General features: G+C 37.8%; 2 protein-coding genes and 1 pseudogene across 2 annotated transcripts; 1 reads left to right on the forward strand and 2 right to left on the reverse strand.

The window, feature by feature from the left end:
• The first annotated feature begins 22,460 nt into the window (after positions 1-22,460).
• On the forward strand, positions 22,461-36,914 carry Satl1 (spermidine/spermine N1-acetyl transferase like 1). The gene is made up of 6 exons (XM_076562326.1): positions 22,461-25,468; positions 29,470-29,521; positions 34,237-34,317; positions 34,710-34,811; positions 35,795-35,835; positions 36,627-36,914. The coding sequence occupies exons 1-6, from the start codon at positions 22,823-22,825 to the stop codon at positions 36,795-36,797; spliced, it is 3,093 nt and encodes a 1,030-aa protein (XP_076418441.1). The 5' UTR covers positions 22,461-22,822; the 3' UTR covers positions 36,798-36,914.
• Positions 36,915-44,423: 7,509 nt separating this feature from the next.
• Positions 44,424-106,624, reverse strand: Apool (apolipoprotein O like). The gene is made up of 9 exons (XM_006995648.4): positions 106,506-106,624; positions 82,648-82,752; positions 77,740-77,859; positions 74,679-74,733; positions 72,007-72,105; positions 67,692-67,783; positions 58,950-59,063; positions 58,642-58,750; positions 44,424-44,977 (listed from the first exon to the last, which is right to left on the reverse strand). The coding sequence occupies exons 1-9, from the start codon at positions 106,518-106,520 to the stop codon at positions 44,889-44,891; spliced, it is 798 nt and encodes a 265-aa protein (XP_006995710.1). The 5' UTR covers positions 106,521-106,624; the 3' UTR covers positions 44,424-44,888.
• Positions 106,625-108,585: 1,961 nt separating this feature from the next.
• On the reverse strand, positions 108,586-120,892 carry LOC121825731 (paired mesoderm homeobox protein 2 pseudogene; annotated as a pseudogene).
• Positions 120,893-134,858: the final 13,966 nt, after the last annotated feature.

Raw genomic sequence — 134,858 nt, forward strand, 5'->3', positions numbered from 1 at the left:
CTAACATTTCCATTAATTCTAGAGATTTCCTAATAAAGTGGTCACGCTATCTTCAAAAAAAAAAAAAGAAAAGAAAGAAAGAAAGAAAAGAACAGGCTTCTAAGAGATAACAACAAACAAACAAAATAAAATTTATGATAAAACAAGAAAGCATCACATTAAAGTTGGACAAGGCAAATCAACCGAAGGAAAAGAGCCCCAAGAGAAGGCTCAATAACCAGAGACCCACTGGTTCACACACTCAGGAGTCCCATAAGAATACTAAACTGAAAGTCATATACACAGAGGACTTAACCCCTACATTCTAGTGTCTTTGGTATGGAAAAGAACTCTGTAGCCTACCAAAAGATAAATGTAAACACTGACCCTGCCACAAAACCTTCGATGTATACTGCTGTCCTTTCTGCACAATAAGCTAGGACAATGGTGTGCAAAGCTTGTGAGGATAGTGAACTAACATCTGACTTGATTTGGCCCACTTCTTGGGTGATCAAGAAACAGAGACTAGATAACCCAGAGACCTTGGGTGAAACTAAATACTAGTGGTCTTTTTAAAAAGTTGTGATAAAATAACTCGCAGAGCAGTCAGTCCCATGTTCCATCATCATCAGAGTAGCTTCATCCTGCAGCAGATGGAAACAAATACAGAGGTTCATTGTAGTTGGACCCAAGTAAACACAGAGACTTAATATTATTTACAAATTATTTGGCCTATGGCAGGCCTCTTGCTAACTAACTCATATCTTAAATTAACCCATTTCTATTAATCTATGTTTTGCCACATATTCCATGGCTTTACTGGTCTGTTGGCACCTTGCTTCTCCTTGGGCAGCAGGCTGGTATCTTTCTTTCCTCTGCCTTTTTTTTTGTTTCTTTCCTTGGATTTCCAACCTGCCTCAAAGCTGCCTTGCCACAGGCCAAAGCAGTTTATTTATTAACCAATCAGGGCAACACATATTCACAGCATACAGAAAGACATCCCACAGCAGACCCATAGCCAGACATTACACACAGAGAGAGAGAGAGACCTTGGAACACACAACTCTAAATGAGATGTCTCCATCAAATTCCTCCCCTCAGAGTTCAGGGAATCCTGTGGAAGAAAAGACAGAAAGAGTGTAAGAGCTAGAGAGGTTGGAGGAAACCAGGAGAACAAGGCCCTTTAAGTCAACCTGTACAAAGCTCATATGAACTCACAAAGACAGAACCAGCATATACTTAAAATTTTACTTTATTTTAATTGAAAATCATATATACATATGCTCTATATTACATGCTACTTTAGTTTTAATATTATTTTGACAATTTCATTACACATTTTGATCATATCTACTCCAAATTACACTCTTTTATTCCTTGCTACTTCCACTGATATTCTTTATAATGTCTTTTTTGTTGCCCACTGAAGTAAACCAGGGTTGTTTATGTAAGTGTAGGTGAGAGATGATTTATTGGCATACAGGCAACTTCACCACTGAACAAAATGTGTCCCCCTCCTCCAGTAACCATTAACTCCCAATAGCTCCTCAGAGAAGGGTGGGGCCAAATGAGCCTCTCCACTATTCATTATGGAGTTTTGGAGGGCCCACTCCTGTACAAGTCTTGCATGGTTATCCACAAACACTATTAGTTCATTAGTGTAACTGATATAATCATGTCCAGAAGTCAACATTTCACAGCACTTCTTTTCATCTTCCAGATCTTGCATTCATTCTACCCCCCTCTTTTATGATATTCTCTGCGCTTTGAGGGTGATGGTTATGGACTGATCTTCATTATAAACACACATACAAAAGCTTTCAACAAACTACTTGCAAACTGAATACAAGAATGAATCAAGATCATTCACTACAATCAAGTTGGCTTCATTTTAGATATGCAAGGATAGTTCAACATATGGAAATTAATAGATATAATGCATCATATTAATGTACTCAAGGAAAAAAATCACATGATCTAAAAAAGATGCAAACCAAAGATTTTAATGATGTGTAACATCCTTTCATGGTAACAGTTCTAAAGAAACTTGGAATGGATGATATTTGTGGTAGTTTGAACGTAATTGGCCCTCATAATTTCATACAGTGGCACTATTAGGAGGTGTGGCTTTGCTGGAGTGGGGTATGGCCTTGTTGGAAGAAGTGTGTGGTATTTGAGGTCTTTTGCTTAAGCTTCATTCAATGTCACATTTAGTTAAATTCCTGTTGTGTGCAAGATGTAAGACTTTCATCTCCCTCTCCAGTACCATGTATGCCTGCACAATGCCATACTCCCCACCATGATGATAATGGACTGAATCTCTGAAACCGTAAGCAAGCCACCTCAATTAAATATTTTCTTTATAAGAATTGCCATGGTCATGGTGTCTCTTCACAGCAATAAAAACCCTAACTAATACAGTATCTCAGCATAATAAAGACATATGACAAACCTTTAGCTAACATACTAAATGAGGAAATGCTCAAATCATATCAATTAATATCAGGAATAAGACAATGGTTTCTACTTTCCCCATTCCAATTCCAAAACAGAGGAAAGGGAGCATAGTATGGAAATACTGGACCAAAGCATGACCAAAAAACAGCTGGGCAAACACCAAACTCTGCAGCTCCATGTCTGATGTCAAAACACTCTTCAGATCTCCAATTCCTTTCAGCTTTGTTGACTGCAACACACTTCTTTCTCTTGGGCTGGTTCCACTCCCTGTTAACAGCTCTCCTCAGCAGGTATCCCATGGCTCTGACATCTCCATCTTGGTGTCTTCAAGGCAATCCAGGCTTCACCTTCACAGCTTCACACAATGGCATCTCTAGGTCTCCACTCAGGGACACACATGCCACATGCCTTGGCTCAATAGCTTTCCTCATCATGAAAACAAATTCCTTAGCCCCTTTCTTTTGTCCTTGGCTCCAGAACCATATGGGTGAAGCTACCATGTTCTTCTGCTTACTGTGGCTGGAACATGGCACCCTCATTCAATTACATCTTCATCAACTTTCTGGTTTTGATGATTTTCTTCACTGCCTAAGTTTGGCTATCCTGAAACTGGATCTGTAAATCAGACTGGCCTTAAAGTCAGAGATCTGTCAGCCTCTGCCTCTGGAATGCTGTGATTAAAGGTATGAACCACCACACCCAGCTCTAAGCTTTTGTTTCATTCCTTTTTACAAGTTGGAAACTTATTCTGGTGGGATCTTGCACTGAGGTCACCACTCTTTGTATTCTATTTTTAATAGAATTAGCTCCATTTCACTTCGTGGTGCTCTTTTTTCTCCTCAAACTGTACATTTTGTATGTTTCCTTGCTCAGATTGCTGCTTTTCATTATAAATATGTATAACAGTGACCAATAATAACTACACAGTTGAGTCAATACTAGGATATTTTGATATTTCCATTGCCAATGTAATTAATTCAATTGTTTTTACTTTAGGCTCAGGCAGACTCTTTGAACAAGGGCTAAAAGCAGCCTCACTTGGGTAGTCACCACAGGCTGGCATACCAAGTTGGGGCTGAGTAACAGATCAAGTAACATATAAAAGCAGACCTATTAGAATTACACACAAGTTCTCAATGGAAACTCTGAAATCCAGTGTGGTTATATTTTATTTGTGCTGAAATGTGGTGATAATTTATTTGTATGTTAATAAATAAAGTTTGCCTGGAGATCAGAGGACATAGCCAGCCATAAACAAAAGTCTGGCAGTGGCCGCACATGCCCTTAATCCAATCACATGGCTAGGAGAGTCTCTGTCTGTTCAAGGACACAGTAGGGAACAACCAAGCATTGTGACACACACGCATTTAATCCCAGTACCAACCATAGAGACCTGGAGGTCTGTACAGACAGGCAGTGACAAGGAAGTGAGGAAACTGGGCTAAGAGCCAATGAGGGGACAGAACAGCAAGGCAATAAAAGCCTGGGTAGACAGAAAGTAGCTTTCTCTTGGGAAGCTACAGCGGCATGGTGAGCTAAGGTTAGCTGGTGACTCTCAGTATTTTCCTGATCTCTACAGCTTTTACCCCTATATTTGGCTTTGTTCCTTATTTAATAAGACTGCTTTGAAATTTGTCTACAATCCAGAAGATCCTGGACAGACATTCTGCAGATACTAAGAAACCACACATGCCAGCCCAGACTACTACAGCCATCAATGCTTTCAATCACCATAGATGGAGAAAACAAGATACTCCATGACAAAACCAGATTTAAACTTTATATATCCACAAGTCCAGCACTACAGAAAGTACTAGAAGGAAAACTTCAACACAAGGAAGTTAGCTACAACCACCAAAATACAGGAAACAGATAACCTCAAACCAGCAAACCCCAAAGAAGGGAAACACACACACACTACCACCAAAACATAACAAGAATTAGCCATCACTGGTCATTAACATCCCTTAATATCAATAAACTCAATTTGCCTATAAAAAGACCACAGAAACTCTTATAAAGGAAAACATTTAATTGGGTGCTTTAGAGGTTCAGTCCATTATCATCATTATGGAACATGGCAGCATGCAGCAGGACATGGTGTTGAGGAAGAAGCTGAGATTTCTACATCTTTGATCCACAGGCAACATGAAGTGAACTGAGACACCATGCATGACTTGAGCATATATGAGCCCATACCCACAGTGACACACTTCTTCCAACAAGGCCTCACCTACTCCAACAAAGCCACACCTCCTAATAGTGCCACTGTCTATGAGCTTATGGGGACCAATTACATTCAAACTACCACAATACTAGAAAATGGAAAGATCTCCAATGTTCATGGATAGTAAGAATCAACACTGTGAAAATATGCATCCTACCAAAAGTGGTCTACAGATTCAGTACAATCCCAATCAAAATATTAGGACCTTTCTTCTCAAAAACAGGGGGAAAAATCTTAAAATCTATCTGGAAACACAAAAGATTTCAGATAGCCAAATCAATGCTGAGCAATAATAATAATAGTAATAGTTATAACAATAATGATATTGAAGGTATTATCATATGTAGCTAGAGTTTTCCTGCCTTGTCACCCGCCAGTCCCACAGCCGCTCAGACCCAACCAAGTAAACACAGAGATTTATATTGCTTACAAACTGTATGGCCATGGCAGGTTTCTTGCTAACTGTTCTTATAGCTTAAATTAATGCATTTCCATAAATCTATACCTTGCCACATGGCTTGTGGCTTACCGGTGCCTTCACATGCTGCTGGTCATGGCAGCGGCTGGCAGTTTCTCTGCCTCAGCCTTCTGCTTCCCAGAACTCTCCTCTCTCCTTGTCCCACCTACTTCCTGCCTGGCCACTGGCCAATCAGTGTTTTATTTATTGACCAATCAGAGCAATTTGACATACAGCCCATCCCACAGCAATCATACCTGGTTTTACATAATATGGAGGCATAACTAATAAAAACAGCATGAGAATAACCCAAAACAGGCATGTAGATTACTACAACAGAGAAGACTATAACTGCAGCTATAAACCCATGCAATTATAGTCACCTGACTTTTGAAAGAAACAAATGCGACAAAAGCACTCATTGGAGAAAAGAGCCTCTTTAACAAAAGTTATTAGAAAAACTAGACAACTACATGAAAATAAATGAAACAAGACCATTATCTCACATTGTATAAACAATCAACTCCAAATGGATCAAAGACCTTAACATAAGACCCCAAACTCTGAAACTATTAAGAGTTAAAAACAAGAACGTCACTTCATGGCATAAGCATAAATAACTAAGGGCTTTCTGAACAGGATAGGACTCCGTTCACTCAGGAAATGAGGCCAATAATTAATGAGTGGTATATTGTAAAATTAAAAAAGTTTCTGTAATGCAAAGGATACTGTAATATGAGTAAGTAGGAGGCCTTATAAAATGGGAGAAAATCTTTGCCAGTTATATACATTATTTTAAAATATGTACATATTGTAGAGTAGCTAAATTGAAGTGATTAACGTAAGTTTGATCACATGCATTTACATTTTTGTGAGCCAGGAACACATTTTGCTTCTACTTTCTTAGCTATTTTTTAGAATACAATATATTATTAAGTGATAAAAATAGTTACTTTAATACCAATTTAATTTAAAATTTTGTCTCTTCAAAAAGAAAAGAACAAAATAATAGCTACTTAAATACAGATAGCAGTTATGTCCAGACAATATTCTAAGCAATTTTTATTCTAGTCATTGTTTTTCCAGGACAGGGTTTCTCTGTGTAGCTTTGCTCCTTTCCTGGAACTCACTCTGTAGCCCAGGCTGGCCTCGAACTCATAGAGATCCGCCTGGCTCTGCCTCCTGAGTGCTGGGATTAAAGGCGTGCACTACCACCGCCTGGCTATTCTAGTCATTCTTAGGCAATCAAAATGCATCCATTTTCTAGAGTCTGTGATTCTTCCAGTAACAAAATGCCTTGCATTTCCACCGCAGGTAATAGTATAATTTGTTTTCTTTATCTGGCATTTTCTCTTGGAGAGTCACTTTCCTATATTCTGATTCATGAGCCAATTCAGGTTACAGTCAATTGTCCCTACTCCTGGGTTCAATTTCTGTCGCTGCTCTCTTCTTTCAGCCACATATGAAGTCATCAGCCCTCCACTGCCATGCCTACAAATTACCACTAATACAAAATTAGTGTGTACTGAGCAACTTCAATAGAAATATTGGTAAAAGGGTAGGTACATGTCTGTGGTGCATCTAGGAGACTATTTTAAATAGAATATTAACATCATAGACATTTTCACAGGTGTTCTAAACATCAGTGTATCACGTTTCGCCAGCCTCTTCTCCTGAAGACCAAGTCCTTTCTCTTTATTCCACCCATTTTCCTAGTTCTAAGATCCTTGGCCTCTTTCTCTGTTCTGCTGATTCAAAAAAGTAACACAGCTTCTTTCTTTGACATTTAAACAATTTCCGTTGTCACCTCCAACCCATGCTAGTCTCTGAATATATTCTGCCTTTCACAAAAGGTTACTATTAAGGACATTTCACACGGGAAAAACCATCTGTCCCTGATATGCAACTTAGCTAAGCAAAAAGATAACATAGGTAAAGACATGGATTTTTGTTTAGTTGGTAATATCTGAAAATAAAGTGAGTTAAAATACTTTGGGGTATACTCCTTTCAAAATAGAGAAAATTTCTTGTCTGCCTGTGACAGATAGGCTCTCTACAATGAGCATACATTTTCAAATAAATAATATATCCCATTATTACATTTAAAAGGATGTGTTTCTTACTGGTGATTACCTCTAATGTACTCTGCATATATATTTGGGTAAATATCCCAGTTTTCAGCTGTGCTCCTGTCTGGCTTCTTGAACCCCTTCAGCTCCCAGACCTACCATTTTCCCCTCTCCCATACTTCTTTCCTGCTTGCATCTTATGAGGAAGTGAAAAAAGTCTGTCAGTGTAAAAAAAGATAAGAAAAAAAAAACTGGCTCTGACTCATAGCACTATACAATATACCTACAAAGAGAATGCAGATACTGTATATGAGGATTGTACAATTATCTTTATTATTTGTAAGTATTCATTTAGATAAAATTAAGCTGGAGTCAGAATTCATATGACTGTCCTGGACTTCTTTTTAGCATCTTCAGAGATAATAATTTAATATACTTGTCTGTGGAGTTTAAATGCATAAGTATATGCAACATTGAACACTTAGGTGGGTAGTTTAAAAAGTTATATTAATTAGAAATATTTTAGTGGAACAAAATGCATGTGTATTTTTAAGTTTTAGAAATAAAACTTGTGCCGGGCGGTGGTGGCGCACGCCTTTAATCCCAGCACTCGGGAGGCAGAGCCAGGCGGATCTCTGTGAGTTCGAGGCCAGCCTGGGCTACCAAGTGAGCTCCAGGAAAGGCGCAAAGCTACGCAGAGAAACCCTGTCTCGAAAAACCAAAAAAAAAAAAAAAAAAAAAAAAAAGAAATAAAACTTGTGAGGTCATGATTTATAAAACTTACTATTTATACTAGATCTTTAATAACAAAAAGTAGAATGTTAGTTTTAAAAATAAGGCAATCCAGGACTCAGTGATGGTACTAGTGTAGTGCAATTCATCTCTTCACAGGTCAGTCCCCCACTTAGGAACCATGACTACCAAATCGTGTGACCTAGAGGTGCACAAACAGAAAGCCACAGTTGAAATGATAAGCAGTTTGAAGATCAAAGAAGCAAAAGTCAAGCCAGACATTAATAGTGTTATCAAACCAGTGCCACTGCAGAGAAGACAGACAAAGAGGAGAAAGAAGACATGGCTGTCCAGTCTTTACCCAACAAGCTGATGAAAACAATATTGTCGATAACACAAATCGAGCAGAAGTCCTGCAGCAGGATCTAAATTTCCCCCTCCACTGTGAAAAGCTCCGCTTGAAAGCACAACTTTTCCTGGGTGTCTATGCCTCAGACTTCAATTGACCATCCAAGGTCCACGAGAATGCATTACCCATGATGCTTGCTGAACTCCCACTAAACCTGAGCACCCAGGGAAAACAAACAACTGCCTCTATACAGGCCATTCTCAAAAGAGTGGAGCCAGAGGAGAAATACCTTCAGTATTTATACCTCTATCCAATATACAGACTGACACTTAAAACAGGAAAAGTGATTGATTAGATGGACAAATTTCTTTATTACTAAAGCTTTCTTATGCTATTTGAGGCAATATTCATTGGAAACAAGTGAGTCTGCACAGTATGAGAATTCTCAATAGAATCCAGCAGCATTTTAAAGGACAGAAAGACAACAGGAATGACTTGGATTCTCATTTGATGGAGAAGACAGCCAACTAAGAAGCTTCACCAGCAACTAGCATTACCCTCAGTACTGTCTCTTCATGGAAGACTAGTTACCTCAAGGAATAGGCCTTAAAAGGCACCTCAAAAATCAAAACCTGAATAGAAACTCCCTACCCCCGTCAAAACTACATTTGGACTTGACCAAAAATTGCACAAAAACTTGGAGAAAAATATGTAAAATTTTTCACTTTAAGAAACAGCTCTCCCTCTTCACCTTTTAAATATTACAGTTCATCTCTCCTTTTAAAAATGGTTCTGCAATTGGTGTTGCTGATAGCTGGTTCTGATCTATTTTCAGCCTCAGGTGTTAGGACTAGCCTCCAGCCTTAAATAAATGACAGAGTAAAACTTTGGGGAAGCCAGGTAGGACATGACTCGGGCTCCACTGACATTCATATGGAGTGTAGATAAAGTGGACACAGAGCCCTGAATTTCCCTGCTGGACTTTCTTCTGAATTATGGCCATTTACCAATATGGAGACACATTCTAGCCAGTCCCTTGTACCCACTGGGGCAGAGGTTGTCCCTCTTCCTTTCTGCTGAGCATACTTCAAATTGGAGAAAAAGCTGGAAGTCAATGAATCACAGAGGCAGATTTGGGGATGTGACCTGTCTCTTTTCCTGGTCATTGCAGCTGCTCTGTGCCTAATACTCAGCAACAGCAACCAGAAGATAGGTGGTTTTCTGGACACTCACATGGCTCCATTTTCTGGTTCTAATCTGTGAGGTTTCGCGACATGGTTGAAGCACAGCAGTAGTTTGGAAAGGAGGACCAAGCAAAAACTCTTAATTATGATGGTAGTAGACTTTATGGGTTACTTATTCATATGAATTATGTCAGATAAATTACAGTGATAAACAGCATTCATTATAATAAAATTTAAAGCATAGCTTGACCTTGCATGGGTCTTGTGCATGCTGTTACAATTGCTATGAGTTAATATGTGCAAATGTCTTTCTGGGTCCAGAGATCATAGTTCTCTTATATTCATCCACTCCTTACCCCCTCTTCCACTATGACCTCTGGTCCATGGGAGGAGAGAATATGATATAGATGTTCCATTTAGGGCTTAGCATTCCACAGTTCATTAGTTTGTGCATGTTAACCAGTTGAGTCTCTGTGTTAATAAACATTTACTATTATTGATCAGCATCCATAGAAGATTCTCTGATGAAGGTTGAGAGATGCATTATCTATAAGTATAATAATAAATTATTAGGAGTTGGTTTAATTCTATGTCCATTTAGCAGAATAAAAGTAGTAGGTTCTACCGTAAGGACTATGACTTATGTAGCTTCAGGTTCTTGCCCTGACAATAGTGTCAGATATGGGCTTCATCTTATGGAGTGGGACTTCAATATGAGGAGTAAATAGTTGGTTACTCCCATGTTTGTGTCACTATTGTAACGATGGGCGTGTCTTGCCAAACCAGTGGTTATTGTAGTTCACAGGATTCATAACTGGGTAAGAATGATTTGAGAAGCTACTGGTAGTTAATTGTTGGTAGGTCATATAGGGAGAGTCAGTTTTCTTTAAGACGGTTACATCTGGTAAGCTGACCCACTCCACTCAAAGGCCATATCTAAAAATATATAGCTATCACTAATTGAACTTGATAGGTGACAACAAAGAGGATGTAAAATTGAGTGGGTAGAGACAAGAAGCATGAATCTAGGAAGAGATGGGAAAGATGATGGATATATTCAAAATACATGATATGAAATTCTCAAAGGACTAATAAAAAATTAAATTTGGGGGCTCAAGAGGAGGATCTCTGTTAAGAGCACTTGTTATTATTGCAAGAGGCCAGAGATTGATTATCAGCACCCACATGGTGAATCATAGCCATCCATAACTCAAGTTCCAGGGGATCACACATTCTTTTCTGATCTTTGTGGGTATCATGCTATCATGTAGTATACAGCTAGATATGCCAGAAAAACATACACATACATTAAAATAAATGTATCTTTTAAAAATTAAAAATTTAAAAGAAATTCTAAAGTAATGAAAAACATTTTACTAATCATAATTTATTCGTACTTTCTATTTATTAGACTAACGAAGAGTAATTAAAAATAAAAAATGATTAAAATTAGACATCTTGAGATTTTCAGAGTCTATATATGAGTTCAAACTTTAACCACGTGAAATAGAAGTTTACAGCATTTAACTGTAGACTTTTGTTTCTTAAACTAGACAATGCTGTCACCTTGTGGCAGATACTGGCTGTGGAAGCTTTTGTTAAAGGACTCTAAAAACTGTTTTTCACCTGATAGTGTATCAGTAACAGTGGAATTTAAATGATTGATAGATACAATATCATTCAGTATTTCTAAGATGGAACAAATTTCACTAAGTAACTTTCTGTGAGAACATATATCTGTTTATTTTTCAATTGCATTCAGTTGCAAAGTATTCAAATCTAGTACTTTTCCAAGTTAAAAAAAAGGGAGATCTAACAACTAAAATGTCTTCAAATTATGCAAAACACTCATGATCCAAAATCCAATACAAACTCTCTAACTACTTCTATACCACTAAACTTCATTTTCTAATCTTAGCCCTAAAGATATCAACCAGAAAGAATCATATAACCCCTCTAATAAGCAAAACCTATACGTCATCCATGTACACAATAAGTTGCATAAATTTCATTTTGTAAAACAGTAAAATCATTTATCTCTTTCCTGGAGTTTTAAGAAAAAATAACTAAAATAGTTATTTCTTATTTTACTTGCACTTTTAGCTGTGTGACATATGTCAAGTTATTTAATCTCTCTGAATCATAATTTTTGTACCCTAACAATGCAGATACTAATATTGCCTATACATTAGATTGTGAGAATATAGTGAGTTAATACAAGTATTCCTTAAACTGTACCTGAAACCACAAGAAATGTTTATTTCATTTTAACTCTTATTTCTGCTATAAAAATAGGTAGGTGAATATCAGTATTGTACTTATATCTAAGATTTATTAGGCTTCACATAATTCCGTAGTGTGATTTGAATGACTTTCTGGGCCGAAGATAGGATATTTAGGTACCAGTAGAAGCTTAATGAGAAATGGACTCAAATTTTACTTGAAATCTGCCATTTATAATATGGGCCTTAAACACTAGCCTCATTCTAGCATTTACTAGACTTGTGGAAATCAGTTAATATTCCTAAATGTTACATTATTGACAACATGAAAACAGTACATCTAACAAAGTATTGCTATAATGATTGAAATGATAATTTTTAGAACAGTGTGAGACTTGAAATAGCTGAAGTAAATTTCTCTGGTACATAAAAACTAAGTGTCATCTCCAATAGTATTATTATCTGATATATATATATATATATATATATATATATATATATATATATATATTATACGCAGTTGAAATAATAAGATTTGGGGTGATGGGACATGTTGGACCTCATAGATGTGAATTTGAAGAATAAGTAGTGTGTTAGAATGAGGAAAGTGTGCTTGTAAAGATCCTGAAAAAAAGAATAAGACCTGGGTTTGATTTCAGCCTCTTTGTCAGCTTTCATGTGGCCTTGTTTATGCTACCAAATCTTATGAGGACCTTTTCTCAGAATCAAGAATAAAAGGACTGCTCTAGAGATGAGAAAATACAAAGTGGTTCCCACTAAGACTATGTCATAAAAATATTAACTCAAATATTGCCTGTGGTGATTTGAATGAGAATGGCCCACATAGGCTCATAATTTATTGGTTTTGAAGTTGGTGGACTGTTTAGGAAGGATTAGGAGATGTGGCCTTGATGGAGGAGATGTGTCACTGGGGGTGGCTTTAAGGTTTCAAACATTCATGCCAGGCCTAGTCTCTGACACTGTCTCTGACTTGCAGATAAAACATAAGATCTCAGGTACTGCTCCAGTGCCATGCTTACCTGCCTGCTGCCATGCTCCCCACCATAGTGGTCATTAACTGACTCTGAAACTGTAAATGAGTCCTCAGTTAAATGCATCCTTTTATAAGCTGCCTATGTCATGGTGGCTCTTCACAACAATAGAAAAGTAACTAAGACATTACCTGAAGCTATTATTTTTAACAAAATGTTTATTTTCTGCATTCAAGATCTGATTATCTTATTAGGGAACACCTTTTAAAGCATTTTAGGTTTTTTTATGTGCAAAAAGAAAAAAAAGATACCACAGAAATAGTAAGTAAATTATTCACTTGGGAAAAATTAGCCTGTTAGTCTTTGAACAAATTAGTAAAATCAGCAGGAACACTCACGGGTATAGCTGAAAATAAGCTTTGAGAACCTTCCCAATCCTCTTCTTTTTTCTTTAATCATTCAAACTCCTTTTTCTTACTAGAAATCCTAACAGTCTATTCTGATCACGAGGTCCTCCCTGATCCTTAACACCTTCCCACCCATCCATTTCTCACTTTCTTTCGCTCCTTAGAAAACAAAAAAGCAAATAAAAGAAAACTAACCATATTTTTTAAAAATATCAGCAACCACCATAAACAAAATGCAGAGTCAGAAACCATAATATACAAGCAAAAGGCCAATAGTATAAAAAAATTCCCAAACAAAGCAATATGAGATAACACAAATCTACAAACAGACCACTAAGTTTTTAACCATCTACTGCTGGGCATGAAGCCCATCCTTAAATGTGGTTTATATGACCAGTGAGACTTCATTGGAGAAAACTAATTTTTCCTTTGCAAGTGGTTGTCTATAGAGATAGCTTCTTGGTTAGGGATGGGAGCTCGTGTCTACTTCCCCCTCTCTGCACTGAGACCCCATCCAACTTAACTGTGGAGGCCCTGTATGTGCTGCCTCGGTCTGTGAGTTCATATTGCATCCATCCTGTTATGTCGGGAAGATGCTGTTTCCTTGATGTCATCTATCTTCTCTGGCCCTTAGAATCATTCTGCCTCTTCTTTGGCATAGCTCCCTAAGCACTGAGGGGAGGGGTTTGGTGAAGACATCCCATTTAGTACTGTTATGAGGTCTCTCACTCTTTGCATGTAATCTAGATGTAGATCTCCATATTAATTCCCATCTACTGCAAGAAGAAACTTCTCTGGTGATGACTGAGCAAGGCAATGATCTATGGGTACAATGAATATCCTTAGGAGTCATTTTATTGCTACATTCCTTTAGCAGGACAGTAGAATTTAGTTGCAACTTCTTGGCTAGCTGAGCAGTGTCATGCATAGGTTCCATCTCATTGATGGAGTGGACATCAAATCCAATCAGATAGAGGTTTGTTACTCCCAAAACGTTTGTGCCACTATGATGCCAGCATATCATGCAGGCAGGTTGACTTTGTAGATTACAGTGTTTGTAGAAGAGTTGGTAGATACATTTCTCCTTTGTCAGTGTACAGTTGACAGACCTTCCAGTGCCATGGACACTAGTCAGTATGGGTAAAGGCTCTAGTTAGGCACCAGCTCAACTTCTTTGTGTTCAATGAGATATGTAAATGTTGTCTTCAACAATAGAGTCTTACCATCAGGTTGTGGAGAGAAACCAAATAGCTGTGTCAATAGCCTGAGTACTTTGGAGGGTTTCTATGGAGCCCAGTTGGCCAAAAACTCAATTAGATATAATGCAGTCCTGGCATTAATGGTGGAAAGATGTGTGGTTGGGGCACTGTCTCTCCCACTATTTGGTGCTCCATTTAGATTTCTTTTACATACATACACACACACACACACACACACACACACACACACCCTTTAAAATGGACCTTAGTGTTAGCTGCCCCTCCCCACCATATTCCCTCCCTTCCCTCCTTTCCATCCCCCTCCCTGGTTAATCCTCCAGTTCCAGTATGCCCACTGTCTTTCCATAATTATATATTCGATTCACATTCCTTGGAAGACCCTCTCCCTACTAGTCCTATACTGTGTAACCTCTGTGATTATATGAATTTTAGTATGCCTATTGAAAGCTTAAAAGCTGACATCCATATATAAGAGAATACATACCATATTTGTGTTTCTGGGCCTGAGTTACCTTGCTCGGGATGATTTTTTTTTTCTTGAAACATCAGCTTATCAGCAAATTTCATGATTTATTTTTATTTTTTTATTTTATATACGACCACAGTTCCCCCTCCTTCCCCTTCTTCTGTTCCCCCCACCTCCCTCCCGACCACACCTCCCATCCACTCCTCATAGGGGATAAGTCTTCCTTTGGGGAGTCAACACAGGCTGGCATACCAAGTTGGGGCAGAACCAAGCCCTTCACTGCGGCATCAAGGCTGAGCAAGGCATCCCACCATAGGAAATGGGCTCCAGAAAGCCAGTTTATGTGCCCAGGATTAGTCCTGAATCCACTGCCAGGGGCCCCACAAACAGATTAAGCCACACAACTGTCACCCACATTCAGAGGGCCTAGTTTGGTCCCATAACAGGTCCCATGTTAGTCCAGAGTCCATGAGCTCCCACTAGCTTGAGTCAGCTGTCTCTGTGGTTTTCCCCATCATTATCTTGACCCCTGTTGCTTCTATAATCCCTCCACCCTCTCTTCAACTGAATTCCAGGAGTTCGGTCAAGTGCTTGGCTGTGAACCTCTGCATCTGCTTCCATCAGTCACTGGATGTAGGTTCTATGGATGACAATTAAGGTAGTCACCAATCTGACTACACAGGAAGACTAGTTCAAGCATCCTCTCCATCTTTGTGGGTTCCTGGGGATTTCCCTAACACCAACTTTCCCCCTAAGCTCATAATGGTTCCCTCTGTCAAGATATCTCTTTCATTGCTCTCCCTCTGCATCCTTCCCCAAACTCGGCCATCTTGTTCCCTCGTGTTCCTATCCCCCAAACCCTTCTCTCTACCCCCTTCCTAGTTTACCCAGAAGATGTTCACCATTTCCCCTTCATGGGGTGATGCATGCCTGTCTCTCTTAGGGTCCTCCTTTTTACCTAGCTTCTCTGGGGTTATGCTTTGCATCTAGTATCCACATATCAGTGAGTGCATACCATGTTTGTCTTTCTGAGTCTGGGTTACCTCACTCAGGATGATTTTTTCTAGTTACATCCATTTGCCTACAAATTTAATGATGTTATTGTTTTTGCCACTCAATAATACTCCGATGTGTAAATGTGCCACATTTTCTTTATCCATTCTTCAGTTGAGGGACTTCTAGGTAGCTTCCAGGTTCTGGCTACTATGAATAATGCTGCTATGAACATAGTTGATCAAGTGTCCTTATGATATGGTTGAACATCTTATGTATATGCTCAAGAGTGGTATTGCTGGGTCTTAATGTGGGTTGATTCACAATTTTCTGAAAAGCCTCCATACTTATTTCCAGAGTGGCTATACAAGATTGCATTCTCACCAGCAGTGGAGGAGTGTTCCTTTTCCTCCACATCCTCTCCAACATAGGCTGTCATCAGTGTTTTTGATCTTAGCCATTCTGACAGGTGCAAGATTTGATTTGCATTTCCCTGGTGGCTAAGGATGTTGAGTAATTCCTTAAATGTCCTTTGGTCATTTGAAATTCTTCTGTTCAAAATTCTCTGTGTAGATATGTATTCCATTTTTTAATTGTATTATTTGGCAGTTTGATGTATAGTTTCTTGAGTTCTTTATATATTTTGGAGATAAGCCCTCTGTCAGATGTGGGGTTGGTAAAGATCTTTTCCCATTCTGTAGGCTGCCATTTTGTATTATTGACTGTGTCCTTTGCCTTACAGAAACTTTTCAGTTTCAGGAGGTCCCATTTATTAATTATTGCTCTCACTGTCTGTGCTACAGGTGTTATATTTAGGAAGTGGTCTCCTGTGCCAATATATTCAAAGTTACTTCCCACTTGCTTTTTTTCCAGGTTCTGTGTAATGGGATTTATATTGAGGTCTTGATCCATTTGGATTTGAGTTTTGTGCATGGCAATAGACATGGATCTATTTGCAATCTTCTATATGTTTACATCCAGTTATGCCAGCAAACATTTGTTGAAGATGCTTTCTTTTTCCATTATACAATTTTGGCTTCTTTGTCAAAATTCAGGTGTTCATAGGTGTGTAGATTAAAGCCAGGGTCTTCAATTTGATTCCATTGATCCACATGTCTGTTTTTTATGCCAATAACAAGCTATTTTTACTATCACTCTATAGCAGAGCTTGAAGTCAGGGATGGTGATGTCTCTGGAAGTTTCTTTATTGTACAGGATTGTTTTGGCTATCCTGGGTTTTTTTGTTTTGTTTTGTTTTTTCCATATGAAGTTGAGTATTATTCTTTTGAGGTCTGTGAAGAATTGTGTTGAGATTTTGATGGAAATTGCGTTGAATCTGTAGATTGCTTTTGGTAAGTTTGCCATTATTACTATGTTGAGCCTACCAAGAACATGGGAGATCTTTCCATTTTTGATATCTTTAATTTCTTTCTTCAAAGACTTAAAGTTCTTGTCATACAGTGTAATGGGTAGCTGTTCTAGCTATGACCTTGAAGCATAACCCCTAGAGAGGCAGCAGGTGATTGCTACATCAGACTATGACCTTGAAGTACATGCCCCTGGGGCACAGCTACTCCAGACCATTAAGACCTGGGATGCATGTATGCAACACTCTCTTTGCTCCCTCATGATTTGGATGCTGGGACAGACTAGGCAGATTATGGTCACAGAGAAGGCCAGGAATGGTGAGCAGCTCCCAAGAAATTCAGTTTTCTTCTCTGTTTGTTTCTGCTGGCCTGTCTCCTCTCTCCTAGAACTGTTATTGCTATTCCAGCCTGACCCTTGCCCCTGGTACTCTCATTTGTTTGGTTAGAGTTACCTCAAGACATTTTATATTATTTGTGGCTATTGTCAAAGGTGATGTTTCTCTGAATTCTTTCTCAGCCTTTTCATCATTTGTATATAGGAGGGCTACTGATTTTTTAGTTAATCTTGTATCCAGCTACATCACTAAAGGTGTTTATCATCTGTGGGAGTTTTCTGGTAGAATTTTTGGGATTGCTTATGTACTCTATACTATATCATCTGCAAAGAGCAATACTTTGGCTTCTTCTTTTCCAGTTCATATCCCTTTGATCACCTTTTGTTGTCTTATTGCTCTAGCTAGAATTTCGAGTACTATATTCAATAGATATGGAGAGAGTGGACAGCCTTGTCTTGTTCCTGATTTTAGTGGAACCATTTTGAGTTTCTTTCCATTTAGTTTGATGTTGGTTATTGGCTTGTTGTATATTGCCTTTATTATGTTGAGGTATGTTCCTCATATTCCTGATCTCTCCAAGACCTTTATTATGAAGGGGTGTTAGATTTTGTTGAAGGCCTTTTCAGCATCTAATGAGATGTTGATGTGTTTTTTTCCTTTCTGTTTGGTTATATGGTGGATTATATTGGCAGATATTCATATGTTGAACTATCCCTGCATCTCTGGGTTGAAGCCTACTTGACAATGGTGGATAATCTTTTTGTTGTGTTTTTGGATTTGGTTTGCCAGTATTTTATTGAGTATTTTTGCATCATGTTGTGATTGGTTTGTAATTCTTTTTCTTAGTTGCATCTTTGTGTGGTTTGGATATCAGCTTCATAAAAAGAGTTTGGTAATGTTCCTTCCATTTCTATTGTGTGAAATAATTTGAGGCGTATTGGTATTAGCTCTTTTTTGGAATTCTGGTAGAATTCTGCACTGAAACCATCTGGTCCTGGGCTTTTTTTGGTTGTGAGACTTTTATTGACTGTTTCTATTTCCTTAGGGGCTATCGGTCTATTTAAATTGTTTATCTGGTCTTGATTTAATTTTTGTATGTGGTACCTATCCAGAAATGTTCCTTCTTTTTCTATTTTGTGGAATAATTTGAGAACTAGTGGCATTGATTCTTCTTTGAAGGTCTGGTAGAATTCTGAACTAAAACTATTAGGCACTAGGCTGATTTTTGTTGGGAGACTCAGTTACTGCTTCTGTTTCACTTGGGGCTGTGGGGCTGTTTGAGTTGCTTCACTGATCTTGATTTAACTGGGTAAGTCATACATATCAAGAAATTTAGCTGGGCGGTGGTGGCACATGCCTTTAATCCCAGCACTCGGGAGGCAGAGGCAGGTGGATCTCTGTGAGTTCGAGGCCAGCCTGGTCTACCAAGTGAGTTCCAGGAGAGGCGCAAAGCTACACAAAGAAACCCTGTCTTGAAAAAAAAGAAAAAAGAAATTTAACCATTTTACACTTTGGTGGGATATAAATTTTTAAAGCATGCCCTCATGATTCTCTGAATTTCCTTTGTGTCTGTTGTGAACTCTTCCTTTTCACCTCTAATTTTATTAATTTGGAACTTCTCTTTTCACCTTTTAGTTAATTTAAGTCTTTATCAGTCTTATTGATTTTCTCAAAGAACCAACTTTTCATTTTTATTCTTTGTATTGGTTTGTTGTTGTTGGTAGTGGTGGATGTTGGATTCTATTTTATTGATTTCAGTTCTGTGCTTGATTCTTTCTTTCTGTCTGCTCTTTTAGGTGTGATTTCATCCTGTTCTAGAGCTCTCATATATGTCACTAGGTAACTAATATGAGATCCTTCATTTTTATGTAGTCACTTAGAGCTATGAAATTGCCTCCTAGAACTGCCTTCATTTTGTCCTATAGGTATGAAGATCTTGTATTTTCCTTTTTATTAAATTCTCACTACTTTTTAATTTCTATCTTAATTTTATGACTTGAACCATCTTTCATTCAGTGATGAGTTATTCAGTTTACGTGAGTTTGTAAACTTTCTGTTAGTTCCATTGTTGTTGACATCTAGTTAATCTATGGTGGTAAGTTAGGATGTAGTGTGTTGTTTCAATTTTCTTATATCTTTTGAGACTTGCTTTGTGTTCAAATATGTAGTAAGTTTTGGAGAATTTTCCATGAGCTGCTGAGAAGAAAGTATATTCTCTTATGTTTGGGTGAACTATTTTGTAAACATCTGCTAGATTTATGATATCATTTAGGTCCAACATTTCTCTGTTCAGTTTTTGTCTGGATTTACTCGTCTATTGACAAGAGTAGGGTCAGGTATTGAAGTCACTTACTATCACTATGTGAAGGTCAAGATGTGATTTCAGCTGTAGTACTTTTCTTTTATGAACTTATATGCCTGCACATTTGGTGCAAAATTGTTTAGAATTGCAACATCCTCTGTGGGGGAACTGATCCCACTTCTTAAAGGTTTCCTATGAGGAGGAGAGAGGAATAAGAAACTTGTAGATAGAATTATAGGCCTAGACAAGAAGAAGAAAGATAGAAACACAGGATAGCTTCGGGGGGACCTGGGTCAATACCCAACAGCCCAGAACTTTATTCAAAAGGGCTTTTTATAACAATGCCAAGGGTGAGGCAAAAAGACCCCCCCCTTGCTAGTTATAGCCAAATGCAGACCCTTCCAAACACCTGGTAGCCAGGCCCATGGTCCAATCATCTTCTTATACAGTCCTGCTGGGTAAAGCAAGTTCAGATCTCACTAGGAAACCTTTGTGGGCTCCCACAGTCCTCTTGGTGGATTTTTCCTTTGATGAGTTTATAGTGTTATTCTTTGCATCTTTTAATTAGTTTTGGGTTGAAGTTTATTTTGTTGGATATTAACATAACTTCACCTACTTTATTCTTGGGTCATCTGCTTAGAATACATTTCTCTATCCTTTTACCTGAATGTGTACCTATCCTTGATGGTAAGGTGTGTTTCTTGGATGTAACAGAAAGATTGATCCTGTGTTCTAATCCAGTCTGTTATTCTGTGTGTTTTTATTAGGGAATGGAGACCATTAATATTGAGAGTTATCAATGAGTAGTGCTACTTTACTCCTGTTATTTTGTTGTTATAGTATGGGTTTTCCCTCTTCTTTTGATTTATTGGTCTGCGATCATTTATTCTTTGTGTTATCTTGGGTGTGGTTAACCTCTTCAGATTGAGGATTTCCTTCTAGTGCCTTCTGGATTTGTAGATACATACTATTTAAATTTGGCTGTATCAAGGAAAGTTTTTTCTTTCTCATCTCTTGTGATTGATAGTTTTGCTGGGCATAGTAGTATGGGCTGGCATCTGTGGTCTCTTAGATTTTTGTGAACATCTATCCAGGCCATTATGGCTTTTAAAGTATCCATTGAGAAATTGGGTGTTATTCTAAGCTGTCTGCCTTTATCTATTACTTGGTCGTTTTCCCTGGAAGATTTTATTCTTTCTTTGTTCTGTACAGTTAGTGGTTTGATTATTATGTGTTGTAAGACAGGTCCAGTCTATTTGGTATTTTGTATTTTTCTTATACCTTGTTAGATACATCCTTCTTTTGGTTAGGGAAATTTTCTTCTATGATTTTGTTGAAAATATTTTCTATGACTTTGACCCTGATTTCTTCTCCTTCCTCTATTGCTATAATTTGTATATTTGGTCTTTTCATAGTGTCCCAGATTTCCTGGATCTTTTTGTGCCTGTGTATTTTTATACTCAATATTTTTTTTGAGTTAGGTATGCATTTCTTCTACTTTCTTCAAAGCCTGAAATTTTCTCTTTCATGTTTTGTACTCTGTTGGTGAAGCTTATCTCTGAGGTTTATGTTTGACTTCCTAAATTTTTCATTTTCAGTTTTACTTCAGTTTGGGTTTTCTTTTGTGATTCTATTTCTATTATTGTATTTTGAACTGTTTCTTTATTTCATTCCACTGATTGTGTTTTCACAGAGTTTACTAAGGCATTTATTCATATCCTCTTAAAGGTCCTTGAACATAGTCATAATTGATACTTTGAAATCCTTGCTTTGTGTTTCAGCTATATTGCATTTCTCAGAGTCTACTGTAGTAGGGTTACTAGATTCTGGTAGATACATATTATCTTGGGGTTAATATTTTTGTTTTTGTGTTGTTGTCTAGGAATCTAGAGTTAGGATGATTGAGGTGATTCTAGGTGTTGATATCTGGTATTGTGTTTGTTGGGTGGGTATGCCATTACTTGGTTTCATTTGCCCTCTCTGGATCTTAGGAAAGTGTAGTAGCTGTGTGTGTGGCCTGATAGAGAACACCTCTGCAGGTTTGTGGGTGGTGAAGTGTAATAGAGATGGGCTCAGAGAAACGGCTGAGAGGGAATGAACTAAGAAGATTCTGTTCCTACCAAGAATCAGAGTTCCTAGGGAGTTCAAGGTGTGATAGGAGTGGCTTCTTCAAGTAGGTTGCAGTAAAACAAAGAATAATCTTGAAAGACAGGGATAAAAGACCAGGGGAATCCTGGGTCTGTATTCATAGTTGTAATCTCCAGTGAATGGAGATGAGGTAGGAGGTACTGTACCTGCAAGCAGACTGACACAAGGATCGGGTGAGGCTGGACAGATTGTAATGAAGGAAATGAAGCAAAGTGAAATTCACCTACCTGAGTCTAGGTCTGCTTTGGTTAGTGGAAATTGCAAGTAGAGAGTGTTTCTTGATATCCTTGGCTAACACAAAGGAAGGGGAATGAGCTAGAAGTGGGTTGAGAGGGTCCACAGGAAGGTGTAAAGCTATGCCCACACCAAGGTTCAGGAAATTCCACAGAGAATGGAGATAGAGTGGGAGGAGAGACACTTGCAAGCATACTGCTACAGTGCTGGGATGAGATTGGAGAGCCAGTCAAACAGCCGCTGCTGCCCTGCCCTTACCTCACCACTTCCAAGAACAACACATAGGCACAGAGACACTGGCATTGTGACTTCATTATGATGCATTCCAGTTTGGATTGGGGGAGGGGTCATGTGGTAACACTCTCCCAGGATCATTTTGTTCTTCCTCTTCAGGCCTGTTGGCAGGAAAAGACCAGATGGCAGGCTGAAATCCAATCAAGTTTGGAGTTGTGGTCTCTAGTGAAGCCAACTCCAGCAAATTCGAGGCTTCAATCACCCTCCTCAGGTAGTCACCTCTGTTCCTATTCCCATCATGACAGAGAACTATCTCCAAGCGTGAGTTTAGACAAACTGGAAACAGCTGATAACTTTTCACCACAGCATTGTAGTCCAAAGATCCTGTCTATCAAGACTCTTACAAGCCAGCCAGTTGTTCACCAACCCATCAGCTGCCAAACAAGTCATGGACCAACCAGGCAAAAACCAACCAGGCTTGAACCAACCAAATGTAACACAACCAGGTGCAAGTGAACCAGCTATGAACCACCCAGGCATAAGACAATCAGGCTCAGGCAAAACAGACATGAATCAAACAGTTATGAGCCCAGCAGGCAGAAGCCCATACAATATGAAACAACCTGGGACCAGCCAACCAAACATCAACCAGCCAAGCATGAGCCAACAAGGCATGAACAAACCAGGTGTGACAAGATCAGGTGCAAGCCAAACAGATATGAACCAACCAGGCCCGAGCCAACCCAATATGAAACAACCAGGGCCAAGCATGGACCAGCCAGTCAAGAGCAAACCAGACATGAGCCAACAAGGTATGAGGCAGCCAAAACCAAGCCAACTGGATATAAAAAACCTAGGCAAAAGCCAACCAGACATGAATCAAGCAGGCATGAGCCAAACAAGCATATGGCAGCCAGGCCCACCTCCTCCCAACATGAAGCAAATGAACTCATGGCAATGGGGTCCAGGGTATCCAGGTAGGAGACCACCAGACATGTGGCAAATAGACCAAAGCAATCAGGGAATGAGACAATCAGACACAGTGCAACCAGGTCCAAGCTATGCAGGACAGAGACAACCAGATACATGGATATCCGATCCAAGTTATTCAGGAATGAAACAAAGAGAACCACAGCAATGGGGGTCAAGCTCTGCAAGCTTCAGACAAAAAGATGCAGGTCAATGGAGCTCAAGCCACTTAAACAAAAAATATTCAAATTCATGGCAAGCACTCGTAGATTTTTCAGCCATCAGACAATTAAACTTCAGACAAGCAGATCCCACTGAACAAGGTATGAAACAATTTGACACATTGCAACCAGACCCTATTCAACCAGGCATGAGACTGAGAGTACCAAGCTCAGGGCAACCAGGCCCCAGACAGCCATGTATGAGACAAAATGACATACAGCAATTGGACCTTAACCAACAAGGCATGAAACAGTCAGGCACATGGCAACCAGGCCTCTGCCCACAAGGCATGAGGCAATTGGGCACATGGCAACCAGACCCCAGCCCACTAGGCATGAAACAGTCAGGCACATGGCAACCAGGCCCCAGCCCACTAGGCATGAAACAGTCAGGCACATGGCAACCAGGCCCCAGCCCACTAGGCATGAAACAGTCAGGTACATGGCAACCAGGCCCCAGCCCACTAGGCATGAAACAGTCAGGCACATGGCAACCAGGCCCCAGCCCACTAGGCATGAAACAGTCAGGCACATGGCAACCAGGCCCCAGCCCACTAGGCATGAAACAGTCAGGCACATGGCAACCAGGCCCCAGCCCACTAGGCATGAAACAGTCAGGCACATGGCAACCAGATCCCAGCCTACTAGGCAAGAAATGGTCAGGCACCTGGCAACTGAGCCTCAACCAACTAGGCATAAGACAGTCCAACACATGTCAACTAGGCCCTAGACCACCAGCTATGACACAATCAGACACAAAGCAACTGGGCCCTAGCCCACTGAGCAGGACACCATCAAACACAAAGCAACTTGGCCCCAGTCTATCAGGCATAAAAGATTTAGACACAGAGCAATCAAGCCCCAGCCAATCAAGCATGACAAAATATGACACATGTCAACCCAACCAATCAGGCATGAAAGAGCTAGACAGATGGCAACCAGGCACCAGTCAACCAGGCAGGATAGAATTGAACACACAGCAATTAGGCACCATCCAACCAGGCATTAAACAGTTGGATTCATGGCAAAGGGGTCCCAACCAGCCAGGCAGGATAGAATCAGAAAAATGGCAAATAGGCCCCAGGCCCCTAGGTATGAGACAATTGGATTCATGGCAACCAGGTCCAAGCCAATTGGGCATGAAATATTCAGACTCATGCCCATGGGGCCCAAGCCACTCAGGCATGGGACACTCAGATTTATGGCAACCAAGCCCCAGCCAATTAGGCACAAGACTATCAGATGCATGGCAAACATGCCCAAGCCACCCAGGCATGAAACAATTGGATACATGGCAACAAAGTCCCAGAATCCCTGGTGTAAGACAATTATACACATGGAAGCCAAGCCCCAGTTGCTCAGGCACAAGACAATCAGAAAAATGGCAATTAGATCCCAGCAACCCAGACATGAGACAATCAGGTATTTTGGAACCGATGCCAAGGCAATTCAAGACAAGTACCAGCCAACAGGGTACATACCAAGAAGGCGTGAAACAATCACAGACAAGTCAACCAGAAACCATTCAATTAGGGACAAACCAATTAGCTACAAGCCAGCCAGATACCACCCAACCAGGAACTAGCTCATTAGATACAAACCAAATAGACACCACCCAACCAAACCAAGGAGAAATGACACAATCAGATACATCAATGACAAGTCCAAGTCAACCAGAGATGAAAGCCAGCCCATCAGACATCACCAGCCAATCAGACTCAAGTCAAGTAGGCATAAGTCAACGAGGTAAAAGTCAATTAGAGCCAAGTGAATCAAGCATGAGTGATTTTGATACAAATCAACAAGGAATGATTCAATTACCCACGAGAAAAACAAGTACTGATCCTTTCTACATAAGACCTGCTGAGCCTCAGGACTGCCCAGATATCCTGCAATTGATAAAAGTAAGTCTGTATTTTCTTATTCCTTAGAAATTATTTCAGGGCTGAAAGAATAAAAGGAATGCATAGTCTAGCTTTGAACCTATCTCTATTAATTGTGATTCATATACACAGTGTTTTGGTAATCACTAACCCTTTCTAATCTTCATTTTCCATATAAAACAAGATTATAGCAATTACAACACCAAGAAATTGTTGTAATATATATATGAGATGTGGACTAGGGAATATAGCTTCATTGGTAAAGCATATCCAGAGGTCTGTTCACAGATACATCCCATGAGTCTAACCAACTGAGTGAAAGTTTTCTTACACACACATTTATTTTAATGCCTTTCCTAGAAACCATACCAGTACAGTAAACATGACAATGTAATAACTATAGTTACCATGATTGAATTTTCCTGTACTGACAGCAGTCATTCATGTGATACAGATGTGTATTTAGGAGTTCTCTTTGAGATTCATGTTCTTTAATATATTTCTGTTTCCCCAATACTTGATCATTTTCAAATTTAGAAAAATACTCTTTGCTAAAGAATTTATTAGTTTTCCATCAAAATTCCTTAACTAATAGACATCATTATGATGCCTTGTGTAGCTATGCAGTAGCATCATTATAGCAGAGTATAACCTTTTTCTCTGCTTGATCTTAAAACTTCTAATGTTTTTGATGTTAAAATGTTTTGCAGATACATACCAGACTAAATGACATCTTCCTCATGGGAAGTGTATGATATTTTAAAGTTTGTACACATATATTAATATTATAAATCCATAATAAACCAGTATTAAATAAAGTAGGTAAAGCAAAGCAGCTAGTTTCTCAAAAGTAATTCAGCAAAATCAAATACTGTGACCAGAGTTTTTATTACATAATTTGAAAATGACTAGTATATTCACTGAACATTTTGATCTGTTCAGGTCTAAACAGTTAAGATGTAAGCAACTTGTTATTGCTGTGAGTTAGGCTATGAGTTTACAATTCCTTAGTCACAACATAGTGTGTTTTTATATATGTGTTCATATATACATGACCATTATAATACATAAGAATTAGATGGTTACATTATTCCTAATACTAGGAATAATGTTTTTGAAGTGTCAAAAAGAGTAACACTGCTTTCTTCAATTAATGGCCCTTTTATTGTGGTTCCAGGATTTTCTTTTCCTTGAGACCTCTACTTACCTTTTTTTCTCCTCTTAAGGAACAAACCTAGGTTTTTTTTTCCTTGATTTTCTATAGCAAAACAAATAATGCCTCTCCACCATAAAAAATCTGACAATATATACTATAATTAAACATTCTGAATCATGTACCTATAGTATTTCAAATCGAAGACATTTTAAAAGGAAGCACACATTACTTAAGATTACATATTTCAAATAACTATACCTCAGTCCAAATTTAGATTGTATAGCTATCAGAATCTTCAATCCTGGTAATAATTCTATGCTTTTAATTTTCTGTGAAACACTGAAAAGTTAAACAAAATTTTGTCATGTTCAGAAATATTTAAGACTGGTTTTAAAATTTAACCATTTGGTGTTTTTTTGTATTGTTCTGATTTGTTACATTGTGTTTTGTTTTGAGACAACTGTAACCCTCACTGTCCTGGAACTTACTATGTAGACAAGGCTGGCCTTGAACTCATAGAGATCCACCTGCCTCTGCCTCACAAGTGCTAAGATTAAAGGGATCTATCCCTATGCTTGGTGTTGAAGTACAATTTTCGAAACAGACCTTATAGTAGAGCTTAAATTTTCATTTTCTGTATATGTGTTTGCTTGAAACCAACTACTGCACAAGATAAACAACCAATTGGAAACTTTTATTTTTATCTGATAAACTAATTTGAAATTATTTACACTAAATGAGGTTTTAAAAATTGGTCTCTTTTGCAGATATCAAAATAGCAATCATTTGATCTAAATTGCCAAAATATCCAAAATAATAGTGAAAATTATTAATGTGAAATTATGTGAAATATAAGTTTATTAGAGCTCTTATACATATAGTATAGTTATCACAAAGTTGAAAATGTTGCAAAAATATGGTTATTCCTGAACTGTTACTTTTCCTGCTGTATTCTAACTGACCAAGACCATATGAAGAACACATCTTTATAAATTAGTGCTAATTGATATGGAGACTGATTAGGATGTTACTAATGAAGCTATATGCTTATGTCTGGATTTTTTGAAAAGCAGTCATTTTGTCTTAATGTTTCTAGTGCTGTGATGAAACACCATGACCAACGCAACTTGTGGAGGAAAGGGTTTATTTGGCTTACACTTCAGCATTGCTGTTCATCACTGAAGGAAGTCAGGACAGGAACTCAAACAGGGCAGGAACCTGGAGGCAGAAACTGATGCAGAGGTCATGGAGGAGTGCTGCTTACTTGCTTGCTCCTCATGGCTTCCTTAGCCTATTTTCTTATAGAACCCAGGACCACCAGTCCAGGGATGGCACCACCACAATGGTTTGTTTCCTCTCCCACTGATCACTAAAGAGAAAATGCTCTACAGGCTTATATGTAATGGCTTAAATATGTACAGGCTTAAAATGCCTATAGCCTGATTTTATAGAAGCATTGTCTCAGTTGAGGTTCTGTCCTTTCAAATGACTCTAATCTGTGCCAAATTGACAGAAAATGAGCCAGCACACATTTTGAAGAACTTAAATTTATTTCATTTATATAGATAAGTAAGATTTTATTGTGGGGTAAGAAATATTCTGTTGAATTCTTGTACTGTCATATGGGAAAATGCAATATCTTCACAGTTTTTGTCAATGCAAAATAAAATTTAACTCTAGATTACCTGGAAAAATAAAATAATGTAAATTAAAATAATGTAAATAAAAAGAATACAAGAGAATATAACAAAATAATAATATTAGAAAAGTTTTTAAAGTGTTTAATGTATAAGTACATATGTATTTTCATGTGACTGACATGACTGCATTTGACATTATAAATAGAAAGTTGATACATAAAAATTAAGATTTTATTGTTGTCCTTGTTCAGCTCATGTTTAGACAGTTATTTTGGTGAGAATTTATGGCTGTAACCTTCAGACACTGCTAAGTAAGCAAGGAGTATATGGGAGAGTACAGAGGGAGAAATGATGTGGTTATATTATAATCTCAAAAATAAATGAAAAAGGGTTTTCATAAAATTATCAGAACTAGCACAATGAAACTTTATGAAGTGTCCAAAAGTTTTCTAAAGTACATGTGAGAATGTGGTATTTGATACTAAGGGATATTTCAAATCACTGAATATAAGAGGGGTCATTCAATTAACGGCACTGGGATGACAGAGTAGGTATGATGGTGACATTCTACCTTAGTGTTTACACACACAAAAATATACAAAGCAATTAGTAAGAACAGAAGAGGATAAAAACCAGCATTTTGTACAATTGATAGCCCCAACTGAAAATAAAGAAAAGAAATGGACAAAGGAGATCAAGAGTGAATATTTTATAACTTTCTAAGCATGAAATAAGCATCACAAAAGAAAGAATTTGGATGGGCAAAAAAATTAATAATAAGGGCCACAATTTTAAAATTCTAAAGTTATACTAGCAAAAGCCACCCCAGGCAAATACATGTCACAAATTTCTCTGTAAAGTCATAATAAATAAACATTGTGACTGTGACTACCCAGAAAAAAGTTTTCCTTTACTTTCCAGGTTCCTGCTGAATTCAAAGCTAGTAACCCAGAAAGTTAACCTTCACATAACCGTGATATGAATTCTATCATATGTCTATTGTCTCTCTATAAATCTACCTGCCTATCATCTAGCTACCAACTAGTCATCTACCTAGTTTGTGTTGCATTGCTGTTTCAGATTTTAATTTCTAGATAACTGTGATCAAGTTTGACTTCTTTTTAACACATCACAGGATACCTGTGTATATAAATGTTAAATAAATATTTCAATGATTATAATATTTACTAAATCATCAGCTGAAAGGTTTTTTTCTACTTTGACAGGAAATGGCTTCCTATGAAGGCATGCAAGAAAACGTGAACTTAACAGAACTGGGTAAGATGTTTTGTGGTAATTTTAGAGCAGGTAAAAACTGTGTGAATGCATGCACACAGAATAGATACTTAGGTATGCAGAAGCTTCCATCCTTGTTACAAAACATGACCCTACTAATAACATTGAAATATACAAGACACAAATTCCTTAGCCTTTTCTTTTCTTTTTAAAAAATTTTTTAAATTTATTTAACTTTATTTTATGAGCATTGGTGTAAAGGTGTCAGATCTCCTGAAACTGGAGTTACAGACAGTTGTGAGCTGCCATGTGGGTACTGGGAATTGAACCCTGGTCCTCTGGAAGAGCAGCCAGTGCTCTTAACTGCTGAGCCATCTCTCCAGCCCCACCCCCCCTTTTTAATTTTTTTTCCCTTAGCCTTTTCAGTGTTCCACTAGTTTCCATTTTCACTCAAAGCATGAAACGGATACAGATGCAGTAGACTGTAAATGCATTGCAAAACAGAGAAGAGGAGGTATGACTGGTCAAAAGTGCTACTTAACATGCAATATGTTGGAAAGAGCTTTGAAAAAAGTTAGTTTTATTACATTTGATAACCGAAATATTAATGGATAATGTAGAAAATTATTATGAATTAGAACTTTTTACACAGTAATAAGAAGGCTAAAAGATGGTGAAACATCATGATTGGCAAAGACCAAATAAAGAGGGTCATTTATTTAACATTAGAAGAATCAAGTGAAGGGTAGTCATTTAAAGTTGAATACTTAAGTATGAACATAATCTACTAAGACCCTTCCACAAAATATTCTTCTACTCTGTGGAGATTTTTTTACCTCTTTTTATAGCGTGCTATTTTGTTGAAGTTTAGCTTTTCCAATTTGTCTCTTTTTCTTTGACTGTGCTTTGGTTGTCAGGTAGACCTAAGAAACCATTGCCACTTACAATATCTTACTGATTTCCTACATTTTCTTCTCAGAGTTTTCTAATGTTACATCCACACTGCCATCTTCAATCTATTTCAAGCTATATTCTGAATATGATTAAAAAGGGTCCAACTTTGTTATTTTATATATGGAAAAATAGTTTTTATAAGATGGTTTATTGGAAAGTCAGTCTTTTCCTCAATTAATGGTTTTGGTACCCTGATAACAAATTGGTTAACCATATTAAGTTTGTGAGTATTTAAGGTCCTGTTTCTGTTTGGTTGGTCTATATGTCAGGCCTCTTTCCAGTATCATACTGTTTTAATTATTATAACATTATGGTGAATCTGAAAATTAAGCAGTGTGTATCCAACAACTTGATTCTTTCATTTTAAAGTTGTTTTGGATATTTGGAGTTCTTTGGAATCTGTATCAATTTAAGGAAACGGAGAGTGGGTGTGGTGCTTGAGTGAGAATGGCCCCTAGTTTGGGGACTCTTTAAGATTGGGAAATGCAGTCTTGTTGGAGGAGCTGTGTCACTGGGGATGGGCTTGGAGGTTTCAAAAGTCCATGCTAGGCCCAGTGACCCTCTCTCCTCTGCCTTCTGCCTGTGGGTCAGAATGTAAAGCTACTGCTCCAGTGCCCAGTGCCATGCCTCTCTGCCTCCCACCATGATGATCATGGACTAATCGTTTTAAGCCCCCAATTAAATGCTTTCTTTTTAGAAGAGTTGCCTTGGTCATTGTCTCTCTTCACAGCAATAAAACAGTAACTAAGACCGAAGTTGGTACCAGGGACTAGGGTATTGCTGGAACAGGCCTGATCTCATTGTTGTTTAGAATATGGAAGATTCTGGGACTTTGAACCAGAAAAGTAGTTGAATGTTTTAAGTGGGATTTTGGTAGTTTGGATAAGACTGACCCATATACTCATATACTTAAATGCTTAGTCACCAGGGAGTGGCAATATTTTAAAGTATTAGAAGGACTGGAGGAAGTGTGTCACAGGGAGTGAGTGGCCTTTGAGGATTCAAAAGCCCATGCCAAGAATCTCAGTCTCTCTCTCCTCCTTCTTCCCTCCTACTCTCTTCCCCTCCCTCTCCTTTCTCTCACTCCCTTCCCACCCCCCCTCCCTCCTTCCCTCCCTCCCTCCGTGCCCCCCTCTCTCTGCCTGAGGATCAGGATGTAGTGCTCAGCTACTAAGCCAGCACTGTGCTCCCTACCATGCTGATAATGGATTAAACTTCGGAAACTATAATGAAGCCTCAAATAAATGTTTTCTAAGTGTTGCCTTGGTCATGGTGCGTGGTGATATTTTGTTCTACCCTAATAAAATTTGCCTGAAGATCACAGAACAGAACAAACCACTAGATTAAACATAGAGGCCAGGCACACACCTTTAATCCCAGAATTTGGGAGCCGCACACCTTTAATCTCAGCACTAGGAAAGAAGTGAAATAGCTGGGCAGAGAAAGGCATAGAAGGCATGAGGAGACAGAAACTAGAGCCTTTCGGCTAGGGAGGGGCCTTTGGGCTAGAGAGCCTTTTTGGCTGGGGAGCCCTTTCCAGCTGAAGCCCTTTTGGCAGAAGCCCTTTTTGGTTGAAGCTTTTTTGACCCCTTTCAGCTGAGGACTTGGAGACACTCAGTCAGAGGATTCATGGAGTTGTTGAGGTGAGACGTGGCAGTGGCTTGTTCTTGCAGTTACACTATACCACACCACTAGTTTCAACAAAATTGCATCTTGATTATTTTTAAATGATTTGCAGCAATAATATTCATTTGCATTTATCAATTAGCTGGTTGTCATGCTAGGAACAGAACCTAGGGTCTCTCACATGCCAGCAAAGTGCTCCATCATTGATTCACATTCCAAGTCTTTTGATTTCCTTCTTCATTTATTGGTTGTTTAAAAGTGTGTTAATTTTCATTTATTTTTGAATATAGAGATTTTTTTTTACCTATTGATTTCTAATTTCATGCCTTTGTGATTGGGAAATATACTGAGCATTATTTTAGTCTTTAAAATTTTATCAAGCCTTGACATGTAGACTAACATATGTCCTATCCTGCAGAAAGTTCCTTGGACACTTGACATGCACATTGTCTTATACATGTGTGTGTTGTTGTATTGAATGCGAATGGTCTCTATGGGTTCATATGTTTGAATGCTTGTTTCCCAGTTGGTGGAACTATTTGGGAAGGATTATGAGTTATATACTTGTTGGAAGACCTGTACCACTGGGAGCAAGGCTTGAGGTTTCAAAAGACTCATGCCATTCCCACTGTGTTGTGTCTGCCTCCTGCTTATGGATCAAGGTATTTCAGCTGTTTTTGCCACCAAGCCTTTGTTCTGCTATCATTGGCTCTAACCCTCTGAAATTTTAAGCTAAATTAAGTGCTTTCTTTATAAGTTGCTTTTGTCATGGTGTTTTAATAGAGCAGTAGAAAAGAAATAACATACAAGATAAGTTCAGTTGGTCTCTAATATTGTTCAGTAATCTATGAAATCTATTTATTTTCTATCTTGTTATATACATTATCGAAAGTGTAATATTAAAGTCTCATACTATTAGTATGTTGCTATGTCTTTCTCCCTTCATTTATATCAGCATTTGTCTCTTTTATTTCAGGGTTGTAATTTTTGTTATGTATATGTTTATAAATGCTCTATCTTCTTAGTGATTTGATATTTTTATAATTACACAATTCCACTCTCTCCTTCAATAATCTATAATTTTATAATAGTATAGCTACCCAAGCTTTCTTTTATTTATGTTTGCATGCTATCTTTTTCCATCATTTCATTTTCAGCCTAGTTGTGTCTTTGAATCCAGAGTGTGTCTCTTACATAAAAATGTAATTGAATTTTTTTTAACTGTACTGGGTTCTGGAAGATGGCTCTGTAAAGTAAAGACCTAATAACTTGAGTTTGAGTCCTAGGACCCACATGGTGAAAGGAAAGAACTGACTCTTGCCAGTTGTCCTCTGACCACCCTCCCCACTACACACACTAAAGGTAAAAATGTAAAAACGGAAAAAAAAAGAGTATCCATTACATTCATCATTATATTTTAATGGAGTAATCTTTTTATATTTAACTACACAAAAGAGTCACTTCTGCCATTTTATATTCTTTCTTTGTCCTTCATTTCCCTCATTAATAACTCACTAATAACTTCTTTTGCACTTTGTTGATTTTATTTAAACACTTAATGTGTCTTATTATTGTAGGTTCTTTGTAGCAGAGATTAACAGACTATGTTGAAATTTTATTAAATTCTCTCTCATGTGTGTCTATTCTCATAGAAAGAGGAGAGAGTGAAAGAGAGTGAGAGAACAAGAGAGAGAGCAAGTGAGAGCAAGAAAGAGGGGAGGAGAGAGAGAGAATTCCCATAGAAACACAAAGCAGGAGTAGATCCATTTAATTTCCCAGAAGTCACTTCAGTCAGTGGAGGGTGGAATAATGAAAATCAGTCTCCAAGCCTTCATCTCAACAATCAGTACAGCACATTAAGGACAAGACAGTTATTGATCAACCAGGCTTCAACAAACTATTCCAGAAACACAAGCTGTCACTCCTACAGACACCTGCTAGAAAACTCAAAGGGACATAGGCAGGTAGCTGACACCACATGCATGGCTTCATTTAGCCCAAATTAACAGCAGATACTAGGCAGACTCTCTTTAAAGTTGTGAGTGTTAAAATACTCACTTCTGATGGTTTTTCCTAGTATAGCTGCTGTGTAGGGAGGAAGATGTGTTCCCACTGCTTCCTATCATGACATCTTTGCTTATAAACTTTGATATGTTGTATGTGGATTGATATTTCAGATTTATTCAGGGATGGTTTTGGAGACAATCCACTTTTCTACTGCCTGGTTGCAGAAGTACCCGCTCAACAAACAGAATCAGGTAAATGTTTCTTCTCCAGTTTAATCTCTAATACATTTTTTATATCTGAAATCAGAGTTAACAGTTAATAAATACACATTGTGTAAATAGTATTAAGCAGAGGAGTGCAATATGCAAACCCGGTGTACTTTTAAATAACTGTTATGTAACTCTGATTATAAAGGTATTAAAAATTATAAGAACATGTCAAACTATATACTTTCTTTTAAAGACTATAAGAAAAAAAAGAAAAGTAAACTTTCTACATTGTAAATTTATGTACTGATATTTTGTCCAACAACCACTTATTGCTTTAATAGTTAAAGCAGCAAACACTTTCATATTCTATTTGAAGACATATACCTTTTTATGATTTAAAGCATTACCCTTTTTGTTCCCTCTCTTCTCCACAGGAGTAAAAATTATTGGATTTGCCATGTACTACTACACATACAACCCATGGATTGGCAAACTGCTTCACCTAGAGGATTTTTACATCATTGAAGGTTACCAAGGTAAAACTACAATCAATAGTATTTGCAAACATCTAAAAGTTTCTAAGTTATATTTTAATGTAAAGACTACAGATAAGCCTTACTATGCATATGATTTTTAAGTTATTCAGATAACTCATTTCCATTTCTTGAGCCTGATCAGGATCCTAGTACAGTGAAGACTCAACTACAAGTTAGAAAATATTTCAATAGTATTCATCAACACACTCAAGTAAGCTATGTTATCCCCAACTACTATTTTTATCTGTAAAATAATTTTATATTTTAGGTTTGTTTCTAATAGACATAGTTAAGAAATATACCCTGTTCTATGAAAACAGTGAAGGCCACCATGGTGACACACACTTTTAATTCCAGTATTTGGGATGCAGAGGCAGGTGTATCTCTGTGAATTCAAGTTCCAGGCCATCCAACAATAGATGGTGAAACCCTTTCTCAAGAAAAAGAAAGAATACAGAGACTCATTTATTCATCATGAATTTTTTTATTATAATTATTAAATTTATTTAAAGCACATTGATCATATTCATCCACCACTTCCTCTCTCTGACTAGTGCCTCCAACCTCTCCTCCCTCCTTTCTTCCTGCCCTGTTTTTTTTTTTATAATTAATAACCCCCAAGTCCAATCAGTGTTACCTTCATATACATGGGTGTTTGGCAACCCACTAGAGCATCAGGAATCTACCAGTGACCATATCACCAAAGATGAATGAATGACTCCATCTCTTGGCAACTTTAATCATCATGAATTTTTAAGATAAAACTAATCTCTTTTGTATTACCATTGTTGTCGTGCTACAATAAGATAAAAGATGATTTAAAGTGTTCATGAGTTTGGTTTCAACATGTTATTATATATATATAGTAGAATATATGGCAACCATAAAGAGTTTGATCTTTTATTGATTTAATATTAAAATAATTGACTACTTTAGTGAAAATTTTCAATGTACAGCCTTATTTGACAATGTCTATTTAATAGGTCTAGGTATTGGGGCTGCTATGCTGAAGAAGCTAAGTCAGGTATGTGTTATAGTTAGTACTCATAGTCTACATATTATCCTTTTCTTTATCAAGTGTTATTTAACAAGGCATAGATTCGGTAACTAATCTTACTGATTAAATATAACACCAAGACTTGCTCAGTTGGTAAAGTGCTTGCCTTGAAAACATGACGATTTGAATCCAATCCCCAGAATCCACATAAAAAGCCAGGAGTAGTGGTACGTACTTTTATGCCAGCAGTGGCAGGGTGACAGGTAGAGACTGTTGGATCTCTTGTGCTCACTAGCCACCACACTAACCTACTTAGTAAAATTTCAGGTCCCTTAGAGACTTTGTCTCAAACAAAAAGTGGAAAGCACCTGAGGGATAACAACTGAAGTTGTCTTCTGATCACCACATGCATGCACACACATGCATCCCAAACTCATATGAACACATGCATTCATATACACAAAACATTTTTGCAACATGCATTTCAAATATTTATTAAAGTGGATTTTCAATTTGAAAGCTCAGATAGATTCTATGTTATATTTAATTAAATTTTATTCCTATATATTGTACAAACATACTGTGATTTTTTACCATCAAGAATAAGCAAACATGAGAGTAGAAAGTAATTTTATTCATAAAATAGACCCACAATGTGACCTGCAATAATATAAAAGATTCTTTTAGTTCAAAAATAGCTATAGTCTTTTGCATTATTATATACATATAGTAATATATATATATTGGAGATCTTCAGGAAATAGTGAATGACTATACTGTCAAATAAGGACAATATTTACTTGTTTGTTTTTAAACAGATAGCCATCAGTTCCCAATGCAGTGCCATGCAGTTTCTTGTTGTCATTTGGAATCAGGATTCCGTTGCGTACTACACTCGCCTAGGGGCTTTGGACCTTTCCTGTGAGGAAGGCTGGCATTTGTTCAGATTTAACATGGAAGATCTCCTGGAACTTGCAGAGGAAACATGAAAAAAGCCTGGTAACAACTCATCCCAACATAGGCCTCAACATGTGAATGTCACCTTAGAAACATCACTTTGACATCAAATGTTGTGAAATAAAGCAAGTGAGCACAATATTCTTGTAGATATTTTGACTTTGAAACAGATTTTTCAAGATACAGTCAATTTGTCATTACCCAAACTAAACAGTAATGGCTAGTAAAAGTTTTAACAATCTAATTGATTGCATCATTGAAAAACCACTCACACTGGGCTTAGAGTTTTTAGTAACTGTATTTCATCAAATGTACAATGGTGGCATTTTCACATAATTGAAATTAAGATAAGCACAATGCTCAAATGGCATTTTCTTAAGGATTTGTTTTATACATGATGAAGTATGAGTATATTTAAATAGAAATAGTAGGTATAAGGTTTAAAATTCATTTCCTACAGTGATACTAAGTTCTGAAGACCTTACTTGTGAAAAATGAGTGATTCCTTATCTTGGGCATTCAGTACCATTGCCACTTTGCTACTGTTCCATAACTACATTCCATCCCTAAACATCTAGAGCTCTCTGGCTGTACTTCGAGAAGATACCGCATTCAACACTGCTATTTGTATATGTTTCCATCCTTCCTGGTACAGTTGCTTTATAGAGTCACAATTATTTTGGAATTATGTAACTATGTAGTACCATCATAAAAAGGTGAGTTCCCAATATACACCAACCATACCCACTAAGGATATTTGTCTGTGAGAAAATACTTATTTAAAAACTGTGTATTTTATAATATTTATAAATACCAAGGACAAGGGGTTGCATTGAATTCACAAATCCTATCCGGAGGATTGAAAAAGATGACAGTAAAATTATACTTGAAGTTTGGGTAGGACATGAGAAGGTAAAGTGAAACAAGACAAAGGGGCATACTGAGAGGAAACAGCACAGGCATTGAAGAGGCAGAAAGAAGAAACATGCTCATTAAGCAAGTGGAATATCATAAATGTACATTTGAAGGAAGTTGTATAAGAAGGAAGATTAGAATATAAGATATAAGACAGTAATGTTTCGATTTGATTTTATAGGCAATGGTGTGCTACTGAAGTTTTCATTAACACACCTACTTAATAGTTGTCAAAAGATGACTGTCACAAAATTAAAGATGAGCTGTAAGAATCAGGTAATATACACATAAATCAAACTCATCCATTTCTAATCTTTAACATTTTGCCTTTCTCGCCACAAGAAAAAAAAATCATTTCCTACCTTCTTTGAGTGAATATTGTAGCTATATAGGTTCTGGTTTAGATATACACAGAAATCTTCTGATGAAAAGGACTCAGGTGTACTCTCTGCATACTGTACACTTGTCCCTATGTCTTCCCACTTTGGATATGTAACATGTTCCCTTCTGGTAGAACAGTCATCCTGTGACTCTGAAATGTGCTTAGACCAGTGTGGAAAGTCTAGGTCTTGATGTCACCAAGGAAACATTGTATTATACCTATGCTACCTGGTTTTTGGTTTTAAATATAATCCTTGTTTAAGCTCTTTACCTGGTTCACATGCAAGCAAAAGACATTGTGAAGAGAGAGGAAGGTTGATGGTGTGCAGATTAGCCAGTACATTATTGTGCTCTCAGGAGAGTGATGATGAAATATAATAAGAAAATGATAGGATTAGAATGGGGAAGGTAGACATTTAGTTTTAGACACAATGACATTGAAATACCTTTGAAATGTTGAATCAATATAAATATTCATTAGAAATATAGGTTGGTCTATAATATTAGAGAAAGACTGAGGCTATAATATAAATAATAACTTAGAAATGGTTTCTGTAGCCAGAAGGTGGTTGAATAAAAATGAAAGCATATAGAGAATGAAGAAAGATCACAAAGAATAGAAACTGGGAAGTCTCAGCCTTTAAGAGATTTAACGCAACAGAAACATGAAGAATAACAAGAAATTCAGAGTAAGGAAAAGTAAGTTTCAAGGAGGGAATGGTGAACAGTGATTAATGATCTAAGAATTCAAGTAGGTAAAGAAGCCAGAATGGTCCAAGTTCAAGAAAAGTTAAAAGACAGGAAGCTAGATAGGGAATTGATTACCCTTTTTATATATAACCTAAAGTTTGATTATAAAAGTAAAATTGAAATGACACCATAAAACTAGTCTGCCATTGTCTTTGAAACCCTAGTGTATCAAAGCAGCTCTAATTCTCAGTGAGTTCTCAGATGCTCATCAAGTATCTTGGTTCTAATTTTATTTTAGTGTGCTTCATTCTTGAAATAGTTGTTCACCAAGGGAGCTGATCCCAAGAGCAATGCCATGAATTGTGCTAAAAGTGAAGGACTCTGAGTCTAGCAAAATGGGACCTATAAATCTACTAAAGAGAAATGACCTTTTTAAGTTCAGTGTCAAATTTCAGCTCCATGATTTCCATTTGAAAATTGTCAGGGAACAATTATGTTGACTAAAACTGGAGTTACAAATATACAAATATACAAAATTTTCAGAAATTTTTTTATTTTTTAATTTAATTATTTATTTATTTTAATTTTTTTTGGGGGGGGTTTCGAGACAAGGTTTCTCTGTGTTGCTTTGAGCCTTTCCTGGAACTCCCTTTGGAGACCAGGCTGGCCTCGAACTCAGAGAGATCCACCTGCCTCTGCTTCCCTCATGCTGGGATTAAAGGCGTGCACCACCACCGCCAGGCCTAAATTTTTCAGAAATTTTAAAATCTGTTTTCACATTCTTGTATCAAATTTAAAAAAAACAAGGTTACATAATTTTTGGAGCTCTGGGAATTATGTTTAGCCAACATGACATAATTTCACTTTCATTTGGAACACTTATAATTTGACAAACTGTCCTGATAAGTTGATTTTTGACCTTGAAAATACATATTTATATCACTTCAATAAGTTACATACCTGAAATTGGTAAGTCTGTAAACTAGCTTTCATCATCCAGTTCTGGCACAAATTTTCTATGTGATCCCATAAAGGACCTGATAATGCTTCACAAATCATTTTTTTAAACATTTGGCCTCAAACCACCTTATTTCTGAAAGTAAATAATACCACCATGTCAAAATCAACATTTTAAAGGAATTCCCATCAACTGGTGATAATTTAATCCTTTGGGTCTTATGAAATTCAGGATTTAAAAAAGTGATATACAGACAGTGCAAGTTGTATTTATATATTTAGGAACACACACACAGACACACAAACACATACAAGCATAACAACAACTAATGAAAAAAGAAGCCATAACATTGAAAGAGAACAAGGAATGATATATGGGATTTTCAGGGAGGAAAGGGGAGGGGGAATTATGTAATTAGAATTTCAAGATTGCTTTAAATAATTAAAATACACATTTTTTAAAAAGATTTTACTTTTCTCTGCTTTTAATTTTTTTGAAACTATAATGTAATTATATCAGTCCCCCTTCCCTTTACTCCCTCAAAATTCCCCCATACACCACTTCTTGCTCTTTTTCAAATTTATGGCCTCTTTTTTCATTAATTGTTCTTACACACACACACACACACACACACACACACACATGCACACACATTCCTAAGTACAAAAGGACAACCTGCTCAGTCTGTATAGTGTAACTTGTGTTTTCAAGGTTGACCCATCAGTATTGGATAACCTACTGATGTGCTCTTCCCTGAGGAAGATTATTTCTCCTGCTCTCAGCATCCTTCATTGCCTGTAGTTCTTTGGGTTGGGTTGATGCCTCCTGAGCTTTTCCCTACTAAGTTTGCCATGTCTATTGTTGCTGTCCTTGTTCCATACATCTATACAATGTATTCTGACCACATCTATCCATCACTACTTCCTCCAACTCTCCTTTATGCTCTCCCTCCTAACTTCACATTATATTATTTTTGTTATTAATAACAGTCTAATTAATGCTGCTTACATGCAAATGGGTATAGGCCATCCAATGGGGCATGAGCAACCTACCACGGGTCATATCGCCAAGAGAAAGTGATGCTCCCTCTATTAGCAGCAATCAGTGTACTATAGCTCCTTGGATGGGGGTAGGACCTCAACATAGAGGGGTAGTAAGGGGGAGCAGGTCTCCTATCTATGCTGGAATTTTGACTGGCTTGATCTTGTACATGATACTATCCATTTTTAATACTTAAAAACTTTCATGAATGTGCATATATGTGTATACATTAATGTGTGAGTGTGGGCACATCTATGCTACAAGTACATTTGTAGTGAACAAAAATTGTTTGAGATATATTTCTTGTTCTTTTCTATTGCATACATCAGGCTAGCTATGCCACAAACTTCCGGGGTCCTCATATCTCCACATCCTGTGGTGATATACTGTGTATCCCAATACAGCTTACCTGGGGATCAGAGGACAGAGCCAGTCACTAGATTAGACATAGAGTTCAATGGTGACACACACCTTTAATCCTGTCACTCAAGAGGCAGAGATCCATTTGGATCTCTGTGAATTCAAGGCCACACTGCACTATGTGAGAGAAACAGAACCAGGCAGTGCTGACACATGCCTTTAATCCCAGGAAGTAATATGGCAGAACACAGAAAAATATAAGGCATGATGAACAGGAACTCTCTCTTGAGGCTGAGGATTTTGCAGAGGTAATCTAGTGGCTGGTTGTTCTGCTTCTCTGATCTTACAGTTTTCACACCATTATCTGGCTCTGGGTTTTTGATTATAAGACCTTTGAAGATTCATGTTATAGCATCTCCTCTTGTAGTAAGAATGTAGCGACACAGAGATTACAGAGGTACACTGCTGCACTTGGTATTCCTTGGTTTCTAAAGATTCAGACTCAGTTCTCCAGGCTTTCACAACAAGCCTTTGACCCACTAGACCATCTCTTGCCCCATTTCAATGGTTCTGCACACAAAATTTGTTGGTGTGCTATGCAAAGACACTTCATTAGATATGAATTTGAGGAAGCAATTTCATTATCTTATATTAACTTTATAAATTCCTATCTTTTATCTCCCACTGCTGGGATACTGTCAGTAACTATATATGCTGACAATGGATAAGGAAAATTCTTTTAATATGTATTACTGCTTCATATAAATCTCTTGATTTGGCTGCACTCTTTAATGCCATTAAAGAAGTCATTTCCTCAGAGACATTCTATTTGTCATCAACACCATCATTAAAATATCAACTTCAACCATATTTGTATTAACAGTGGGTCTACTGCCAAACTTCTCTCAACAGACCTTACCATTTCTTAAATTTGCCTGACTGCTCTCATGAGACACATTTATTGTAGAACTCTCTCCCCCTTTCTGAGGGTGCTGCATTTGTCACACTCTCTACACATTGTTTAAGAAACTCACTATAAGCAAATGCTTTTCATTTTGCTATTAAATAAGCTGTCAAAGAACTAGCTATTGCAATGTAACAATATAATTCATAGGAGTTATAACTTAAAACCTAAATTTGTTGAAAAGACAATTTTTCAGTTCTGCGGTTTTGTTTTTTTTTTTGTTTTTTTTTTTTGGTCTTTTCGAGACAGGGTTTCTCTGTGTAGCTTTGGCGCTTTTCCTGGAACTCAACTCTGTAGACCAGGCTGGCCTCAAACTCACAGAGATCCGCCTGCCTCTGCCTCCCAAGTGTTGGGATTAAAGGCGTGCACCACCACCACCTGGATGTTTTGTTCTTAATATACAATACTTGATATGTATCCAATTTTGCAGGATGGCTTTGCATATAAGGCCTTTTCAAATTATAGTCTTTGAAAGGTCACACAAATTCCCTTTAAATTATACAGAATGCCTAACTATTTGCCTTAAAAAAAATCTAGTTTTCACTGAGCAATCTTCCTTCATTTATAATTTTTTTTTTTTTTTTTGGTTTTTCGAGACAGGGTTTCTCTGCGTAGTTTTGCGCCTTTCCTGGAGCTCACTTGGTAGCCCAGGCTGGCCTCGAACTCACAGCGATCCGCCTGGCTCTGCCTCCCGAGTGCTGGGATCAAAGGCGTGCGCCACCACCGCCCGGCATTTATAATTTTTATATTTGTGGCCCGGCAGTGGTGGCACACGCCTTTGATCCCAGCACTCGGGAGGCAGAGGCAGGCGGATCTCTATGAGTTCAAGACCAGCCTGGTCTCCAAAGCGAGTTCCAGGAAAGGTGCAAAACTACACAGAGAAACCCTGCCTCGGGAAAAAAAAATAATTTTTATATTTGTATTCTGCTTTATTTAGAGATGTTGTAGAAGCCATGGTAGAAAAACTAATAATGAGGGGCTGGGTAGTGGTGATATACTCCTGTAATCCCTGCACTTGGGAGGCAGAGGCAGATGGATCTCTGTGAGTTCGAGGCCAGCCTGATCTACAAAGCAATTTCCAGGACAGCCAGAGCTGTTAAATAGAGAAACCCTACCTCAAAAATAACAAAAAACAAAGCAAATAAACAAAAAATAGTAAAGCACTATGTTTACTTAAAAACACTTCTTTAGCTGGGCAGTGGTAGGCATACACCTTTAATACCAGTACATGGGAGGCAGAGGCAGGCGAATGTTTGAGTCTGAGGCCAGCCTAGTCTACAGAGCTAGTTCCAGGAAAGCCAAGGCTGTTACACAGTAAAATCCTGTCTCAAAAAACCAAAAGAAAAAGAGTATTTATCATGTGCACACGAGCATGTCACTGCCTTTGTGTGCAGGTCACAGGATAACCTGTAAGATTCAGTTCTCTCATTGCTCATTGCACCATGAGCGTTTGAGGGGGCTCTAACTCAGGTCATCAGGCTTCAGGGAAAACACTTTGACTTGCCAGGCCATCTCTCCAGCTTTGTGTTTACTTATTATGAAACTTAATTGACAGAAAAGTAGAAAACAAGGTCTGAGCTCATCAACATGTCAGATGCTGATACAGTAAGAAAGGGAGGGTCTATCGTAAAGTACTCCAGGCAGTGTGTTAGGAGTGACTCAGCTTTGAAGCATCCTGAAGAATCAAACAATACTTGCCAGTCTCCTAACTAACTAACACCTCATGGTTGTAATGCCCATTAAAACATTATTGATAATCAATGTGCTCCCCTTCATTTGCACATTAATAGCTTTTAAAAGATGTACAGGAAATTATAGAAAGAAACTCAAGAGAAAAGACAGTTTGAGAGAAGAGGCTGAGTTATATTTTGTTTTGTTTTTTGTTTTTTTACTGTGCTTTTGGATTTTCTTAAAAAACAAAACTAAACTAAATCTATTTACCAGTTGAGGGACAGAACTGATTGAAAAGAGAAAACAAAGACTGAAGGTTAAACAGGGTGAAATAGAGTCCTGTAAAAATGGAAAATCAGAAATCTGAGAAGAAGCACTAGTCTTAGGAAAGGGTGCAAAGAATGAGTACAAAGAGTAACTCTGGAATTTAGATGGCTGGTTGCGAATGGTCAGATCTAAGAATTATACATTTCTGCTCTATGAAATAGAAAACAGACAACTTTGATGGGTTTAAGAGGCCTGAGAAGAATGAAACAGAAAAGCACAATACCTAGGAAGCAGAAACAAAATTGCTAAGCAGTATTAGGAAAATGCATTATACGGTCCGGTCCTTTTAAACAGATGTTTTCAGGCATATAAGAGTAGTTAAACTAAATAAAACAAAGACATAAACCCAAGTTCATGTGCCATAAAATATGGATATTTTATTCCAGCTCTGGGAACAAAGAACACATCCTTCTATCCACCATTCTAAGTTAACTGGCAATAATTGGGAAAACTGAAGCAGATTCATATGTATAAACATGTATATGTATATTTACATATGCATATTTTCAGGTTTTAGTCTTACTGACATTTAATCTTCACTTTATTTTGCTTTCTAATAAATTCTCTTACAAGTCATGAAATATACTCCTAGTACTTCTACTTCAGTTGCCTCATCAATCTCTTAATATTACTTGTGTTGTATTCATTATTTTGAGTTTTAACCACTTCTATCATTGGCCAAAATGTTTATTTTAAAATGTCATGGGACAATTTCTAGTCATGCTGTCAGTTACCCATTCATCACATGATTTTTAACCATTGTCGTCACTTGGTACACCTTGTGGTTCTCTACGCAGGCTCCCACTGCAGTCGATTTCAGCTTCTAGTGCTGTACATATCTTTATCTTCTGGATGAGACTGCCCGTGATCCATGAGCTTGGGGTCAGGTATAAACTGTGCTGTGCCTGATAAAGTATTAGAGTAAAAAAGAAGACATTTATATTTGGCACTGGGAATACAGCAGTGAAGAAAACATAAAATCTCTTCAATATGAGCCTAACATGGGTAAGATAAACAAGGCAAGTAAAATATACAGTACATCGTATGATGGTTAGGTACTGCACAGAACACAAAATCATGGAGGGACACATGAAGTGTTGGGGTAATTTCCAATTTGAAATAATATTATTAGAAAGGGTTTCTAGAAAGGTGATATTTGAGCAAAGAATCAAAGGAGATACAGACATGGGTTCTGTAGACATCTGTGAGAAGTGACTTCTAGGATGACCTAAAGACAAGGAAGTGTGAGGACACAATACAATATGGCTGGAATACAGCAGACAAATGGGTGTCAGCGAGTAATAGAAGAGGAGCTCGGGCTAGTTCAGAGTCACCTTTTAGTTTACATTGATGGGCTATTTTAAGTAGATGAGTGACATAGTGGTGTTTAATAAGAGAATGTTTACCTAAGTAAAAGAGACCACAGAGGAACAAAGAAAGAAGTAAGCATAGCAGATAAGAAGACATTGCATTGCACCCTGAAGGGTTTCTTTTGTGACAGTTGTGAGAATTGTCAAAAAGGACTATACTCTAAATAATTCTGAAGGTAAAATGGATGGGATTTTCTAAAGGGGTTGACTGTTTTACTTTGAGAAACTAGAAAAATGGAGCTAACATTTATTGAGCCAGAAAAAAATGTGATATAAGTAGTTTTGAGGAAAAGCAAATGAAATGTTAAATTTGTGAAGTGCTGAATCTGAAATATTGGGTAGGCAGCTAGAAAAGAAATGTGTCAGTACAGTTCACAGGAGGACTTAACTGGTTTATAGCAGCTCCACCTATACAACATTTAAAACCATGGAGCTAGGTAGTGTTACCTATACCCAGATAAGTACAAGAAGGGAATTCTTTGGGATACTGTAACCTTTTCAGGTTAAGATTAAGAGAGTATAACAGAAATATTAACAAGAAGACCCAAGAGAAAGTGATATCTTATAGGCCAATTGAAGTTGTCAGGGAGCTTAAACTGTATTCATAGTTATTGATGGATTTCGTGTGCTTGAGTTGAAAACTGATCCTTAGATTTATTAATGTGACTTAATAGTTAGCTTAACAAGCTAATTGTGTGTCAGGCAAGATATAGCCCAAGGCATCACACATTTGGGGTTTATGTTGATGTAAGTCACATTGTATCCTGACCTATGCTAACTAGTTTGTGTACACACATAGCAGTGTTTCCACAATGGTGAAGTCATCTAATGGCATATTCATCAGAATTTATCCCTGTCATTAAGCAATGCATTCCTGCATTATTCACATTTGACAGAGGAGATTTTAATTTAGAGAGATTAATTTGACTACTATCATTCAGCTGCTAAGTGGGGGAGCCAGACTGAACCCAGGCTTGTCAGACTCCTACAGAGTCCTAGCATTTCTGAAAATGGATGTTAGTATAGTAACAATATCACATACTTACTTTTAGCATTAGATAAGATGATGGGAGCAGCATGATGCATGTACTATCTTGTGCATGGTAAGTAGGCAAGAAACAACAAAATAGTAAAAAAATTTCTTGTTTATAAAAGGAAGTTTACTTAGAAAATGATAAGGGTTAGGGTACCTTGTCTTAAGATATCAAAAGCAGTCATTTATTTAACAACAAAGGTTTAAATTTTCTAGTCTCTGGAACACATATCTATCATTGTTTTTATTTTTAATTATTTTCAATGTCTGAATCATTTTTAAATGATTTTATAATTTTAGTGAGCCATATATTTTGCTCACAGAAGAATTTTATTTTCTGTTTTATGATTAAAACAAAAGGAAGAAATAAATGTGTCTTATAGACCCCCTTTTGAGGGGGTCTATAAGACTAATGAGCTATCAAGTGAGATTAAGAAAAACTGTCTATATCATTACTAATCTCTGAAAAATGGACATTTTATTCAGTAGTAAATGTATGTGACAAACCACAAGAATATTATGTTTACATTTTTATTACCAAAGAAATCACAGATGTTTTCATATTACCTTACAGATTATCTTAATATATTTTCAACTGGCACTACTCGAAAATTATAGTAGGCATTAATTATGCTGCTAGATAATATTTTAAAATATCTAAATATAATCATAAATACATACATACATATTTTTCATTTGGAAATGGTCTAAAAAGGGGGTAAAGAAATGCTGGTGCTTTTGTGCTTGTCAGCTTTTCTGAAATTCATTTCACTGCCACGTGGTGGCAGCCTCTGCTCAATAATGTGAAAAGTTTTAAGCTTTAACGTTTTGAAATTTTCTTTATTTTTGAAAATTTTGTTTATTTAAATTTTTAGTTTTTTGAGTACTGTGTTTATATTATTTCCACTCCCTCATCCTCTAACTCCTCCCGTGTAAAGGCCACTCTCAATTTCATAATCTCTTTAATTATTGTTACATTCATTAATTTTTCTATCTCCTTTGAGTGATAATTGTGGCCATAAATTCTGGTTTAGACATATACAGAAATCTAAAGAGACTCTAAGAAATCAATTACTGTTATTAATCTTCAGTAATGCACACACACACATACACACACCATATTCCATTATTGCTCATACATACACATATTTAGGGTTGGCCACAAGGGATCTGATAACCTGTCTGGGACTTGTCCCTGGAGAAAACAGATTTTCTCCCTTTCTCAGTAGCCAATAATTGGCTGTTGCTTTCCATCTACAGGTGGGGAGAATTTCATATATGTGAACAATGATATGAGAATTACCTGCCTCCCATTTCCCACCTCCATATCTTCCCAATCATGTCCCCAACTTCATATTATTATTATTATCATTGTTATTATAAATGGTTGTTTGACTGAGTGTATATTGGCACACCACATGCATGCCTGGTATCCACAAAAGCCAGAAGAGGGCATGTGATCCCCTGTAAATGGAGTTACAATTATGAACTGCCATGTGGGTGATAGAGTCAAGCCTGGGTACTCTATAAGAGCCGTCAATGCTCTTAACTGCTGAACAAACTCTCTAGCTCTTTTATTTATTTATTTTTGATAAACCACTAAGTCCTGTTAGTGCTGCCTATATGTGCATGCATGTATAAAAAAACCTGTCTATCATCAGTAGCCTTCATAGATGTATATAATGTATCTTAATCATATCCACTTCCCACTCCCTCCCTTCACCTTCATCTGGCCCTCCCCTGATATAACTCGCTTTCCACTTCAAGGCCTCCCTCTCTCCCACTTTCTCTTTCTCCTCCCCCCTCTCTCCCTCCCTTCTTTCCTCCCTCCCCTATTGGGGGAAGTATTAAGGCTACCCACTGCACTCCCCTCCTTAAATAATCCACTGAGTCCAATTATTGCCTGTATGGGCATAGTTGTGGGGTTATCCACTGTGGCATGGGCAACCTATCCACTGTGGCCATCCCTCTAAGTGTATTAAGCAGAGATATTAGCAGGGATGTGACAAACAATTTTATGTGTCATCTGCTTTGAGATTGTCTTAAGAGTGCATGTAAATTCCCTAAGTCCTCTAACAATTCTACTTACTCCCTTAATTTATATTCTTGTCCACAGTCTGATCAAAGACTAAATTAGAATTCTAATCCTCAGAAATTCTTAAAATGTTGAATGCACAGAATTTTCTGTAGAACTTTTCCTATAATCTATCTGGATAGAGGCTTCACTCAGCACTGAAGAGGGTGAGGCAGAAGGACTTCCAGCAGTTCGAGACTAGTCTGAAACACATATTGAGACTCTGTGACAGGGTGTGTGTGTACATGAGAAAGATAGATAGATAGGTAGATAGATAGATAGATAGATAGATAGATAGATAGATAGATAGATAGATAGATAGTAAATAGATAGATAGATATAGATATATGATAGATCAATAGATAGATGATAGATACAAGTGGATAGATGATAGATGATAGACAGACAGACAGGTAGATGATGATAGATGATGGATAGATAGATGATAGATAGGTAGATAGATAGATGGATAGATAGATGATACATAGATAGATGATAGATAAATAGATAGATTGATAGATGATAGATTGATGGATGGATAGATAGACAGACAGACAGCAGACAAAGAGCCAGATAGTTTAACCCTCACAGCAAACATGTAAGAACTATTATTCTCTTTTTTTGTGAATGAGGAAACTGAATTGCAGATGGGGAAACTGAACCTAAATGATGGTGAGTATCTTGTTCCAGGTAATAGAACTATTCAAATTCTGGATTTGGTATTCACCTTCAAGTCTTATCCTAAAACCTGTGATCATAATCACTACTGTTTCTTATGTCATTGAATTTCTTGATTACATGCGAAATGGGGCAATGCTAAATTCTAAGGTTGAGATAATTAACCCTCAAAGATATATTGTTACGTTAAAGCCCTAACCACCAACGTGATGGTACTAGGAGGCAAGGCCACTGGGAGGTAATCGGGATTAGATGAAGTGATGAAGTCCTTATGAGTGGAATTTGTGCCGTGTAAAGTGTTCTGACAATATGCTTGGTTCTCTTCTCTGTCATGTGAGGATACAAGACATCAATTGCCTAGGAGCCAGAAGAATGCCTTCATACGAACCTGTCCATCCTGACACCCTTTCATTCTCTTGAATGAAAGTAATGCAGACTATAATATTCCTATTTATAGTAGCATGAACTAAGATATATAATAACCACAAATATTACTGGTATCTTGTGCCCACTGCAAGTCTCTTTAGAATGCTCTTCATGTACAACATCCAAGATAGGAAAGGGTTCCAGATCACAGGTGGATAAGGAAAAATATTAGGTGGGAATGATTTGAATCCTACTTTAAGCTGTATTTTATTTCACCTTTACCAAGTGTGGAAGCCTGTTTTCAGGTTCCTCATGGCTTTACCCAGCAGGTCCGTATAGAGAGGATGATTGGACCACGGGCCTGAGTGCAGGTGTCTGAGATGATCTGCACTTGGCTGTGCTGCAGGGAGGTCTTTTGCTTCACCCCTTAGTGTTTCTATAAACACTAAGGGCAGAGACAGTCAGGGCTCCTTGGAATAGGTTCTAGGTAGGCCCTCTGAGGCTATCCTTTATTTTCTATCTGTTTATCTCCACAATCTAACCTTCTATCTAATATTTCCTGCTGCTCACACTCAAGAAAACTCTGGGGAACTGTGGGGTTGGTGGGTAAACCCCTGTAGAATGGCGCCCAAACAGGGACTAAAAAAGGGTTGGGGAGGACTAAAGACAAATGAACAGGGACTAAAGACAAAGTAATAGGGACTAAAGCCAAAGGAAAATGCTGTGGATATCACTCTGTATAAATAAAATGCTGATTGTCCAGTAGCCAGGCAGGAAGTATAGGCAGAACAAAGAGAGAGGAGAATTCCGGGAAGTGGAAGGCTGAGGGAGACAGATGCTGCCAGCTGCCCGCCATGACAAGCATGTGAAGATGCTGGTGAGCCACGAGCCACATGGCAAGGTATAGATTAATAGAAATGGGTTAATTTAAGATAAAAGAAGTAGATAACAAGAAGTCTGCCACGGCCATATAGTTTATAAGTAATATAAGTGTCTGAGTGATTATTTTATATGTGGGTTGTGGGACTGCAGGGGCTTGGTGGGACCTGGAGAGAAGCCCTCCAGCTACAGGAAAATAATAGTTTTATTTCAGAGTTTTTGGTGAAAGTGCATTGTCAGGCCCTGCCAGTGGAAAAAGAGGGGCATGCCTGATGTTATGGAATATATATATATATATATATATATATATATATATATATATATATATATATGTATGTATATATTGTGTGTATTTTTTATATATATTATTAAGGGGCAGGGGTTTTTATCCTCGAGAGAAAAGGAAAAAACGGATTGGAAGGATGTCTGATGCTGCAACGCAAGAATCTCTTCTATCCTTTTCTCAATTTCTATCTGTGAAAAATAAGGAATTAGAGTGTAGCAATATAGTGTAGGAAACACTTAGAAGTATAAGATCGTGTAGAAAAATTTTAAGATAAGTAAGGCAATTAGACAGAAAGACTCTTCAGTTTTCTAACTTTGGGGGCTATGAACGCAAACTGGGGGAAAAAAAAAACTTTGAGTTTTATAAGTAGTAAAAAAGCTCTTCTTTGAGCTTTTCAGAAAGAAAAAAGTTTCCTATGGAAGCTTTTGACGTGGGAACAGCTGAAATGCTAAGTCCAAGTGGCAGGAGAAAGTGATTTCTCCCTGAGGCAAAAATGCAGGTGTAAAAAGCCAAAAAGGTTAAAGTTCAGAAGTTTTTGGGGAAAAAAAATCTTTCTCTTAAACTAAAAAGCTTTTCTTGAAAAACTTGGGGGAAAAAAATCTCTCTAAAAAGCCTTAATCTTTCTTTCTCAAATTAAAAGCTCTTAAAAAAGTTTAGTTTAAGTCTTTAACTTTCTCTCACAGAATTAGAATCACCTGAAGACGTTAGTATTAGAATTAGCTGTGATTAGCTCTAATGGAAAACAATAAACCTCTTAAGACAGAAAAACCTCTCTAAGTTCTTTCTTTCAAGCTTTAAAAATTCTCCCTGCAATGCAGGAGGCAGAGATCAGTTCCTAAAAAAACCTCTCTTCTTAGCTCTGTCTCTTCAAGCTAGTAAAAGGCAGCAGGTCAGAATACCCTGAGGAAACACTTGGGAGACTGTAGGTAAAGAGCCACAAAGAGCCCAATAGGGCAGGAAACTGTTTACATGGGAAAAGCAAAAAAGCCAAGCTTTTCAGTTACAGCTGAGCTGAGGCATCAAGGGTTTTGTTTGAGGACTTGTCAGAATGAAAGGGTGCTCCTAATTGACCTTATGCAAAGATCTCCTGAAGCAATGCAAACTCTGTTAAGCATTGTATCCTAGCTTCTAACCAACAACTGAGAAGCAACTAGCCAGCAGTCTCTCCGAGCTGGAGTGCATTTGGGGCATACTAGGTTCCTGGAGCCCAGAGCTGAGGCAGGAAGGTGCAGGACCCAGGGGGAAATGGCTAAAGAACAAAGCTAAAGCCAGCGGGAACAGCATAGTTGTCCGTTTTCCTACAAATCATGGGTTGATAGTTCCACAGCTGCAAAAAGAAATCTGAGAAAAGCTTTCCTATCAGAGTAAGGACCTTTCTCGGAAAAGAGTAAAGCTGAACTGTGTCTGAAGCAGTTTTGCTGCCGAGTCAGAAGTTGTCTGGGGAAAGAGACCAGCAAGGGCAGAATGGAGAACTATCGAGGAGTAAAGCTTTCTTTTCTAACCAGAAAGCTTTGTTTTGGTGAGATGAGGGAGTGTAGCCCTAAGAGGTGATTTTCTCTGGCAAAAGCTCTGTTCTTGAGCACCTGGACAAAACAAACGCAACCCACTGAGGGGCTGGGCCAGGTGAAGGCCTGATGAGGCAAAACACCTGTCATAAATGCGAGTTTAGGGGGAACAAAAACCTCCCTTGTTAAAAAAAAAAAAGCAGAAGCTTGATTTATGAACACAAACCTCATGGACCCCGAAAACAGAAACAGCCAAAAAGCCCCTACCTTCAGTAGCAGGAAAAGCCGCCACTTTAGTGTCAAAAACTATTTCTGGGGCAGAGGGAATAAACTGAGACCAAAATGGGAACTGTCAGGGAAAAAAACTCTCTGAAGAAAAGGAGAAGGGACAGATTCTGCCCCAGAAAATGCATGACCTGAGAAAAGCTGTTAGAGTTTGAGGCAGATGGGGGGGGGGGAGCCCCTACCTCCAAAGGCAGCTAGCAGAGGTACAGAGCCACAGACAGATAGCTGAAGCTCTGCATCTGGAGGGGAAGGAACAAGCAAATTGAGAATAAGATCAGTGGGGGAAAAAAAACTCTCTGAAGGAGCTATGGAAAAGCTGTTGTAAATGCTTTTGTTTTTCACTGCAAATACAAGCAAATACAAGCCCTGAGGAAAGTTGCTATCAGGAATGCCAGCCTCAATTCATGCTAAGGAGGCAGGTGCGGTTCTGATCCCGGGCCACTGTCGGATAAAGCAGAGACACCTGTTGAAGCCAGCTGAGAAGAGAACAGAAATCTCACAATGTTCTGTAATTGAAAACTTAAAATGCTTGTTCAAATCTCCCATTGCAAAAGCAAAAAACTTGGTTCAAACCTCCCAGGCAAAAACTTCATAAGTGACTTTTGGACCCGGAAAAGAACTATGGGAAATGGAGTCCATAAGCTATCTTCTGACAGTGAGCTGATGAAGAGAAATGCATTCTGGGAAATGTAGCTTTTCAGCTCAGAATAAAATTTCTTCTCAAAGCAATGCTAGAAAGCTTAATCTTGCCTCTTGAGAACTCAGATTAGACAAAAAGCTACCTATAAGAGCAAACAAGCCACTTTAAAATCCTTAAAACAAGGGAAATCAGTTTATATACTGAACATTGTCTTAGCTATGAAGAAACTTAGTGGAAAATAAAAAAGTTCTTTGCCTTTTGAACAAACAACCTGCAATGAATGATTCCTTTGCAAATCTAGTAAGACAAAGAAACAGACATTCCAAAAGAAATGACTGCCTTATAGATGAGAAACAAACTTCAGAAAATCTAGCTGTCTTACGAAATAGAGTTGCTTCACCTGAAAGTTCCTAATAAAAAATAAATACTAAATATCACAGCTGCTAATAACAATAACAAGGGTTAAAGCTAATGAAAAGAAATGATGAAAATGCTTTCTCAGTAAACTAACGAAGGATATGTTTCCTGAAAGAACATCTATGTTCTTGACTCCTTTGAAAAGTAGCAGTTTTGGTAAAAATACTGGGTTAATAAAAATCTATCAAAACATCAGCATTGTTAAAGAACTCATGGAAAATACAGCTTTAAAATTAAGAAGGTAGAAAATTATATCAGAGTCTGAGTGTAAAAAGCAGCTAAATCAATTTTCCTGATATCAAGGTTCCATCTTGCAGTCTGGGGATAGTAGGAGAATAAAGAGGCTTCCAGACTGCTGAAGAGTTTGAGACTATTGAAACTAAGTTTCAGCAATGTTTTCAGAATTGTTGAAAGATGCAGGTCTAGAACCCCATTCCAATTTAGACAACTATCTTCCCCTGTTGGGAAATTGAGTTGCCAGTTAAGCACTTCAGAAACAGAATATTTCTTACAAGGTTTTTCTTTCTTTCTTTTGGGTTTGCGGTAAACTGACATAGCTCTTAATAAAGTTGTTATAAAACATCTGAGATGCATAGCAACAGAAGTCACTCAATCCCAGAGTTAAGAGAGCCATTAAAAAATTACACTCTTGTTTCAGTCTATCAAGAACTTTTGGAATATCAAAGCTGTCTGTAAGCTCTGAACTTTAGAAATGATATGCGTACTTCCTGTCTAGTTAAAAGAATCTTTCTAATAGAGATAGTGATAATAATTAAGAGTAAGATGTTGCTGGAGGGCTTCTCTCCAGCTTCCACCAAGCCCCACAGTCCCACAATCCACTTATAAAGTAATCACTCTGACGCTTATAATACTTATAAACTGTATGGCCGTGGCAGGCTTCTTGCTAACTGTTCTTTTATCTTAACCCATTTTTATAAATCTATACCTTGCCACGTGGCTGGTGGCTTACCGGCGTCTTTACATGCTGCTTGTCCTGGCGGTGGCTACAGTGTCTCTCCCCTTCTTCCTGTTTCCCCAATTCTCCTCTCTCCTTGTCCCGCCTATACTTCCTGCCTGGTCACTGGCCATCAGTGTTTTATTTATATAGAATGATATCCACAGCAGTAAGAAGTAGAAAAATTAAATCTTTAGGTGTTTGCTAAGTTAGATATATGCTAATAGTAGCCCTATATAAGTTTGTAAAATAGATCTATAGAGTTTCTTTAAGGATATAAGCTTGCAAGGAGTATCTAAGGTTGTCTTAAGACATGTAGCAACAAGCTTGTAAGAAGATGCTAGTTGTAAAAGATGAATATAAGAGGTAAATGAGAAATATATCCGTTAAAGTAGTTCTATAGTTTCCTTAAGGAGTATAAATAAGTAGATGTTAATGTTATATATGAGTTTGTAAAAACGTGTAAATGTTGAATATGAGTCTAAATGCTTTGCAAGGTATGTTATATGAATTTGTAAAAAAGTGTAAATGTTGAGTGTGAATCTATGCTTAATGTACATGGTAAAAAAAAAAAACAAAAAACCTAAGATACAGAAGTTAGTGTCCTAGTAGACTGCAAAGCAGGCAGTCTGAATGGTTTCAAAGCTCCAGAAGCCACTAAGAAGCTAAAATGGTGGATGCCAGAACAAGCACAAGGCATCTGCAGCTGAGTTCCATGGAAAATCAACGCAACACAGAGAAACCTGAGCTAACAGCCAAAATGGTGCAGTTTAAAATATTACTGTAACTAAAAAAGTCTCTGGCTTGAGAATGAAAGTTGTAGAGATGCTTGTTTGAACTAAAATTGTTAACTGCAAAATTTTGGTTGTAAAACGTCTCTTCATATTTGGAAGTGAAAGTCTGATACCAGAATTTACTTTTTTGAACTTTTTGAACTTAAAAAAAATGAGATAAAACTACAAAGATTTTTGTTATGGATTTCTTCCTATTTGGAAGACTCATACCAGAATCTATTATTTGAATTTTGGGACTTAAGAAATGAAATGAACAATAGTGATTTCATTGCAATGGGACAATTTTGAATTTACTTATAGTAATGACCTGGGAACTGTTTTCTGGAATTATTTGTGTTAAAAATGGAACTGTATTGGCCGGGCGGTGGTGGCACACGCCTTTAATCCCAGCACTCGGGAGGCAGAGGCAGGTGGATCTCTGTGAGTTCGAGGCCAGCCTGGACTACCAAGTGAGTCCCAGAAAAGGCACAAAGCTACACAGAGAAACCCTGTCTCAAAAAAAAAAAATGGAACTGTTTAAATGAAGAAATTTGTTGTTTCTACCCAGACTCAAGATGCAGTTTTGTGCATGCATATATGCTTTATTAACTGATTCATGAATTGTTTTGTGTTAAAAATGGAACTGTTTTATGGAAATGTTTATGTAAAAGTGGAATTACTGATGGAACTGGTTTTGTGTTACAAATGGAACTGTTTAAATGGAAAAGTTTGGGTTTTCTAACTAGGCTTGAGATTTTGCTTAAAGAATTATAAAGAAAAAGTAGAGTTAATATTCCTTACTCTATTTAATTTATTTAATTTAATTAAATTATTTGAGTAGATTAATGTTTTTATTAAGAAATGCAAATGGGGTATACTAAGAGACTACTTTTAAAGTGTAAAGAGTTTTATTAAGAAACTGCTTTTGGATGTTTTGTTAAAAGTTTTCAAAGTGTTAATGGTTAGACTGAGAATATTGCATTTTAGTATGGGTTTGTAGGAATTGTGTAAGTTTGGGTTTTTCTAACTAGATTTGAGATTGTTTAAAAAATTATAGAGAAAAGGAGGAGTTATGAGTGAATTAAGATTTCAAGTATGTTTGTAGAAATTATGTTTAACCTGTTGATATTAATGCACCCTGGTTTCATGGAGTTAAGGAAATATTTAAGTTTGATATGAATACATCAGAAGTTTTTCCTGTTTTGTTAGCAAGAAATTTCAAATGGTTCTATTAAGACTTAAAGTTTTAAGACTGAGAAAATTGTAACTATATATAGTACCATATATGTTAATTCAAATGGTTAAGAGTTTGCTTTGAGTTGTAAGATTGGGAGAATTGTGACTATATATAGCAATATTTATGATAACCTGTTACTGGTAATTATGAAATGCAGGATTCTTTAAGTTTGCAATTGCATTAAGAGTTTTTGGTTTAGAAAAAAAAGACTGCTATAGTCACCTTGGACCTAATCCAAAAGAGAAATGCCATCTTTATCATCCTCTACTCCCATACTGGGAGGTGTAACAGCTACAGAGATTGCTATAAGCCATTAATAATGAGTTATTTTTTATATATTAAGAAAGGGGAACCTGTGGGAGCCTGTTTTCAGGTTCCTCGTGGCTTTACTCAGCAGGTCCACATAGAGGATGATTAGGACCACAGGCCTGAGTGCAGGTGTCTGAGATGGTCTGCATATGGCTATGCTGGGGGGAGGTCTTTTGCTCCACCCCTTGGCATCTCTTTAAATACCTTGGGGCAGAGACAGGGCTCCTTGGAATAAGTTCTAGGCCCTCTGAGGCTATTCTTTATTTTCTATCTGTTTATCTCCACAATCTAAATCCTTCTATCTACTATTTCCTGCTGCTCGCACTCAAGAAAACTCTATGGAACTGTGGGGTTGGTGGGTAAACGCCCTGCAACCAAGATAGTTGGGAATAGAAAAATGACTGCATATATTATATCCTTTGTAAATATGTTCAACTGTAGGTTACTCAGAGAAAGTCTAAAAATTGTATAACTTGTCTTTATTAGAATGGAAAGACAGAAAAACATTCAAATCAGGTTTTGCTATTTGGTGACAACTCTTCTTGGTCACATACTATTGTTATCAGCATCTTGCAATTTTGAACAGGGTCTTAGAATGTAGCCCAGACTAGTGTAGGAACTCATTAGATAAGCAAGCGCCCACACTGGCTTCTAATTCCCAGGTCTTCTGTTTCATTTTCCCAACTGCTTAAATTATAGGCATGACCCATGACCTTTCACCAGATGGAGATTGAGAGAGGAGCAAGAGGAAGAGGAAATTAGACACTAAATTCTGGTTTTAAATTAGAAGGACTAGATACAATGGGAAGAGGTTGGACTGTAGCATCAGGAAAATGAGCTAGAAATATGGCTCTGCTACTGACAAGTTATATAATTTGAAAAAAAAAACTGTTTCCATCATGAAATGGGAAAAATTATCAATACATCAGAGATGGGGTTTTGTTTTGCTTTGTATTGCTGGTTGAATACAATATTTAAAGGACTCTATATCATAGTACATGCTTTATGAAGGGTATATAACTACTATTTTTACTTTTCTACCTCTGAACCTGGTATCTTTCCTTTGCAATGAGGCAGCTTATGGGTTGAATCATTCACATTGTATAGAAAGGCAATCTCTGCAAATCTGTGACAGACATGATTATGTGAATAGACTGTCAAAGTGGTTGTAAACATTTGGCTACATTCTTTTTGATCATTGGTAGGATTTCTTTAGAAAGTATAACTATCACTCTTTGGTCCCACAAAATATTAATTGTCAATAATGAATACTAGCAAAGTTGTAACAGTGCTACAAGTACTACTTCATGCTTCACTTTCTCCTGGTACCTGAATTTAATAAAACCACAGACAGTGGAAACCAAGACTGACAGGAGACTGGCAGGTAAATAGCATGAGAAATAGGAGCTGATCCGCTTTATGTAGGTGTGACTCATACCTGTCAGTTGATAAAATCCTGAAAGGTACACTTTCCTCCTCCTGATAAAATAGCTCACATTTATAAAGTGATATTAAATGTTTCACTCAATCACACTGACAGTACTACTCTAGACCCACACATGTGGAGACTTGTATTATAGCTACATGGTGATTTAAAAAGAAAAATCTCAGGCATCTAGGTCCCTCATAACCAAAAACGAAATTCAAAGCACACATAAGAGGGAGAAAACATTCAGGAAAACATGTAAGTTCAAAGTATCAACTATAATGTTCTAAAATTATTTAATAAAAATGAAAACAAAATTAAAAATTCCAAACAAACCTGCAGTTGATTCCGATTTCATCGTCGTTTCAGAGGCAAGATCTTTTGGAAAAGTCACTGAATGTTTTAGGTTAGGCGTTTTAGCATGTACTTCATCAGACTTTCCTACCTGTTTAGCAAAAACAGACATTTTCTTCAGAAGCAAATGATTTTACTAAAAGAATATAAAATTATACTATACCAAGTTATTTTGGGCCTTTCATTTATTTCCATTTTCTCTTTGACATCTCTGTAGTATTATCAATACGAGTCAATGCTTACTCAAACCAAAATTAAATGACTACATTTTTGGTTTATTTAAAGTCTACCTTAGTTTCTTCCTTTGGTTCAGGGAGTGACTCTTTTTCGCTGCTTTTTGTCCACAATGACTTAATGGCTTGAAAAATTTGCTGGCTTGTAGTATATGCCTTTTTCCCAGTAATCTAACAAAGAAAAAGGGAGAAAAGTAACATTTTTAAAAGTTAAAAACTTTTCAATTCAGATCAGGTATTTGATATGAACACCTAGGTTGCAATCAACAATAAAAATATCAATGTCTAGTTCACATAAAATAAAGCAGTATTTTCAAAATTGTATATGAAAAATGATTAGCTTCCTATAAAGGGCTAACAAATACATAATTCCTTTCATAATATAACATCAATTTAAATTATGCTTATTTAATTTTTTTTTTTTTTTGGTTTTTCAAGACAGGGTTTCTCTGTGTAGTTTTGGTGCCTGTCCTGGATCTCACTCTATAGACCAGGCTGGCCTCGAACTCACAGAGATCCGCCTGGCTCTGCTTCCCGAGTGCTGGGATGAAAGGCACGTGCCACCACCACCCAGCTATTTTAATAATTTTTATAGTGTTAAGAATGAACTCTGGGCCTTGCACATAGCACTCTAAGGAGCCACACCTCAGTCCCTATTTTATTATTTTAAAATATTTTTTCGCCGGGCATTGGTGGCGCACGCCTTTAATCCCAGCACTCGGGAGGCAGAGGCAGGCGGATCTCTGTGAGTTCGAGGCCAGCCTGGGCTACCAAGTGAGCTCCAGGAAAGGCGCAAAGCTACACAGAGAAACCCTGTCTCGAAAAACCAAAAAAAAAAAAAATATATTTTTTCAACTTTATAGAGGCAGTACAAATAAAAATTCTACTTAAGGTAAACAACATAATACTTTGGTATACATATACTTTTTTTTATTCACTCCTATAGCCAAGCTTACCAACATAGGTATCAGCTCATGTAGTTACCTTTCATATATCTGGGATGAAAACACTTAAGATCAACTTCCTCTGCAAATTTCAGGTAGTCAATATATACATTTACTATAATTGCCCTGCTATAGAAAGACCTCATGAACTTTTTTGTCTCCTAACATTTTGTCCTATAACTTTCAGTATATCCAAACATCTCACTTCCCCATTTCCTTCCATTGCCAGCCCCCAGCAACCAGTAATTTGCAATTTGCTTTTCTGTTTTAACCTCTCTAGATTCCACGTGTATGACACCACTCAAGATTCTTCATTCTGTGTCCTGCCATTTCTGATCTGGCCAGGTGGCTCCTATTAGAGGACTTTAAGTGAAAATTGCATCTACAAATTTTAGGAAGAAATATTTTGAGAAAATAAACAGAAGCCGGGCGGTGGTGGGGCACGCCTTTAATCCCAGCACTCGGGAGGCAGAGGCAGGCGGATCTCTGTGAGTTCAAGGCCAGCCTGGGCTACCAAACGAGTTCCAGGAAAAGGCACAAAGCTACACAGAGAAACCCTGTCTTGAGAAAATAAAGAGAAGAGAGAGAGAGAGAGAGAGAGAGAGAGAGAGAGAGAGAGAGAGAGAGAGAGAGAGAGAGAGAGAGAGAGAATGAGAATAAACAGATAACTGAGAAAAATGAGGTTTCTAAGATGCAATGACTGTTTTAACCTTTATGGATCTTTCTCCATTCACTGAGAAATAAAAGACATCAATTAATTTTTTAAGAGACTGACATTCGTTTCTGATAGAAAGATAGCTGGGAGTGACGTCACCTGTCTAGAAGATCCCGAGTTCCATGTTCGTCAGTCTGGGTTAATTTCTACTAAGAGCATTTTCCCTTTGAATATCTTTTGGTTCCTTCTTAATTTTCCCCATTCTTCCTCACGATTACAGTATACAACTACTAAGATTTAATAGAGAACTTTACAAAATTACACTTTTGACAAACGTGTGTATTTTTTAAGCAATTTTTTATTCTTCAAATTAAAAAAATTATTGTTTTTATTAATTGCATACTATCACTTGAAAAATTTAAGCAATTCAGGGTTGGAAATAAAACCCTATGGTAGAGTCTTGTCTAACATGGATGAGGCTCTATACTCATTCCACAGCATAGGGAAAAAAAGAAATAATACAGCATGAAAACAGGTATAAACGATGAAATTAGCATCCTATTCCTTATACATACAACTAGGTCATTCACAGTTGCAGTATTTTCTCAGAATAAATTCCTAGAAGTGAAATTTCTGGATTAAGAATCATTCTAATTTGGTTTTTGTAAGATGTTATATTGTCAAAAAGTTAGCAATAAACAGCAACAATTTACACTTCCACCACATACATACTTTGGTTTTCTCACTCTTATTAGCTAACAGCAAAATTATTATTCCTTTAAGTCTTTATGAAGCTGAAAGACAAAAAATGAGCATTTATGGATGTGTACGCTCATTATAGGAGTACTTGTCTAACGTACATGATGCTTTATCCACAACACTGTTAAAAAAAATAAAAATTCCCCCAGTATCAAAATATACATGATCTCTTAAATTGACATTTATGCAACTGCTTGTAGTAGAATATTATTTTAAGGTGTGTTATGTTTGTTTATGTTGCATTTGTTTAACTCTGTGAAGCTTTGTTACTGTGCCTGTCTAAAACACCTGATGGTCTAATAAAGAGCTGAACAGCCAATGGCGAGGCATTAGAAAGGATAGGTGGGGTTGGCAGGCAGAGAGAATATATAGAAGGAGAAATCTGGGAGAAAAAAGGAAGAAGTAAGTAGCCAGAGAAGGAGGAGGACATCAGGGGCCAGCTACTCAGCTACACAGCAAGCCATGGAGCAAGAATAAAATTTACAGTAGTAAGAGAACGGGAAAAGCCCAGAGGCAACAGACAGACAGGTAATTTAAGTTAAGGAAAGCTGGCTAGAAACAAGCTAAGGTGGGCATTCATAATTAAGAATAAGACTCTGTGTGTGATTTATTTGGGAGCTGGGTGGCACGCCCCCCCCCCCCAAAGAGTAAAAAAAAAAAAAAAACAACCAACAACTGCAGATAAAAACTTAGTATCTTTGGTTAGGCCATTTATACATCTTATACTGTCTACTGCCTATCTGTATACTTTTTCTACTTTTCTAAAGAGTACTCATCTCTTTATTATTTTTATATGAGTTCTTAATATATTCAGGATGTTAACTTTTGTTGTATACATTACAAATAGTTTTTCCATTTTTTTTCATTTATTTATTAAGCTTTGTATGTGGCTTACTGTAATCATTTTATATAGTGAAATGTATCATTTTTCCTCTGATGGCTTCAAGATTGTGGTTTACTTAAGATGTAACTTATTTAAAAATAGTTAAAATATACCTCTCTTTTTCCTCTTACATTTTAAATACCATTTCATTTTATGAGTAGGCCTTTATTCCATCTAGGATTTATTTATACTTGATACATAGTAAAGCTCTTCAGTATCCCAACACATTCTTTTCTTTTCTATTTTTCTATTTTTAATTTTCTACTCACTCCACATACTATCCATAGATACCCCCTCCTCCCATCCCCCAGCCCTCTTTTCCAAGCCACCCTGCATCCCCACATCCCCCAAATTGAGGTCTCCCATGGGGAGTCAGAAGAGCCCAGCATACTGAGCCTAGGCAGGTCCAAGCCCCTTCCCACTGCACCAAGGCTGTGCAAAGCACCAGGTTCCAGAAGCCTGCCCATAGACCAGGGACAGATCCTGATCCCCCTGCCTGGTGCCCCCCAAACAGTTTGAGCCAAACAACCATCTTCCGTATCCAGAGGGCCTAGTCCAGTCCCATGGGGTCTCCACAGACACCAGTCCACAGTTCATGGGCTTCCACTAGTGTGGCCAGTCATCTCTGCACGTCCTCCCATCATGATCTCGATGTCCCTCGCCTGCAGTATCTCTCCTCTCATCAATTGGATTCCAGGACCTCAGCCTGGTGCCTGGCAGTGAATCTCTGTATCTGCCTCCATCAGTTATTGGACAAAGGCTCTATGTTGACAGCTAGGTTATTTGCTAGGTTTGTTACTAGAGTAGACCAGTCCAGGCACCCTCTGGACCACTGCCAGAAGAGCAAGGTGGGGTCAACCTTGTTGATTCCTGAGAGTCTCCCCAGAACCCTGTCTCTTCCTATTCCCATGATGTCCTCATCTGTCATGGTATCTTCCTCCCTACCCTCCCACTCTGTCCCTGTTCCAGCTTGACCCTTCCATTTCCCTAAGTTTTCTTCCCCCACTCCTTTCCCTCTGCCACCCCCCACACCTAGTCCACTCATATAGATCTCATCCACTTCTCCTTCACAGGGTCATCTATGTGTCCCTCAGAGGGTCTTTCCATGTTAGCTAGCCTCTCTGGAGTTGTGGGTTGCAGTCTGGCCATCCCTTCCCTCACATTTAGTATCCACTTATTAATGAGTACATACTATGTTTGTCCTTCTGAGTCTGGATTACCTCACTCAAGATGATATTTTCTAGTTCCATCCATTTGCCTGCAAATTTCATGATATCATTGTTTTTTATTGCTGAGTAGTACTCCATTGTGTATATGTGCCATATTTTCTTTATCCATTATTTAGTTGAGGGGCATCTAGGTTGTTTCCAGGTTCTTGCTATTATGAATAATGCTGATATGAACATAGTTGAGCATGTGTCCTTGTGGTAAGATTGAGCATTCCTTGGGTATATGCCCAAGTGTGGTATAACTGGGTCTTGAGGAAGACTTATTCCCAATTTTCTGAGATGTCACCATAGTGATTTCCAGAGTGGTTGTACAAGTTTGCATTCCCACCAAAAATGGAGGAGTGTTCCCCTTGCTCCACATCCTCTCCAACATAAGCTGTCTTCAGTATTTTTGATCTTAGCCATTCTGACAGGTGTAAGATGGTATCTCAGAGTTGCTTTGATTTGCATTTCCCTGATGACTAAGGATGTAAACCTTTTTTTTCAAGACAGGGTTTCTCTGTAGCTTTGGAGTCTGTCCTGGACTAACTCTGTAGACCAGGCTGGCCTCGAATTCACAGAGATCCGCCTGGCTCTGCCTCCCAAGTGCTGGGATTAAAGGCGTGCACCACCACTGCCTGCCCAACACATTCTTAAATAATGCATCCTTCCTTTATATACTAATGTAAAGTACCATCATTACCATATAGCAGTCTTTACCCCTGTTAAATGACATATTTAACATATTTTGAGGTAATTTTCTAATCACAAAGTTAATAAAGCTCAGTTAACTTTAAGTTTTACAAATAAAAGTTTATTCCTAGATGCTTTACAAAGTCCAAAGACAGACTACTTGGTTAATTTTTATATAAAGTTAATGATGAAATACTGTAAAGAAAATGTTTGAAAAAACAATAGTGTCATACTAAGTGAGACTTTCATTCACCTACTGTCTGGACTGTCACTTGTTTTGAAAGCTGACAACCCTTTCCTTCCAAAAAGAAAAATACTTACAATAGAAAAGCTCTTATCTGATATCCTTGTAAGGAGACTTGTCTGAGTAGCCACAGAGTTTCTAAAATTTATTTTATTTACTTCTTTTTAATTATCATTATTTTAAGTGTGTGAATGTTTTGCCTGCATATACATATGTGCAGCATATGCATGGCTGTCACTTGTGCAGAAGAGGGCATTAGACTCCCTAGAACTGGAGGTACAGATGGTTATGAGCCACTGTGTGGGTGCTGGGAACTGACCCTGGGTCCTCTGAAGAGCACCAAGTACTCTTAACCACTGAGCCACCTCTCCAGTCCAAGTGAAAGGTTTATTTTATAGTAAAAAATACTTGCAGAATTTTGAATACTGATCACTAGTGGTTACTTTCAATATAAAATACATCTTTTCCAAATTGCCTTGCAAAATTTCCTCCATGATAAGTTTCCTAAACACAATTGCTTTCAAGTATATCATGTCCTTTGACCATATTCACTCCCAATTCCTTCTTCCTTTGAGTCTTCTTCCTTCCATTAGTCTCCTTTATGCTTTCATGTCATATATTTGTGCACATAGATACATTTCCATATCACATTCATGTGTGTGTGCTTTTATGCATCAATATGTAAATTAGGAACCATAAATGAGAGAAAAGATTCAATATTTGTCTTTCTGAATCTAGCTTATTTCACATAATATGATGACTTCTTTTGCAAGTTGACTCACAGTCTTACGTTTACTTTTTCTATAAGTTTCTATACCAGTTTCATTTGAAACTAAACAATTTAAGTACAACATGACAGACAAAATATGAGTTAAAATATGTTTTTAGGAAAACTGACTTAAATGCATTAGAAAGATTTGAAACTGAATGTTTAAAATATAACTTCTTTAAGATTAGCCATTGAAAAAGCTGGGAGACACATCCACATGCACACACATATAAAATTGAGGTGGATTCTGCAACCATGTTTATTCAAATGATTTTCCCTATTTGAAAGAAACTAATAGAAAATGGAAATGTAATTTTTAAATATATATTATTATTGTAAGAAAGATGTCAAAGATCTTAACAAAAAACCCTAATATCTAGTGAACAACCTTCCTTTAAAATAGTGAAAAGGAGGTGGGGTTACAGGACATGGTTCAGTCAGTATAGTGTTTGCTTTGCAAGCAAAGAACCTTAGTTCAATGCTCATAACCAAGATAAAAATGTCCAGTGTGATAGTGTCTAATTATAATCTGAGATCTGGAGAAGCAGAAGCATGATGATCCTTGGAACTAACTGGCAAGCTGATCTAGCCTAATTGGTGAGCTCCAGGCCAATGAGATACCCTACCTCAAAGGAGGTATATAGTGTTCCTGAGGATGGTACACAAGGCTGTCCTACAGCCTTCACATGTACATGCTTACATATGTGCACGTATATACATGAACACCTACCTGTGTACACACATGCATGGATATGTACACACAAACATTTGAAACAATCAAGTAGAGAAAATAGACATAGTACAATTTGAATTAAAATTTCAGATATATATTGCTTTCAATTTTTCAGGTAATTGCTATGTACCAGTCCTGGTAATACAAAATAAACAGAATGTATTATATACAAACATTTTTTCCATACAATTTTAGATAGTGTAGGAGTCATAGACTTTCTGAGTCCTATCATGGATTTTAGATCAAAAAGCCATATTTTATCTATTTACTTATCTTATATATGTACATATATGTATATTCTAATCTGACAAAATTTCAAAAAAGCAAGAGTTGCATTGTTAGAAATTTTGGTGATTTACTGTAGAATAATTTTCAGAATTTAATATTAAAGTTCAATAAGTCTTTAAGTTTTTTCCTTTGTTAAAATGAATTAAACACTTAATTTAAAAAGATCTATACTATGACATTATTCTATTCTACATATTTACTCATCTATCTTTCTATGTAATCATGTAAACACGGCTAGAAGAATATTCCAAGAGATTTTGATACTGATATTTTTATGGTTGGAAGCATATTTTAGTGGTTATATTTCTTCTAGCCTAAACTTTTCTCTAATGCTTATATTTAAGGATGAATTGGTATCATTTTTATGAAAATAAACACACACTCATACACATATGCACAGAAAAATTACTGTAAAAAGAAAAAGAAGAGAATCAGTGGCAGCATCCTCCAGTGGGAATAGTAACAGATAGAAATGTGGGACGCCTAAAGCTGAGTGTGACTTCAGATAAGGTAGTCCCTGGGAAGCTTCAGTGGGCCATCATTTGCTTATCAGCAAATGAGAACAATATAAAGGTTACATAAAATGAGCTCAAGTTTTCGTTCAGCATCGACATTAATTTGAGTGTCTAATTCTCATGTAAATTCATAGGAAGGAGTCTTTTGTAAAAAATTCATCACTCTATCCAGCAATTTTCTCAAGTATAACTAGATTTAATGAATAATATTCTTTTCCTTTTATAAGCTTTTATAGCTTGATCACATTATAAACTGCAGAGTTCATAATATCCATGACATTTTCAAAATATTGAAGAAAGCAGTTTTATCTACATCAACAATTAAAGAGATATAGTAGTGAGAATACAAGTACAGAACATCCTTTTGGAAACAATATTTAAGTATGAATTGAAATATTAAATGTTGATAACTAATGGCAGAAAAGAAGAAAAACTTGTATACCCCAAATCTGTGCTTCTGAATTTGAACTCATGGTAAAAATACAAGGCCTGGAAATATAGTTTATGGCTTGACCAGCACAGTGTCTGGGACTCTGGGACTAAATTCTATCATTGCAAAAAGGAAACTTCCATTAAAAATTGTTCAAATTATTAGGAGACTATTTAAATGTGCAGCAATTACAATGAGCTGGATGATGGTATTTTTTTACACTGGTTTCAAAATTCACTTTGTTTCTGTATTTTTTTAATCTCAGAAGTCTCTGTAATCTATTATTTCGCTATTTCTTGCATTGTGTTAATCTTCTGAACTGAGTAGCTGCCGGCAGGTATAATTTTCTGTTAACTAAGAAAAAAGCACATTTATATAGTCCCAACTATGAAGCAGTATTTCTCCCCATAAATTCCCATTTTTTCTCTGAACTTGATCCGTCAACCTGCTTTTACATTGCTGAACTATAGTTAAACACATTCATCCTATTTATTTATGATGATCATAAAATTGAAAATGACATTTTCCATGACAAGATGCTAATGTAATTGTGCCAACCCAAGAGTTTATTTCACCTAGATGCCTCTGAAAATCAAATGTTTAAGGTTTTGTGTGGCATTTAAATATTGTCACATTAGGAGTTTAAACAAACACTGCTCTCACTTAAAAGGAACTTACCTTTGCAATTATTACTGACTGAGCTGGGTAACAAACAGTTGCTCCTAATGAGGCCAATCCTAGTGGATAAGCAATCTTCTTAAACCTAGAACCTACAAAATTCAAACAAATCATTCACTCAAAATACATACCATCAGAGACTTGATGTTATTATACTATAATATTTTCTTTGCCCCTCTTTAAGCTATCACTGTATATCAAATTACTCTTTAGTTAGTAATACCAATCAAGATTGTACCTAAAATGCCCTTAAGGCTCTCAATTCAATTAATGTCCCTTAGCCATCATGTCCAATTTAAGAAAAATGTTCTGAACCTAATAATTATCTACACAAAGGAATTAGTAATTATCTTCTTTTTTAAAAGATTATTTTTCATATCCTAAGAAACTTAAAAATTATAATTACATTTTTTTCAAATATCTAACAAAGCATGATAGGAGAATTAATCAAAGCAGGTTAAAGTGAAATGGACTCTCTTCTATATGCCCTTTCTGATTAACACTTAGAAAGGTGAAGGACCCAACTAACCAATCAGCTAACGACCTCGAAAGGTACATAACTCCTTCATGTCACTGATTCAGAATACTGAAGTAATACTAATTACAATTAGCTTGACATAATTAATGCGTTTTCAAAAGTGCCTTAACTAAGCATCTAAGAGTCATTTTCATATCATTTTTTTTGACAGCAAAATCTCTTTTTAAAAAATTCCAAAGAGAATCTTACTAGGTTCTCACTAGGAGCCTGTCAACTTGAAATCGCTCTGATTAACCTGAGTATAAGAAGTTCTGTATCAAGCCCTGTCACACAGCTTTTATCTTATCCCCACACTCTCCCTAAACACTTCCAAAGAACCACGGCAATGCTGTATAACAGTGGGAAATACAGCATTCTGTGCTAAAGCTTAGACCTCCAAGAGCACTACTTCCAAATGACAGGCCTCTTAAATGTCTGTCTGGGTATGGTGGACTCTGAATGAGACTAAGCAATTACATGTCGCTTTTTCAACTAGAGTAAGTTGTTAACTCTTTCTAACAGCTTTTTAGACCCATATTTAAAAAGGAAATAGCAAAATATTAAGGTGAAAAAATACCTGACAATGATTGCTGCTAACTTTGCAGTTTGTGAAATGTTACAAACCTTGTGTTTTCTTTGTGTGGTTTAATTATTTTTAAAGAAGCCTGTTAAAGTCAGGTCTAACAATAGACTGAGCTTGGCTAAAGTAGGTAGGAAGGCTGCTTTCTGTGGTATAGGGAGAGAAAGTCTAGACTACTTAAAGCATATCCTAAACTGAATCTCAACTCTGCTCCTCCTCAGGATTTTTGTTTAGTTCTTGACTTAACAATCCTAATATGTCAGGATTAGGATCTCCTAATTCATCAAAATTCCCTGAATTAAGGTGGTGTATGGCAGGGTTTTGTTTTTGGTTTTTTTTTTTTTTTAATAAACAATCGGAAAAAATGACATTCACTCTTTCTTACTTGTATATAAGAAACCATTCTGCAAAATGATATTTATCATGAAGGTTCAACAGTTATACTTTTCTGGTTAAGGAAGAATACTAAACACAGATACTCATTAGCTGTGTGTTGTGCACTTAGAAACATGCAAATGGTTTTCTTTTAGATTTCTATCTTCAGTACAGTAGGGTTAGAAGAAAGCTTTCTTCCTTTAGCTGTACTATGACCCAGATGAAGAATAAGGTTACATGATGATTTCTGATCTATCACACATAGTACATTTCTGAGACAAAATTTTCATGATATTTACTCAAATAGTAAGCACAAAGCACTGTATTTGCTACTCTCTCATAATTTCTATCATTTGAAATAAAATACACCCTCAGATCTACTATGTTTACTTCACTACTCACTAGTAGTTTGAGAACTGCAGTCTGAAAAATGAAGTGACTGACATATTATTCCAGCTCTCACATTCAGAAACATGACAAATGACCTAAGGAATACTTTCTCTTACCAGAAGATTACTACATTGTAATTAAGAAACTAAGTAATGCATTGTGGACAATCCCCTTCAAAATTCAAGGGAAAAGATACAGAAGTGAGTTGGACGAAAATTACCAAACACAGTTACATGGAGATAATCAGTTCTAAGGACCTATATAGAACAGTGAGCTTACTTTAGCTTATAATAACCTATTATATATTTTAGGAATATAAAAGAGCTCAAAAGCACTCAATATAAAGAAATAATAATCTGATGGAAAACAGCTAAAACTTGATGATGTGCATATAAAACAGGGTTGTTAAATAGCATGCATGAAAAGAGTTAACACAGTAAACTCAAGACTGCTGCCTTAGGAGCTTCTGCTAGCGTCTGAGAACTTTTCCTCTTGGAAGTCTGGAATTTTGTTAGATAGATACTGTTTAGGTGACTAGACCTCAACAAAAACTTGGCCACTCTTCTGCCCATCACTGTCACTCGACACTTGTTGGCTTTGTTCATATCATCTCAAGTTGTTACTAGAGAAATTAAGTATATGTTGTATTAGTCCCTGGGAAAAGACTTCTAGAAATTTACAACCAATTCTTTTCTAAACTATGTCACCCTCCTTTTAAATTCATTTTATACCCTCTGATTCTGTGACCATGACTACATACTGAGCCTTGTGAGTCTTTGCCACTAGTCATGAGCCTGATTGTAATCTTATCAGACGATTCACATGAGAGCTATAGTCAGATGGAAAAGCAAAGTAGGTACAGATACACTGTACAAAGAGGTATAAAGAAAGCAGATATATCGTATCATAGTGAATAGTGAATAAGAGCGGTAGACTGAGTTACTCACTTTTACAGACTTCATTCCCATCTGGCTAATATTAATTTCAATTACTTTGGTCAGGATAAAACCAAAAGTAAACCAGATTTTATCTGAGATAAAGCATATCTTCCTCAAATACTTCACATAGTTTCCAGTATGAGTAGTATTATTAAGAAAAGCAGTTTTGAGTGGACAGTGTACATCTTTATATTAACATACAATTCTCAGGAATTTTTTGGTAGTATAAATTTCTTCAGATTAAAAAAAAACAAAATTATAATTAGACAACAAAAAAGCAAATTACAATTTTAATTGCAACAGCTATATATTTTTTGACATTGTGCTTAAAAAGTCATATATTTGTACATTTTAATATATATCATATAACTAAAAATACTTCATATTATCCTTTCCTACATTCTTAACCTTAAGCAACTAACAATCTAATTTCTGTCATTCTAATTTTGTCTTTTTGAGAATGTCATATAAACAGAATCATATATACACTCCCTACTTTCAAATTCACAATCAATGTTATATGCACCAATAGCTCAAATTATTATGATGCTGAATAGTTTTCCTTTGTAGGGATGTGACACAGATTCCTTTATCCATTTACCTGTTTGAAGACTATTTACCTTGTTTCCAGCTTTTTCATGATTATTAACAATTGCTATAAGCATTCATGTAGGGGTGTTTCATTTCTCTTAATGTCTTAGTTAGGGTTTCTATTGCTGCAACAAAACACCATGACCAAAAAGCAAGTTGGGGAGAAAAAGAAAATCTACCCTTTATTTTATCATTTCTATATTTTTTTCAGAGTAGATTCAATAATCTACCCTTTTATTCTATTATTTCTATCTTTATTTTTTCAGATAGGTTTATTAGCTTACACTTCCACATTGCTGTACATCATTGAAGGAAATCAAGACAGGAACTTAAACAGGGCAGGAAGCTGGAAGCAGGAGCTGATCCATAGGCCATGGAGGAGTACTGCTTACTGGCTTGCTTCCCATGGCTTGCTCAGCCTGCTTTCTTATTGAACCGAGGACCACCAGCCTAGGGGTGGCACCACCCACCATGGGCTGGGCCCTCACTATTAATCACTAATTGAGCTGGATGTTATGGAAGCATTTTTTCAGTTGAGGTTCTCTCCTTGCAGATAACTCTAGCTTGTGTCAAGTTGACACAAGACTAGTCAGGACATCTAGGGTAAGTAAATACTTAGAAATGTGATTCCTATGTTGCTTGATAAGTGTATGTTTAACTTTATGAGAAAGCATGGGACAATTTTGTAGAATTCCTCTATCACTTTGCTTTTTTACCAGCAGAATAGAAGAATTTCAGTTGTTCTCCATTCTTCATTACAGTTAGTGTGGTAAGCTTAACCTTTATAGACATAAATATGGTACAGTAAAGAACCTAAACATCTTATACTAACCCAATCTGACATTATCCAATAAATGTCATTAAGGTAAAATTCAGAACAAAATATAATTTCATTGAAAGAGAAAATATATTTTATAAACATACCTTTTCTTGCTGAAACCAAACCCATCAGCCCTGAAGCTGTAATCACTCCCATTTTGGGAAGAAAATCTTGAGGAGGATTCTTCAGATAGACATATGCATCTGAAGAGACCAGTTAACAATGGGTAAGAATGACTGACTACAATTGGACAGTCTACATAAGGACAGTACAGAACATCTGGAGATTCGTATGTCAGGGGTAGGCAATATAATGTTAGTGAGTAGTTGAAGTGCTCTTTAAATAAGTTATACAAAAAATTGATAAGGACAGAAACAAATCATGTATTATAATACTAACTACAAAATCAAATTTACCTTCCATAGGTCTTTTAATACTTGCTCTCTTTATGACATGCATTAATATTATTATTAAATGAACTATGACTCTAGAAGGTACAGCTTAAATAAGAAGTACGATAAAATAAGTTCCTGATGATGTAACATGAATTGTAAAAGGTCTTATTAATAAAAACAAACCCAGAGCCAGGTATTGGGGTGAATGCTGAAAGATCAGAGAAACAGAACAAGCCACACTAACCTCACCTTGCCAATTTCTCAGCTGATTCTGTTTCCTCAGACTGGAAGCCTCTGAGTCCTCATCCGAATTGATCTCAGCTGAACTGCTGCTCAAAAGCTAAAAGCTTAAAAGCCTAAAAACTTAAAAGAGCCTCTAGTTCCTGGTTTTCACACCTTATGTACCTTTCTGCTTCCTGCCATCACTTCCTGGGATTAAAGGTGTGTGTATCACCATGCCTGGATGTTTCCAGTGTGGCTGTGAACTCAGAGATCCGGATGGATCTCTGCCTCTGGAATGCTAGGATTAAAGGCATGCACTACCACTGCCTAACCTCTATGTTTAATATAGTGGCTGTTCTGTTCTCTGACACCCAGATAAGTTTATTGGGGTGCATAATATATCAACCACATTTCCCTTTTTTTATTTAAAATAAAAAAGTTATAACTAATAAGAAAAAGTATATACAATAAGTGTATACAATATATACTGTCAAGAATTATTTTAACAATGTCTAGTCCACTAACATTTGACAGATTCAGACAGAAAACTCCATTATATACATTAACAATGTCCAGTACATTAACATTTGACAAATTCAGACAAAAAATTTCATTACTTATCCTATTTAAAACAAGTAGTTCCTTTTTAAAGGTAGATTCAATAATCTACCTTTTATCTTATCATATCCATATTGTCTCTTTTTACTTTTCAGAGTAGATTCAATATTCTACCCTTTATTCTATAATTTCTATATCTCTTTTTTTCCCAGAGTATATTTAATAATCTACCCTTTTATTCTATTATTTCTATCTTTTTTTTTCAGATAAGTTTATTGGGGTGCATAATATATCAACCACATGATTATATATGTTTTATATCCCTCCAATGAACAGGCTTCAACATTGGTAGGATCCAGCAAGAATTAATGCTATCTTATAAAGGAGTTTTGCAATTAGACACCTCTTGTCACTATTTCCAATAACCTCACATTAGCCATTGGTTAAAACTAAAGATCAAGACAAAAACACATAAAGCATAATCCAAAGTATATATGCCTTGGTGTTTTATAAATTCAAATTGTTTCCAGATCTAAAAATATACTCTTCTATCATAGTTATTTGACGATAATCACATATATTATTATGTTCCTCAAGATTAATGAAAGATAGCTGGGTATATTGTTGCATGCATTAACCCAGCACTTGAGATGATAAGACAGGAAGATAATGAGTTCCAGGTTCACCTAGGATACATAGTAAGACCTTGTCTCAAAAACTATTGATAAGAAATGTTAATCCTTAATTCATATTAAGTAATAATATTTCAAATAAAGTTCATTAAGCTTATTGTACATACCTAAAATTTTAGCTGATTTTTCTTTGTGTTTTCCATATGTTTACTTTTGCCAACTGCTCTAGGCAAGGAATATTGGGGAGCTAAGTCTGCTGCCAAATACCATTAAGAAGCTAAAGCATCAAATACAATTACTTTCCAACATTAGCTGAAACAGTTCAAGATGAGTGATTGCTATGTAATTTCCCAGCAACTGATAAAAAAAAGCATAATGTATTTTAACAGATAATAACATTTATTTAAACTAATTAGCAAAAGGGGGAATATAGCAGGGCGGTAGTGGTGCACGCCTTTAATCCCAGCACTCGGGAGGCAGAGCCAGACGGATCTCTGTGAGTTCGAGGCCAGCCTGGTCTACCAAGTAAGTTCCAGGAAAGGCACAAAACTACACAGAGAAACCCTGTCTCGAAAAACCAAAAAAAAAGGGGGGGGGATATATCTTTACCTTATGTTTTATAAATATACAATGTGGACTTTAGTTAAAGATGACCTGAGTTTGAATCTGGGCATTGCCTCCTAGTAACCTTGGGAACCTAGTTAAACTTTCTAACCCTCATTTTCTAATCTGTTAGAGAAAACTCTATAGCAACACTCAGCAATGTGACGAGGCCTCAGCATGTAATAAATTGTAAAATAAATAGTGCATACTATTGCTGTGTTATTGTTACAGATAAAGTACAGAATCTATCTTCTACATCAGTGTAATCATAGTAATGGATAATATGCTATGTTCATATTCTTAAATTTTAAACGATACAACTTAAACCATAATACATTTCTACTTATAGATGGTTTACTCACCTACCTTTTCCAAATTGTACTGTATCCATTATCCCATTCTTCATAAAGATATAAACACCCTAAGCCAAAAAAAAAGGAGAACAAAAGAGATGTAGATTTTTGAAGTGGCTGATTGACATAATAGCCCACAATTCTGAGATTACATTTAGCTGTTGATTTAGTATTGCACTCAAATCTAAATCCAGATTTTCTGTTTATTCACTATGAGCACATTTGCTTACTCTATCATATTTTCATCTCTTACTTTCCATTTTATTTAACATAGTAATTCTGGTGTATTATTTTCTTCATAAAAGTGGGTAAAGTAATACCTTTAAAATAATCAGTGACTTCACAGAAAAGATACTGAAAATTTTATAATGACTTATCATCTTACTATATAATGGCCTGGAAAAAAATGAATGGATCTTAAATAAATCATGAAGTGGGGTATGTCACAGCACACACACAAACTGTTTGACTAATAAGGATTCAATAGCAACAGCATAATGATTTGTAGAGAAAAAAACAAAAACAGGAAAGGCCTAATGAAAAGCACTTTATCTCTTCCCTTTATCATAGTGTGCAATTAGAATGAGAAAAAAACAAATGAGGCATTTATTTTTAAATACGAATATAAATTGTCCATAAATCAAGATTATACTAACCCACCAAAGGGATTAATGCGCTAAAGCAATGTTTTTTCTGTTTATTTGTTTCTAACTTACTTGAATGCCAAGATATTGTTATATTCATTGAATAGTAGATGTTGTCTCACTTACACTAGAGGAAATTTACTCAGAATCTTGTTATATTCCATGCTGGATTCTCTTGTACAAACAAGAAAACACAATCCGAACATATGGCCTCCTTATGTATGAAACCATGACATGGAAACAAGAATAATATATATTTTCAGTGCAGAAGAACAGAAACAATTGTATTAGAAACAACTGAGGGAAATGAGATGTCTTGATCTACTAATTTTGTCTCAGTTTAAGAATGAGCATAGATGTTCCCCCTGGTTTAAAGCTATACAAACTAGCATAAAACATATAGTGACACTGAGACATTTCTCGTGAGTGACTCAGAAAACATCAACTGCAGCATTAAAATACTTACTGATCTGTGTTGAAGTATTTAACCATCAAGGAAGAAAACTGGTCTTTGGGGAAATTTTCTTTAGCTGTGCTGAAGAATTCATTTTTACCACTGGGGGGCACTGTTACCTAAATTTCAAGACACTAAAGTGTAGGCTAGGAGCATGCACTTGAATTTGCACTACATGATGCTACTTTTCACAAAGAAGTAATTTAAATCAGACTTTTTTTTTTGAGGAATAGATTGCGTATTTAGGAGAAAATTAGAGAGGAAAAGTTGTTTACATTGAAGATGAAATGCATTTGAAAGTGCCCTTCATCAACCTATTTGCTTCAGCATATTAACAGAATAAAATGTTCTTTCAGTCTTAAATTGGGTGATAGTTACAATAGCAATTTAAAGATCTCTCAGGAACAATTACCTCACTGAAGACACATCTGAGTACACTATAGAAAATTAGGTCTCAAGAGACCTAAGTCTGAATCATCTAGTTCTTGGCATATAGCCTGAGGGGCATGACTCAGACCACAATTAGTAAAGATATTTCCCACAGAGATCACATTATTAAGGATGACTAGCACAAGCAGTACCCTGGAATTGTATGACAAGCACAAACTTTCAAAAATAACCCCATGTCATGTTTGAAATACCATCCAGATTCATCAGAGTTCACTGATTAGATATTTCACCGAAGGATGTTATTTTTTATAAGTTCATTGAATTTCTTGATGATGATGATTAGTGTGTGTGTGTGTGTGTATGTGTGTGTGTATGTATGTGTATCTGTGTACATATGCACACAGTGTGTGGAAGTCAGGCAGAGAACAACTGTGTGAAGTTGTTTCTCTTTTTCTTCCTTTCATGGGTTCTGGGGATCAAACTCAGGTAACCAGGCTTGCATCTCAAGTGTCTTTATCCACTGAGCCATCTCACCAGCCTCAAAATTTTCTTTTTAAAAGGAATATATTAGAACTATATATGACAGGGAATCTGCATCTAGAAATCTTAACAACATGGTAGCCTAAACAAGACCTTCACAACGATACTATCAGTTGACATTCCAACTAAGATATAGGAAATCTCACAGGGCCCCAGTCACAGATTAAGAGTCATAGGCAATTCATTAATGGCCTTTTCTCTTAAAGGGAAACCAGTGTTCTCTGGAAACAAGCACCCTAATAGGCTATCTGATGCCAAGTGGTCAGTCCTAAATACATATACAAATGAACAACACTAAATAGACTCACAGTGTGTGTGTATGTGGGGGGGGGGGGGCATGTGTGTGCGTGTGTGTGCATGTGTGCATGTGTGTGTGTGTATCAATAATGAAGAGGTCATGAAATTGAGAGGGAGTGGTGGGAACACAGGAGGAGTTAGAGGGAGAGGCTGGGGTGGAAATGATGTAAGTACAATACTCATGTACTGATATAAAATATGGTGCTCATGTATGAAATTATCAAAAAATAATAAAATAAATGTTAAAAACGTACACAGGTTTACAACCAGGCTACATTTGTTGGTGAAGTAAAAGCTGTGATTATTACTCTAGAATTAGAAAAACACTGGTACCACTATTACTAAGATCCTCACAGTAGAGATGTTAACAACACACAACTAAATTTATATGGTGATGGTAATAAAACATCAGTGTGCTATCAGCTTCCATCTCTGTCAACAATGTCAGCTGAGTCTAGTCTGCCAGCCACCCTTGACAGGGTGTTAAAGATACAAATTAAGCTATTTTGGCCTCTCTAGCTCAGCCCATTTGCTCGATGAATGCCACTGAGTGGCCTCAGGCAATATCATATGAATAGAAGAATCAGCTATCTGAACTCTCATCATATTACTAATTTTCAAAATAATGCTTAGTATTTTAATCCACTAAGTTTCAAGGTGGTTTCTTCTCTTTTTAAAAATGCATCTATAAATACCTGAAACAATTAATCAAAAACATTGATATTTATCTACTATCAAAATAGACTTACCTTGCACCAGCCAATATAACGAACAGTTGTAGTACGGATGGATGCAAAGCCCATTTGTAAATAACCAGGCTGTTCTTCAACATATTTAGAATGGAGAGGTGGTGCAGTATATATGGGGAGCTGGGGATAGAATAAAGTTCATGTCAAAAACAAATACCTGGGTTGCCTTTTCTTGCATTGTGTCAAAACAGGAATCAACCTTCCTCCTAAAAACGGCTAAAATTGTCTATAGAATCTAAACTACCAATAGGATATGATAAACTGAACATAAAAACTATTTAGAAAAGCAGAAGCAAGTGATGTCACATATGGGTTGTTTTGTTTGTTATTTTGTTTCTATGACAGGGCTTCACTATGTAGTTCAAGGTACTAAGATGGCCTCAAACTCACGATTTTCCAACCTCTGCTTCCTGAGTACTAGGATTACAGATGTTGATCACCATAGCCGAGAGACACATTAGTTTTAATCCTAGCATCTTTTAATTAAATTATATTTGATTGTGTGTATGCATGCATGATTATGCACACATATGCTATGGTGTGCATGTGGAGGTATATGGGAGTTGGTTTTCTCAATTCACCATGAGGATTCCAGGGATTGAAAATAGGTCATTAGGCTTGATGGTAAGGACCTTATCTTAGTTAGCACTTCTATTGCTATGATGAAAACACTAAGACCAAAATCAAGTTGGGGAGAAAAGGGTATATTTGGCTTACACTTCCATGCAATAGTCCATCACTGAAAGAAGTTAGGACAGAGACTCAAAAGTGGAGGAACGTGGAGGGAGGAGCTGATGCAGAGGCCATGGAGGAGTGCTGCTTACTGGTTTGCCACTCATGGCTTGCTCAGCCTGCTTTTTTATAGAACCCAGGACCACTAGCCCAGGGATAGCACCACCCACAAGGGACTGGGCCCTCCCTGCTTAATCACTAATTGAGAAAATGCCTTCCAGCTGATCTCAGTTGAAGTTCCCTCCTTTCAGATAACTCTAGCTTGTGTCAAGTTGACATAAGACTAGCCAGTACAGATCTTTACCTTCTGAGCCATCTCACCAGCCCTTAATCCTAGCAAAATTTTAACTGTAAAAATCTGGAAATAACTCAAATATTCACCAAAGGAAAAGTAGAAAGTTAAACTGGATTATAATCCATACCACAGACTATTATAAATTAGGGCAAAAGCCGGGCGGTGGTGGCGCACGCCTTTAATCCCAGCACTCGGGAGGCAGAGCCAGGCGGATCTCTGTGAGTTCGAGGCCAGCCTGGGCTACCAAGTTAGTCCCAGGAAAGGCGCAAAGCTACACAGAGAAACCCTGTCTCGAAAAAACCAAAAAAAAAAAATTAGGGCAAAATATAAAAATTATAATCACTATAATCACATTGCTGGGCATGATGGTGCATGCCTTTAATCCCACTACTCAGAAGGCAGAGGCAGACAGATCTTCACAGGTCTGAGGCCAAATTAAACAACACTGCTAGTTCCAGGCCAGCTGGAGCTACATAGTAAGGTCCTGCTGCAATTAAAATAAAAAATAAAAATCAGTTACAACTACATACAAAAATAAGGATGACTTTAAAGAAACTACTACTAAACCAAATGCTAAGATGCAGAAAATTACATGCAAGTATGTTCCATAAATATATAATTCAAATGTGTATAAACACCCAAATTGCTTACCAAAACAGATAAGGTCCCATGAAGTGTTTTGGCTTTGGTTTTGTTTTTTTAAGGAAATAATGGAGTTAGAGAAAAGCCTCAGCAGTTAAGAGCACTGGTTGCTCTTCCAAAGGACCCACATTCAATTCCCAGCACCGACATGGCAGCTCACAACCACCTTTAACTTCTGCAGGGAGGATCCGACACCCTCTCTGGCCTCTGTGGGAACAAGGCACACATGTGGTGCACAGGCAAGAATGCAGGCAAAACACCCACATTTACATTAAATCAAATTTAAGAAAAATAAATAAAATAAAAAGGGAATGAAACAAACTCAGTGGAATCATGGGTATATGTCAATAAAGGGATGAGAATACAGGAGATTTTGCCTTTCCTCTAAACTGAGTAGCAAGCACATGGTTATCCATTGTGGTTTTATATTATTTATACCTTTCAAATGTCAAATATACTCTAACCAATACTTAATAAAAACAAATATAAATATAAAAATTTATGAAAATAAACAAGTAAGGACTTATTTGCTTAAAGAAAAGAATGATTTCATACTCAGGGTGTGGCACTTTTCCATGGAGGTTGGTGAGGATATAATTGAGGAGACTCAAGTTTCCGGGATAACAGAAAAGGAAGTAGATGACTAATGCCTTTGGAGCAGATCTACCAAAAACAAACATGGGATAGTATGATGAGATAGTAGATGTAAAGGATACCTATGTGATATGGTGCATATGTTGACTAGCTAGATTTTTGCCTTGTACAATGTATATGTGCCTTATAACATTATTCTTGTTTTATAATTAATTAGCTTTTTGCTAGCTATACTAGGATTAAGGAGCGTCTCTTTCTCCTTTCAAACTAAGGCTTGGATTTAAGTTTGTCACATACCTATGTGTATTTAGGAGTGCCAGAAATTTATAATTTATATGAAAAGTGATGTAGCTCTAAATTAGTTAGATATAGTTATAAATATAGATATCAGGTTTATTATAGAGAGCCCCCCACCAAAAAAAACCTATATGTGGTAAAGTTAATTTATATGTTTGTTCATCATAAAGTTTTGGGTTTTGGTTTTTGCTTTTTAAGGAAATGGTGGAGCTGGAGAGATAGCTCAGCAGTTAAGACCACAGACTGCTCTTGCAGAGAACCCAAGTTCAATTCCCAGGATCCACATGGCAGCTCATAATCACCTTTAACTCCTGTTCTAGGGATGATCCAACACCGTCAAATGACAATAAAATAAGTCAAATTCATGACACTGATGAAGTTAGAAAAGAAATTTCCAGGGATAATTATGGCTTGACCATTCATTCTAGTGATCTACAAATTTCTTGGTTAAAAGATGGTTGTCTCATAGCCCTGCAAAGTTTTCTATTAAAGGAGGATTTAATTACATTCACTAAATGGTACTCAATAAAGCAAGAACATATTGATCCTTTTTAAAAAGATGTTTAATAAAAAAAGTTGAATCGAAGTTTTTTGTTCAGCTAGAAATTTAACAAAAACTTAAAATAACCAGAACACTTTATTCAAAGTATTCTGACTTGGTTTAGATTGTATTAACAAGTAGATTTAAACAGCGGTATTGTCCAAATTACACAATAAAGATACATTGGCATTCTGTGTGTATATCACATTTTCATCCTTTTGACATTTTAAGTTCCTCAAAATTAGATCCTAATTTTTAAAAATTAGATCCTGATTTTTAAAAATATTTCCTAGCATATAGCTAGCAACCAGCCTTGTTTAATAAGCAAATGAATTAATTCCAATTAAAATGTACTTGGGAATTCTGTATGTTCTATAACATAGCAAACAACCACTAGTTTTGCTATTCAAAAATCTTAGTCCTTTCAGATAAGGTGGCAGACTGGATAATGCTGCCCTGTAACCTGGTGAAGGAGAGGAGTCAGAATAAGAAAAGGCAGATTAAAATTCTAAAGAAATAAAGGAAAGAAGAGCATCAGAAATTCTCACAGTCACAGGCTAGTTAGTTTTCTCTCAACTTGACATATGCTAGAGCCATCTGAAAGGAGAGAACCTCAGTTAAGCATGTGCCTTCATCAGAATGGACTGTAGGCAAGGCGGTGGGCACTCTTTGAGTAATAACTGATGTAGAAGGATCCAGTCCACTTTGGGTGGAGCCCCTCTGGGCAGATGATTCTACATGGTATAAGAAAGCAAGCTGAGCAAGCTAGGAGAAGCAGGTCAGTATCATTCCTGCAAGGCCTCTGCTTCAGTTGGTGCTTTGGGTTTCTGCCCTGACTTTTCTCCATGATAGACTGTAAGTTTTAAAGATAAAACAAAACCTTTCCTTCCCAAGTTGCTTTTGGTCATTGTGTTATCACAGCCATAGAGAAAGCAAAATAGGACAGGCATGAGAAGAAACTAACAAGTATGGAGAAAAAGGACTCATGGAAAAAAGGCCAAGTTGAATACAGCTCCAGGTGCATGGCTCACTGTTGGTGGATGGGAAGCAAAAGATGCCTCCAAAAAGTAAGCCAGGCAATCCTGGTGAAATAGAAGGAATGCCCTACTTCTAGGATAACCCCAAAACCATCACGAGTCTCAACACATTATAAGTTTTGATGAGAAAGTGATTCCTCTAGTGTCGCATAAGTAGACAAAAGAGTCAGAGACATCCCCTGCTCCTAGTGTTAGGAATCCCACAGAACACCAAGCTACTCAGCCATAACATATATGCAGAGGACCTAGGTCAGACCCCTATAGGCTCCCTGATCTCTGCCGCCCCCATGGGTCCCAATCAATGGATTCTGTGGACATGTTCTCATGGTGTCCCTGATCCCTCTGGTTCCTCCAATCCAATCCTTCTTCCACCTCTTCCTCAGGACACCTTGAGCTCTGCCCAATGTTTGGCTGTGGGACTCTGCATTTGCTCTCATCAGTTGCTGGATGAAGTCTCTCTGGTCTCTTTGATGAGGATTCTGCTAGGCTCCAGTCTCAGAACATTCTTCAGGAAGGACAAACTGTAGGGCAAAGTTTTGTGGCTGAAGACCCCATTCTTAATGGTTTGCCATTAAGAAAAAATCACCATTTTTAAGTTACAATTTTGTGTTTCTACTAAATATACTATGTATTTTAGATATCTCATAACTATTTCTTTATACTTATAAAATAGATAACATCTATTATAATAGATGTAGCAAAAACACCTAGTTTTTCCATTATCCCTATATGATGCAAAATTCATAAACTTTGGTAGGCCAAATACCTACCTGTTCTGGTTTCACTAGCTGCTTTTTGGGTTCCTCTTCTTTGGCCAGATGTACATTTACAGATGCATACATCAGACCTGCAGGCATGGTTGTCAATTTTCTCATCTGAAAAACATCAAAATGACCATTAAGTGAAAAGATTATCTGTTTCTAAGTCCTGATAAGTATTGGGAGAATCTTGGGAAATATATTCAATATTCAACTATTTCAAATTACTTTATACATTTATATAAACCCCTTGTGCTGTCCTAACTATTGTAGTGCAAAAATCTTATTGTCTTCTTCAAAGTCTGATTTTAAATGAACATATATGAGCTCTTATCTTTACTACAGTCTCCTAGAAGTAATAACATTACTTGCCTAGCATAGACAAAGTCCTATCGTCTATTCCCATACTACATAAACCTACCTTGGTAGGTAGCACATGCTTGTAATACTAGCACTCAAGAGGCAGAGAAGAAAAATCCAGAGCTCATTGGTGATCTTTGGCTACATAACAAGTTTAAGGCCAGCCTGGGCAACATAAAACTATGTCTCACAAAAAGCAATTGAGAGGCCAATAAGATGGTTCAGCAGGTAAAAACACTTGCAAGTATGATGATCTGAGTAGTTAAATTCCTGATACTCACATAAAAAAGCCAGATGCAGCAGTGCACACCTGAAATGCAGCCTAGGGGAAATGGAAGGTAGAGACAGGAAAATCTCCCAGAAACGCTTGGGCCAGTTTACTTGGAGTATGCTGCTGTGGATATTGCTCTATATAAATAAAACACTGATGGCCAGTGACCAGGCAGGAAGTAGGTTGCCAGGCAGGAAGTAGGTGGGACAAGGAGAGAGGAGAATTCTGGGAAGCGGAAGGCTGAGGAGAGACACTGCAGCCACCGCCAGGAGAAGCAGCATGTAAAGACACCAGTAAGCCACCAGCCACGTGGTAAGGTATAGATTTATAGAAATGGGTTAATTTAAGATGTAAGAACAGTTAGCAAGAAATCTGCCACGGCCATACAGTTTGTACGTAATATAAGCGTCTGAGTGATTATTTTATACGTGGATTGTGGGTCTGCAGGGCTTGGTGGAGCCTGGAGAGAAGCCCTCCAGCAACAGTATGCCATGCCTCAGAAAGAAAAGAGAAATCCTGCCTGGAAAAGGTGAAATAGAGTATTGACTCCCAACAGTTGTCATCCTCTGACAGACACAATCACACCATGGCACAATCATGCCATGTCACATGGGGACTGCACTAACACACACATATCACACAGGCACACATGCAATCAAAAATGAAAGGCTGAGATGACTCAGCTAATAAGGGTGCCTGCCACCAAGTCTGACTACCAGCAGTCAATCTCCAGGACCCAGATTAGAGGAAAAGAGCCACTTCTACAAACAAGTTGTCCTCTAACCTTCATATGAACACAGTGACACATGTACACCCTGGAACATGCAAAATAAATAAATAAAAGTATAACTTAAAAACATGGAAGATTTTGAGCAACCTTGTTAATATTATGCTTTCCAGAACTATCTACTTTTTTGCAAATTTCATATGACTATAAATGTGTTTAAAGTCTATAAAACTAGAAAAGAGAACAAGAAAGGGTAAAAACAGACACCATGGAAGGAAAAGGGTGAGCAAAAGCACAAGTGACTAATAGGAGGAAAAGAAACTGGGTACAGGACAGAATTGGGGGTCAAGGCAGGGTAGTGGAAAAGAGGAAAGGAGAAGAAAATCTACTGAAACACATACTGTTTGAAAATGCCGTGATGTCTAATACCCTGTATGTGAATTTAAATGAAGCTGTAAACTAAAAAGAAACACTGAGGCTGGAAAGATGGCTCAGCAGTCAAGAGCACATATTGCAGAGGATCTGAGTTCAGTCCTCAGCACCCACATAGCAGCTCACAACTTCCTGTAACTCAGCTCCCTGGGATCCAATGCCTTAGGCCTCCTTAAACACCTGCACTGACAGCCCCCCTCCACATACACATCATTTAAATTTTGCTTAATTAATATTTTTAAATAAAGAAACAAAATCTCACTCCAAGGAAGCTGCAAAACTAGTTTTTACTTCAAAATACAGCAGCAAATAATATATACTTTAAGTTAATATATTAAATACAATTTTAAAGAAAATAAAAAGAATATTATTTTAATATGAAAGAAAATTAACAGGTATATTTCATTTGATTGGTTTTTAGCATAGGTTTTATAAATAACAAAACATTTTTAGTAAAAAATTAATGTCTGGCCACAAAATGACTCTGTGGATAAAGCACTTTCCATACAAATATGAAGACTGGAGTATGGATCCCTGTCACGCACTCTAAATGGCTGGAAGAGCCTGGGAGTCAGAGTCAGAACTCCTGGAACAAGCTACCTAAATAGATTAGCCAAAATGGTGAGCTCCAGGACTCTGGGCTCAGTAAGAGATCCTACCTCAGTGAATTAAACATGGAAAGTGATCAAGAAGACACTTGCTCTCAACCTCTGGCCTATCCATACACACATAAAAGCAAGTATACTCACATACTTGTGCACTCACATACAAATAAACACTCATACACATAACACACACACACACACACACACACACACACACACACACACACACACATAATGTTTAATGCCACTACTTCTAAGTGGCAAACAGTTATAATCTCAGCACTAGGGAAGCCAAGGCAGGAAGACAAGTTCTAAATCAGGGCTGGCTACATAACAAGAACTTTCATATTCATGTTTCTTGCTAATTCCGCTGTTGTTCCTAGACGCACAAGGTATTCATGATCACCCAGATCATTAAAATTACATTAAACGATTCAAAATTATTAAAACTGATGCCACAAAGCATGCTCACCTACAAACCTATGGAATTTTGTTACTAAAACCCTAAGATGATTATGTGAAATAGGTCAAGTCTTACAGTATTTAAAAACTATTTTTTCCTAAGATAGTAATCCCTAGATATAAAGAAAGTAAAACACTTTGTAAGTATTGTAATATATGGACACTTTTCTACATACTATTCTTAGTGTAGTTACATTAATTCATGCAATGCAGTAATATTATCTAGACTTTAAAATAAATTCACATGAATTGGTTGATAATTATAATCTAAAACAAAAACAGATTAGCATGCTTCATCCTTGTTAAGTACAAGTTAAAACAGTGAAATGGAGTGGCTGATGGCATAGCACACTGAAACACTAGAACAAGGCTTGGCAAACTACAATGCTGGCCCAATTCTGGACTGAGCTTTGAGCTAAACAAAATGACTGTAAAGCATACTTTAAGGCTTGTAAAAGGAAGAGCAAAGAAGTATATGTGACTAGAGACCTTACATATTCCACAGAGCCAAAAGTATTATCTGACCCTTAACAGAAACACTACAAACAACTGTCAATTCCTGATTTAAAAACAAATAAAAGCAAATAAACAAAAGTATTTTTAAGTATCAGAAGAATTTAAGAATACTATAAAATTATAAGATAAGGCTGTCAATTAATCAAATAGCATTAAAATTAAGAGGAGGTCTAGCTTTAACAAGAATGAAAGAACTTGGAGTTAAAACTATCTGTAACTGCAAAAATAATGATTTGTCAAGGGCAAATTATAAAGGATTTTTTAAAAGCCAATGAGTATTAAAACCAGTTCCTCCCAAAAGACAGCAAGCCTTAGGAAGAGCATTCTGTAACATAAAGATTATAAACAGCAAAGATAAACAGCACATAACTCTCTCATTCCGGTACAACTCATCCCTTACCAGCATTTTTATAATGAAAACAATTGATTCTTGTTATTTGTGATTGCTCTGTTCTATAAAGTAGCTGAGAACTACTGCTCCTGGGGAAAATCCAGGGTTAGCTTCCCATGATTCACTGGTTTTATTTTCATCAATATATAACCTTGTTTCACATTCATTTCTAATTCAGGACATTTTATTTAATATATTTTATTGATTCATTAACACTGACCTCATGGCCAGGAGCACAGTTACATCCAAGCATGTAACTCATGCTTGGATAAAGCTAATCAACATACAAGGAGGAGGAAGAGGTAGGAGAAAAACGAGGAAGGATAACGAGGAAGGATAAGGAAGAGGCACACATTATCACATAGACACTAATGAAATTGTACTGGGGTTGCAAGCTCTGATCCGCATTCTCAGAGTCTCAGTCTAATAGGAGAGACAATATATAATGCAACAGCTTATGTCAATGAGTGTTAATAATATAGGTATACACAAATGACTATAGGAACCACCAACCTAGCCCAAGCCCTTCTCATCTATTTGGTAAAGTAGTACAAACAGGGCAGATTTCAGAGTCAAATTTGAATGTAAATTATGGCTCTACTCTTTATTCATGATGTGGCTCTGAGAAAGTGAATTCATGTGTCAATGTCCATATGTCTAATGTCACCTATCACAAAGGAACTAACACAGAGGAAAGGTTTCAGTATATATTAGCTGTTACCATCATCATCATCATTGCTGTCATCCTTAGTCTCTCCTAGCCCATGGCCACGACTCTATAGTCTCATCTAACTCCAGCCAAGTGTAATTGCCTCTGTCAAGTCAAGATAATTTTATTGTCAATCAGATCACCATCCTGCTTCAAGAAAATAAATTGGCTTCCTCTTTCCTCACACACTGCTTAAAACCATTTTTTACCTTTCATGTTCTCTGTAATCTATCTCCAGTCTATACAGGTAGTCTTCTTTCTCCATAACTCTTATCCTGAGCTTTTTATTTCATGTGTCACTGGCATGACCATTTGCTCCTCAAGTAGACTATTAACTCCTTAGGGACAAAGGTAGAATACAGACTTTTTTTTTTTTTTGGCAGCGATGACAGCTATAGCTAGATTGATATGGAGATTCAAGGAGAAAAGATGTGGGCCCAGGAAATCTGTGAGTTAATTGTTTATCATTTACTTTTGATCGCTTCTTCACCTTTTGGCTAAAATCAAGTGTATCTTTCATTTCTAAAGAATTTTGCTCAGGAAATCCACCATGACATTTTAAAATGTCAGATCTAATAGCAGCAGCAAATGCTGTGGGCAGGTTAGAATAGTTTCACTGTTGGAGAAAACTGAAGCTGGCCTACATTATAATCTGTCCTCACAGAATTACAACCACAAGATTTAGCCTTTTGATCAATACAATTCAGAAAAGTGATTGTGCTTTCTCCTTGCTCAAAGAAAGAGAAATCCTATTTTAGACACCTGTGGTAACATGCCTCAGTAGCTGCTGGCACACTAGAATATAGCTATGCAACAAGTGCCTCATACAAACAGCCAGCTGGTCCTTCAAATTGAGATTTGTAAAATTCAATTGTGCTTGCAATATTGCAAGTATAAAACGCTTTTAAATATTTGGCTCAGGAACTTAGTGAGTCTATTTCTAGTACCTAATGAGCTGTGACAAGTTGAGATTAGTCATCAAAATATAGGACAGCCATTAGCAGCTTAATAGAATTTCGTACTTTCCAGTGCCCCGAGGCCAGTTCGCTTGTGAAGGTCTAAAAGGCAAAGGTAAAAATGCTATCACTGAAGGAACACAAGGCTGTGAAATAGAAAAATTGGGTTCTAGCCGACCTTTTGTATATACTATGCCTCAAATTCCCCACTTTTCAAAGGAGGTTGCACTACAAAGCACCCAGAGTTTCTTCTAATTATGACAATGTATGATGGTAAATGACTGATAATTTTCAAGTATATAATTTTGTAGCAAATAAGCTATTGTCACCCTTTTCCTCCAAAAGGGAAAGTCACCAGAAGTCACTGAATATTTTATATTTAGTGATGTTGCACTGATTATAACATATGTTTACTCACATCAAACATCGTGAATATGGAAACTACAAGGGAATTTTAATATTTTAGAAAATTTCTAACAATTTAGAAGTTAATGAGGTACCCTGGAAGCAGGAAGCGTGGGAAGCAGAAAGACTCAGAGAGGGGCGAATATAAGGTAGCAGCAGGGAAGGGAAGGGGAATGGAGAAGCAAGGGAGGAGAGCATCGAGTTTAACACACTATTTAAAAAGACATTATGCTTTCTAATACTGTGTGTGCTAATTTAAAAATGAAGTTAGGGGCTTGAGAAATGGCACAGTGGTCAAGAACACTGGCTGCTCTTCGAGAGAGGACCAGGGTTCAATTCCCAGCATAGACATGGTAGCTCACAACCATCTGTGACTCCAGTTCCATGTTCTCTTCTGGCCTCTGTGGGCACCAGACACACAAGTGGTGTACATACACACACAGAAGCAAAATACCCATACACACAAAATAATGAGTGCTAATACTAAATTCAATACAATTAAGAACTATTCCCTCGCCGGGCGTTGGTGGCGCACGCCTTTAATCCCAGCACTTGGGAGGCAGAGTCAGGCGGATCTCTGTGAGTTCGAGGCCAGCCTGGGCTACCAAGTGAGCTCCAGGAAAGGCGCAAAGCTACACAGAGAAACCCTGTCTCGAAAAACCAAAAAAAAAAAAAAAAAAAAAGAACTATTCCCTCAAGTTTATTTGAAAACTTCATTCTGAAGTCCTACTTGCTTCTTTCTTTTTAAACAAGTATTTATTTTGTGTGTGTTCTGGGGATGGACATGCCATGCACATATGTGAAGGTCAGAGTATAATTTATGGAAGTTGGTTCTCTCTTTCTACCATGTAAGCCCTGGGATTCAAACTCAGATCTTCAGGTATGGGGGCAAGTGCCTTAAGCCACAAAGCCATCTTGCTAGACCTTCTGTTTTCTGTTTTGCTAAGGATAGTAGAATTTGTATGGTAAGAAAAGAAGCAATACAAAGTATTACTAAACACGATAGATGGAGTAGAAATATTCATCATGATTTGATCAGCAACTTGAAAGCGTTGAAGCATTCAGATGTAGAAATAGCACTAGCTACTACTCATAGCATGACTGTGTTTAGTCACAGATCTGTGCTTAAGGAAATATGACAAAAACTAGTTAGTCATGCCTTATTTGTAAAAAAAAAAAAAAAAAAAAAAAAAAAAAAAAGAAGTGTTTAGGGCAGATACTTAGGGCCCTCATCACAGGTGCTACTTATACTACGAACAATTAGAATTAAAATTAATTGAAAAGGCAGCTCCTCTATCCCACCAAGCCACATTTTAAGGCCTCCATAGATCAATGTGTCTCTGGTGCTATTGTACTGGACAGCACAGACTAAGATAGTTTCTGTTACTGAAGGTAGTTTTATTAAACGGTGCTGCTTTGGAGCTGCAACATTTAATAACTTGTAATTCTTTCAAAAAGGAGAGATGAAACTATTCTCATATCAATTTTTAACTCTATATCTATCCATTCAGAGCATATATATGCTGCCTTGAAACTGGGAGCAAAGCTAGTCATGGTCACTGTGAAGAAATACAATGGTGTTAATTCTTCCAAGAAGGAAGAATGGAAATACTAAAAATGAGAAAGTTTATCCTCATATGGGATGGGTTTTCCTGAAAGATGCCTAACTCTATAATTTAGAGAATGGTGATCATAAGAAAACAAACATACATTTTATTTACATTTTTCTCAGTCTTAAACAAAACACAGAAGCTGTTCTGGGAATACAAACATAAAAAACAAATTGCCCCATCCCCTCTCCGTGCCATCTCTGAAGAAACATGTCATCCATTATTTTCCTAGCTTCTTCAGACCAAACTCTGCATCACTGCTCCACAAAACATCCCTTTCCAGAACAGATGACTCTGGGTTTCTGTTCACGTGGGGTGGGGGAGGGCGTAGTGCAGGTGCCACAGTGCATGCACACATTGTGGTCAGGGACAAGTGTGCAGCCTGTTCTCTCCTCCTACCTACGTGGGTTCTGGCACAGAACTCAGCTCAGCAGACTTGCTCTACAAGTTCTTTTACCAGATTAATTAATTCCCAGACCCCAAAACTGCTAGATAAGGGCTCACAATGAAGCTTCCCATAACCCTTTAATTAGATTTGGCTTCTCATGCTACTTTGAACCTCACCATTTCCATCTTACAATGAAGCAAATAAATCTAAGAGGCCTTATAGCCAATTTATTTCTGGGTTTGTATCAGATACATGTTTTAGTACAAATTAGTGATAGCAAATCATTAAGTTATTCTTATACAAATGTCAGAGCCAAGATCTAAAATATAGAGTAGTTATATCATCTTTATCCAGTCTTTTGACTTTTTACAATAAACAGTTTTCAATGGTGATTATTTGCTATTACCTTGAGTTTTCTAAAATGTATTTTATAAAACATGTGAATACCAATTTTGTTTTTCCAGCCTAAGAATGTCATAGGGACACATAATTCATTACAACCCCAATCATCTAAAATAAGGAAGGAGAAAATCATATTCTTAAGGAAAATTTTTCTTTTATTCATCTACAACTTTACTAATAATTTAATTTTTAAAAATCAAATAGTGTGATTACAAATGAGATTCATTTCCTTGTTCAGACACTAGAAAATGTCTTCTTCACAAAAAACCATTTAACCTAAGCATTAAAGAGCAATAACAGCTGAGCAAGATATCCCACCCTAGGGAATGTGTTCCAAGAAGCCAGTTCATGCACCTGGGATGAGTCCTGGTCTCACTGCCAGGGGCTCCCCAAACACATCTAGCCATGTAACTGTCACCCACTGTTCAGAGGGCCTAGTTTGGTCCCATGTAGTTTCCCCAGCTGACAGGCCAGAATCTGTGAGCTCCCACTAGCTTGGGTCAGCTGTCCTTGCAGTTTTTCCCATCTTGATCTTGACCTCACTTGCTCCTGTGATCCCTCCTCCCTCTCTTCGACTGAAGTCTAGGAGCTCCGCCCAGTGCTTGGAGTGGGGAGGGGCTTGGTCCAGCCTCAATTTAGTATGCCAGGCTTTGTTGACTCCCCAAAGGAGGCCTTACTCACTCTGAGGAGTGGATTAGGGTGGGGGATGGGAGGTGAGAGGGGGGACAGGAGAAAGAGAGGGAGGAGGAACTTGGGTTGATATGTAAAATTAAAAAAAAAACATTTTTAAATTAAAAAAAGACAAAAAACTCAAACCTGTGGGACACACCATAATATTAGTTTCACCAACAGACATGGTCGTGTGTACACAAAGAATAAAATCCAAATAAAAAACTTAACTTTAAAAAAAATAAGAACAATAACAGCAAATAGAGACACAGGATACATGTGAAAGTAAAATATTCTGAAGATTTCAGCTGTCTAGAACTTTTAGTGAAGTCCTAAAATCATAAGAAGGAGAAAGGAAACAGGACAACATAACTTAAAATATCCTGTCCAAAAAGCTTTCCTGAAACATCAATAACTAACTGAAAGAAAGAGGTAAGAACTGAGACAAGGGCATTCCAGTGGCTGTCTTTATAAAAAGCTCCATTAATGAATATACCAGTCAAGAAGTAAAAGAAATGACAGGAAATAAAAGAAAGAACAGATGCAGAGCAAATGATGGTAGTGAAAAGGAAGAAAAAATGTAGAGAGTTAAAATGAGATGAGGAATGGCTCTGCTCTCTGGTAGAAGTACTGCAGTATTGTGCCATACCTTACTACAATGCCTCCAGTCACATAAAGGTTCTCTGAAGACACCGAGTTCTGTGTCTGTGGAGCACTTAGCATGTTCCCAGGAACTTGGCATACATTGAGTTTGTAAATCTTCATTATAATTCAATAGCCAGTATCAGATGCTGGGAAATAGACTTGGGTGAGGTCACTGGGTTCTTTTATCCACGAATTTCCGTTTTCTGCTCTCCACTCTTAATTTGACTCTTCTAATTACCTTGGTGAGGACAGGTGTCTGTACCTGGCTTGGGGGACAGGCTGTGACTCCCCAAGTTCAATAACAAAATGGCAACTCAGATGGACTTAAGACACATTTTGGGGGTGTCTGCCACTAGCACTGAGCTGACCCTAAGTGGACAGGAAAGATGGAATTTTCCAGCAGGAACATTTTCTCCAGGGACATTTTCCCATCTTTACAGTTCAGTCAGAATTAGCTGCTTTTTACCTCTATTTCGTGAAGCAAAAAAAAAATATGTTTGGGCTGGAGACATGGCTCATCGCTTCTCGGCCTTTTGGCTAAGATCAAGTGTGGAGACATGGCTCAGTAGTTTAGAGTTAAGTCCTGCTCTTCCAGGGACCAGAGTTCAGTTCCTAGCACCCACTATCAGGCCGCTCAAAATGGCCTATACTTTCAGCTCCAAGGAATCTGATACCTTCTTCTAATTTCCATGAACATCCCCACCACACTTTTTTTTTAATTTCTGACAATTTAAAACTTGATAGTTTTGGATATTTCTGTATTTACTTTTAAAATCTAGTCTGTCTTTAACACAGATTTATACCAAGGCTAAAAAAAATACAAAATAAAAAATTGGTATCTCACCCCAATTATAAAACTCCAGTTTGAGAACTAATAAGATTCATCTACTTCAAAATTGTTAATGCTCTAATGTAAAGGTACCAATGTAAAACGAGAACTTAATTCTTAAATCTAAAACAACCAAAAGTTGTTAACCAGATTGTCTTACTCTTTGTGATAAACTTAAAGCAAGATTTTATGTTTTGCTTAAAAATTGACTTATATTTTTTGCTGTTTGAATTTCGGACTTGTGGCTACTTAGAAAAGTGTCTTCACAAAGTCAAAACTCATTTCAGGATCGGTTTTACATTGAAGTCTTTTAAATAACTACTTTGTAAGTAACTAATTTAAATTGACTCTACTACAATTGATGCCTCATGTATCTGTGACTAGAAACATATATAGCTGTGCATCTAAGCCTTATTGCACACCATTTACAAACTTAAAAGCATGTAAGGTTCATACATGTAAAATAACCTACAAGTGTGATTGCTCAGCACAGTGACTTCTAAACAACCAAGTGTGGAAGGGGAGACAGTTAACAGATTGTAGCCAGCCAGAGCCAGTCTAAGCAATGGGCACAGCATGCCAGAATATGCACAGCTTGTCCTGGACCATGGGCCCGACATTATCCTGGATATGAATGAGAAACAACTCAAAGATTAGGGATTATGGAGAACTAACAAAAAAATTCTTCCCAACCCTTTCTTTCATCCTGAAAGACTCCTCTGAGTCCTACACTGGACAACATAACCCTAAAATGTGTCCTCTACAAACCCTGCATTTCTCAACTTAGGAAAACATCTTTTCTCTCTCTCCAATAACTAATAAAGCTTATGATATTTGTCTCGGCCACTGGCATATGCAGCAATAAGCATGATGTATATATTTAATAAACATGAATAAATAATTTGATAGTTAGGTAAATGGGCTGTTTCAAATGCCAAAAAAATATATTCTTCCCACCCTCATAGCTTCACCTAACTGTGTTCTTTAAAGAAATAACCAATACAAATGATGGAATATTTTCATGTTATATTGGACCTTGATGTAAATGTAACCGTCTTGTTAAATAAGAAACACAGAGCCAATGCAGAGATGAAAGCCCAAGAGGTCAGAGCTAAGAGCTAAAAACCTTACGCATCACTGCTGCTGCTGTCCTCTTCAGCCAAGAGACCTAATTCTTGTGTTTGTCTTTTTTATAGACTTTCTGTTCTGCCTTCTCATTGGTTGTAAACCCAACCACATTGCTGTGGATATTGATTTATATAAATAAAACACTGATTGGCCAATAGCCAGACAGGAAGTATAGGTAGGACTAACAGAGAGGAGAACTGAGGGAACAGGAAGGCAAAGGGAGACATTGCCAGCCGCCACCATGACAAGCAGAATGTGAAGATGCCAGTAAGCCACAAACCATGTGGCAAGATATAGATTTATAGAAATGGGTTAATTTAAAACATGAGAACAGTTAGCAAGAAGCCTGCCATGGCCATACAGTTTGTAAATAATAAAAGTGTCTATGTGTTTATTTTATAAGTAGGCTAAGGGACTGCCGGGGCTTGGCGGGACCTGGAGAGAAAAATCCAGCTACAAATAGCACCCAACAGCTCAAGTTTCCACCTTAAACCTGAGAATATTTAATAACCAATTCTAAACAGAGCCCAAACCAGGTTCCTGCTTCATGTCTTAAAAAATACAGATAATTAGTCTTCTATGATAGTCAAACTTGTAACATGTTAGTTAAGTTAGGTATACATAGATATATTTCAGATAGACAGGTAATCTTCAAACACTTCAAAGACCTACAAAATATGGCATTTAAAATATTTTTAAAAATTTAGACTTTCTGGACAGTGAGACATATCTGCTCCTGGCAGCACTGATTTACTTCAGACAGGAGGATGGACATCAAAGACACTCCATTTAAAATTTATCTTCACCTTGACAAAAATAGCCATTTTGACAAGAAACTGTTCTTGCCTGGACTGCTTAAAAAATGTATCGACTGGACATAAAGGACCCATAGAAAGGTGACCACTAACTTTGCTTGAAAAAATGGTCCTTCAGGTTCCTGCTTTGCAGAGGAAACTGCCAGACATTCTACAGGACACGGAGACTCTGGCCCTGTGGGCTAAAGACAGATGCCCCAACTTTACAAGAGAACTTTGGATGACTTTTCAGGCTGCCAGCTGTCTCTGTCTACCCTGCAAGACTCCTGAAAGTTGCTTACATCATTCTCCCATTTCTCAGGTAATATTATATCCTTGTGAGGTCTTTGATGTAGTTAGAGCTAGATAGTTATAATTTTCCTTAGTTATGATAAAAGATAAGTTAAATATAAAACCTTAAACTCACAAATATAAGATAAATAGGATATCTTCTTTAATATTGTAACTGTAATTCTTGCTCGATAATTGTTTTGTTATATGTAATTTACTATGTTAAAGTTAAAACCTTCCTTTTTGAAAAAGAAGAAAAGGGGAAGTGCTGTGGATATTGTTCTATATAAATAAAACACTGATTGGCCAGTAGCCAGACAGGAAGTATAGGCAGGACTAACAGAGAGGAGAATTGAGGGAACAGGAAGGTCGGAGGGACACTGCCAGCTGCCACCATGACAAGCAGCATGTGAAGATGCTGGTAAGCCACAAGCCATGTGGCAAGATATAAATTTATAGAAATGGGTTAATTTAAGATATAAGAACAGTTGGCAAGAAGCCTGCCACGGCCATACAGTTTGCAAATAATATAAGTATCTGTGTGTTTATTTTATAAGTGGGCTAAGGGACTGCCAGGGCTTGGCGGGAGCCGGAGAGAAAAATCTAGCTACACCACATGACTTCCTCATCACTGCCTGTCTGTACAGACCTCCAGGTCTTCTATGGTTGGTATTGAGATTAAAGACGTGTGTCTCCATGCTGGCTGTATCCTTGAACACACAGAGATCCGCCTAGCTCTGCCTCCCAAGAGCTGAGATTAAAGGTGTCACCACTACCGCCCAGCTTCTGCTATGGCTTCTATTAGCTCTGACCCCCAGGCAACTTTATTTATTAATATACGAATAAAATCACATTTCAGCACAAAGAAAATATCACCATATTTTCTTTAGTCTCTTTAGTTGCTGATTCCTAAAACCAACTGGCATTTATAATGATGGGACTTCAGAGACCCTCCCACTCTCTGGATACAATGGTTTAATTATATGTATGGTATAATGCTGACCTCTTACTCTCTTACATACTTAAAAGGGCATTAAAAATAGCCATTCTGGACAATCATGCTAATTAAAACCTGGAGCTATTATATATAATATTCTTATAATGTTTATTAAATTTTTATATATTTAACACATACATATATCTCTATATATAATATATACTCTTATAATAAGTATTTTGCTATTGTAGTTAGATATACTTGTATATAATCTATTTGTAATAACTATCACTATTCCCCAAATTTTTAAGAGATTTTGTCAGTGCTATAGACTTATTCTACTAAACCAAAGATTCTACATTTTGCTTTAGAAATAGCTTCCATATAGTACTTCTGTATAATTATGCTAATTGTTACTTGATGTTTTACATGTATAGATGCCTCAAACTATGTAAACATTGTAAAGATTAACAGTTATTAGATATTTATAAATATTTACAATTAATTTTCAAAATAGTTTTCCTCTTGATGGTTATGTTTCTTTAAGCCTTGTCACTAAACTGTCAACATTCTACAGAAGTACAGCTTCTGACAAAAGACCCCAATCATTTTTGAAATGCTAGGACATTACCCACAGGACAAGCAGAAAGAACTTCAGGCATGCCAGTGATCAAAGCTGCTTCTTCTATACTGCAGCTACCTAAAATTGAGCCTAAAGGGATTATTGGCACTAATTCATTGACATCTGTCACTTACCAGCCCTGTTCAATGTGGATCAATTTAGACAAACCAAGACAAATCTTCTCTGACCTCAGAGAATAAATGGAGAACAAACTACCAGATGATTAATTAGTAATGCCTTCAGAGAATATCATTTGGAAACAAACAGGAAGTAGTCAAAACTGAAATAATGTCACACTGGTCCTGGTAGCGCTTTCCCATAATCCCAGCATTTTGGAAACTGAAACAGGAGGACCTTAAGTTTGAGGTCAATCTAGGCTTCATGATGACACCCTATCCTTAATGAACAAAATGAAGTTGCTTTGTCAGCTCTTCCAAAAGTAACTGAAAGCCAAAAGGTTATTAAAAAATGTTTCTTAGGCATTGCTACCTGGCACTAACTAAATGTGTTTTGATGTTGGTCCCTACTTGAATTCTGCTTATTATATTTTTTCAAAGAGACATATTCTACCTCAAGACTGAGGTATTAGACAGAAAGTGGGGAATTATAACTGGCATGACAGAAAATGAAGCTATTATTCTAAAGAGACTTGTGTTTCTCAATCTGACTCTCCCACAACTGAAGCAATGAACTCCAAAGAAATGGGAATTTCCCCAGGAATCTCATGCTGGAACAAGGAACAAGCCCAATCAGAGGGAGAACTTGTGTTTTGGAAAGGAATTTCATATAGTTCTAACAACAACTTGTTGGACTCTCTTAAAGAATGAGACTAATCCCAGACAAGGATGAACCAATGGTGGGCAGGACCACACCTTGTCTGGAATTGCTTAGCTGTGCAAATCCTAGGCCTTCTATTTTAAATTTAATCTCACTTCAGGCCTCCAAGACAGACTTGCAGGTTTCTAAAGATGGACTTGTAGGTTTTCCCTAGATTTCTTTGTCCTTCTTCCCAATGTGACCACATTGAATATCATTTTTCTGCCTCCCACTTTTAAAAAAAGTTTAGATTCTTCCATCTCTGTGCTCTGTTGCCCACATTCAAATGCCATTTAAAATGAGCACAGGAGCTAGTATGTTATTGAAATCTAAATATTGTGAAACACTAACAGCAAGTAGTGATGTGTGACACACCTTAGGACGAATGTGCTCACAAAAAATGTGGTCTAATAATACACTGTGATGTAAAAGTGGTAGATAATTAACATTTTCTGAATGCTTCCTCTGCATGGGAAAGTATGCTAATAGTGCAGAAAGTATACATAATATTTTGAAAGGGTCAGGTAAGTAAATAGATACAAGTACTCTGTAAGGTCCTTGAAGGACTGAAAAAACACTGAGGGAAAAGGCTGTCTCTATTCACTGAGCAAATCACCAAGCCTGCCCATAAAGTCAACAAGTTGTATACATTCTGTTCACACTTATGAAGACAAAAAGCAAACAACACCAATACACTTTTCCAGATAGCAATTTCTAAGATTCTTTCTGAGCTCAATTATCCATTCAAGTCTACTTCATTTAAATATTATAACAGCCACAACATAGTTCAATTAGCAAAACTGGGAAACAGAAGAGAAGGAGTGAAGAAGAATGGGTTTAACTCCCTAGTCTAAGATGGATGGGAATTACATGGTACTTGTGAGATTTGCATAAATATTAAAGCTCTAGCACTTAAAAGGCCAATCATAAGATAACCAGAACAAACAGCTCAGCTTAATGTGGCTGCATAATTCAGTAATAGAACTAGAATGATAACATATTTTAAACACTGAATATTTTAATTAAAATGTTATGTGAAAAAACTAAATTATTTTGGAATTTCTAAACATGTTATGACTCTAGATGGTGTTGCAGTTATTACTGAATGGTACTTGAAAATTTATCTTAGGTAAATAAAAATCCAAGAAGTACAAAAATAAAAATAAAAATATATATAACCAATATAATTAGAATCTTTCAGAAACAGCAAAAGATTGGCATAGTCAACTTGATTCAGTTTATGGATATCAAGGTCAGACAAATACTATACACTGTCAAAAATAGCAATTTTATTTTAAAAACTACCTGAAGGCCATGTTTCATACACATGTAAACACATGTGCATTATATGCAGGGAAAAATGAGGCTCTGCACAGCTCATAAAGATATAGGTAAGGAACACTGAACAGAAACACTCAAGAAGATACCTTTCAAGTTGCTTTCAGTTTAGGGTTCATATGTTACAAAATTTCAAAACAATTAAATAAGCTGTATGGAGTTGCTAAATTAATCTTTCTAAATTACTGCTTCATTCTCCCACCTCAACAAGCATCTTTATTCACCTCTGCCCATACACCCTTTGACTCTAGCTAAATGAATCTTTCCAGGCCTCAAACATGTAAAGCACACTCGTTTCTCTCAGTACATAGACTCCCTTCATCTTCCCTACTAGAACGACTTCCCAAATCCTGGAACTAACATACCTGGCAAATAGCAGGTACTCAAAAGGAGACATCATTAATATGCTTACTTAGTTCTACCCTGCTCTGAAAGACTAGCTCATGTTCCACTGGCTCACTCAAATCCATCTCTCCAAATTCATATAACTCTTTGTATAAAGCAATAATCTGGAACTTACAAATATAATGTTATATTATTATTTTTGAATGCATGCAACCCATTTTCTCTCCTAAAATAGAGTTCTGTTGGGTAGCAGTATGTTTCTCTGAGCCCAATGGACTTTGGATTACCAATGACTTCATATTCAAATAATGAAGGATCCATAACTGTAAACAAGGTAGTAAAAATACAGAATCTAGTAAGCTCTTTTATGTAACAGCTATTGAAAGTCTATTTGTAGTAGCAATTAAAATCAACTACAAAACAACTGAAAATCTTAAGGTTAATCAATGCTATTAATTTTTAACTTTCTGAAAAACAGGAGGGCTATTGTAAAACATCTTCTCCCAAAATGTATTTACTTTGAAAATTTTGCACATGCTCATAGGTTCCAAGACTAAAATAATATTTTATCTTGATAAATACAAAAATTCTCACACTCTAAGAAGGAAACATTAAAATAGATAAAATGTTTGAAATACTGAAAAAGGAGGATATTAATTTATAACATATTTCTAGCCCAAATTTCAAATTTTTGAAGATCACTTCTTAGTGCCAACAGAGCATAACTGTTTTTTTCACTAAAGAAAGAACTCAACTTCACATATAACATGGAAAAGACTTGGTAAAAGTAATCATACTGTATCAAATACATAAATAGTATTTTCTATTCAGATCAATATACTTTTAGCTAGAATAACCAATAATCTTTTCATTAGTGAGTTCCCTAGTGAAAATATACTTGTAGTATAACTGCTTAAATATTTTAAATATTGTTTAAATAGACCACTTTTTTTTTTTTTTTTGGTTTTTCGAGACAGGGTTTCTCTGTGTAGCTTTGTGCCTTTCCTGGCTCTCACTCTGTAGACCAGGCTGGCCTCGAACTCACAGAGATCCGCCTGCTTCTGCCTCCCGAGTGCTGGGATTAAAGGCGTGCGCCGCCGCCGCCGCCGCCGCCGCCACCACCACCCGGCTAATAGACTACATTTTGTGTAGGCCAAAAAAACAGTGAAAAGAGACTGTTGTAACAAGTTTAGAAGAAATGAAGATATTCTAAAGAGATTTGCCTCTCAATTTGACTATCAAACTACTAAAAAAAGATATGGTAATTTTCCCCTCGAAATTTCATCCTTGAAGAAGGAAGAGGCCTCAGTCAAATGGGAAACTTGTCTCCTGGAGAGAGATTTCACACAGTTCTAACAACTTGCCAACCACCTTACATGATGAAACTGAAGTTCAGTGATGGGTCAACAGGCAGGACCATACTTAGACTGGGACTGCTTAGGTGTGCATATCCTTGGCCTCTATTTAAACTTTACATAACTTCAGGACACCGAAGAAGGATTTGAGGGAATAATTGGGTATACTGGTCCCTCTTCTTAATGTGGCTGCAGTGAATAAATCTCCTTTATCTGCTCTCTACTTTTAATTGGCGCTTTTTTTATGTTTTCATTTATTCTTTGGGAACTATATCACCACAGAGCTACATATGTAAACTCTGGATCACTAGATTGGAGTAGAAAACAATGGAAAGTTATATTTCACCAACCTAGCTAAAGGAAAAAGCAGCCTACCTACCTCTTGTTTTTAATCATTGTTCTTCTTTGTAATCAATTCCTTCACTCACTCTTTATTTTTCCACTATCATTTGTTCCAAATTATATTTTTTTCAATTCTTTTTTTAAACCTCTATTTTCTAGTTCTTCTTTCTTTCCCAATATCTGTCTTTTCAGCAGAGAAGGGGGAAGTGTAACTAACTAACTATACCAGTAGTGTTCTTTCTGGGTGATAACCTCTTTCTAAAGAGTTAGTGTGTACACACCAGAGGAAAATAAACATAGAGGCATACATACACAACTGATGAAATAACAGGTAGGGAGCAGAACAGAAATTGACTTGAAAGATCAAGAAGTGCTCCAGAATAAACTAATGACTATTAGATACAATATAATTGGTAAGAGATTAGTTTTACAAGCAAGGGACATATAACAGACATATCACTTTTTTAATTATGGGAATTTATATCTCAAAATACAAGACCTTCACAATATAGCTTCTGGTCCAGCCTCTCCTATAATGATAAAATCCTTTCTAAAACATATTACCAAGCAACCACAAACAGTATATTTGTGACCTGCAGTAAAAGGGAATGCTGTCAATAGAGCACGCTTCTGCCAAAATCTTTTTTTTTACATCTTTGTGAGAAAGATCTTCAGTAGCCTGAGTTAATGACCATATAATTTTCACTGATCTCCATATACTCCTTTGAGTCATAAAGAAGAGGCTTACACTATCTTTCTTATCCATGAAAACACAACTTACTAAAGTCTGTGATAATAACAAATGTCACTAAACTCATTCTTTACTTTAACAGATATACTACTATTTTTGGTAGCTGAAACTGAAAAGAAAAAAAAAAAGGTAGTAATGCTTCACCGTGGAGCTACAGACCAGGAGCTATTTCTTGGCAGCAACATAAAAGTCTTAGACAAGAGTGCCCTGTTTTAGAGTAATCACCAGTGTGTCACTAACAGAGGACCTGTATATATCAGGGTGCTTATTTTCTTCTGCAAATAGTGGGTAAGTGAATCATCTCTAAAAAAATAAAGTATCATTAAATCTACTAAGAACAAAAAGTCCTTCAGCCACAGTGTTATTTATTATATTAGAAAACAAAGAGCAAATACTTTACTGAAAAAGGAAATTCACACACACACACACACACACACACACACACACACACACACACACACTGTATTTTCTTGCAAAACTCTTGGGGAAAATGTGGTAACTGAACAACAATACAAACAACCCAAGTACAATAATAACAAAAAATGTACTTGTACAATTTGGTCCTTGCTCATCAGCATTTCAAAAAGTCAACTTCAAAAGGTTGAAATTAAAAATAAAAGCTTGTGAGAAACTATGAGAATATGCTTTGAGATGTGGGGACATACTGTGTTGGTTTTCATACTGCATGTGTTTTCCTGACAAGACCTGGGCATCTGGAGTTAGTGTGTTTGTTGTGATTTTTGCTATGTGTATTCAACCAAGCCAATCAATGTACATGTGAGCTATAGGCTGGATCACTTCTGGGAGACTGGAGGGTACAAACAAACAATCCAATTTAAGATAACTTCAGTCAAAATGCCCAGCATCCAGGAATGACAGTAAATGCTGGTGAGGCTGTGCGGGGAAAGGACCCTTGTATATTGCTGGTGTGAGTATAAACTACTTCAGCCTCTTTGAAAATCAATTTGTATAGTTCTAAAAAACTACAACTAGATCCACCACAGGAGATAAGCAAACATCTAAGGAGTGCTCAGCCCGAAATCGGCTATCTCCATCACACTCGTTGTCCCCTAAGACTCACCACCACCAAAAACTGGAAGGTAAGAAAACCACTGGGAAACATCTTCTGGATGCATGCTGGAGTTAACCATGAATTCAAAAACTCTGTTCGCCTACCCTACCTCAAGCCAGTCAAAGTTCCAACAAGGATTGGAAAGGGTCTCCTCTGCCCTAACAAGGTGCCATGGACAGTTTATAACCACAGGAGAAGGGAGAGTCAGTTTTCCTCAGTGGTCTAACCCCAAGTATGGAGACCATTCTCCAATGGAGGATTCCACACCCTATACCCTGCTTAATTCATTAGGTTATTAAAAAGAAAAGGGAGGGGGAGAGAAGGAAGAGGAGGAGATGAAGGTGGAGACTCCATTTTCTAACACATGGCAGGGATGGGGGAGTTGGAAGGATAGCTTTTTTTTTTCTTTATATAGAGGAACTTGCTCTATACACCAGGCTGACCTCAAATTCAGAGATCCATCGCCCTCTGCCTCCCGAGTTGGAATTAAAGATGTGCACTACCCCACATGGCTAGGACAGCTTTTGTTAATCCATGATAACTATTTTATACTTGGCAAGGAATTCTCTGCTGAAACATCTGCATTCAGATTTCTAGCTTGCTATTTGAAGGACAATGTAAGAGAGAGGATGACTGACAACTATAAAGCTGACAAGGGCTTTCCTCAGAGGGACTTTCTCCTAGCCAAAGGAAAAAGAGCAAAAGATTCATGTCTAGCCAAATGTCACTGCTACAGAAGCCTTCTATTATTCCTTTACTGCGCAGTAGCAGGATAACACCATTTGCTTCACACCATTAACTGCTGCATAATACAGGCTACCAGAGCAGGTTTATCACAGATGAGCACAGATTACCACCGAAGCTGCGGGGGGTAACCACAGAAGTCAGACCTCTTCTGGCTAGTGCAGCCCACAGTGACTCTAGACCTCCAGTGACTTATTCATTGGACCCTAGTTGGTGCTGACCCCCACTGTGGCTGTTTTACCTGATTGCTGCTGCTCCTGGTGTGCACAACCAATAGTTTGCAGTAGCCACGGCAGAGGCAATTCATAACCTGGATTTGGCACCCAAACCACAAAATATTCCATCGTACTACCATGGAGACCATGGCATACAAAAAGAAGTAGTTGAAATTAATAAGCCTTACAAAGGTCAGTCAATAAGCTGGATTGGGGGTGCTTTGAGAACCCGGGACCAAAACTGGAAGTGACACTGGGCCCACATGGGTGGCCCAGTTTTGGGAATCTGAAATACACTTTAACCCTAAGTCAATTTCCTTATGTAATTGAAACAACCATTTGGAGAAATTGCCTAGATCATCTATGACTCCCACCTTGCTAACAGCACCTGAACAGCCACATGAGACCTTTTCTTAGCTGTGAGCACTACTGGAAAAATGTGTCCACCGGCAATACAGGAGGCTGCCCCTCTCCTCGTCCCAATAATGGTATAAATAGAGATGATAGGGACTACTGCCTTGAACACTATGGCTCTAATGAGGGGAAAAGAGCCTACAACAGATAATTTATCAAATAGATAGACATCAGACACCTTCAATTACACTCCATGCCCAGATAGAGTCTTGACAAACAGTCAAGGCTTAAACTTCATTTTCATGCCCCAGGGAAGACTGTGTGATGCTAGGAAAAACTTGTTGCTTCTATGCTAACAAATCAAAAGTTATCATTAAAAAAAACTTTATAAAAAGTTTAAAATAACTTAGATCAAAAACATAAATTAAATAATTTCTGGTCCCATAAAACATCTGATTAAAACCCATGGCTCACAACTTTTCACTGCCTTAGGTGTTCCCTTACCCGTCCTTTTTATAAAACTTGCTATAGGGCCTTCTATAATAAATTGCCTTTTAAAGTTCATCAGACAAAAACTTCCCTCTGTTAGGCTAATGATCTTCAGGAACCAGTATTTACCCCTCAGCCAAGATAAAAAATTTAAAAATAATTTTTAAAAAATGGGGGAATGAAATGACTAAGGTAATGCCATCCTGTTCCTATTCCATTTTCTGTTTGCTTAGATAGTTCTCAGCCCTTTACCCCCTCCCCAAAATGGTCATGTCTGCCTTGGCAACAACACATGTGAGATTTCCATGGCCTTGACCATAGTCCAGATATATTAACTAAAATAACTGGAAAGTTATGTCTGAAATAACTACTATATTCTGCCAGAAATAACTGTTTCAAGGTTACTGTGACCCTCATCTAACCTTGATGTATCTCTGTGTGTTTTGCCTTTAAAAGCTCTGTACCCCTGAACTTGGACACCAAGAAACTTTTCAGAGTCACAAACCCACTGCTCTTGGTTTGGCCATCAAAAAAAGGACATAGAACTAATAACTTATCAGTATGGTTGTCAATAACTATCTTGTGTGGATCACTACAGTTGGTCAATGTCACTCCCTTACCAAAGGGAACAAGCATGTCCTACCTGTGGCCTACAGACCACATCCTACCCAATACAAAATTGTAAATGTATTAAAACATTATAAGTTTGGGGTATTTTTTTGTTTTTGTTTGATTTTGCTTTTTTTTTTTTTTTTTTTTTTTTTTTTTTTTTTTTTTTTTTTTTTTTTTTGTAACTTGATTGTGATTCTCCAGAATAAACTTAGTAGATGACAGGTCGGTTGCATTATCAAAAGGTTGGTTGGACATGCCTGGTAGAAAGTAAATGAGAATGGGCAAGGGCATTTTAGGAATTGCAGAAAGAGCAGGTAAAAAGGGGCATGGAGAGATAAAGTAAGAAGTACAAAGGGGGGATTCCTGGGTAACAGGAAAGAAAGCTGGAAAGCAGAGGCTAGGTGAAGTGTTGTTATCTAGAAGTGTAACCTGACCCCTGAGAGCTGATAATGGAGAGCCTATAAAGGCTTTAAAGCAGAGGTACGAGTCTCATCTTGGTGTAAGTATTATAGCAGCACAGGAGAAAATGGATTCCATCAGAGGAATGGAGGGAGTGGAGTCCAGTTAGGAGAGAGGTCCGTAATTCAAGGGAAAGTATGAGGTCCCAAGCCGCAGAAATGCAGTAAGAATGGGAAATAACGAACCACATTAAGCCAACTTAAAATCAACATCGGTTGATTGAATTACTGACACTCTTACCTCCTTCAAGCCTAACAGGGTCATTATACACTTAAAACATACAGTGCATAAGTATTTGTAAACTAATGTTGAAACTCAAGAGTCAGCTGGCTCGCTTCCTCCACCCCATTCCTACATAAAAGCACCTTTTCTCATAAAACTCCAAAGAAACTTGTTATTCAACTGGGAGTAACAACACTGAGTATAAATCCACGTCCAATACAGATTCTAGGAAGTCTCGTCTCTGTCTGTTTTGCCCCCAAATAATTTTTGAAGGAAGTCCTACGTTCGGGTCATGGAGCCCCACCCTGAGCACTAAAACAAATGCCAAGGATTATTTTTCTCTCGGTCGGAGCAGCCAGGTGCCCCGGCCTTTTCATCACCCAGCGGGTTACCGTGCTTAAGTCCGCCTTGGAACAAGCACTTAACTGCAGGGGATTAAGGAGACTGCAAATCTTAAAGATTCCGATTCTCACAGTCGTACCTCCAGGCCTCCACTTGCTGAGTGGCTCCCTCCAGGAGTTACCTTAGACAATCCCTTGTACAACTACTGGAATGTTGTGGGCTCAAAGCGAGTGGGGAGTGGAAAACTAAGTTTCTTTTCACTTACCCTAAAAGCCGCCATACCTATGACCCTCGGCTCCTTTTCGGACGGAGAGCGCAGAGGGACAAAGCAGTTCAATTTGACTTGCGTCACCACGGCCCCTCCCCTTTACGCTGGTAGCCCGCTGGCTCCTGCCCTTTCCCCGCCCTTCTGCAACTGCTTTGTCAGCTCTGCTGCCCAAGTTAACTAGTTATCAGTTCTCCAGAGAAAGGGGCTTACCCTTGTGATTGACACTCCAGTCCTCGATAGATGCAACGTCTCAGAATATTCTCCACACTCCAATTAGAAGTTTTTTTTCTTGGGTGCATGACTTTTTTTGTTTCTTTATGTGATTTGTCTAGGTAAGAACTTGAAACTTAAGTTCAACTGCCTTAATAAATAACTATATAGTCACAAGAGCAAGTCACCTTTGACATCCTTGGGGCAATTACATTCATTCTAAAACTGTCACTGAGCACCAATTCTGCCAGGCAGTTGTTCAGAGTACACTACAAAACCTAATGGCTTATCACAATCAGGAGAAAAGGACAAATATTAGAAAGGCCTAAATGCTATTCAAGAGAACAGAATACAGACTGGCAGGACAGTTCAGTGTGTAAAATGTACCTGCTGCCAAGCCCGATGACCCAAATTTGGCGCGCGCGCTCGCGCGCGCGCACACACACACACACACACAAACATACTAAATGTTTTAAAATGTTAAAAAAATGTTTTAAAAGGTTAAGAAAAAAAACCAGAAGGTGTCTGTTGAGGTGGAATGGCGTTTCCTGGTTCATTTAGATTGAAGATGGTGATAAGGTGATTTGAGAAAAGTCATGAGGAGTGTGGACAAGTGCAAAAGTACTATCAGTGAAAGGATTGGAGTGGTAAGTTCCACAGCAATGAAAAAACATACTGCAAAGGGGCTTTGTGTGTCACTATAACTGATCTGGGGGTTTTGTTTATTTGTTTTGTTTTTTATGTGCCTGTTTGTTTGCTGAAGAGAGAGAAAGCCTGTGGGATGGGGGGAGGTGGGGAGGATCTGGGAGGAGATGAGGGAGGAGACTATGATCAGAATATATTATATGAAAAATTTTAATCTAAAGAAAAGAAAACCAAAGATTTGGAAAGTAATTGAAGGGGTTTTAGCCACAGTGTAATGATCTAAAATACATTATAAAATGATGGTCATGAAGCTCTGAGGAAAATATGATGTGAGAAAGTATATTATTCTCTATCTGGGAACAAGGCTCCCTGAGGCCTCTGTGAATAATTAGGAGAAAAAAAGAGTGCTCATAATGTGCCCATTAACTTCTCAATATTAATTAAGTGCATTCACCCATTCATTCAACAACTATTTCTTAAGTGTAAACTATATACTTGGAATTAATGGTGTATTAAGCATATTTGATACTTGAAGCAGATTCTTTTTTAATGAGTATCCGATGAAATTATATTATTAAATAACGACTAAATAAACAAATAACAATGGTCATGATTAAAAGACTGAAATTTTTCTTTTAATATGTTTTAGCACTTAAAGTATAGCATACATATTTATAATACAATATCAATATGAAAATAAAATACAAAATAAAATAAATACTATAGCACAAACTATAAAATAAAAATAGATAATATTTAAAATTTTTCGTGAATTTATTTTTCTAATAAGAATAAAACTGTCTACATATTGGTCACCCACTATAGGACTAGCAAATATATCAGTTTCTGGTTTTAAGGTTTATCATTTATTTGCATATTTGTTAATTGCATTATCGGAATCTAGTATTTCTGAATTTTCTTTTTTTTTTTTAATGGTTTTATTCCTTAAAGACAAAAGCTTTTTGGTTTTAATACATAAGTGAGTTCCTTAGCAGACTCCTGTTCCACCTTCTGGCCAGGCCGCTCCAGGGACCTCAGGCCACAATCTCAGCCACCATAAGCCCTTCCAGTACCCAGCAGGCCTCTGGAACTCAGGAAGCTGGGATAAAGAGAAGGCACAGGAGTGGCTGCCCAGTCCCTCTGGGCACAGGGACAGACAAGGCCACTTCCATTGCTGCTGTCTGTCACTGGGCCAGGAGGAGGCTGGACCCAGCGTACACTGTCAGTTCACTGTGGGCACCTGGCTGTGGTGGAGGCTTGAACTCTTTGGCCTTGAGGCGCAGGCTGGCAATGCTGTTGGCCATGTTGACCCCGGGGGTCACAGGACTTGAACCTCCGGGGCTGTAGGGAGGCACAGAGCTGTAGCGGGATGATGCCAGCCAGCCAAGACATAATCTGGGCTCAGCGAGGTAGGTCGGGGGGGCCACGGGCTGCTCAATGGCGGCCTCCTGGCCATAGGACTTGAGCAGCGAAGCAGAGCGGGTAGCCAGCATGGCACGTTCATTCAGGCGAAACTTGGCACGGCGGTTCTGGAACCAGACCTGGACACGTGCCTTGCTGAGGTTGACACACCGGGCTAACTCCTCACGCACAAAGGTGTCAGGGTAGTTTGTGCGTTCAAACACTCTCTCCAGGGCCTGAAGCTGGCTGCTGTTGGACGTGGTTCGGTTCCGTCGCTGCTCCTTCTTTCGTTTGGTGGCATGGCCACGGCCCGGGCTGGGACAGTCACCTCACTCGAGCTCTAGGTCCCTTCTGAGATCTACATTCTCCAGAGACCTCCCTCAAGTGTCCCTGCTGGTGGTAGCCAGGCAGCTCCTTCACCCCAGGACCCAGCCTGGGCTTGACATGAGTGAGACACACAAGACAGGCAAGGAACAAGGGGCTATTTCTGAATTTTCAATGGGTAATTTAGGTTTTAGATTTTTAAATATGGCTCTTTGTTTATAGTTGATTGAAGTGCATTTGTCATTAATTTTAATATTAATAAAATTTCCTTCACAATTAGCAGTAAATATGCAAATAGGAAAATACTTAAAATCACAAACAAGCATGTACAGAATTGGAGAAATCTTATTTTCTCAAAACTCTGGGAATTATGATACAGTTCATGTCTCTGTTTCTTCAGAATTGATTATTAAGGTCTTAAAATTTTCCATAACTGATCATTTTCTATCAAAGTAACTTCTTCAGAAAATTAATCTTAAATGTCTATCACAGTTAGTTACAACTTTGGAAATTTTTCCTTTTTAAAAATGAGTAGCAATGTCTGAATGAAACACTGATATCATTGATGAACTGCTTAGTGTGAAAATGTCTCAAACACTCCAATACAATGTAATGTAATATAATGTACAGTGCTATGTAATCATCTTTTCATGTTTACCCTAGAACTTCATTTTCTTTTTTTATTTTAAAAAAATTTATTCATTTTACATGCCAACCACAAATCCCCCTCTCATTCCTACTCCTCCCCACATCCCTGCCTAACCCTCCCTCCTGACGCACCCCTACCCCCTCCTCCAAAAGGGTAAGTTCTCTCATGGGGGAACAGCAAGGCCTGGTACATTCAGTTGAGGCAGGACCAAGCCCCTCTCCACTTCCTCAAGAGTGAGCAAGGTATCTAAGCATAGGTAATGGGATCCAGAAATCCAGCTTATGCACCAGGGATAGATCCTGATCACACTGCTGGGGCCCCTCAAACAGACCCAGCTACACAACTGTCTCCCTTATGCAGAGAGTCTAGTCAGGCCCCATGCAGGTTCCACAGCTATTGGTCTGAAGTTTGTGAGTTCCTATGAGGTTGGTTCAGTTGTCTCAGTAGATTTTCCCATCATGATCATAACCCCCACTTGCTCATATAATCCCTCTTCCCTCTCTTTGACTGGAATCCCAGATTTCAGCCTGGTGCTTGGCTGTGGAACTCTGCATAATAAATGGGACCTCCTGAAAATGAGAAGCTTCTGTAAGGCAAAGGACATTGCTGTGGATGTCTTTCTGTATGCTGTGAATGTGTTGCTCTGATTGATTAATAAATAAAGTGTTGATTGGCCAGTAGCTAGGCAGGAAGTATAGGCAGGACAAAGAGAGAGGAGAATGCTGGGAACAGGAAGGCTGAGTCAGGAGACCCTGCCAGCCAATGCCATGAGAATCAAGATTTAAAGATACTAGTAAGCCATTTGGCAAGGTATAGATTTATAGAAATGGGTTAATTTAAGATGTAAAATCTAGCTAGCAAGAAGCCTGAGCCATTCGGCCATACAGTTTTAATTAATATAAGCCTCTGTGTGTTTAGCTGGATCTGAGCAGCAGTGGGACTGGTGGATGAGAGAGATTTGTCCTGACCACAGACTAGGCAGGACATAGGAAAACTTCAGCTACAGGACATGATCAATAAGATAAAACAACAGCTTACAGAATGGGAAAAGATCTTTACAAACTCCACATCTGACAGAGTGCTGATCTGCAAAATATATAAGGAACTCAAGAAACTAGACAGCAAACTATTAAACAAACCAATTAAGAAATGGGCTACAGAGCTAAACAGAGAATTTTCAACACAAGAATCCCAAATGGCCAAAAGACATTTAAGGAATTGCTCAACATCCTTAGTCATCAGGGAAATGAAAATCAAAACAACTCTGAGGTACCACCTTACACCTATCAGAATGGCTATGATCAAAATCACTGATGACAACTTATGTTGGAGAGGATTCGGAACAAAGGGAACATTCCTCCACTATTGACGGGAGTGCAAACTTGTACAGCCACTCTGGAAATCACTATGGCGACTTCTCAGAAAATTGGGAATCAATCTACTTCAAGACCCAATGATACCACTTTTGGGCATATACCCAAGGAATGCTCAATCATATCACAAGGGCACGTACTCAACTATGTTTATAGCAGCATTGTTCATAATAGCCAGAACCTGGAAACGACCTAGATGCCCCTCAACCAAAGAATGGATAAAGAAAATGTGGATCATATACACAATGGAGTACTACTCAGCTGTAAAAAAAACAATGACATCATGAAATTTGCAGGTAAATGGATGGAACTAGAAAATATCATCCTGAGTGAGGTAACCCAGACTCAGAAAGACAAACATGGTATGTACTCACTCATAAGTAGATACTAGATGTAAAGCAAAGGATAATCAGATTACAACCCACAGCTCTAGAGAAGCTAGGAAACAAGGAGGACCCTAAGAGGGACACATCAATTAACCTGGAAAGGGGAAATAGATGAGATCTGAGTAAACTGGCAATGGGGGCGGGGCAATAGAAGGGAAGGGATGGGGGATGAGAACATGAGGGAACAGGATGGTCAAGCCCAGGGAGGAACGGAATGGGAAAACAATGAAAGAGTATCTTGATAGAGGAAGACATTACGGGGTAAGGGAGAAATCTGGTGCTAGGAAAATTCCCAGAAATCCACAAGGATGACCCCAGATTAGACTACTAGCAATAGTGGTCAGAGTGCCTGAACTGGCCTCTCGTAATCAGACTAGTACTTCATCCTCAATTTTGATTTTTAAAAATCACATTTTCATACATAGTTATTTACTACTAATTGACTTTCTCTACATATTCTTTTACTTAATATTCAAAGAACAATTTGAAGCTTAGTTTTTAATTGTGTATTTCAGGATAGATTTTGGCTTTCCATATAGTTTTCTATGTGATAAACCCCACTGACAATTTCAAATTTAGTAAAATGTAAATATTTTTCCATACAAAGTAGGAAAATATAAGGAGATATTTAGTAGTTGTTGACTTCCCAGAATTAACTTACTTTATACTCTGCCTTTGTTCTCCCTTTTGGTCCTATTTCTTTTCTTTCTTTCTTTTTTTTACAAGCATCATTTTTCATAGACTGTGGGTGTCAAATAATTATAAAAGTTTGTCTGAAAGATGTATAAGCTATGTCTCTTGGGAGGTGGTAGTAAATTATTTTGATTTTAATTTTTAACAAAATAAAAATAATAAGATAAAGCAAAATAATCACATCAAGTTGGGACAATGCAAACCAACAGAAGGAAAAGAGCTCCAAGAGAAGACACAAGAATCAGAGACCCACTGGTTCACACACTCAGGTGTCCCATAAAAACACTAAATTGAAAGGTATAATATATGTTCAGAGGACTGGTGTAGAGCAGTGTAGGCCCTGTGCATGTGGCTTCTCTCTCCACGAGCTCATGTACACATTGCTCAGTTGATTTGGAGGACTTTGTCCTTCCCAGTGTCCTCCATTCCCTTTGGCTCTTATACTCTTTGTGTCTCCTCTTCTGAGGGGTTCCCTGAGCTCTGAGGGGAGGGATTTGATGGAGACATCCCATTTAGAGCTGTGTGTTCCAAGGGCTCTCTCTCTCTCTCTCTCTCTCTCTCTCTCTCTCTCTCTCTCTCTCTCTCTCTCTCTCTCTCTGTGTGTGTGTGTGTGTGTGTGTGTGTGTGTGTGTGTGTGTGTGTTGTCTGGCTGTGGGTATCTGTATTTGTTCCCATCTGCTGCAGGAGGAAGCCTCTCTGATGGTGGCTGAACAAGGCACTGATCTATGAGTATAGCAGAATATCATTAGGAGTCATTTTATTGTTATTTTGTTTAGCTTTAGAACAGTAGTATTTGGTTTTACCCTAGATTTCTGGGCTATCTAGTCCCGGGTTCTTGGTCACCCAAGCTGTGTAAGGTATGAGCTACTGGAGTGAGCCTTAAGTCAAATCAGACATGGATGGGTTACTCCCACAAGCTTTGTGCCATCATTGCCCTAGCATATTTTGCAAGCAGGACAGACCAAAGGTTTACAGGCTGGGTTGGTGTTTACATGTTTAGATTTTTCTTTGAATAGCCTGAAGAGTACCTTCTTACACGAAAGACACTAAAATGTAGGGTGAAGGCATTATGTGGGCACCTGCTCAACCTCGCCATGTTCAATGAGTTGTGTGAGGGAGGACTCAAGCACCGGAGCCTTGCTGTCAGTTTGTGGAGAGCAATCAACTGTCTTGGCAAAAACAGCCTGGGTTGTTAGGGAATTTCCACAGAACCCCTTTGGCCAAAAACTTAATTTGACGTAACCCAGTCCCAGTACTGGAAGCTTTGTCTGATGACAAGAGATGGCCAATTGGGTATTTAGGACTACATCTCCCTCATTATTTGGAGACTTCATCACGATTGCCTTCATATATTTTAGGAAGTTTCGGGTACACTAGGTTTCCATACAGCCGTTCAAATGCCTGTCAATTCTAGCCATCTGTTCCTGCATTCCCTCTCTCAACCCCATCTCCCCTTCCCTTCTAGAATTGATCCTCCTCTTTTCATCTTCTTGACCCTGTCCCAAGTTCACTGATAAAATCTATACTATTTCCCTCTCCCAGGGATATCCCTGCATCCTTCCTAGTCCCTTGTCCTATGCCTAACCTCTCTGGGTCTATGGTAGCTTGGTTATTATTTACCTAATGGCTAATATCCACATATAAGTGAATACATACCAGATTTATATTTCTGGGCCTGGATTATCTCACTAAGGATGATTTTTTTTTTTAGTTCCAACCATTTGCCTACAAATTTAATGATAACATTGTTTTGTGGTTGTTTTTTTTTTGTTGTTGTTGTTAATTAGTTTGTTTGTTTGTTTACCACTGTGTAATACTCCATTGTGTAAATGTACCACATTTCCTTTATCCATTCTTCGGTTGAAGGGCATTTTGATTGTTTCCAGGTTCTGGCTACTACGAATAATGTTGCTATGAACATAGTTGAGCAAATGTCCTTGTGGTGTGGTTGAGCATCTTTTGGGTATATGCCCAGGAATGATATTACTGGGTCTTGAGGTAGGTTGATTCCCAATTTTCTGAGATACTGCCATACTGATTTTCAGCGTGGCTGTACAAGATTGCACTCACATGAACAGTGGAGGAATGTTCCCCTTGTTCTGAATCCTCTCCAACATAAGCTGTCATCAGTGTTTTTTATTTTAGCCATTCTGACAGGTGTAAGATGGTATCTCAGAGTTGTTTTGATTTGCATTTCCCTGATGGCTAAGGATGTTGAACATTTCCTTAAATGTCTTTTGGCCATTTGAGATTCTTCTGTTGAGATTTTTCTGTTTAGCTCTGTAGCCCATTTTTTAATTGGATTGTTTGATATTTTGAGGTCTAGTTTCTTGAGTTCTTAATATATTTTTGAGATCAGCTCTTTGTCAGATGTGGGGTTTGTAAAGATCTTTTCTCATTCTGTAGGCTGCCTTTTTGTCTTAGTGACAGTGTCCTTCACCTTACAGAAGCTTCTCAGTTTCAGGAGGTCCCATTTATTAATTGTTGCTCTCAGTATCTGTGCTACTGGTGTTATATTTAGGAAGTGGACTCCTGAGCCAATGCATTCAAGACTACTTCCTACTTCTGGATTTATGTTGAAGTCCTTGATCCACTTGGACTTGAGTTTTGTGCATGGCAACAGATATGGATTTATTTGAAGCCTTCTACATGTAGATATACAGTTATGCCAGCACCATTTGTTCAAGATGCTTTCTTTTTTCCCATTGCACAGTTTTGGCTTTGTTGTCAAATACCAGATCATTGTAGGTGTGTGGATTAATGTCAGGGTCTTGGATTTGATTGCATTGATCAATGTGTCTATTTTTATGCCAATACCAAGCTGTTTTTATTAAAATAGCTCTATAATAGAGCTTAAAGTCAGGGATGGTGATACCTCTGGAAGTTCCTTTATTGTATAGGATTGTTTTGGCTATCCTGGGTTTTTTGTTTTTCCACATGAAGTTGAGTATTGTTCTTTCAAGGTCTGTGAAGAATTGCATTGTGATTTTGATGGGGATTGCATCCAATCTGTAGATTGCTTTTGGTAAAATTGCCATTTTTACTATGATGATCTCACCTATTCAAGAACATGGGAGATCGTTCAATTTTCTGATATCTTCTTCAATTTATTTCTTCAAAGACTTCAAAGACTTCAAAGTTCTTGTCATACAGGTCTTTCACTTGTTTGGTTAGAGTTACCCAAAGATATTTTATGTTGTTTGTGGCTATTGTAAAAGGTAATGTTTCTTTGATTTCTTTCTCAGTCCATTTATCATTTGTATATAGGAGGGCTACTGATTTTTTGAGTTAATCTTGTATCTTGCCACATTACTGAAGGTGTTTATCAGCTATAGGAGTACCTTGGTAGAATTTTTGGGGTCGCTTATGTATCATATCATCTGCAAATAGTGAAAGTCTGACTTCTTCCTTTCCAATTTGTATCCCTTTGATCTCTTTTTGTTGTCTTATTGCTCTAGCTAGAACTTCAAGTACTATATTGAATAGGTATGGAGAGAGTGGACATCCTTGTCTTGTTCCTGATTTTAGTAGACTCACTTTGAATTTTCTCCCCATTTGTTTTGATGTTGGCTGTTGGCTTGGTGTATATTGCCTTTATTATGTTTAAGTATGTTCTTGGAACCTTGATCTCTTCAGGACCTTTATCATGAAGGGGTATTGGATTTTGTCAAAGGTTTTTTCAGCATCTAATGAGATGATTATGTGGTTTTCTGCTTACAGTTTTTTGTATGGTGGATTACATTGACAGATTTTTATATGTTGAACCATACCTGCATCTCTTGGATGAAGTCTACTTGATCAGGGTGCATGATTTTTTATGTGTTCTTGGATTCGGTTTTTTATAGTATTTTATTGAAAATTTTTGCATCAATGTTCATAAGAGAGATTGGTTTGTAATTCTCTTTCATAGTTGCATCTTTATGTGGTTTGGGTATCATGGCTGTAACCTCATAAAAAGAATTTGGTAATGTTTCTTCTATTTCTATTGTTCAGAACAATTTCAAGAGTATTGGTAGAATTCTGCACTGGCCCTAGGCTTTTTTTGATTGGGAGACTTTTGATGATTGCTTCGATTTCCTTAGGGGTTATAGGTCTATTTAAATTGTTTATCTGATCTTGATTTAATTTTGGTATGGGGTACCTATCCAGAAAATTTTCCATTTCTTTTAGATTTTTCAATTTTGTGGAGTACAAGTTTTCAAAGTATGGCCTAATGATTCTCTGGATTTCCTCAGTGTCTGTTATTATGTCCCCCTTTTCATTTCTAATTTTGTTAAATTAGATATGCTCTCTCTGCTTCTTGGTTAATTTGTATAAGGGTTTGTCTGTCTTGTTGATTTTCTCAAAGAACCAACTCTTTGTTTCATTGATTCTTTGTATTGTTCTCTTTGTTTCTATTTTATTGATTTCAGCCCTCAGTTTGATTATTTCCTGTTGTCTACTCCTCCTGGGTGAGTTTGCTTCTTTTTGTTCTAGAGCTTTCAGGTATGCTGTTAAATCACTAATGTGAGATTTCACCAACTTCTTTATGTAGGCACTTAGTGCTATGAACTTTCCTCTTAGAACTGATTTCTCAGTGTCCCATAAGTTTGGGTATGTTGTGCATTCATTTTCATTGAATTTTAGGAAGTATTTAATTTCTTTCTTTGTTTCTTCCTTGACCCAGTAGTGATTTGGATGAGCATTTCTCGTTTCCATGAGTTTGTAGGCTTTCTGCATTTTGTGTTGTTGTTGAATTCTAGCTTTAAGCCATGGTGGTCCAATAAGATGCAGGGGGTTATTCCATTTTTTTTGTATCTGTTGAATTTTTTTTTTTTTTTTTACTGAATATGTGGTCAATGTTGGAGAAGACTCTATGGGGTGCTGAAAAGCATGTATATTCTTTTGTGTTAGGGTGAAATGTTCTATACATGTCTGTTAGGTCCATTTGAGTAATAACATCTGTCTAGCAGACCCGTCCATTGGTGAGAGAAGGATGTTGAAGTCTCCCATTATTAGTGTATGTGTTTGATGTGTGATTTGAGGTTTAGTAATGTTTCTTTGACAAATGTAGGTGCCCTTGTATTTGGGACATAAATGTTAAGAATTGAGACTTCTTCTTGATGGATTTTTTCTGTGATGAATATGCAATGCCCTTCTTCATCTCTTTTGATTGATTTTAGTTTGAAGTCTATTTTATTAGATATTAGGATAGCTACACCAGCTTGTTTCTTAGATCCATTTGAAAAGTTTTTTCCCAACCCTTTACTCTGAGGTAGTGTCTGTCTTAGAGGTTGAGGTGTGTTTCTTGTATGCAGCAGAAGGATTGATCCTGTTTTCATATCCATTCTGTTAGCCTGTGTCTTTTTATAGGTGAATTGAGTCCATTGATATTAAAGGATATTAATGACCAGTGATTGTTAATTCATGTTAATTTATGGTAATGTGTGTGTGTGTGTGTGTGTGTGTGTGTGTGTGTGTGTGTGTGTGTGTTTGCTTCCCTTCTTTGTGATTTGCTGGTGTGAGATTATTTATTGCCTGTGTTTTGGTGGTTGTAGCTAACTTCATTGGGTTGGAGTGTTCCTTCTAGTACTTTCTGTAGGGCTGGGTTTGTGGATATATAATGTTTAAATCTGGTTTTGTCATAGAATATCTTGTTTTCTTCATCTATGGTGATTGAAAGTTTTGATGGGTATAGTAGTCTAGGCTGGCATCTGTGTTCTCTTGGTATCTCCAGAATGTCTGTCCAGGACCTTCTGGCTTTGACAGTTTCCATTGAGAAGTCGTGTGTAATTCTGATAGATGTGCCTTTTTTTATGTTACTTGACCTTTTTCCTTTGCTGCTCTTATTATTCTTTCTTTATTCTGTATGTTTAGTGTTTTGACTATTATGTGGCGAGGGAACTTTTTTGTGATCCAGTGTATTTTGTGTTCTGTATGCTTCTTGTACCTGCATAGGCATGTCTTTCTTTAGATTGGGAAAGTTTTCTTCTACAATTTTGTTGAATATATTCTCTATGCCTTTGAGCTGGAATTCTTCTACTTCTTCTATTCCTATTATTCTTAGGTTTGGTTTTCATGGTGTCCCAGATTTCCTGGCTGTTTTGTGTTAAAAATTTGCTGGATTTAACATTTTCTTTGATGAATGAATACTCTATCGTATCCTCAATACCTGTGATTCTTCCATTTCTTGTATTCTGTTGGTTATGCATGCTTCTGTAGTTTCTAATCCTTTACTTACATTTTTTTCTAAATTCCCTTAGTTTGTGTTTTCTTTATTGCCTCTATTTCAATTTTCAAATCTTGAACTGTTTCCTTCACCTGTTTGATTTTTTTCCCTTGGGTTTCTTGACATTTTAAAGAGATTTCTTGATTTTCTCTAATTTTTTGTTTGTCTTTTCCTCCATTTCTTTAAGGGGAATTTTTCATTTCCTCTTTTAGGGCCCCTATCATCTTCATAAAGTTGTTTGTAAGGTGGTTTTCTTCTGGATCATCTGCTTTGGGATGTTCAGGTCTTGCTGCTATAGGATTATTAGGTTCTGATGGCGCCATATTACTCTTTATGTTGTTTAATGTGTTCTTACATAGCCATCTACCCATTTCTTCCTTTAATCTTAACAGGTGGGGCTCCAGGTCATTCTTTTTCCAATTGGTGCAGGTGGAGCCTCTGGCTCATAAGGGTGCTTTTCTTCCCAATCGGTCCAGGAGGGGGCATAGGGCCCTGGGGGTTGCTGGTATGGCAGGGGATGGTTGGTGAGAGGGTGAGGGTGGGAGGTGGCTGCTGTGGGTTCTCTGGTGCCGGGGACTAACCTCAGCAGTTTCGGGGGTCTGAAGGACTGGATACCTGGAAGGCACAGTAACGACTCAGAGACAGTGTTAGTGCAAGCTCACAGGTCACTTCGGGGCTTCTACAGTTGCTAAGTAGCTTCTTTGCTACAGCTTCTTTAGTTTCCCTAGCTTCTGCTTTTGCCCTGGTAATCTCAGTCTTTTATTATCATAATCAGTGGGGAACAGAAAGAAAAGGGGGAATCACCCAATACAGAATATTCTCATGATTCCAAAGGTTATTCTTAGAAAATCACCAATATATTCTTCATCATCTTTAGCTAAACACGGGAACTATCCCAGACTTAACACCAAAGCAATCATAATCTATTTTTTTATTATCAATGATTATACAACCTTCTGAGCACTTGACCCAGAGGCTAGCAACAAGCAATTTTGCAAAAAAAAAGGTAAAAATAAGAACAGTGGTCAGTGTACCAGACAGTCATTTCCTTCTCACACAGCCTGCTCCAACATCAAGACCCCTGCAGCCGCCTAAGTTCCTCCTCAGCCCTCTGCAAACACCAAGCCCCATGACTGGTGGGCTACAATGACCTCAGACAAGAAATCTGTCCCTGCAAGTCAGCAACTTCATTCTTTCTATATCCCAACAATTCCAAGGAAGACCTGATCCAATTTTCAGAGCTTCCATGAAAGGAAGCTCACCTTTTCTGGCAGCTCTTTTTTTTTTTTTTTTCCAAAGCATATTTTTTTATTTCTGAACCAATGCCAACTCAGAATGCCATCTGTCCTTTCTTTTTTTTGTGATATATATTTTTTATTTTACAGTATCATTCAGTTCTACATATCAGCCATGGGTTCCCCTATTCTCCCCCCTCCCACGCCCTCCCCTTACCCCTAGCCCACCCTCCATTCCCACCTCCTCCAGGACCAGTCCTCCCCCGAGGACTGTGATCAACTTGGTAGACTCAGTCCAGGGAGGTCCAGTCCCTTCCTCCCAGACTAAGCCAAGTGTCCCTGCATAAGTTCCAGGTTTCAGACAGCCAACTCATGCAATGACTGGCAGCTCTTTTTAATCTAGGAACCCAATAAAGCTTTCAGCAATCACTCCATCAGTTGCCACATTGTCTCCACACTCCTTCAGAAGGAATCAAAATATCTGGATTAAAGTTGCCATCTCCCTTTCTTGGTGGAGGCCACTATTTTTCTCCTATTCTAGGTTCCCACACTTTTAGTTTGTCATCCCATCTCTATGTTACTCCATCGACAGTCTTCAGCCAATACCTCTAAGGGTCTCAAGTTTTACACAATGTCCTTGAAATATCCTCAGAAATTGAATTATTCATCATGGCCAATTTGAGTCCAGTGTGTTGATACACATCATACCATGTGTTATAGTTGACCACACATTTGGTACAGTTTATCAAAGCCTGAAAAGCTTCCCCAGGCTGCAGGTTCTTTCCCATGACCTGCATAACTGCCTTAACCCCAGCTTGTATGATCATCTCTATATAATTTCCTGTGAAATTTACTTTACTCCTTTCCTGTATCACAGAAATCACCATTGATCTAGGAACACAGAAAATGAAGATCAGATAGAAGAAAAAGACCAGTATTACAAGATGTATTTATATGGAGGAGGATATGACATATGCATGCCATAAAGCATGACCTTGGGACATGTAGGCATTTCTGCCTTGGCCCTCTAGAGGCATGCTAAGCAGAAGATCTGGAGGGGAACACATGAAGGGTTGATGGTCCACAATCTTGGGTCCCCTTTTCTCCAATCTCTGCTGGCAGCACGTCAACCGTTTTATATGCCATCTGGACACTCCAGGACTGCACTGGCTTGGGGGAGGAGTCTAGGGGCTAGAGAACTGGGCTTGGTAGTCCAAAGATCCAGTCCTTACCTGTTCCCAATCGGTGCAGCGTAGGCATCTGGATGGTCTTTTTGATGTGTTCATGGATTTAGTTTCTGTGTATTTATTGAGTATTTTTGCAACAATGTTCATGAGGGAAATTGGTCTGTAATTCTCTTTGTTGAATAGTGTGTTTGGGAATCAGGGTGAGTCTAGTTTCATAAATGGGACAATGTTCCTTCTGTTTCTCTTTTGTGGAATAATTTGAGGAGTATTGGCATTAGCTCTTCTTCAAAAGTTTGGTAAAATTCTGTGCTGAAACCACCTGGCCCTGAACTTTTTTGGTTGGGAGACTTTTAATGACTGCTTCTATTCGATAGACATAATAGGATATTTAAATTGTTTATATGATCTTGATTTAACGTTGGTAAGTGGTACCTATCGAGAAAATTATCCATTTCTTTTAGATTATCCCAATTTGTGGTTTTAAAAGTATGTGCTTGTGATTCTCTTGATTTCCTTGGTATCTATTAGGTCCCCCTTTTCATTTTTGATTTTGTTAATTTGGATATTCTCTTTCTGTTTGTTAGTTAATTTGTATAAGCGTTTGTCTATCTTGTTGATTTTCTCAAACAACCAACTCTTTGTTTTCATTGACTGTATTGTTTTCTTTGTTTCTATTATATTTATTTCATCCCTGAGTTTTATTATTTCTTGTCGCCTATTCCTTTTGGGTGTGATTTTTTTTTTTTGTTATCATTCTAGAGCTTTCGGGTGTGCTATAAAATTGCTTGTATAGGCTTTCTCCTTTTCTTCATGTAGTCAGTTACTACTGTAAATTTTCCTCTTAAAATCACTTTCATTGTATCCCATAAGTATGGGTATATTGTGAATTTATTTACATTCAATTGCAGAAAGTCCTTCATTTGTTTCTTTATTTCTGTCTTGGCCCAGTTTTTATTCAGTAGAGAACTAATAACTTTCCATGAGTTTATAAGATTTCTTTTGCTGTTGAAATCCAGCTTTAATCCATGGTAGTCAGATAGGATGCAGGGGGTTATTTCAATTTTCTTGTACCTCTTGAGACTTGCTTTGGAGAAAGTTTCATGAGGAGCAGAGAAGACTGTATATTCTTTTGTGTTTGGGTGGAATGTTCTATAGATGTCTGTTAAGTCCATTTGAGTCATAATATATGTTAGCTCCAGCAATTCCCTGTTTACATTTTGTCTGTATGACCTGTCTGATGGTGAGAGTTGGGTATTGAAATCTCCCATTACCAGTGTGTGATGGTCAATATGCTGTTTAAGCTGTAGTGATGTTTCTTTTACAAATGTGAGTGCCCTTCCTTTGGGGCACAGATGTTCAGAATTGAGACATCATCTTGGTGGATTTTTCCTTTGATGAATATGAAATGCTCTTCTCTATCTGTTTTGATTAATTTTGTTTGGAATTTTATTTTCTTAGATATTAGAATAGCTACACCAGCTTACTTCTTAGGTCCATTTGACTGGAAAAATCTTTTTCCAACCCTTTACTCAGAGGTAATGTCAGCCTTTGGTGATGAGGTGTTTCTTGCGTGCAGCAGAAGGATAGATCCCATTCCCATCCATTCTATTAGTCTATGTCTTTTTATTAGGGAATTGAGACCACTGATTTTAAAAGATAGCCATGACCAATGATTGTTAATTTCTGTTTTTTGCTGTTGTTGTCTCTTTGTGTGTGTGTGTGTGTGTGTGTGTGTGTGTGTGTGTGTGTGTGTGTGTGTTTTCCTTCTTTTGATTTGGCTGATGATTATATTCCCTATATTTTCATGGTTGTAGTTAATCTCCTTAGGTTGCAGTTTTTCTTCTAGCACATTCTGTAAGGCTGGATTTCTAAATAAATATTGCTTAAATTTGGCTTTATCATGGAGTATCTTATATTCTCCATCTATGGTGACTGAAAGTTTTGCTGGGTTAAGTAGTATGGGTTGGCACCCATGGTCTCTTAGAATCTGTAGCTCATCTCTCCAGGGCCTTTCTGGCTTTTAGGGACTCCATTGAGAAGTCAGGTGTAATTCTAATAGGTCTGTATTTATATGTTACTTGGTCTTTAACCATTGCAGCTTTTAATATTTTTCTTTGTTCTGAATATTTAGTGTTTTGACTATTATGTGGTGAGAGAATTTCTTTTCTGATCCAATCTATTTGCTGTTCTGTACGCTTCTTTTACCTTTATAGGTATGTCTTTCTTTAGGTTAGGAAAATTTCCTTCCATGATTTTGTTAAAAACAATTTCTGGGCCTTTGAGCTGAGTTTCTTCTCCTTTCTCAAGTCCTATTATTCTTAGATTTGGTATTTTCATAGTATCCCAGATATACAGATGCTTTGTGTCAGGAATTTTTAAGATGTTACATTTCCTTTGACCAATGTATCCATTTCCTCTACCATATTTTCTATACATGAAGTTCTTTCTTCTATCTTTTTTTATTCTGTTGGTGAAGCTTTCCTCTGTGGTTCCTGTTTGAATTCCCTCAGTTTGGTTTTTCCTTTTTGATTCTATTTCCATTTTCAGGTCTTGAGCAGTTTTATTTATTTTATTACACCATTTGTTTTCTTGGATTTCTTTAAAGTATTCATTTCCTTTTTAATGACATCTATCACATTCATACATGCCATTTGAAGATCTTTTTTCTTGTGCTTCAGCTATGTTAGGATATTCAGGGCCTGCTATAGGATAGCTAGGTTCTGGTGGAGACATATTTGTCCTGGCTGTGTTTTGATTGTGTTTTATGCTGGTGTCTATCCATCTGGGGTTAGGATGATTGTACATCTAAGTGCTGATATCTGGTTTTGTCTTTGTTGGATGGATTTTCTTTTCTTGGTTGTGATGAGCCACAAGAACATGTTATAAGGAGTCCAGCTGTATATTACAACTATACCTTGTTATGAATTTCTTGTGCTCACAATTCTCATAAAATGTGTGTGTGTGTGAACTTCCCTGCTTAAGCCAGTACTTGGATAAGGTCATGTAGGCAAAGACAAGGTGGAATGAGATGCATAGCTTTGCTTCTTGTGCTAATGAAGCTCAGACCATCCCCTTTCCTTGAAGCCTAGTGGCTCTCCAGAGTAATTGACTGAGAACAAAAAGGGTTTTTACATATCAAGGTGGAAGGTAGGGTAGAGCAACATTCCTGAGGAGGCAGAGAACTGTGTGGTGAGAGGAAGAAGGAACAGGCATTTTCTGTAGAGGAAACAGAACAGCATGACCTGGGAGAAGGGAAGAACACAGGTTTTATAGACAGTAAGGCAGAACTCTTGTAGAGTTCATCAGAGCCAGAGAGCAAGGAGAGATGGAAGGCGAAGAAACAGAGGACGAAGATGAGGTTGGAAACATAAGCACTTAGTATTAGAAGTCTGTCTTCATTTTAGTTGCATGATCACACATGCACAGTTCAGGAGTTAATCAAAGGGTCTTGCATCTTATGTCATCAGTGTGCTGATCATGTATGTACAGCATGGTCACACAATCTGGGCATGTGTGGCATGGCTCTGTAAGCCCATCTGCACCTTAAAGAGCCATGACTCAGACCCTACCCTCTTTCTTGTTCTGCTCAGCTCTCTCGACCCCCACCTTCTTCCCTCTCTGCATGTGCTTTCCTCCCCAGGCCTGGTTCTCTTGTCTCCCCCAATAAAACTTTGAAACTAATACTTGGTTCTGTGACTTTTGTGACTGTGACCTTTCTACTGGTAAACAGTGTGGCTACCAGCACCGTTTATCATTCATTTCACTGGCTCTTCTGTGGCTCTGTGCTTTTTTTCATTTGTCCAGCCGCTGAACCCACACACCACACCCACCAACCAGATTGGTGACTTTTTTCCCCTATCCAACCCCCACTATTTCCCATGACTGTAGCCTGAGAAATATTCATTGCCCCAGACACCCAGGGGAGGGGGGGTCCTTGGGCTGTGCAGGCACCAACTCATTCTCTCTCTTGACAAAGAGGTCATTCTGCGTATGCTCCCCGCCCTTACTCCTCTCTTGATGAAGGGCAGAGTTACCGTTACCTGTGCTGATTCATAGATCCTTCTCCAACCTTGGGGATGCCTGGGACTAGAATCTGATCCTGTTTCTTTATTTTAGTTTTTTATTTTTCTCTCTGGGCACTGCAGCCATGAGACATAGGGGCTTCCTTCTCGTGGTTTCATTCCTCCTTTGACAAATGCCTTAAATATCCCCAGATACCAGTAAATTTGGCCGCATAACAGCTGCTTCAACCTTGATATTTCACGGGAGTTATCTAACTTTTGCCAGTGAACAGGCAAATGAAAAGAGTTACCTAAGCTCTAAAGCCTCTCTCCCTTTCTGACTCTCTCTCTCTCTCTCTCTCTCTCTCTCTCTCTCTCTCTCTCTCTCTCTCTCTCTCTCTCTCCTGATCATGTGTATTCCTAAACCTAAGCAATCTCTGACTCCAAAGAACCTTATCTTATGTGTTCTCTGCTTTGTGCTCCACTCCCACTCTCCGGTCTTGGGCAGGCTCTCACCTTAACTTCTCCTACTCATTCTCAAGCTGCCCTGAAAAGCACAGACAGGTCTGGAAGCAGGCTAGGATGCATGCAAAAAGTTTACAACCAGGACCCACATGGGGATCACAGTAATAAGGACGGCTCTTTAGCCAGAGATCAGTTTACAGCCTGCCTCCTGGCAGGTCTTCCTAAAGCTGTCCTCAAGCCAGCAAACATCAAAAGAAAAGAAAAGAAAAGAAAAGAAAAGAAAAGAAAAGAAAAGAAAAGAAAAGAAAAGAAAAGAAAAGAAAAGAAAAATTCAAGACATGGAGTAAAATCCGTTTCTTTTCCTCCACACCTCCCCAACATAAGGGCTAAAACTTAAGCATCTGGAGAGCAAGGCTCCTGACCCCACAGGCAGAAGTTTCAGCTGTGGCATTTAAGGTATACCAGGGGAGAGATGAAAAAGCCTGAGAACAGAAATGCCAAGTGCTGGCACACGCTGTCCAACTGGCTCCCAAAAGCCGCTGGGTCCCTGTTTTAAGTGTGGGGAAAGAAAAAAAGGCCATGTGGGCTAGTGTGTGCCCTGCCAGGCCATTAATTGAGCCTTGTTCAAAGTCCCACCTAGAGAGATAACTGCTGTGGATATCACTCTGTATAAATAAACACTGATTGGCCAGTAGCCAGAGAGGAAGTATAGGCGTGACTAACAGAGAGGAAAATTTAGGGAACAGGAAGGCTGAGGAAGAGACTGCTTGGAGCTGCCACCAGGACAAGCAAGATGTAAGGTACTAGTAAGCCATGAGCCATGTGGCAAAGTATATATTAATAGAAATGGGCTAAATATAAGAGTAAGAGCTAGACAATGATAGGCCTGAGCTAATGGCCAAGCAGTTTAAATAATGTAAGAGTCTGTGTGTTTATTTTATAAGTGGGCTCCGGGACTGGCGAGACTTGGTGGGAACTGGAGAGAAGTTCTCCAGCTACAGACAACTGGTCAACTGACTGTACCCAGGCACCGAGGGGCAGACCTCCAGCAGAACTAGGCTTGGCCACAGGCTTGCTTGCAGGGAATCCAGAACCAAGCATGGAAGCAATCCATTTCCTTCCTTCTGGACACCGGAGCCACTTACCCAGTCCTGGGGAGTTTTGGGGTCTCACCTCTCCTCATTTCCCTATTTATATCAGGGTCCTTTCTGTTGTTCCCTTTGGGGGAGGGGGCCAAATAGGTGCAGAGTCAATGGCACACAGACTCCTCCATTTATTCAGTTAGAGGCAAGCCTTATATACCCTCCACACCCTCCCTGGGGGGAGGTCTGATGAATATGCATCAGCTGGTGTGACATAGCTGTCTCTCATTGGTCCAGGTCATCTCCAGATCATGTTTCAGCTGCTGTTGCTAAGGCAGACCCAGGTTGGCTTTTAGAAAGTATCTTTTTTACTTGGCTGGGCCTCAAGCCTGCTAGGGATGAGTCATCCCACACCTATTGTCAGGACAGCCTTATCCACCTCACCATATTTAATTGTACTCTTACGGCTTCAGTGTGTGCTGGTGATCATGTATGTGTGGAGTGATCACACAATCTGTGCTCTGTAAGCCCATCTGCACCTTAAAGAGCCATGACTCAGACCCCACCCTCTCTCACTGTTCTTCTCTGCTCTTCCCCCTCCCCCACCATCTTCCCTCTCTCTGCATGTGCTTTCCTCCCCAGGCCTGGTTCTTCCCCTTCCCCCCATAAAGCTCTAAACTAATACTTGGTTCTGTCGTGACCATGACATTTTCACCAGTAACCAGTGCCACCACCAGCGCCATTTATCATTCATTTCACTTAGCTGTTAGCAGGACTATGAGGTGGCAGTAAATGAGGGGACAAAGAGGAACTGAGTGTCAGGATGGAACTGAAGCTAAGTAGACAGAATTTCATCCCAGAGAAATAAATAAAGTAGACAGACAAGGAGCATGGTGTATCTAGATTTATTCCTGCCCTGAATGCCTGATGGAGCTGCAGCTTTAAAGATAGAATTTTGTTATAGAAGAATAAAGTTAAGAGACATAAGAGTATAGTGTACATAGATTTTTCCCTCAGATATCCCACGCCAGATGTAGCGTCTTCCCGAGACTCTGAGCAATCCGTACTTGGTTTCTGTTTCCTCTGTTGATTTTAGGAGTGTGTAATAGCTATTTGTTGCCTGGTAGAAAATTTTCTGTGGACCTGTTTCTCTGGTCTGCTCAGTTGCAGTATTCCCCGGGAATGCCTGCTGGTGTTGGAGGGTAGGATAATGGGATGAGTTGGAGGAAGAAAGGTTGAAGGAAAAGTTCTTTGTGATCCATTGGGGATGGGGTCAAAGAGGAAAGGAAGACTGCAGTAGGTGTTCTCCTACTGGGAATGAAACTGGGTGGGAAAGTTGGATCTGGAGCAGCAAAAAAAGTGAAAATCTGCATTCAGCCTATCTGCTTCCCAAGAAGTAGTGACCTTTGGATTAACAGGGGATGCCTGCTGGGGTTGGGGGCTGAAAAATCAATGAGTTTAAGTAGGAAGATTAGAAGGGGAAGCTCTGTGGGATCCACAGTAGGTGGCAGTAGGGGGCTGGTGAAGGCTGCAGAAGATGTTCTCTTATAGAGTGGGGATGAGACTGGGGAATTGTGTCTGGAGGAACAGAAGTAAAGGTGAAGATCTGTAGTCAACCTACCTGCTTCTCTGCCAAGAGTGGCCTGTGGGTTAGCAAGGAGTGACTGTTGGAGTTGGAGACTAGGATAAAGCAATTAGTGAAGGGAGGGGAATAAGAATGGGAAGATCTGCAGCATCTATGGGATATAGGACAGGGCAAGTTCAGGATGAGACTGGGGTATTGGATCTGGGGGAACAGAGGGAGAGGTAAAGATTTGCAGTCAGTTTACCTGGTTCCATGGCAAGATTGTGCCCCTGTTTATTTTCTGTGCCTCCCAAAACACAATATCCTACTTCTGAGAGTATGCAATTGTGTGATAGCAAGCTTGCTCTCTGAAGTATACCTGGCATGACATGAAGTACATATTAAAACAGATTGCATTAGGCAAGAATAGCTGGGCCAGTTGGCCATTCTGTACCTTTTCTATCACAAGTGAGCTTGCTTTGTAGAAAATTGGAGTACTAAAATGACACACAAAAATCAGCCCAGGGTATGGCCATTACTGTGGATGGCTGAAGTAAAGTTGGAATAAAAAGTTATCAGAGATGAAGATTTAGAAAGCTAATCATTGAAATTTTAAATTCAAATAGTCTTCTGTGACCTCAGTTATTATCCTTTGAACTCTTTGACTCATGCCTTTTCTTTGGACCCTCAAGATCCTTAGGCCTTAATATTTACTCTAGCTACTTATAGCCCCAGAATTTATCACAAATATAACAATTTGAAAAAAGAATATTTTATCAACTTATGCTTTCCAAGTGTCAGGATTTTACCTTTTGATATCTCATGTGGTTGTAGTCAAGCTACTGGCTAGAGCTGTGGTTATCAGAAGGTGTGATTGAGGCTGTGGAGTCGGATGAGTCACTAGGTGCTTATGAGGGGATCTGAATTACTTGCCATGTCAATTTCTCCATCAAGTTTCTGAGTAGTCTCATGTCACGACAACTAGCTTCTCTCAGAATGAGTGATACAAAAGAAAGAGCAGGGAGGAAGCTATAGTGCCTTTTATGTTACAATCTTGGATGTCACTCTGTCACATTCTTGTATTTATTAGAAATGAGTCACTAAGTAAAACACCTACGCCAGGATAGGGGAAGCATACTCTAGCTTTAGAAGGGTAAGAACCATAGTATTTTTTCCTTTTTAGTATCTATTAGCAACACTGATCTAATTTTATTTTCTAAGTAGCAGAGATTCCATGGTACATATCTTCAACAACTTTATTTGCAATAAACTCAAATATTCAGCCTCACTAGTAACAGAAAATGTTACATATTAATAATAATAAGTTATTTACTTCCTTTTCATACAAACACACTCAGTCCAGGTCTGGAATGTAGCTCATTTTTTTTTTTTTTTTTTTGGAACTGAGGCCCCTTCTATCATGTTGTTTAAGCATCCTCAACATGTAATTCCATTTTCTGACTCAAAACACCTTCTCACCTGTGCTTTCCTATTGATGTCTGTTGCTGGAGGGCTTCTCTCCAGGTTCCACCAAGCCCCGCAGTCCCACAATCCACATATAAAATAATCACTCAGCCGCTTATATTATTTATAAACTGTATGGCTGTGGCAGGCTTCTTGCTAACTGTTCTTATATCTTAAATTAACCCATTTCTATAAATCTATACCTTGCCACGTGGCTGGTGGCTTACCGGCGTCTTTACATGCTGCTTGTCCTGGTGGTGGCTGCAGTGTCTCTCCCTCCTTCTTCCTGTTTCCCCAATTCTCCTCTCTCCTTGTCCCGCCTATACTTCCTGTTGGGTCACTGGCCATCAGTGTTTTATTTATATAGCGCCATATCCACAGCAGAAGTCTGCTGTGGGATGATCTGTATGTCAAATTATTCTGATTGGTCAATAAATAAAACACTGATTGGCCAGTGGCTAGGCAGGAAGTATAGGCGGGACTAACAGAGAGGAGAAAAGAAAGAACAGGAAGGCAGAAGGAGTCACTGCCAGCTGCTGCCAGGACAAGCAGAATGTGAAAATGCCGGTAAGCCACGAGCCACATGGCAAGGTATAGATTTATGGAACTGGATTAATTTAAGCTATAAGAACAGCTAGCAAGAAGCCTACCCTGGCCATACAGTTTGTAAGCAATATAAGTCTCTGTGTTTACTTGGTTGGGTCAGAGCGGCTGTGGGACTGGCAGGTGACAAAGATTTGTCCTGACTGTAGGCCAGGCAGGAAAACTCTAGCTACAGAAGTCCTTTCACAGCCCTTTTGCTCTTTTCAGTTTGGACATTCTACATAATATCATCTTCCTCATGGACCCAACTATTAACTTTATAGAGTTAAACATACACACATACACACACACTCAACTTGAACCGGCTTTAGCAGACTTCCAATTTTTTAAGTTCAATGTGACCTAAGATAATTACTTAATTATTTAATAATTTTTTATTTATCTGTTTTTGCTGTCCTTGTGATTGAACCCAGGGCCTGATGCTTGCTGGACAAACATAACATGACCACTTTTATTCAAGCTTTAATTTTAATGTACTCAAATGTCCTAGTTAGGATTTCTATTACTGTGAAGAGACACCATGGCCATGGCAATTCTTTAAAAAAGGAAAGCATTTAATTGGGGCTTGCCTTCAGTTTCAGAGGTTTAGTCCATTGTCATGATGGTGGGCTACATAGTGGCATTCAGGCAGACTTGGTGCTGAAGAAGTAGTTGAGAGTTCTACATCCATTCAGCAGGCATCAGGAAGAGAGAGACTCTGGCTTAGAATGAGGTTTTTGAAACCTCAAAGCTTACACCAGTGACACATTTCCTCCAACAAGGGTACACTAATCCTTTCAAATAATGCCACTCCCTGGTAAACAAATATTCAAGTCGATGAGCCTATGGAGCCATTCTTATTCAAACTACCACATTATAAGAGCATTATTTATAAATTGGGTATAGTGGCACATTCCTTTAATCCTTTAATCCCAGCACTGGGAGGTAGAAGGTTCAAGGCCAGCCTGGCCTACACAGAACATTCAGCACTACATAATAGACAGACCTGCCCTTCCCCATCCTCTGCACAAAAGGAAAAAATTCATTGTATATGGCAGTTGGATATCATATGACATTCCAATACTTTTATGCATTGCATAATGTTTGAACTGGGGTAAATCTATGTACTCAAACCTCAATCATTTCTTTATTCAAAAACATTCCAAATTCTTTCCATTTTTTGAAGTATACAATACTGTTTTGTTGTCTATATTCATCCTACCATAAAATAAAATACCAGAACTCTGTTTTGTCCTTTTTCTTACTCTGAAAATTTGGGGGACTGTATAATAGTATCTTTGTTACTCTTCAAAGATTTAGCTTTATGAGGTCCAGGATCTTACTGTAGGATATTTGGTATAAAGACAAATCAGGACATTCGATCTATGTTCTTAATAGCCATTTCCTCAGTAGTACGCAAAATCATCCATGGATTTATTTTTTTTATTTTATATATAAGTGCATTATGTATGCAGAAACACTTGTATCATGGTGGACATGTGGAGGTCAGAAGACAGCTTTGTAGAGTCTGTTCTCTCCTTCCACCTTTACATGGGTTCTGGCTATTGAAATCAGAAAGCCAGCCAAGCACAGCAAATACCTCTACCAAATAAGCCATCTTGTAGGCCCCCAAATTTTTAAATAGGATTTCTGTTAAGGGGGAAAAAAGAACTTGCTTTTTAAGCATTCCAAAATGAAAAACTACTCCCCAAGCCTATCTACTATCAGTACATGTGCTAATACTTTCAACTTTTGCTAAGTGGCCAGCCCTGGTGAGTGTCCAAGTTCTGCTATTTAGGAACTTTCTCATTAGCAAGGGCTCAAATTCAAGATAAAACACAAGATAGTTACAGTGTATCATGAGTGATATTTTCCTCTTTCAGGATTAAGGTATGACTCATTGACAGTAAAGAATGAATTTTCTAAGTTGGTATCCAGTAAATCTTGTTGGTGTATAGATAGTAATGAACTTCTTCAGGTGATAGGAAAGTAGCACCATTAAGTTACTATGATAAATGTAGCATGAGGGAGATGAAGAAATAGGATTTTATAAGTGGTAAAGTGGTACTGATGTGTGTGTGTGTGTGTGTGTGTGTGTGTGTGTGTGTGTGTGTGTGTGTATACAACAAAGATGGAACATCAGTAGTGACATTCTTATTTAAAGAATATTCTCTTTAAATATGTAGGCAGATGCCACTACTCTTTTAGCTTTTATGGCTGATAATCTTATGGAAGAGACTAAAGTACAAGGTGGGTGATAATAAGCTTTTTTGTTCCCCTTTCTCCCCAAATCTCTGATTATTTCCACAAAATTAATTCAGATGTTAATATACATGTATATCATATATCAGGTGTGAAGATTTATGACAATTAAGAATGCCTAATTAGAAATCATGAATGGGATACTTTTAAGTGGCTAAAAGTATGTTTATGCTTAGTGTGTGTGTGTATATGTGTGTATGATTGCCATAACACGCATGTGGAGGTCAGAAGATGACTTGCTGTCACTGATTCTCTTCTTTCTTCCAGTATATGTGTCCTGGGAATAAAACTCAGGTTATCAGGCTTTGCAGCAAGTGCCTTTATACTGAACCATCTTACCAACCCTCTGCCTTATTTTTTAAGACAGGGTCTATCCCAGAACTTGAAAATCTATTGAAAATCTATGATTCAACAAAGCTGGCTAGCCAACAAGCCCCAGGGATGTCCTTCTCTACCTCAGCAGCTATACAATTAGAGGCTTGAGATGCTCTGTTTCTGGCTTATTAAGTAGATGCTGGGAATCCAAAAACAGGACCTTATTCTCACACAGTAAATACTGTACAGATTAAGGCAGATTTATGCATTGTAGAAAAATATTTGGTTACTTAAAATGTGGCTGATCATAACAGTTTGGTTGTTTCAAAAAAAGTTGTTTTCTCACTATTTGAAATGGCCAGTGGGAACCAGAAATCCTCTTGTATTTTTGTTGTTGGCCTGAAAATGTTTCTTTCCTTATTTTCATTCTCTGAAATCTGTTAGAAGTAAAGGGTTTGCCTCCCTAAAGTAAATCATAGCATAGATAATACATTATCTATTGCCAGAATTGTAACTTCTCTTTGGAAGATATGCCTGAGCTAAAATGCTGAATGGATACATGGAATCACTCTTCAAATTGCCTTGTCTTTAGAGCATAAGAGAATACCACACACATATTGGATTGGAAGATTTATACAGACATTCAAAGTTCTTGAGGTTCATGCAAAAAAAAAGTATAAATATGCCTCAGTAAACTCTTGATGTATTGTTAACTTCTTTTATTTTTTTCTAGGGTGAGTGCATCAGAAACTGCCAGAGATAGAGTCAAAATAGCAAACCATAATTGAGGAAAGTTGTATTTTCTTTCTTTTTTTTTGTTTTGTTTTGTTTTTTGGTTTTTCGAGACAGGCTTTCTCTGTGTAGCTTTGCGCCTTTCCTGGAACTCGCTTTGGAGACCAGGCTGGCCTCGAACTCACAGAGATCCACCTGGCTCTGCCTCCCAAGTGCTGGGATTAAAGGCGTGTGCCACCACCGCCCAGCATATTTTCACTAAAAGGTACAATTTTCATGCTGAAAATGAATGGAGGGCCGAAATAAATGCAGGTATAAATTTCAAAGACCACAGTAGTGTGATGCAGTCAAATGATTTGAACTTCAAAAGGTGTCAGCTGTGGAAGGAACTGCTGTGGGATGTTCTGTATGTCCTGTGGGAGCCCTTCTTGGGTTCTTTGTGGCATTACCCAGCAGGTCCGCATAGAGGATGATTAGGACCGTGGGCCTGAGTGCAGGTGTCTGAGATGGTCTGCACTTGGCTGTGCTGGGGGATGGTCTGTATGTCAAGTTGTTCTGATTGATCAATAAATAAAACCTGATCGGCTGTGGCTAGGCAGGAAGGATAGGTGGGACTAACAGAGAGGAGAAATAAAAGGACAGGAAGGCAGAAGGACTGCTTGCCAGATGCCGCCATGACCAGCAGCATGTGAGGATGCCGGTGGGCCACCAGCCACGTGGCAAGGTATAGATTTATGGAAATGGACTAATTTAAGCTATAAGCACAGTTAGCAAGAAGCCTGCCACGGCCATACAGTTTGTAAGCAATATAAGTCTCTGTGTTTACTTGGTTGGGTCTGAGCGGCTGTGGGACTGGCGGGTGACAAAGATTTGTCCTGAATGTGGGCAAGGCAGAAAAACTCAAGCAACAAGGAACTGCTAAGAGTTTTGAGAAATGAGCTATGATCTAATGAAATGGTCCTCAACCTTCCTAATGTTGCGACCCTTTAATACAGGTCCTCCTGTTGTGGTGACCCTCAACCATAAAATTATTTTCATTGCTTCATTTACATTACTTCATAACTGTAATTTTGCTACTATTATGAATCGCAATGTAAATGTCTGATATGCAGGAGATCTGATATGCGACCCCTGAGAAAGAGTTGTTTGACTCTCAAAGGGGTCATGACCCACAGTTTGCAAACCATGGATGAGAGATGATGTGGAATATCCTCTTCTTATGTCTTAAAGTAAAGAATACAACTTTGGGAGAGAACAAGTCTGATATCCAGTGGTCAAAATTCCATCAAACAGATCTATGCTTTATCAACTGCTTGATTCAGTCACAAAAGACAACAGATTTCTCCAAAGAACATCTACATGAGTAGCTCAGTTTGACCAGAGGCTCAATTCATTTTTGAATTTCAAAGACCACAAGAGGAGTGTTTGAAACCTGACACTGCAGTTTCTGGAGTGGAAGGCTTACTCCTAAACTGTTGGCAATAAGCCAATTGTCTAAATTTTGCCTATTGAGTGCAACAGCTGCCTGGTGCTGGGAATGAACCTCCACAGCTTCTATATAGGTATGGGGTT

The sequence above is a fragment of the Peromyscus maniculatus genome, chromosome X (genome assembly GCF_049852395.1).
Source record: "Peromyscus maniculatus bairdii isolate BWxNUB_F1_BW_parent chromosome X, HU_Pman_BW_mat_3.1, whole genome shotgun sequence".
Classification (NCBI taxonomy): domain Eukaryota; kingdom Metazoa; phylum Chordata; class Mammalia; order Rodentia; family Cricetidae; genus Peromyscus; species Peromyscus maniculatus.

Excerpts from the sequence above, each read along its gene's own strand:
- Satl1 (XM_076562326.1), top strand. The coding sequence starts at position 22,823 with ATGGACCAACCAGGCAAAAACCAACCAGGCTTGAACCAACCAAATGTA. Across the intron at positions 34,318-34,709 it reads CGCTCAACAAACAGAATCAG|GAGTAAAAATTATTGGATTT; the intron begins GTAAATGTTTCT and ends TCTTCTCCACAG. Across the intron at positions 34,812-35,794 it reads CATCATTGAAGGTTACCAAG|GTCTAGGTATTGGGGCTGCT; the intron begins GTAAAACTACAA and ends TCTATTTAATAG.
- Apool (XM_006995648.4), bottom strand. Across the intron at positions 72,106-74,678 it reads TACAGTACAATTTGGAAAAG|ATGCATATGTCTATCTGAAG; the intron begins GTAGGTGAGTAA and ends TGGTCTCTTCAG. Across the intron at positions 67,784-72,006 it reads TTTGGTTTCAGCAAGAAAAG|GTTCTAGGTTTAAGAAGATT; the intron begins GTATGTTTATAA and ends TGAATTTTGTAG.